Raw genomic sequence first — 121219 nt, forward strand, 5'->3', positions numbered from 1 at the left:
TGGCATTTTGTTTGTTTGTTTCATCTATGCTCTGGCTTTCTTGCATTCTCTCCCTCTTCTCTACCACTCTCTCTGTTTTTGCATCCTCTCCTCTTGCTCTAATCAATCTCTCTCTTTCTCCGTTGAACGCGTTCTCCTCGTTTCCTTCTCTCTTTATCTCCTCTCTTTTTATTTTTTATTTTATTTCACCTTTATAGGCCAGTTGAGAACAAGTTCTCATTTACAACTGCGACCTTGCCAAGATAAAGCAAAGCGGTGTGACAAAAACAACAACACAGAGTTACACATAAACAAACGTACAGTCAATAACACAATAGAAAAATCTATGTACAGTGTGTGCAAATCTAGAAGAGTAGGGAGGTAGGCAATAAATAGGCCCTAGCGGCTAAAATAATTACAATTTGCATTAATACTGGAGTGATAGATGTGCAGATGATGAATGTGCAAGTATAGACACTGGGGTGCAAAAGAGCAAGAGTGTAAGTAATAAAGTGGGGATGAGGTAGTCTGTGTGCTTTTCACAGATTTGCTGTTTACAGGTACAGTGATCGGTAAACTGCTCTGACATCTGATGCTTGAAGTTAGTGAGGGAGATATGAGATTTCAGCTTCCTGCTTCCAGTCATTGGAAGCAGAGAACTGGAAGGAAAGGCGGCCAAAGGAAGAGTTTTGGCTTTGGGGATGACCAGTGCAATATACCTGCTGGGGCGCGTGCTACGGGTGGGTGTTGCTATGGTGATCAGTGAGTTGAGATAAGGCGGGGCTTTACCTAGCAAAGACTTATGGACAACCTGGAGCCAGTGGGTTTGGCTGCGGATATGTAGTGGGGGCCAGCCAACGAGAGCATACAGGTCGCAGTGGTGGGTAGTATATGGGGCTTTGGTGATAAAACGGATGGCACTGTGATAGACTACAACCAGTTTTCTGAGTAGAGCGTTGGGGGCTATTTTGTAAATAACATCACCAAAGTCAAGGATCGGTAGGATTGTCAGTTTTACGAGGGTAAGTTTGGCGGCATGAGTGGAGGAGGCTTTGTTGCAAAATAGGAAGCCAATTCTAGATTTAATTTTGGATTGGAGATGCTTAATGCGAGTCTGGAAGGAGAGTTTACAGTCTAATCAGACACCTATTTGTAGTTTTCCACATATTCTAGGTCAGAACCGTCCAGAGTAGTGTTGCTAGTCGGGCGGGAGGGTGCGTGCAGCAATCGGTTGAAGAGCATGCACTTAGTTTTACTAGCATTTAAAAGCAGTTGGAGGCCACGGAAAGAGTGTTGTATGGCGTTGAAGCTCGTTTGGAAGTTTGTTAGCAGAGTTTCCAAAGAAGGGCCAGATGTATACAGAATGGTGTCGTCTGCATAGAGGTGGATCAGAGAATCACCAGCAGCCAGAGCACCATCATTGATATATACAGAGAAAAGAGTCGGCCCGAGAATTGAACCCTGTGGCACCCCCATAGAGAGTGCCAGAGGTCTGAACAACAGGCCCTCCGATTTGACACACTGAACTCTGGCTAACACACTGAAGCCAAGGCTATTGAGTCTGCCGATAAGAATGCGGTGATTGACAGAGTGGAAAGCCTTGGCCAAGTCGATGAAGACGGCTCCCTTTTCCCCTTCAGTTTTGCAACACCTACTTCGCTTACTCCTCCTTTTCTCCCGGTGTTGAGTAACTGTTGTCATCAGTACTGCTGCTAACCCCAGTGTTCTAGGAGTTACTGTCCCTAGCCCGGCCTCTCTCTCACTGGATTTGTCTGTAAAGAGCTTAGCACCGGTGGGCATTTGACAACACTGCTAATGATAATGAGAAGTTCTCACGCAGGGAGGGGAGACGTGTGTGTGTGTGTGTGTCACAGGCTGGGGTCAATGCTGAGGCAGAGGGTCTCATGGGTCGGTGGGAGAGATAGAAGTGTAAAGGGCACGTAGGGGTCAGGGGTTATAGTGCATGTAGAGGATCAACCCAGGGTGTGAGAGAGAGGGGATGTGGTGTTAGACTGAGTTGAAGGGTCAGGTTAGTGATATTGGATTTGAGGACGACTCACTGACTGCACATACACACACACAGGCCTATCTTTGTGTAGATCTCGGCATACACACTGATTCTCTCTCTCACACACACACACACACACACACTCTGAGACCCCCACCCCTCAGGGCAAAGACTGGTTAAATCATGTAGAGAGGAGAACAATGTGTGCTCCAACTAGAGATAGTTGAATGATGTCACCAATGTGTCAGCGAGGGCAGGCAGAGGTAATGGACAGCGAGAGTGAAGATGTTTGTTCTGTCCCCCATTATGCTGCCTGGAAATGGTCGTTAACCTTCAAGGTTTCTGCCACTGAACCAGAAATAAAGGTCTCCTGCAGAAAAGTCATGGACACTCTGAGGAGTGTGTCACCGTGGAGGCTGTATTTTGTGTGTGACTCAATAGGTTGTCACGGAAATGCCACAGAGGATAGTGTGTGTGTGTAGCTGAAAGCGTGTATTTGTGTGCTTCTGTGTCTGCATCTCTGCGGTGCTTAAGCCTATCTTTATTGGTATGTGTACTGCTTTAATATGTGTGTTTGTCAATTATGTACATCTGTCTCCCTACCATTTTGAAAACGTCCCATCCCTTCCCATTCGGTTTGTGATGCTCAGTGAGCCAGCATCAGTAATTAGCATCCGTCACACAATGTTCTCCCCACCGAAGCATGTAGGACCTAATCTTCGGTGCATTAGGCCTTATAAAAGGATTGACTCACACTCCAGGGATGGGGAGGAAATGGGCACTATACCCCCCCCCATTAACACTGGCTTTGTGTGTGTGTGTGTTTGTTTGTGTGTGTGTGTGTGTGTAGGACTGTCTTACGTCAACAAAAGAGTGGAGTGAGGGATGACAGATCAGGAACCCACGTGCCCTCCCTGGCTTTGTCGTTCTTTTTTTCATTTCATATACATGTTTCCTTTACTTAGACTAGTGGGCTGGAGTGGCGGGGTTAGGCGTGTGTGTGGTCATGGAGTGATCACATGTTTTCGTAGTGAGGTCAACTGCAGATAAACTGAAAAGGATTTTAGAGTACAAATTAATATAAATCATATTACGAACCAAAACATTTACATTTACATTTAAGTCAAGCGCCACTGCTGTGCGTCATGTCAGGGCTAATTTACATATGTAGTGGTGACTGTGCACCCAGGAGTCGGGCAGAATGGCAACATTTGCATTATGCATGACTGTGTGTTTGTGTTGTTGAGTGTTGTTGGTTGAGATTGTGTGTGTTTTGTAAAGGGAGAATGTTGTGTGTTTTGTGTGTGTGTGGTCTGTGAAACGTGTGTGTGTGTTGGGGGCATAACCTCCTGGGATGGTTAAAAACAGCAGCGGTGCAGTGACATGCTTTATGACTAGCTTTCACCACAGACAGCTTCTGTTACCTTGCTGTCCAGCATGACCACTGGATCCTACTGCTCTCCCTTACACACACACACACACACACACACACACACACACACACTCTCAGACCTATTTCCACCCATACGTAAAACATTTCTGAATGCTTGACTGTAAGTCACTTTGGATAAAAGCATCTGCTAAATGCCATATATATAATTGATGTATTATATATTTAACCAGCAACACTACCTCCTCAGCACACACACACACACACACACACACACACACACACACACACACACACACACACACACACACACACACACACACACACAGCCCCATATAGTGTTCAGTCTCTGCCTTGTCTATGCTGTTCAGACCAGGTTATCTTTTCACCACAGAACTCTAAAAAATAACATTTTATTAGGATGAGGAGAGCAAAAACCCACACTGTAAATCTACCAACCTACGTCCATGAGAGGGAGTGATGGAATGAGAGAGAGATGGATGGAGGGAGGGAGGATAGTGAGGGGTCTAGGAAAGAAGAAGAAGATTCTTTCTGGCTTCTCTTTCTTTTTCCACTGGTGGTGAAAAGGGAAGGAGGGAAGGGACCCTACTGGATCGCCCACCATTCCCCATGCTCATACATAAATATTTGCGGTGCCATGTTGGGCCATGCGTGCCTGTCACCCACACACACACACACACTCGTCCACATACACACATACACGCTCACAAACTCTTACTCTTAGATATTCTCTCACACACACACACAGACAGTCTGTCCCCGTACGTCCTGCTTCACAGAAGCTCGCTTATCTGAATAAAGGTACTAAGGTTACACATGGTAACTCTAAACGCCTCAGGGGGAGGAAGGAGGGAAGGGTTTGGAGGACGGACTGTGAGGGGGACTGGATTGATGGGACACCACTTACAACTCTTAATGATTACACAATTTACCAGGAGATCTCAGGATGGGGGTATGGACTGGTGACATGGGCACAGTGACACACACACACACGTTTCTCCCTCCTAAGTCATGGGACAATGTTTCTTAATAATAAAGCTTGGTCAGCAGTTTTGTTCTCTCTTTGTCGAAATTTCCCAAAAAGTTTGTCATTCAATCCTTTTGGGCTTCTAGACTAGTAGCCAAAACCTCTGACTTTGCAAAATGCATATCAAGTGAAACAAAGAAACAGGGGATGTGAAATAGCCTTTGAGATGCAAGTCTTTTTTTTTTTTACCCTCCCCTAACCTCTAACCTTAACCACTCTGCGAGTACACACAAAACTGACCCAAGATCAGTGTCTGGACTCGAGAACCAAAACCTTATTTACTCGACATAGAGCGATTCCACCCCTAAACGGTGCAGAATAGCATTGAATGTTAGCCTATACGCCTCCTCTGTTGCTATCTCGTCTTGTGTTCTACTTCAGAAGGGTGAATGAAGTACAGCTTTTTCTGGGAAGGGTATTAGGAAGAACTACAGCAGAGTTGCCGGAGGGCTAGAGCCCGTGCTGCCTTGCCTCTCCTTTATGGTAGTAAATCACCTCTCTGAACTGAACAGTGTTTATTCTGGAGCTTTCTCAGAACACTTTGGCAGAAAAGTGGCAGAACTGGTAGAGCGACGGAACAGAGAGGGGGGGAAGAGGGGCTGAGTCAGCAAATGGGCTGGTTGGGGGGGTGCGTGGGTGTTATATATAATTATTTAGCAGAATGTTCCCTCCTATAATTTCAATTTCTGTGGATAAATTAAATCACTGTATGATTTATGTCCAAACTGTTGAACAAAGGGAATATGTAAAGCATACTTGAGCCCTGAACTCATGCCCTACAACACAGTTATCTAAAGCTAATTTGCATTATGGAACGAACATTCGCGCGTAGCCTACTGCCTTGTGTGCATTGCTGCGGTTATAATGTAAAGAAATAATAGTTGATCAACATTTTATGCTAAACGTTCTGATCTGTTGCATGAGCCTCGTTGCCATTTAAAGTTTTTTGGGGGATGTAGCCTCGGCCTACTTGTTGTATGAATTGGTTATCTGTCGTCCCACAACTGTCCCAGAGTCTGTCTGGAATAGGCTATTTCTTTCCGCACAGAACAACAAGCTGACCAATAGAATAGGTCAACTTTTCTACTATGGGGGATAGTAAATTGACGTAGGCTAGTGATTTTTGCTGTTTGTTACTCATCTCATTGGCTGAGGAAAAGTAAATGTGGGCAGTTATTCTAACATAGGTGGCGCATGAGTTTCAATCTTGGGAAAGCAAATTTTCACCATAAAAAATGCACCTTTATGGTAAAGCATTCCTTGCATCCTCTCATTTGCAGACTTGTGTAAAATAGCCTAACTTATTTCTAAGTTGATGATTAGATTGGATAGTCATAATTTAGGATAATAATATAGTTTAACTCAATCACTGTTTGCTAAAAAGACTGTTCAATGCAGAACGTAGTGGCTTAAAGTAGGCCTAGGCTATATCAAATAGACTAAATTCATTCTCCTTCCGTTGCACAGGAAAATTTTGACCTTTTTTTATAAATGCATTTCATGCAATTCTACTACACTTTATATGACTGGAGACATTAGCAGAGTCTTTCTTAATATAACAAAAATGACAGGGTACCCTACTCTGCTGACACTGACAAACAAATCTATAAAAACGACGTGTGATCCATATATTAGGCCTACGAAAGGCCTACAAATACAGTATGACGTCCATCTAACCTGGAGGTGGAAATGATTGTCCAAAAACAAACAAAAGTGGCACAGATTCACTACATTGAACAACAGAAATCAAAAGGAAGTTTGTTCTGAAGAGTCTGTCCTATATCTGAGAGATATAAGAAAGATTAGGAAGCATTTGTTATTTATTTTTTGTGCATGTATTTAACCGCTTATTTTTGGCACAAAACAGGCCCTGTCTAAGCAGGGGAGGGGAGGGGGGCTCTACTAAGCTACAGTGCATTCGGAAAGTATTCAGACCCCTTGACTTTATCCACATTTTCTTAGGTTAGTCTTACTCTAAAATGGATCCACACACACTACCCCATAAAGACAAAGCGAAGACAGGTTTTTAGAAATTTAGCAGATTAAAAAAAAAAAAAAATAGAATACTGAAATGTCACATTTACATAAGTATTCGGACCCTTGACTGTTGAAGCACCTTTGGCAGCTATTACAGCCTTGAGTCTTCTTGGGTATGACGTTACATGTTTTGCGCACCTGTATTTGGGGAGTTTCTCCCATTCTTCTCTGCAGATCCTCTCAAGCTCTGCCAGGTTGGATGGGGAGTGTCGCTGCACAGATATTTTCAGGTCTGTCCAGATATGTTAGATCAGGTTCTAGTCCAGGCTCTGGCTGAGCCACTCAAGGACATTCAGAGACTTGTACCGAAGCCACTACTGCGTTCTATTGACTGTGTGCTTAGCGTTGTTGTCCTGTTGGAAGGTGAACCTTCGTCACATTCTGAGGTCCTGAACACTGAGCAGGTTTTCACCAAGGATCTCTCTGTGCTTTGCTCCATTAATCTTTCCCTCGATCCTGACTGGTCTCGCAGTCCCTGATGCTGAAAAACATCCCCACAGCATGATGCTGCCACCACTATGCTTCACTGTAGGGGTGGTGCCAGGTTTCCTCCAGACGTGATGCTTGGCATTCAGGCCAAAGAGTTCAATCTTGGTTTCATCAGACCAGAGAATCTTGTTTGTCATGGGCTGAGAGTCCTTTAACTCAAAGTGGCTTGTCATGTGCCTTTTACTGAGGAGTGGCTTCCGTCTTGCCACTCTACCACAAAGGCCTGATTGGTGGAGTGCTGCAGAGATGGTTGTCCTTCTTGAAGGTTCTCCCATCTCTACAGAGGAACTCTGGAGCTCTGTCAGAGTGACCATCGGGTTCTTGGTCACCTCCCTGACCAAGGCCCTTCTCTCAGGATTGATCAGTTAGGCCAGGCGGCCAGCTCTAGGAAGAGTCTTGGTGATTCCAATCTTCTACCATTGAAGAATGATGGAGGCGGCTGTGTTCTTGTGGATCTAAAATCCTGCAGAAATGTTTTTGTACCCTTCCCCAGATCTATGCCTCCACACAATCTTGTCTCAGAGCTCTACGAACAATTCCTTTGGTCTCATGGCTTGTTTTGTTTTTTTCTCTGACATGCACTGTCAACTGTGGGACCTGATATAGACAGGTGTGTGCCTTTCCAAATCATGTGCAATCAATTGAATTTACCACTAAGGATGTTCAATGGGAACTGGATGCACCTGAGCTCAATTTTGAGTCTCATTGCAAAGGGTTTGAATACTTATGTAAATATCTGTATTTCTGTTTAGTTTTGTTTATACATTATACATTTATACATTATACATTTTATACATTTTATACATTTTATCCAAACGATTTAATAACCTTTGCTATTATGGAGAATTTTGTGTAGATTGGTTGAAACGTAACAAAATGTGGAAAAAGTCAAGGGGTCTGAATACTTATTGATACTTTTTGAATGCACTGTATATGGATTTTTTTTTTAAAATTTTAAGTCATACCATTTTACTATTTTATTTTGAATTTTAACACCCCTTGAAGTATTAAAAAATATATATATTTGAAGAAAATATGTTTTGGCCTTACTGCTATTAGCCCATACAAACATATTTATTAACATGTTCACTACATGAAACAACAGATAGTCCCCCCCAAAAAATCTAAAGGATTTTTTTTCTTCTGAAGTGTCTGTCCTAAAAGTTTTTTTTTGTTGTTGTTGTTGTTAACGTATATTTAACCCTGTATTTTTGGCACTAAACAGTCGCCATATATACACAAAAAAAAACATTTGTGGAATTTATTTCCTTAATGCGTTTGAACAAATCAGTTGTGTTGTGACAAGGTAGGGGTGGTATACAGAAGATAGCCAGCCCTATTTTGTAAAATACCAAGTCCATATTATGGCAAGAACAGCTCGAAATGAGCAAAGAGAAACAGTCCATTACTTTAAGACCGCCTTTCTTAAAGTATTGGTCGTCGCGGACCTGTTAATGGTGGGTCGTGACGTGTCAGTGTACATTTTATAATTGTTAGATGAATTACTGGAATTGATTTGGCCAAGTGCATCTGCGCTCGGTTCAGTGCGCTACCTGTTTATTAATAAGCAGCAGTCTCTGCTCAGTTTGGCAGCTGCGCGAGTGTGAGAGGGAGATGCCCGCGTTCTTCGCGGTTTACCGGATCTTTCAGTTTTCTTGAAGATCACTCCGCGACACACGCTGCAGCGCTGTCGTTCAGGCAGGAGATGACGCGCTGTCAGCCACTGACTTGTCATTCCCACTCGCCATCATTCACTGTTGTCATCCAATGGACTCATGCTAGCCACAAGTTCTGACCGCATTGTCATGAAACGCACATACAGCGATGAGTTTCTCTCTCTTTCATACGAACTTAGAAGGAGGAGCGCCCACAATGTGGTTTGTGTGTGGAAGTGCTTAGTAATGAGACTCTCATAACGAACAAATTAATAAAACGACACATCCTGACCAAACATCCACAGCATGATGGTAAACCCAGGGAGTTCTTTCAGAACAGGGCAGAATGCTTCCGAAAACAGTGCTTCGACAGTGGAAAAGTAAGTCAGCTAGCAAGGCATTGTTGTCATTTTACAACAGGTGATGGATGGTAAGCAGTAATAAGGGCGTACTAACTCTCGTAGTAGTAGATGTGAGTTTCTCTTTCAAACAATCAATCCCCTGGCCTTGTACACAGCTAATAGCTAACATTTGCCAAAGCGAGCTAGCTACTGATAGTGCAACCCTAAGTAACAGTACAGATGAAGATTAAATTATTGTTGAAAACGAGTCTGGGTTGGAACTGTTGCTGTTAAAATACAATAATAATTGTTATTCTTAACCGGAATAAACTAATTGAAGCAAGATGCTTTTTGAGGCAAACACACTCACACAGTTCTGGGTTGCTCATCTACAGCAGGAAGCAGTCTCCTGTCTGGCTGAGAAAGCAGTAGATGTTCTGGTCCAGTTTGGCACCACATACCTATGCGAGTCAGGGTTCTTAACTCTGACATACTTAAAGAACAAGTACAGAAACAGTTTCAAGGCTGAGCATGACCTCAATGTTGTACTGTCAAAAACAGAGCCAAGAATAGACCTGCTCTCGTTAGGACTGTGTGTGTGTTTTCTGGTCTACAGATGTGATCATTCAGTTTATTCCAGTTCAGAATAAAAAATATGTATTGTATTTTAACGGCAATAGTTCCAACCTAGACTTTCTTTCAACAATAATTTCTACAATAAGATGTACAGTAGGCCTGATCATTTTTTCATCTTTACTGTTACTTACTGCAACCCTATCAAAAAGCCTGTGTGTGTGTTCTGTTATACATCTGTGTGATGTGATCAATCCGTTTATTCCAGTTCAGAATGAAATTATTTGTTGTATTTTAACAGCAACAGTTCCAACCTAGACAGATATGTAAGAGTGTATTTAATAGGGTAAAAAATAAACATGAATACATATTTAAAAGGATATTTAATTTCATTTTTTGTTTTTGTCTATATTGCATTTGTTTTAGGCATAAGGGCAATGAAATGTACCGATATTTATGTATAGTTGCATATTTTCCTAAGCTTGGGTCCCAGAAAAACACAATTTCTCATTTGGGTCCCAGGCTGAAAAAGTTTAAGAAACCTTGATTTAAGACATTATAATAATAATAATAATATATGCCATTTAGCAGACGCTTTTATCCAAAGCGACTTACAGTCATGTGTGCATACATTCTACGTATGGGTGGTCCCGGGGATCGAACCCACTACCCTGGCGTTACAAGCGCCATGCTCTACCAACTGAGCTACAGAAGGACATTGAGGTCAATCTGGAAAAAGTGAAGAACTTTGAAAGTTTCTTTAAGAGCAGTCTTTAAAATCATCAAGCGCTATGGTGAAACTGGCTGTCATGAGGACCGCCACAGGAAAGGAATACCCAAAGTTACTTCTGCTGCAGAGGATAAGTTCATTAGAGTTGACTGCACCTCCGATTGCAGCCCTAATAAATGCTTCACAGAGTTCAAGTAACAGACACATCTCATCATCAACTGTTCAGAGGAGACTACGTGAATCGGGCATTCATTGTCAAATTGCTGTAAAGAAACCACTACTAAAGGACACCAAAAAGAAGAAGAGACTTGCTTGGGCCAAGAAACATGAACAATGGACATTAGACCAGTGGAAATCTGTCCTTTGGTCTGATGAATCCAAATTTGAGATTTTTGGTTCAACCGCTGTGGCTTTGTGAGATGCAGAGTAGGTAAACGGATGATCTCCGCATGTGTGGTTCCCAACGTGAAGTATGGAGGAGGTGTAATGGTGTGGGGGTGCTTTGCTGGTGACATCTTCAGTAATTTATTTAGAATTCAAGGCACACTTAACCAGCATTTATCTATATGGTCCAAATCAGGATGATCCATACTTCTTCTAAAAAATGTATACCAATTTATTGAACTTACAGGCAACAAATGATCAAATCATTATGGTAGGAGACTATAACATTGTGTTAAGTACCTCAATGGACTGTAAAGGTAATCACTCTACAAACTATCATCACCGAGCCCTTAAGGAAATCACACATATTATGGACACATTCGAAATAGTGGATATTTGGAGACCAATAAACCCTGACCTAGTGAGATATAAATGGAGGAGACTTAATCAAGCTAGTCATCTTGACTACTTTCTTGTCTCTTTCTCTCTTGCATCAAAGGTTTAAAAAAGTTTTAATAGGAGACAGAATGTGATCAGATCATCATCTAATTCGCATTCACATAACTCATAGATTTTGCATGAGGATGGGATATTGGAAATGTAATCAAAGTTTACTGGAAGACAACTTATTTTTAGCTAAGACAAAATAATTTAACTGAATGTTTCCAGTATAATATACAGTTGAAGTCGGAAGTTTACATACAGTTAGGTTGGAGTCTTTAAAACTCGTTTTTCAACCACTCCACAAATGTCTTGTTAAACTATAGTTTGGGCAAGTCAGTTAGGACATCTACTTTGTGCATGACAAGTCATTTGTCCAACAATTGTTTACAGACAGATTATTTCACTTATAATTGTATCACAGTTCCAGTGGGTCAGAAGTTTACAAACACTAAGTTGACTGTGCCTTTAAACAGCTTAGAAAATTCCAGAAAATGATGTCATGGCTTTAGAAGCTTCTGATAGGCTAATTTACATAATTTGAGTCAATTGGAGGTGTACCTGTGGATGTATTTCAAGGCCTACCTTCAAACTCAGTGACTCTTTGCTTAACATCATGGGAAAATCTAAAGAAATTGGCAAAAATCAAGTCTGCTTCATCCTTGGGGCCATTTTTCAAACGCCTGTAGGTACCACGTTTATCTGAACAAACAATAGAACACAAGTATAAACACCATGGGACCACGCAGCCGTCATACCGCTCAGGAGGGGGACGTGTTCTGTCTCCTAGAAATGAACGTACTTTGGTTCGAAAGTGCAAATCAATCCCAGAACAACAGCAAAGGACCTTGTGAAGATGCTGGAAGAAACCGGTACAAAAGTATCTATATCCACAGTAAAACGACTCCTATAGCGACATAACCTGAAAGGCCGCTGAGCAAGGAAGAAGCCACTGCTCAAAAACTGCCATTAAAAAAAGCCAGACTACACACAGCCAACTGCACATGTGGACAAAGATTGTACTTTTTGGAGGAATGTCCTCTGGTCTGATGAAACAAAAATAGAACTGTTTGGCCATAATGACCATTGTTAAGGTTGGAGGAAAAAGGGGGGGCTTGCAAGGTGAAGAACACCATCCCAACCGTGAAGCACAGAGGTGGCAGCATCATGTCGTGGGGGTGCTTTGCTGCAGGAGGAACTGGTGCACTTCACAAAATAAATGACATCATGAGGCAGGAAAATTATGCGGATATATTGAAGCAACATCTCAAGACATCAGTCTTGTTAAATCAGTTAAAGCTTGGTTGCAAATGGGTCTTCCAAATGGTCAATGATCCCAAGCATACCTTCAATGTTGTGGCAAAATGGCTTAAAGACAACAAAGTCAAGGTATTTGAGTGGCCATCACAAAGCCCTGACCTCAATCCTATAGAAAATGTGTGGGCAGAACTGAAAAGGCGTGTGTGAGCAAGGATGCCTACAAACCTGACTCAATTACACCAGCTCTGTCAGGAGGAATGGGCCAAAATTCACCCAACTTACTGTGGGAAGCTTGTGGAAGGCTACCTGAAACATTTGACCTAAGTTAAACAATTTAAAGGCAATGCTACCAAATACTAATTGAGTGTATATAAATGTCTGACCCACTGGGAATGTGATGAAAGAAATAAAAACTGAAATAAATCATTCTCTATACTATTATTCTGACATTTCACATTTTTTAAATAAAGTGGTGATCCTACCTGACCTAAGACAGGGAATTTTTACTAAGATTAAATGTCATGAATTGTGAAAAACTGAGTTTAAATGTATCTGACTAAGGTGTATGTAAACTTCCGACTTCAACTGTCCATGTAATAGTGCCAGACATGCACACAAACATATACAGTTGGCATTGGGGAACTTTGGGGGGATCTTGGAGGGTTCACGTTTTTTGGCCTGGTGGCAGATCTGTCAACGTGCCCTTGAGCAGGGCATTGACCCTGGATGCTTCTGTGTCGCCCTGAATGGGAGTCTGTTGGATGACTGGTATGATGTCGTTGTTGAGCGGCTTCACTGCAAGTGTAATGTATGTTTCGGATATTCAATTAAAAAAACACAAGTAAAAAATATTTTAAAAACAGCATGGCTACCACAGCATTCTGCAGCGATAGACCTTCCCATCTGGTTTGTGCTTAATGGGACTATAATTTGTTTTTCAACAAGACAATGACCCAACACACCACCAGGCTGTGTAAGGGCTAATTGACCAAGAAGGAAAGTGATGGAGTGCTGCTTCAGATGACCTGGCTGCCACAATCACCCGACCTCAACACAACTGAGAAGGTTTGGGATGAGTTGGACTGCAGAGTGAAGGACAAGCAGCCAACAAGTGCTCAGCATATGTGGGAACTCCTTCAAGACTGTTGGAAAAGCATTCCAGGTGAAGCTGGAATGAGTGTGCAAAGCTGTCATCAAGGCAAAGGGTGGCTACTTGGAAGAATCTGAAATATTTGTATTTGATTAACACTTTTTTGGTTACTACATGATTCCATATGTGTTATTTCATAGTTTGGATGCCTTCACTATTATTCTACAATGTAGAAAATAGTAAAAAAATGTAAAATAAACTTTGAATGAGTAGGTGTGTCCCAACTTTTGACTGGTACTGTGTATGTTTTCAAAATGCATACTGCTTCCAGCTCACACTGTAAAGTGTGACCCGCTGAAGCCTGCCTACCGTTGAACTTGAAGCGCTCTTCCTTTTCGCCATTCAATTACCAGTTGAGAAATAGAAGTAGTGTAGATTTTTAATTGTGGCCACCAAAATGTTTTAACTCGTGATTTCATTTAGAATTGTTGCACAATGACTGTGCTTATAAAGCACATTTCACTCCAGCTGCCATAGCAGCTGTAGCAGCCACTCTCGCGCTGTCTGACTGATGTTCCGCTTAAACTAGGCTCTATCTGTATGCTGTGCGTGTGTGATAAATAAGAATCATAACGACTAACAAAATACACACGCCAATTTAATTCCAGTAAAGTATTCAAATGAAGCATGACTGGTCAAATGTATTTAGATCGACTGGTATTTTTATCAACGAATAGGCTAAAAGGCATTGTTTTGCAATTGGCCGGTGGCAATTTTAATTTATCGTCTTCTCATTTATTTTTTGGGGCCAAAATCCGTCTATTACCGGCTAATGTGATCCACAGCACATACATCTCCCAGATGTCACACGCACACAGAGAGAGAGAGAGATCGCCTTACTCTCTCGATCTCTCTCGCTCTGCTCTTTGCACTGATCCCCTCTTCCCTACTGGCTTTCATAACACCCTCTCTTTGCTTGGCAGAGGCCTTCCTATGGTGATGGGCTCTTGGTTAAACAGAATGTTATATAACTTGACAGCTGTGGCTCCTGGGGCATGGAAGTGATTGACGGTGCAAGTGTCAGAGGGGAGAGCGAGTGTATTCGATTTTGTGTGTGTGTGTGTTAGAGAGATGTGTGCCCACTTGCGCAGTAGCAGTATGTGCTCAGCCAGTGTCAGTCTATTGAGGGACACAACTAAACTAAGTCCAGTGACCCCATCGCAGACAGACAACAACTGACGCAGACAGACAGACACACAACTCTGATCAACAGACTAGTGTGTGTCACACACAGGACAAGGCATTGCATCTTATATTCATCTAACCTCATCGCGGAGACTGACTCACAGACTGACAGATGCTAGGGTGACACACAAATACACTCAAATGAATCTACTTAAAGGCACAGAGGGTGCCTTATCCTTAATGAGCCACTAAAGTGAGCCGTCACAGAACCGGACATTGACAGCCCCAGGCAGACACACACACATCACATTGACTGCTTCATCCAGTGAGCCATCACTTTGACTGCCCCAGATAGACACATAGACCGACTGACATAGGGACTGATATAGAGAGGGAACATTTTATAGGCCACACATTGGCTGAGATCATAGCCCCATCTGACCTCGGTGTTGAAGAGCCTACAGAGCGGAACAGTCACGCGTACTCACAGAGGCATCATCACATCGATGAGAGCCCAGAACGGAGAATGACGCAAGGAAATGATTGACATCGATATGTGTGTGTGTGTGTGAGAGAGAGAGAGATATTAAAGTAGTTTAGAAAAGGAAGTGCTTCCTTTCTGGTTGCGTATGACCGCACTGATGTTAGTGTGTGTGTCACGGTTCGCATTTAGATATATATTCTCACTAACCCCGGCCTAATGGATTGGTGTGTTTTTTTTTTTGGGGGGGGTTAGGTTTACAATTAGGGTGAAGGATAGAATTAGGGTTAGGGCAGGGTTTCCCAAACTCGGTTTTGGACCCTGAGGCGTGCTCATTTTGTTTTTTGCCCTAGCACTATACAGCTGATTCAAAAAATCAACTAATCATCAAGCTTTAATCATTTGAATCAGCTGTGTAGTATTAGGGCAAAACGTGCATCTCGTCGGAGTCCTGAGGTCCGAGTTTGGGAAATGGTGGGTTACGGAAAATAGGATTTTGAATGGAAATACATGTTTGGTCCCCATGAGGATAGATTTAAAAGATGTGTGTGTGTTTAGTATGCTCTTATGTGCCATCCATATTTACCCGGTCACTGTCCTCAATGTGTGTCTGTTGGTGTGCCAATGCGTGGGTGTGTGTGCCCACACCAACAATTGTCTGTGAGCGCTTCTGCACCAATGTGTGTGTACCAATGCGTGCCCTGTCTCCTCCGGTCTCCCTGGGTCCATTGGGCTGATTGTTTGTGTGGCTCTCTCAGGCTGAGCTGCACTAGCTGCTGCTGTTAGCTGGCACCGTCTGTGCTGGGACGCTAAATATAGCACTGCACCAGGAAGAGAAAGAAGGGGGCGGTGGGGGCACCAAAAATATAGAGGAGGCACTTTTTTTCATCGACAATTAGAGAGCAGGGCTGGGAAATTTAGGAAAAGGAACAAAGGACTCCTTTCTCTCAATCAGTCACCGTTCGTCATTACTGTTTTGGTTGATTTGATGTTTCCATCATGCAGCCCAGCCCGCCCGCAACGTTTCCTCAAAATTAAACTGGCCTTTAATGATGATGTTAATTACATGATTATTGTTATTATTATAGACCTACAGTACATACTCGTCATGTGTGACCGCTAGATACCTCTAATAAAGGGACATCGACCAATCGAGAGGAAGACGTATGAGAGTCGTGTTATGGTGTACATTTTCAGTCCTTTTCCTCTCCGTAGCATCAATATCCTCTGTCAGTCCGTCAGTACGGCCCTCGAAGGCTTTTATCAATCGTACAAGAGGTTCCATAACAAAGACAAGTTTGTGTGTGTGTGAATTTGTAGCTCTCAATGGTTCCATGTTATTGCAATAATGACATTTTCTTAATGACATACTTGCTTTAGTTGTGTAATATGACGGGAAAAGTGTAAATTGACCTAAAACTATATGTGCATGCGCACACACACCCTGGAGTGGTGGTTGCCCTCTCTTTCCCCTTATTTTTTTTCCGCTCTTTCCCCCAAATGTTTTCGCTCTTTTCCTCTCCCTCTCTCTTTCTCTCTCGCTCTGTGCGGTCTCACTCTCCTCCCTTCCATCCCTCAGTTGAACTTCTCTGTATATGTAATTAAAGGAACACAATGTTCCCCTGTGGATAAGCAGACATAGATATCTTATTGTAGATTTGAAAACACTGTTTGTGATAATGTGTGGTAGTCAGTAGATACATGTAGTAATATTTGGTTAATCTTCATATCATATGCTATTGTTTACTGGTCTTCTAACCCAGCCATTTCCTCTCTGTTTTCAGAATGCTGATGTCTTTGCCCTTGCCTTGGAATTATGGGAAATAAATAAGAGATCCTGAAGCTCCTACTCCTCATCCTTGTGTGACAGCCAATGGGAAGACGGGTTGCACTGGTCACACCTCTGAAGCACTTTGGAAGGACTGATGGAAAACCTTTTATTTTTTTGCTTTCAGTTTATTGGTTGTGATGACCAATGGGGATGCGTGCCAATGATATTCTGAAAACCTATTGGTTGCACTTAGCCTGAGAAGGGAGGACTCTAAGCCAATCAGAGAAGAGTATGAAGACTGACTGCTGACTGGGAGCCAATGATATTTTTCGATCATCAGCTTAAATGGAAACCCAATTAACCAATAAAAAATAAGGATTTAATCTAATGACGGCTGAATATACAAAGTATAAAAACAAAATATATAGAAATATATATATATCTGCTCAAGTGCCTCATTTTTTGATTGTAGACATTCTACATTCTACAAAGAACTTCAACTTAGTATTGACTAAGGAAGTGAAGAAGTTTCAGTATTTGTGCTTGTTTGAAGTAGCACTATGTTGTGGCAGGTGTAAGAATAATAAGGATGATGATGATGATAAAAATACCAATTAGCTGGCCTTACTGTCTTACTGTGAGAGATGTTGGCAGCATAGCTTCTATTCGCTTTAAGCTCATTGCTTTAAGCTCATGTAACTGACAGATTTCTCCCTATCTCTCTCCCTCAAAATCTCTATCTCTCTCTGCCCATACCTCTCATCCAAGATTTCAGTATTCTATATCACATACCAACCCGCCCACATACTTTACAAAAAGACAGTCACCCTTCACCGGGAATACTGTCTCTGGCGCTGGACAATATGTATTTAACACACAAAGACAAACACTTGGCACTTGTTGCAGGTAAAGACAGGTGCTCTGTTCCAAAATCTACATTAACATACCACTTGGAATGAAGTGATGTGTTGTGGAATGCATGCATTCTGAGCAGTGGTGAAAAAAGTACTCAATTGTCATATTTGAGTAAAAGTAAAGATACCTTAATAGAAAATGACTGAAGTAAAAATGAAAGTCACCAGGTAAAATACTACTTGAGTAAAGGTCAAAGTATTTGGTTTTAAATATACTTACCTATCAAAAGTAAATGGATTTGCACAAATGTACTTAAGTATCAATAGTAAAAGTATAAACAATTTAAAATTCCTTATATTATGCAAACCAGACGGCACAATCAGTTTTTTAAATGTATTGGCGGATAGTCAGAGGCACACACTCAGACATCATTTACAAACGAAGGATTTGTGTTTAGTGAGTCCGCCAGATCAGAGGCAGTATGGATGACCAGGGATGTTCTCTTGATAAGTGTCAAAATGTAATTACTTTTGAGTACTTTTGGGTGTCAGAGAAAATGTATGGAGTAACAAGTACATTATTTTCTTTAGGAATGTAATGAAGTAAAAGTCTGCAAAAATATAAATAGTAAAGTACAGATACCCCAGTATACAGAATTTTTACTTAAGTACTTTACACCACTGAGTGGTGTAAATGGGCTCCTGTGGATGTTGGAACATAGCCATTCAAAATAGGGGTAAGATGAGCTCAACCACTCAACATACCCCATTCTCCTCTACCTGGGTTGGTCAGATTATTATAGCATTGTGCTAGGTAGATGGTAAATCCCTCAGCATTGTGCTAGGTAGATGGTAAATCCCTCAGCATTGTGCTAGGTAGATGGTAAATCCCTCAGCATTGTGCTAGGTAGATGGTAAATCCCTCAGCATTGTGCTAGGTAGATGGTAAATCCCTCAGCATTGTGCTAGGTAGATGGTAAATCCCTCAGCATTGTGCTAGGTAGATGGTAAATCCCTCAGCATTGTGCTAGGTAGATGGTAAATCCCTCAGCATTGTGCTAGCTAGGTGGTAAATGGATAGTGTTGCTGATCACAGCTCAGATATAGGTATGACATTATTATCCTACTCAATCCAATTATCAGATAAAATGTTAGCATCTATTATCTCAAGACAGTTGCAGGTCTTTTCATCCCCATCGTGTCAGGAGCCTGTTAAGCGATAGGATGGTAGAGTATAGTGTCCATAGAGATAACGGAGGCGCTGACATTAGCTGTGCTAACTATAGCCCTTGCTAAAGTCATCTTGTCTAACATCTGGATTTGATAACATGGGCCTTGCTAGCTGCGGGGAACATGCTAACTAACTTCAGCTTAGTTAGCAAAGTATTTTGTTAGGGGGCATAGATGGCCACAACCCTCTTTTCTGTTTCTCATTCTCCCTTCTCTTTCTTTTTGTCTCTTACTTTAAACTCTTTCTGCTATGCATTAGCACTAAAGTGCCTGTCTGTATGTTTGTCAGTCTGTTCCTTTCTTCCCCTTTAGCACTATCAGGGCTATCCTCTCAAAATATATATAGTCTATTTTTATGTATATTTTTTCTTTTAGCGTATGTACAATATTGTGTAACCTCAAGGTACCCTTCCCTTATTGAGGTTTCAATTATGATGTTCAAGGATGTAGTGACCCATGAAATGACTTGACCAATTGCCCCTGACTTCATCACGTGTTTGTATTGGGTTGGTGCTGGAAAATGTAGGCCCCGAGGAGGACCCCATTGAGGACCTCGTCTATGGATGGCCGTATTAGTGCCAAAACAAAAATACGCTGTGACTCTTTCCGACAATACATTAAAAAGCTACAGTAGCTGCTTTGAATAGCTACTATGAGCTTTCAAGTTCTGACGTTTTATATTTTTCTTGGTTGTTAAATGCTATTATAACCTTGCCTGCTCTCTAGTTTTCTTTACCGCCGTAAAAACAAAAAAACCTGTCTTGGATGTTTTGAGACATCTTGCCTCATAGTTTGCCTCTGGGACACTTGTGAAATTGTACTAAATGATCAATACTGTAAGTTGCCAATATGAGCAATCACAGAAAGAGAAAAATAGGGGGGGCACCTTTAAACAGAACGAAATGTGTCTGTCCATTTCACTACCACCACATTTGTATATGGGCTGGCTGTCTTATGCACTTCCTTCTCATTTGAGTCACGTGACTTTTGGTAGCATAACAAAGCGGCTTCATTGCTACCAGATTGGGATCTGTGGTCAGGACAATTGGCCATAATGGTTTCTAATGCAGAGGTGGGGTTAGGAAAGTAGTTTGACTCCAACCTCACTCTGCCGGGTTTGTTTCTGTTTACTGCATGGCACAAAGAGGCAGCAACGCACACACACAAACACACATTAAACACTAACAGTGTTTTGGAAATGTTATATTTTTCTCATAATGACTCAACAATCTTCCAAATTAAAGCCAGATCCTAGGTTCCAGTAATATGGGGAAAAACACACAAAAACAAACTTAGTGCAAGAGTTCATTCTGAAATCAAAGTTAAATCCAAAAAAGTGGACAATGCCCATGAGCTCATTCGCTGTTGAGGTCTAGATGACAAACTTGAATTTTGGAGTGAAGTGTCACTTTAATTCTTAGAGAAGCAAGGTACTTGGAGGCAAGAGTGTCATGTCTCCATTTAACATACCTACAGTGGCGATCCGTCATTCAGGGCAGGTGGGGCAGAGCCCAACCTGTTTTAGCCCCACCTGTTAAGCTAAAAAAAATATATCTGTTTTGCATGTTATTTTGGCATTAGTACATGTCACATCAGTTTGCAAACAATGTAAAAGAAAAATCATTGACTTAATAAAGCTGCATAAAAACATGGTCTCTTTTTTGCTTTCTTGAGTAAGGCAGCTCCAAAATGCAGGTGTTTCTGCCTAGCTCAGTGCTTTCTGTGGTGGTGTGGCAGCGAGTGGAAAATACGGAGAGTATGAGTTGGTAATGTTCTCTAGTTGCACCGTGATTGGCTCAGTGTTCTGTTACTCATGGGGACACTATGTCACCGCAAAATCTACAGCGAAAGCTCGAAAATTCAAGCCCCTTGGGTGCTGGATTGATTTACATTAGAAGTACCCATCGAAGAAGAAGGCTCAAAGTGATTGGCAACAGATAAAATTATGTTAAATCACCTTTATATCTACCGTAGTTTTGATTGGACTTATGTCAACATCATACTTTCAAAATCTTAGCTAGCAAGCTGGACATCAGTCATCATCATGTATTAAGTCGACAATCTACTGGCAAATCCTTTTCAAACCTTGTTATATGAAGAGAAATTATAGATAAAACGTATCTGCTCATCGGCCATTGGAAATAACCATTACACAAGTTGGAAATCACAAATTCAACAATGAGTGATTTGGAAGGAATCAGTTGCAAACTGCAAACGTTACAAAGCAATCACTAGCCTGCTATTCAGTGGAGAGTGTGTGGTCCAAGTATGTGTTTAAGGGTTTCTTTTCCAAGCTTAAAAGGATAAACATTCACATGCAACACCATTGCCAGTAAAGGTTGAATACATTGGCCATGCTGTCAATCCAGCATGACTTCAGTGAGTTCAAGACAACTGGGAACTGTAAAAAACTAGCTCTGACTGAGAAAATCATCTAACTCGCAATTCCAAGCCGTAAACTTGGCCTCTTCCTGGAGCTCCAACCTGAAGATCACTGATGTCTTGATTCGACCTTGTTTTTTTTTCCTGTTCCCAGTTGTCTTGAAAGCAACATAAATCCAGAGAATGCCAGAATTTGATGGCAAAAATTGATGACAAAATTTGCCCACAAAGGACCACCGTGCCACTTTCCTGTTTAAGTGAGCACAGCACAACAATGTGAGTCCAAAAATGTATTGTATGCTGCAGCATTAATTATGTAATATGCCAGGGAGATACAGTTGAAGTTGGAAGTTTACATACAGTTAGGTTGGAGTCAATAAAACTAGTTTTTCAACCACTCCACAAATGTCTTGTTAACAAACTATAGTTTTGGCAAGTCGACATCTACTTTGTGCATGACAAGTCATTTTTCTAACAATTGTTTACAGACAGATTATTTCACTTACAATTCACTGTATCACAATTCCAGTGGGTCAGAAGTTTACATACACTAAGTTAACTGTCCCTTTAAACAGCTTGGAAAATTCCAGAAAATGATGTCATGGCTTTAGAAGCTTCTGATAGGCTAATTGACATAATTTGAGTCAATTGGAGGTGTACCTGTGGATGCATTTCAAGGCCTACCTTCAAACTCAGTGACTCTTTGCTTGATATCATGGGAAAATCAAAACAAATCAGCCAAGACATCAAAAGAAACGTTGTAGACCTCCACAAGTCTGGTTCATCCTTGGGAGCAATTTCCAAATGCCTGGATGTGCCACATACATCTGTACAAACAATAGTATGCAAGTATAAACATCATGGGACCACGCAGCTGTCATACCGCTCAGGAAGGAGACGTGTTCTGTCTCCTAGAGATGAACGTACTTTGGTGCGAAAAGTGCAAATCAATTCCAGAACAACAGCAAAGGACCTTGTGAAGATGCTGGAGGAAACCGGTACAAAAGTATCTATATCCAAAGTAAAACGAGTTCTGTATCGACATAACCTGGAAGGCCGATCAGCAAGGAAGAAGCCACTGCTTCAAAACTGCCTTAAAAAAGACAGACGACAGTTTGCAACTGCACATGGGGACAAAGATCGTACTTTTTGGAGAAATGTCTTCTGGTCTGATGAAACAAAAATGGAAATGTTTGGCCACAATGACCATCATTATGTTTGGAGGAAAAAGGGGGAAGCTTGCAAGCTGAAGGCCACCATCCCAACCGTGAAGCACGGGGTTGGCAGCATCATGTTGTGGGGGTGATTTTCTGCAGGAGGGACCGGTGCACTTCACAAAATAGATGGCATCATGAGGAAATAAAATTATGTGGATATATTGAAGCAACTTCTCAAGACATCAGTCATCGGTCTCAAATGGGTCTTCCAAATGGACAATGACCCCAAGCATACTTCCAAAGTTGTTGCAACATGGCTTAAGGACAACAAAGTCAAGGTATTGGAGTGGCCATCACAAATCCCTGACTTCAATCCTATAGAAAATGTGTGGTCAGAACTGAAACAGTGTGTGTGAGCAAGAAGGCCTACAAACCGGACTCAGTTACACCAGCGCTGTCAGGAGGAATGGGCCAGAATTCACCCAAATAATTATGGGAAGGCTACCTGAAATGTTTGACCCAAGTTAAACAATTTAAAGGCAATGCTACCAAATACTAATTGAGTATATGTAAACTTCTGACCCACTGGGAATGTGATGAAAGAAATAAAAGCTGAAATAAATCATTATCTACTATTATTCTGACATTTCACATTTTTAAAATAAAGTGGTGATCCTACCTGACCTAAGACAGGGAATTTTTACTAAGATTAAATGTCATGAATTGTGAAAAACTGAGTTTAAATGTATTTGGCTAAGGTGTATGTAAACTTCCGACTTCAACTGTATGTATACTGTAGCTAAGAAAGTAATACTAAGTGTATGTTGTGTAGTAAACTGTTAGTAGCTCTTGTGCCTCACCCTAATAATTTGTCCCTTTGCCTTTTTTCATAGCTTAACGTACTGTTCTGACTTGGGGGTGCACGTGTAGCCTATAACCTGTTTTAATTAAATGTTATCATCGAATATTGTATGAGCTTTCATTGTCTGCTTATATGTGCCCTTCATTTATCCCACGGTTCTGACTTGGTGTACAGGGAGAATACTGTAAGAACGGCCCATGTTCTGTATTCTGTCAGCCATATCAGCTATGTTTTTTTTAAGGCAGTAAATGAGGCTGAATGAACTGTTTCACCGCCAGACAAGGCTCCGCTGATAGCCAAGTGTAGCGATGGTAAGGATTCACTTTATGGAGCTGAAACGAAAGCTCTGCTGTTGGGACAGCTTTATGTAGGCCCTAACAGTTTGTGGGCACCGTTTGTCACCATCATAGTGCAATTAATATATTGTTTAGTGTTGTGTAGTAGCTTTGTTGGCATGCATCTAAAACATTTTTGGGAGTTTGCCCCACCAAGATTTACATGCTAAAATCAACACTGTATACCGACCACCCTGTTCCAAACAGAGAGCCCGAGCCATGTTATGTTAATATGAAATGAATTCATGCTCATAATGATGTCACGAAGTTTAATGTGTCAGATAAGTTGCTGTTCTCCATCACGATAGGGGGTTCTAGATGTTCTACGCGGGAGGGGAGGAAGGGAAAAAAGGCAGTTTGGGGTTCTATATGTTCTACGGAGAAGGGGATGAAGGGAAAAGTCAGTTTGCGGTTCTAGATGTTCTACGGAGGAGGGGATGAAAAGCCAGTTTGAGGTTCTAGAAAGGGAAAAGCCAGATTGGGGTTCTAGATGTTCTAGGTTCAAGAAAGGGAAAAGACAGTTTGGGGTTCTAGAAAGGGAAAAGCCAGATTGGGGTTCTAGATGTTCAGCAGAGGAGGGGAGGAAGGGAAAGACCGTTTGGGGTTCTAGGAAGGGAAAAGGCAGTTTTACAGTATTTCTTTCTCTTATTTTCTTTCAGGGATAATTCTGTATGGGAAATTGTGATGATATTTGCCTGTGCTTGAGAGAAAAAAACTAAGCTGCAAAAGAAAAAGGCTAACAAAGAAATGTGCTGGTTTTTTTCTGAAGATGAAGTTGGAATTGTCCATTTATCAAAATCTCATAAAAAGAAGAGTTGTCTGGATGGATGTCTGTGGGGCAGGCAGGCAGGCACTCACTCACTCACTCACTCACTCACTCACTCACTCACTCAAACCCATGAAGGTTTTAACAACCACAACTCAGATATGCTGATGACATGTAAAATACAACTGTTTAATTACTGTACACACAATGCCATTGAATTATATTAGTCATCATCTCTCAGTGATAAGATCAATGTGACTCTGTAGTGGCAAGATGCCAACAGGATTTATAACGCATCTGAGTGGAATGATGACCAACTGCTTTTATGTATGTGTGTGTAATTCTCTCTCTTGTTCACAGTTTCATTGGGCATTAAGATAAGTCAGTATCTCACATCTCCCTCCCGATTTCCTTTCACTCTTTCTAATACCTAATGAAGTGTGTTGTCTGTCTCTCCCAGATGGCCAGGAACCTGGACCCCAAGTGATCTTTCCACTAAATCCCAGTTGGGCTGAATAGGAATATGCGTGCGCACACACACACACACGCAGATGCTCTCACTTTCTCTCTGCCCTGCAAGAAATATGTAAGTAAAGTGCACGTCATCACCTGTATGTATGAGGGCAGGGATGGGCAACTGGAAAAATACGTTTCGAACGGTCATCTAACTCGAAATTCCATGTCGGGAACTCTGGCCTCTTTCTAGAGCTCCAACCTGAAGATCACTGACATCATGATACGATCTTGTTTTTTTCCGTGTTCCAAGATGTCTTGAAAGCACCATAAGTCCAGAAAAAGCCAGACTTTGATGACAAAGTTTGATGGCAAAAGTTGCCTACAAGAAGGACCGGCACGCCCCCCTTTTGTAGACCCGAGGATCATTCTGGGTCTCAATCTACTGTTGAGAGTTAGAATAGTACAATACACGAAGTGGAATATCGATATTTGGTTGTGCATCAGCAGTTTTTATCTTGTTCTGACAGTCACTCAATTGACCCAATATTTTAGATTGGTAAATTAGTCTAGCGGCCAGCTATCTACACTTGCGGTATTCATGGTCGAATTTCTCACTCTGATATCATAGATTTCTCACCACCCCATAGCAAAATGTGTAGAATTGCACAAAATTAATTATAACATTGCTAAATCTTCTCTCAACACCATAGCAAAATGTGTAGAATTGCAGAAAACATTCTTTATAACTGCACCATTTTCTCTACGCCCCAAGGCAAAATGTGTATACATTTTTCAAGAGGGCGGCTGCTAAAATATTTTGCTTGCAAGGTTTTCTTTATTTTTGACTATTTTATACATTGTAGAATAATAGTGAAGACATCAACACTATGAAATAACACACATGGAATCATGTATTAGCCAGAAAAGTGTTAAACAATTTGATATATTAGATTCTTCAAAGTAGCCACCCTTTGCCTTGATGATGACAGCTTTGCACACTCTTGGCATTCTCTCAACCAACTTCACCTGGAATGCTTTTCCAACAGTCTTGAGGGAGTTCCTACTTATGCTGAGCATTTGTTGGCTGCTTTTCCTTCACTCTGCAGTTCAACACATCTCAAACCATCTCAATTGGGTTGACGCCGGGTGATTGTGGAGGTCAGGTGATTGTGGAGGCCAGGTCATCTGATACAGCACTCATCACTATCCTTGGTCATATAGACCTTACACAGCCTGGAGGTGTGTTCTGGGTCATTATCCTGTTGAAAAACAAATAATAGTCCCACTAAGCGCAAACCAGATGGGATGGCGTATCACTGTGGAAAGATGTGGTAGCTATGCTGGTGAAGTGTGCCTTGAATTCTAAATAAATCACAGACATTGTCACCAGCAAAGCACCATCACACCTCCTCCTCCATGCTTCATGGAAATGCGGAGATCATCTGTTCACCTTCCCTGTGTCTCTCAAAGACACGGTGGCTGGAACCAAAAATCTAAATTTGGACCAACGGACAGATTTCCACCGGTCTAATGTCCATTGCTCGTGTTTCTTGGCCCAAGCATGTCTCTTTTTCTTATTGGTGTCATTCAGTAGTGGTTTCTTTGCAGCAATTCGACCATGAAGGCCTGATTTGCGCAGTCTCCTCTGAACAGTTGATGTTGAGATGTGTCTATTTCTTGAACTCTGAAGCATTTATTTGGGCTACAATCTCTGAGGCTGGTAATTCTAATTCATGTATCCTCAGCAGCAGATGTAACTATGTGTCTTCCTTTCCTGTGGCATTCCTCATGAGAGCCAGTTTCATCATAGCACTTGATGGTTTTTGCGACTGCACTTGAAGAAACATTCACTGACCTTCATGTCTTAAAGTAATGATGGACTGTTGTTTCTCTTTGCTTATTTTAGCTGTTCTTGCCATAATATGGACTTGTTCTTTTACCAAATAGGGCTATCTTCTGTATACCACCCCTACCTTGTCACAACACAACTGATTGACTCAAATGCATTAAGAAGGAAAGAAATTCCACAAATTAACTTTTAACTTCTTATGGCTGGGGGCAGTATTGAGTAGCTTGGATGAATAAGGTGCCCAGAGTAAACTGCCTGCTCCTCAGTCCCAGTTGCTAATATATGCATATTATTAGTATATTTGGATAGAAATCACTCTGAAGTTTCTAAAACTGTTTGAATGATGTCTGTGAGTATAACAGAACTCATATAGAGAAAATCCAACCAGGAAGTGGGAAATCTGAGGTTGGTCGATTTTCAACTCTGCCCCTATTGAGGATACAGTGGGATATTGGCCATCTTGCACTTCCTAAGGCTTCCACTAGATGTCAACCGTCTTTTTAGATACTTGTTTGAGGCTTTTACTGTGAAGTGGGGGCGAATGAGAGGGGAATGAGTCAGAGGTCTGCCAGCAGTCATGAGCTGGTCAAGCGCATTCACATGTTTCTACAGACTGTAACGGAACTGTTTCACATTTCGTCTGCAACTAGTGAATGCGCTTCATGAGTTTTGATTTGTTAACCAAACGCGCTAACAAAAGTAGCTATTTGGACATAAATTATGGACATTATCGAACAAATCAAACATTTATTGTCGAACTGGGATTCCTGAGAGTGCATTCTGATGAAGATCATCAAAGGAAAGTGAATATTTATAATGTTATTTCTGACTTCTGTTGACTGCACAATATGGCGGATATCTTTTTGGCTTGTTGGTTCTCTGAGCGCCATACTCAGATTATTGCATGGTTTGCTTTTTTAAAATCTTACACAGTGGTTGTATTAAGGAGAAGTTGATCTATATTTCCATGTATAACACTTGTATTTTCATCAACATTTATAATGAGTGTTTCTGTAAATTGATGTGGCTCTCTGCAAAATCATGTTTTTGGAACTACTGAACGTAACGTGCCAATGTATACTGAGATTTTTTTTATATAAATATGAACTTTATCGAACAAAACATACATGTATTGTGTAACATGAAATCCTATGAGTGTCATCTGATGAAGATCATCAAAGGTTAGTATTTAATTCTATCTCTTTCTGATTTTTCTGACTCTACTTTTTGGCTGGAAAAATGTCTGTTTTTCTGTGAATAGGCGCTGACCTCACATAATCGTTTGTGGTGCTTTCGCTGTAAAGCCTATTTGAAATCAGACACTGTGGTGGGATTAACAACATGATTACCTTTAAAATGGTATAAGATACTTGTATGTTTGAGGAATTTTAATGATGAGATTTCTGCTGTTTTGAATTTGGCTCCCTGCACTTTCACTGGCTGTTGTCATATCGATCCCGTTAACGGGATCTCAGCCCTAAGAAGTTTTAACAAGGCACACCTGTTAATTGAAATGCATTCCAGGTGACCACCTCATGAATCTGGTTGAGAGAATGCCACGATTGTGCAAAGCTGTCATCAAGGCAAAGGCTGGCTACTTTGAAGTATCTCAAAGGGAGGGACATGTCCCACCCATAAACACACATGGTCACAGAGACTCAAAAATTCCAGAAAGCTTGGCCCTAGGTGAAGTAAGTATTGTAGCTAAACGCTAGCTGACCACTAACTACAAACACACTGCTTCTCTCCGTTATGGCTACTCGTACATTACAGCGACCATTGTGATCAGCCAGGTGACAGGACAGTAGAGGGAAGTCTTTCAAAGAGTCAAACAGTGAATGAAGGGCCTTTGAGATGGATGGATAGAGAGAGGAAGAGAGGAGAAAATAAGGGATGAGATGCAGCCCTTAGAGCCCCCACATCGAAAAAAGAGAGAGTGCTCGAATGAGAGACCGCCACCGTCTGGTCGTCATGGAGACGCAGAGTCAATGCTTGTGTTCCGTTGCGTTGGCGGCAGCTCCACAGTTGACCCCTCCCATGAAAGAGAGAGAGCGAGACAGATGAGTATTCTGGGATGGTGCCAAGACGAGGTAGAGGACACCGAGTTCAGACGGGCACCCGTCACAGACAGACAGTGATGCCATAAACCTAGAGGAAACAAGGGATAAAAAAAGAAGGGAGGGGAGGAGAGGGGGGAGCTGAAGAGAGGGTGACAGAGATGGAGAGAGCAGCTTGGAGGCCAGTAGAAGACAACTGGTAGGTCTGTGGGAAGATCCAGAGGTCCCTGACCTTCTCCTCCAATGGGTTTTGAGGAGGGGACCAGGAGAGGACCGCAAGGATTATGCAATTGAGATCTTCCCTCTGTCTGCAGTGTTTGGGCTGTTAGCCAAGCCTCCATCTGGTGTGTGTGTGTATGACCTGTGAACCTTAGTTGTAAAACTAGGCGGAGGGACATGTCCTCTGTACAGCAGCATCTTTTGGCTCTCACCCTCAGCCACGTGTTAGGTTGAGTGAAAGGAGCATGCAGACCCACACACACAGACTAGACAATTATAGGGCATTAACACATTAACAACAGGTGTGTGTTTACAGTTTCTATGTTATACTTATCAGTAGACTAAAGGGGAAAATGGAGGAAAAAAATGATTATGATACTGGGCACAGTCCATACTAAACCATCATTGTATTTGAGGAACCAAATTGTACAAAAAGCTTTTAACGTGTTTCAGAATTACTGGTATGTGTTTGTGGGGGATATTTTAAGCCTGTGTAGGGGGATTTAAAATGTATATTTATTAGATTTGAATCACTATTAAAAAGTTTAGACTGGACACATTTGAATACTTTTTATTTCATTTCCCATCTGTCGTTCATCACCTCCAACCCCCATGATGTAGCAGCATGTAACGGTGCTCACATCCATCGGTGCGTGGGTAATAATACAGGAAGTGTTCCTGCTTTATGACTTCCTCTCTGGCACGGACAGACAGGAGCTCACTCCATGTTTGTCACGGAAATAGCCAAGCTCTCCGAACCAGACACACTTAAATACACTGTGATACCAGTGGAGGCTCCTCAGAGGAGGAAGGGGAGGACAATCTTACTCAGTAAATTTCAGATTTTTTAAACATTTTAAAACATTAAAAAAGTTATAATTTTTTAGATAAAACAACCTATTGGAGCTCTGTCAGCATGAACTGACATGTTGTCAACCCAATCAAAGCATCAGATAATTAATCTAGTACTGAAAGCATAAGCTACAACTATCTAGCACCGCAGTGCATAAAATGTGGTGAGTAGTTGACTCAAAGAGAAAGACAATAGTTGAACAGTTTTGAACAAATTAATTTATTCAACAATTAAAGGGAAGCAGCAGCAGAGAGAGAGTGAGAGATCTAGCTATATTTCATTGCATTCTTTTCACTTACTTAGCTAGCTACTGCAGCTACCTAATTTAGCCTGCTCAAACACCTGGCTCCAACAGAGGTGAATACTATTTATGTTAGCTAGGTGGCTAAAGGCTATCCAACACTGGAACTCTTCCAAGTCAAGGTAAGCTTTCGGTTTTATTAATTTATTGCCACTTCCACCGGTGTAACTGCTAAACAGCTTGTTGTGCATTGTACTGCATGATTATAGCGGGTTTACTAACACGTTAGTCCTAGTAGCTATGTTGACTATGACGTTAGCTAATATAGTGACAGCGATGTAGGCTGTGTGTAGTGGTTATGGTATGAAGGTTTGGCTTGGAAAGTTTTTATTTGCCTGGTCACAGACATCGTGTTGTGCACTGAAGTCCACAGGCGAAGGGAAAGGGTAAGAGGAGGAGAGCTCATAGATGCAAGACAGAATTATACAACGAACAAAGTGATGATGCTGTTTCTATGTGGCTGCTATCAGTGACCAGTGTGTGCAAGTGGTCAGGGGTGTATTCATTCTGCCGATTCTGTTGAAAAACTTTTCTTAATAAACGGGAAGCAAACGGAAACAAAACGGGGATAAACTTACCTGAATTTGTCCAATAGAAACTCTTCTTTGTAACTGTTTGGACTAATGACAAATTAGATCAGATAGATGCAGGCAAGAGTGTGCAAGGCGGTATTGTCTGTCACCTTGATTACTCCAATTTGTCTCCTGACCTGTGCATCTACGTTATAAACTTAACCTTCATAGGATAGGTTGTAGCAACCTCAGATAGGAAACATTTGAGTATCATATAGTAGCCTAAACCTATCGCTGTTACATTGAGCTGGGTGAATGGAATATGGATGACAGTCATCCAATATGCTGTAATAAGGCAATGCTCATAAAACAACGGCACTGTGTGATACAGATCCTCATTCACATGACACACATCCAATGAAGACTACTTACATTTTTGAGTTTTTCTAGTGTGTTGTTTTTAAAGCTTTAGATTTCTGTCTTGTCTTGTGCGTTGGCACTAAGGAGATAAATCTGTTTTTCTAGACTGATAAAGATCGGAACTCGAGATGATAACCGTACTGTTTCGTACATTACAGTAACTCAGGTCGCAGTCGTAAATGAGAACTTGTTCTCAACTAGCCTACCTGGTTAAATAAAGGTGAAATAAATAAATACAAAATAATCACCCTTTCCTTCACATTCTCCTTGTTTAATCATTTCCATTCTATTTGGCGCACTTGTTTAACTTAATTTCTTATGAAAAGGTTGAGGGTAAACTTTGCTGCAGTGCAATCAGCAGAATTACTACAGTTCAAACTAACATGGAAATAGTCAAACCCAGCAAATCCAATACTTCTGGCATCTGAAGTAATTTGATCTGCAAATGCCACAGCAGACTCAACCATTACTAATGTATTTTCAGCCCCTTTTTCTCGCCCCCCTCCCCCCAGCCTCCCCTCCTCCCTTCCACTCTTTCACATAGTGTACTTAGCCAAACAAAAAGCCTTTCTCTTTCTTTCCCTCCCTCCCTGCCTCCCTTTTCGCTCCCCCACCCCGTAATCGTACTGCATGGGGAATGTGTAAATAATTTTTGATGTGTCTAGTTTATGTAATGCTGCGTACGTAGTTAGTTCGGTTACTCTGTCATTTTTGTTTCAGAGAGAGTAAGAGAATGAGTTAGAAAACATAAAACTGCCACATGGAGCGAGGGAGGGACAGGGAGTAAGAGAGGGAGGAGAAGAAGGAGGAGGGGAAGAGGAGGAGATGACTGGGAGGCCTCTATGCTTTATTTTCCTTGAAAGCTCCCTGAAAACCACAGACACATGGTACAGAATTCCCCTCAGAGTGAGAGAAGGAGGGGGGCCAGGGGGAGGCAGTTTTAAAGAGAAAACACGTCACACACACACAAACACACAGACACACACACACACACACACTTGCACATACACATTCATAGGCATGCACACGCTCATGTGCACACAGAGAGAGAGCTTAGAAAGACCTGTCAGTTTACCTTTGCTTTGTAACATTCCAAATCAGACAGGAATAGTTCATGGGACAAGAAAATACTCCCCTTACACAATATGGCTTTAATGGGTTTGAACTCTGTCGGAGACTTTAATGGGAAAGTGGACTGTTCCACTTTCCAGGAGTATTGGGGAGGGGGGGGGGGATGCTGTAGGGGAGTTGCATTAATCCAATGTACAATGTATTTCAACTTGATTGACAGATCCCTCAAGCTTCCCCCTAGCCTTGGCCCCCCACTGCTGGATCCTGAATGGAAGTGGGTATTTTGGTGAGGCTCACTCGCTGGGAAAAGGTTAAGGGTCATGCCGCATAAATGACTGTTAGCGGTGTAATTTGAGCAATAGCATGGACACATGGAACCGTGCTAAACCACTGGTGGCTGGACCAAAGCAACAACATCCCTGTACTTGTGAAATGTTTGAGTCTTGTTGATTCCGACTGTGGAAAACTCACAGTAAAAATCAACCAAACTTAACTGAGGCCTATGGCTATTCTAGCAATAATGGTTATTATCCAGTAAGTATTATGTGCAATGAATGTGTTTTATAGTTTTCTTTCATCTTTTTGAGTTGTGTTCTTTCCATATTTCTCCAGATTCCTGTAGCAAGTAACCTAACATGACACTTCTTCCACTAGGGGAAACCAAAGGGAAATGACAAGGAAAAAAAAAAACAATTTAGTTTTCAATGGTATCACATGCCACCTTGTGGATAAACTAAGCACTTGGAAAAATTCAACATCAATCACAGACTCCAATGCAAGTCTAGACATGCTATGATGATGCTTCAACTGGACTGCATTTAGGCCTATGTCATCTTGTCAAGAAAGAACATTGTCGATTTTAAATCAGGTTATTCTTAATCTGACACAGTGACAGATTTATGACAACCTTTCAACTCATTTTTCCATCTCAATTGACCTATTTTTCCATCTCAATTTGTGTGTTCTCTTTCTGGCAGCAAGGTCAAGTGAACACAAATTAACCACATTTACAGACTGCCTTTTGATAATAGAATTTGTAAAATAGACTCATTTTGGCATTATCATAAAATGATAATGTCATTTCGTTGGACATCATCATAAAAATAATTTCTTACAAAGGGTTGAAAAAAAATGCTTTCCATGTTGTTTGTCAACTCAGGGACCAGCATGCCAAATCCTCCCCACTCCTCAAGCCCTGATAAGGGATGGAAAGTCTGTGTAAGCTGATTGTAGAGGGCCTCTCTGGCTAAAGGGGACTAAACTGATGGGAAAACTATCATTTATCAATAACAAAAAGAGTCCAATGTCTTTCTCCTCCATAATTTCCCCTAACTAATACTCCCCATGACAATATAAAGACATTCTTCCTAAACAACCCTGATGTTATGTTCAGTGGACCATGGCTTCATCCCAAATAGTACCCTATTCCCTATATAGTCCACTACTTTTGACAAGGGCCCATTGGCCTCCAGTCAAAAGTAGTGCACTAAATAGGGAATAGGGTGCCATTTGGTACGCAAACTCATGTCTGACCCTTGGAGGTTTCCCACATTGAAAAATGCATTGGTTTTATTTTAGAATGGGCCTCTTGGGGTGAGATGTTAAAACATTATTTATTATAATCTATAATTTTGTCTGTTTACTGTATTTTGTCCTTGGGATGTCAGTGCTTGAAGTGTATAACTGCTGGTTAATAGTCTATTAATAGGTTTATAGGCTAAGCCCATGCCAGATATGGAATGTAGTGAAGTAAAAGTTGTCAAAAATATAAATAGTCAAGTGCAGATACCCATAAAAATGACTATAGTAGTACTTTATACTTAAGTACTTTACACCACTGAAATGTACAAGCACAACAATATTCTGAATAAATACTTCGGAACAGGGCTATGGGGCCAGGTCAAATCTTTCATGAATTCAAACCAGACTTTATTAAGGAGAGAACCTGCAGATGTCCTCAAATAGTTGAGTTCTGATGCCTCTTCAAATTGAGGCAGTCAGTAGACTGCAGAGGGCACATCCGACCCATCTTAAGGTACATTTTTTTCACTTCTCATGCCCCGTTTCACACTAATGAAGACCCCTACCTTACTTTGGACATCCCGTTTGACACTACTGACATCCACCTCTCCAATCTGAACAGCATCAGCTTCACTGGGGAACAGTGGGAGTGGGACAGCCTTCAGGTCCCCTCCTTTACCTTGGGGTGACCCCGACCTTCTGGCTGTTGGTTGATCCTTGTCCAATGCACCTCTTGGCCTGACACTGGGGTATTGGATGTTTGGCTTTACACTGGGTCTGGAGCCTCCCCTGGGTCGGACTCCACTGAAAGAAGCACTTCCTTGGATATCGTTGGAGGGAGTGGAGGCATCGGAGGAGGAAAGATGATTTTGGCCCTTCACATGCTTTCCCTTGACAGGTTTGCCCTTTATAACGCTGCTGGTGGGGTTGCGACTCTCAGCAAGTTCAGTGGTGCTTGGATCTAGTTGGATTTGGACACCGGGAGGGCTTGGGTGGACACTGGAGGCAGAGGTGGGTGTAACTGGGGGTGGATGCTCTTCACTGGTCTCAACTGATCCAGAGACAGGTGGAACCTTACTAGGGGTGGGGGTGATTGTGGTGACAGGCACATTTTGGGCACAGAGGTCAGCATCTTTTTTGTCCTGGGTTGACCCTGCTTTGCCCATATGTTTTTGGAAGCCCATGAATGCCTAGCCGTTTCAACTTTTTGTGAATTTACCAGATTTGTACCTAATGGGATTGCATGACATTTCGCTGCTTTCTAAGTCATGTGGGGTAGACTTGTGGTCTTCATAACTACTTTGGCTCTGATCGGCTGTTGTACTAGTGGAGGTGGGCTGGATTTTAGCAGGGGAAGATCCAACATGGCTGCCTAAGGACCTAGTTTAGCCTGGGACCTTTATGTCCAGATCACCTTCATTCTGTTTGGACCAAGAACCTTTGGGCCTTCTGTAAATTCCAGACTCAAACTTTTCGAATTTAGTCTTGAAAGGGGCTGAGCGTATTGGACCCGGTTTAGCCTCTCCAGTGGTAGAACTGACATCATTGTTGCTGGGAAGACCAGAGCTTGGCTGGATGTTATTTAGACTCACTCTGGGGAAATGGCGGTTGGGTTGGGGCTGGTTTGAATCCCTTGAAAACATGGCAGTTTTAGCATTGTTATCCTTGCAAGGCGTGTAGCTGAGAAACCAAGGCCTACTGACTCTCTGGGTAGAGCGAGGCATATCGGAGGTAGTAGTCTGCACTTCTGAAGAAGACATGAATGCAGGCTGCTTCAAACAGAAGTATCAGAAGATTGTTGGAACACACTGGAGATGGAAGTTTCAGTGATAGGCACGTTCTGGATTGCAGCATTAGTGCCCTCCATCTGTAGTGAAGCAGAACTGCAGAGAGGTGCATTGAACCCCTTTGAGCAGAGACACTTCAAGTTCTTGAATTGCCTGAGACCTGACGTAGGAGCTGTGGTCGGTGTCAGACCTTACCACTAGGTTCTTTTCTCCACCCGTCTGTTTGCTGACCACTGATTTGTTCCTCCGATTTGTAGTGGAAGACCACTTGGGTGGTTACCTACCAGAACCCATTTTCATGTTAGGTGTACCACTGGTTGACTTTGCTCTAATAGCAGCAGAGGGTTGGTCTTCTTCACTCACGATGGGACCACTGGTTCCTCCGTTGAAGTTTGTGATCTTTCAGGTTTGTAACACTGGATCTTTTCCTCCGTTGTGTGACCTCTTGTGTGACCACTGGTTCCTGGTGACCACTGGTTCCTCCGTTTTGTGACCACTGGTTCCTCCGTTTGGTGACCACTGGTTCCTCCGTTTGTGACCACTGGTTCCTCCGTTTTGTGACCACTGGTTCCTCCATTTTGTGACCACTGGTTCCTCCGTTTGTGACCACTGGTTTGTTGACCACTGGTTTCCGTTTGGTGACCACGTGTTTGTGACCACTGGTTCCTCCGGTTTGTGACCACTGGTTCCTCCGTTTGTGACCACTGGTTCCTCCGTTTTGTGACCACTGGTTCCTCCGTTTTGTGACCACTGGTTCCTCCGTTTGTGACCACTGGTTCCTCCGTTTGTGACCACTGGTTCCTCCGTTTGGTGACCACTGGTTCCTCCGTTTTGTGACCACTGGTTCCTCCGTTTTGTGACCACTGGTTCCTCCGTTTGTGACCACTGGTTCCTCCGTTTTGTGACCACTGGTTCCTCCGTTTTGTGACCACTGGTTCCTCCGTTTTGTGACCACTGGTTCCTCCGTTTGGTGACCACTGGTTCCTCCGTTTTGTGACCACTGGTTCCTCCGTTTGGTGACCACTGGTTCCTCCGTTTTGTGACCACTGGTTCCTCCGTTTTGTGACCACTGGTTCCTCCGTTTTGTGACCACTGGTTCCTCCGTTTGTTTTGTGACCACTGGTTCCTCCTGGTGACCCTGGTTTTTGTGACCACTGGTTCCCTCTGTTTGGTGACCACTGGTTCCTCCGTTTTGTGACCACTGGTTCCTCCGTTTTGTGGCTCCTCCTGACCACTGGTTCCTCCCTGACCACTGGTTCCTTTTGTGACCACTGGTTCCTCTGTGCGGTTCCTCGTTTGTGACCACTGGTTTCCGTGTGACCACGTTTTTGACCACTGGCTCCTCCGTTTTTGTGACCACTGGTTCCTCCGTTTGGTGACCACTGGTTCCTCCGTTTTGTGACCACTGGCTCCTCCGTTTTGTGACCTCTGGCTCCTCCGTTGTGTGTCCTCTGGCTCCTCCGTTTTGTGACCTCTGGCTCCTCCGTTTTGTGTCCTCTGGCTTCTCCGTTTTGACCTCTGGCTCCTCCGTTCTGACCTCTGGATGAGTTTCCTAGCCCAAAACAAACAGTAGCTACTCTTGGTTTTCAAAGACTGGCCACGGGCAGGATTATAAGGTGCAGTTTTTCTCTCTGCAGGCTCAGAGGGACTTGGGTGGGTTGAGTTGCAGTGGGAGTTAGTGCGTTAAGGAAAGAACCAAACCTACAATGAGGTTGAATTCTGCTGAAAGCACTTCTAGCCTGAGTATCTACTACTTTACCAGGGGAATAGCATATAGGGCTACCTCCACTTTGGGCAAAGCTAGCACTGTTCAATTATGGAAGGGTTTGGTGATACTAGTAGTATGTTGGGCTTCACTGATACTGTAGCATCTACTTTTTAAAAAAAGCTGATTGTCTCAAAGTTGGTGGGTGCACTTGTTCCTGTCGTCCATTTGCAGACTTAAAGAATATAGGGTACAATTGAGAGCCAATGTAGCCATAGCCCCCTTGCGACATATGTGGATCTTCCCGGCCCATGAACACTGGGGTTTCCTTCACTTTGGGTAGAAGAGGAGGCACCAAATCAACTGATGGTCTTCACTCCTTCACTAGTGCCCTTATGAGTGGTTTCAGAGGTGCTAGAAGTGGGTTGGGATTCCCCTGAAGAGGTAGGAAAACAGAATGTTTCTGTACTTGGGTTTATCATTGTTGCTTACAGGGTGTTCAGCCTGTTGTGCTGGGATGGGGGTGTGTTCAACGACAGGAGAGCCAAATCTGTCCTTGACAGGTTGCAAACTACTAGGGGCAACATGGCTACTTTGTATCACAGGGTTTTTGACTGACTGAAAGGTAGCGGAGACACCCCAGGTTCTGGGGACAATTGGGCTACCTAGGCTATAAGGGTAGGTACGGTAATGGACAGTCTTTTTAGGCAGAGAACTATTTGGGAAATCTCCTATAATGACTGTTGGGGGGGCTAATACTACTCTCCATCAGGGGGACCCTCTCTGGTTGGCCACAATGTTGTTGGTCCCAGGTTGGATTCCTGATCTCAGGCTTAAGATCCTCTGAGCCTGGTCAGTTTGGAGACGGTTGGGGACCGGTTGACTAGGGCTAAGTCTCAGGCTGTGGCTAGGGTAGTAGAGAGGCCTCCAGCTTCTGAGCTCCCCTGTGCCAAGAGAACATCCCTTTTCCTGTACTTTTCTCCTGCTTATGGCTACAGGGAAATGAATACGATTTTTTTAGTATTCAGACATTTATAATGAACACTTAAACGTGTTTTATGAAAATTAAGTTTCATAAAACACGTTTAAGTGTTCATTATAAATGTCTGAATAATAAAACCTCAATCAACACATTAGTGATTATCAAGTTATGGTATTAATTGCCTTGCTGAATTAAATGGACAATGTGTTATAAGTAGTGCCCAGAGTTTTTTGTCCTTACATGACATTTAATATTTGTTTATAGGTCACTAATAAAGTAAGATAAGGCAGATATGGAAGTTCATTGAGCTTGTTGATGTTTTCAAACACATAGCCTAAACCATCATATCTGGTCAAGGTAAACGATTTCATGTCACAAGATATCTTGAGGTCAAGCATTGACAATTTGGACGTAATCACGTAAGGACACAATCAGAACAATAACCCTGTGTGCCTGGATATTGTTAAACATTTGCCCAACTCTTGTGTATTTATGTCTATAAGACAAACAAAAACTATTTGAACATTATGAACATAGGTCTAAATGACCCAAAACAACCTTTGCTCAATTTTTATGCAATAAGATAAGCATGATAATTCAATCAAATCAAGCTTTATTTATACAGCACATTTCAGGCATGGAAGGAGATGCAGTGTGTTTAACAGGAAAAAAATCTATAAAAACCAAATAAAAGCTGAAATATTTACTGCACAACAAACATATGGTAAAAAAATAAAAGAATTACACAAACTGAACGAAAAGCACCATAAGGAAAAGCAAAGCTATTCCAGAGGCTGGGGGGATAATAAGTAAAGGCTGCCTCTACATGCCTCTTGGTCCTTGGCTTTGGGATAGTTAAAAGGCCAGTGCCAGAGGACCTGAGGGACCTACTGGGTGCATAACTTAAAAGCATGTCTGACATGTATTGGGGTGCACAATCATGGATTGATTTAAAATCAATAGAAGAATCTTCAAATTAATTATAAAATTCACAGGCAACCAGTGCAGAGACCTTACAACCAGTGTAATGTGTGCTCTCTGTCTGGTCTTGGTCAGTACCCATGCTGCAGCATTCTGTATGTTTTGCAGTTGACCAATGGCTTTCTTGGGTCTTCCAGAGAGACATCAGAGACTGTAACATTCTTTTTTTCACGGAAACATGGCTTACTTGAGACACGCTATCAGAGTCAGTACAGCCACCTGGTTTCTTCACGCATCGCGTCGACAGAAACAAGCATCTCTCTGGTAAGAAGAAAAACAGGGGTGTATGCCTTAAGAGAATTCTCTTGTGTATATATTCTCAGTCGTGTATATTCCCCCCAAGCAGACACATTGACAGCCCTAAAAGAACTTCATTCAACTCTATGTAAACTAGAAACCACATATCCTGAGGATGCATTTATTGTAGCTATGGATTTTAACAAGGCTAATCTGAAAACAAGGCTTCCTAAATTCTATCAGCACATCGATTGCGCAACCCGGGCTGGCAAAACACTAGATCATTGTTATTCTAACTTCCGCGATGCATATAAGGCCCTCGCCCTCCTCTATATATATATAAACACTAAACAGTAAACAGTACCGGAAACAAAATTGAACCTTGTGGAACGCCACATGTGACGTATTATCTTAGTTATGTTCACCAAGGGTGACAAAAACTCTTGACCGTTTAAATACAATTGAAGTCAGAAGTTTACATACAGTTTGGTTGGAATCATTAAAACTCGTTTTCAACCACTACATACATTTCTTGTTAACAAACTAAAGTTTTGGCAAGTCGGTTAGGACATCTACTTCTACATCTAATTTTTCCAACAATTGTTCACAGACAGATTATTTCACTTATAACTCACTGTATCACAATTCCAGTGGGTCACACGTTTACATACACTAAATTGACTGTGCCTTTTAACAGCTCGGAAAATTCCAGGAAATTATGTTATGGCTTTAGAAGCTTCTGATAGGCTACTTGACATAATTTGAGTCAATTGGAGGTGTACCTGCGGATGTATTTCAAGGCCTACCTTCAAACTCAGTGCCTCTTTGCTTGACATCATGGAATAATCCAAATAAATCAGCCAAGACCTCAGATTTTTTTTTGTAGACCTCCACAAGTCTGGTTCATCCTTGGGAGCAATTTCCAAATGCCTGAAGGTATCACGTTTATCTGTACAAACAATAGTACGCAAGTATAAACACCATGGGACCACGCAGCCGTCATAACGCTCCAGAAGGAGACGCGTTCTGTCTCCTAGAGATGAACGTACGTTGGTGCGAAAAGTGCAAATCAATCCCAGAACAATAGCAAAGGACCTTGTGAAGATGCTGGAGGAAACCGGTAGGTACAAAAGTATCTATATCCACAGTAAAATGAGTCCTACATCAACATAACCTGAAAGGCCGCTCAGCAAGGAAGAAGCCACTGCTCCAAAACCGCCATAAAAAAAGCCTGACTACAGTTTGCAACTGAACATGGGGACAAAGATCGTACTTTCTGGAGAAATGTCCTCTGGTCTGATGAAACAAAAATAGAACTGTTTGGCCATAATGGCCATCGTTATGTTTGGAGGAAAAAGGGGGATGCTTGCAAGCCGAAGAACACCATTCCAACCGTGAAGCACGGGGGTGGCAGCATCATGTTGTGGGGGTGCTTTGCTGCAGAAGGTACTGGTGCACTTCATAAAATAGATTGCATCATGAGGAAATAAAAGGATATGGATATATTGAAGCAAAATCTCAAGACATCAGTCAGGAAGTTAAAGCTTGGTCGCAAATGGGTCTTCCAAATGGACAATGACCCCAAGCATGCTGCCAAAGTTTTTGCAAAATGGCTTAAGGACAACAAAGTCAAGGTATTGGAGTGGCCATTACAAAGCCCTGACCTCAATCCCATAGAACATTTGTGGGGAGAACTAAAAAAGCATGTCTGAGCAAGGAGGCCTACAAACCTGACTCAGTTACACCAGCTCTGTCAGGAGGAATGGGCCAAAATGTATCCAACTTATTGTGGGTAGCTTGTGGATGGCTACCTGAAACGTTTGACCCAAGTTAAACAATTTAAAGGCAATACTACAAAATACTAATTGAGGGTATGTAAACTTCTGACCCACTGGGAAGAAATAAAAGCTGAAATAAATCATTCTCTGTACTATTATTCTGACATTTCACATTCTTAAAATAAAGTGGTGATTCTAACTAACCTAAGACAGGGAATTTTTAACCTAAGTGTATATAAACTTCCAACTTCAACTGTAGGTTTGCGGGGGTAGGATTTATCAGGGCATCAATGGTTGAGAAGAGCAATCTCGAATTATTCTGATTAATAGAGATCAAGTTACAAAAATGAGCCCATCTGGCATTTCCATACTTCACAAAAATATAAACGCAACATATAAAGTGTTGGTCCCATGTTTTACGAGCTGAAAGAAAAGATCATGGGAATACGTCCAACTGGCCTCACGACCGCTGATATGGCGTCCTGTGGGCGAGCAGTTTGCTGATTTCAACGTTGTGAACAGAGTGCCCCATGGTGGCGGTGGGGTTATGGTATGGGCAGGCATACGTTACAGACCACGAACCCAATTGCATTTTATCAATGGCAATTTCAACGCACAGAGATAATGTGACGAGATCCTGAGGCCCATTGTCGTGCCATTCAATTAACTCATGTTTCAGCATGATAATGCACGGCCCCATGTTGCATCTCTATACAATTCCTGGAAGCGGAACATTTCCCAGTTTTTCCATGGCCTGCATACTCACCAGACATGTCATGCATTGAGCATGTTTGGGATGCTCTGGATTTACGGGTACGACAGCGTGTTCCAGTTCCCGCCAATATCTAGCATCTTCGCACAGCCATTGAAGAGGAGTGGGACAATATTCCACAGGCCACAATCAGCAGTCTGATCAACTCTATGTGAAGGAGATGTGTCGCACTGCATGTTGCTAATTGTGGTTTTCTGATCAACGCCCCCACGTTTTTTTAAGGTATCTGTGACCAACAGATGCATATCTGTATTCCCAGTCATGTGAAATCCATAGATTAGGGTCTAGCGAATGTATTTCAATTGACTGATTTCCTTATATGAACTGTAACTTAGTAAAATCTTTGAAATTGTTGCATTTATATTTTTGTTCAGTTTAATTGCCTTGTTATATATGCCAAGTTGCTCTCCAGTGGTGGAAAAAGTACTCAATTGTCATACTTGAGTAAAAGTAAAGATACCTTAATAGAAAATGGCTGAAGTAAAAGTGGAAGTCAGCCAGTAAAATACTACTTGAGTAAAAGTCTAAAACTATTTGGTTTTAAATATACTTACAGTAAGTATTCAACGTAAATGGAATTGCTAAAAAATGTACTTAAGTATCAAAAGTAAAAGTGTAAACCATTTCAAATTCCTTATTTTAAGAAAACCAGACAGCACAATGTTATTTTTTTGACGTACTATGTAGCCAGGGGCACACTCCAACAACTCAAAACATACTGTAATTTACAAATGAAGCATTTGTGTTTAGTGAGTCCGCCAGTGTGCCCCTGGCAACAAGGATGACCAGGGATGTTCTCTTGATAAGTGTGTGAATTGGACAATGTTCCTGTCAAAATGTACTTTTGTGTGTCAGGGAAAAGAGGACATTATTTTCTTTAAGAATGTAGTGAAGTAAAAGTGAAAATTGACAAAAAATATAAATAGTAAAGTACAGATACCCCAAAAAACGACTTAAGTAGTACTCTAAAGTATTTTTACACCACTGTTGCTCTCAGAATATCATAATGGTCCTGCAACTTTGACTTTCTCCACTTCCGCTCTGCCTTTCTACAATTTCTCTTTAATTAATTAGTTTCCTCACTCATCCAATGGGCTCTCCATTTGGATGTGTCCTTCCTCAACTTTACTGGAGCTATGGCTTCAATGGTTGTCCTTGCTATTAAAGTTATTAACTAAATCATCACAAGAGATAAGGGGCGGCAGGTAGCCTAGTGGATGGAGCGTTGGACTAGTAACCAAAATCGTTCTGCCCCTTAACAAGGCAGTTAACCCACTGTTCCTAGGCCATCATTGAAAATAAGAATTTGTTCTTAATTAACTGACTTGCCTAGTTAAATAAAGGTAAAATTAAAAAATGTAAATAAGCATAATACTGTACTTTTTCTCTCTCTCACCACTTGATGGAGCTAAACAACTAACATCTACAGCAGCTATTACCAGACACACAAACAGAAGTCTGTAGGACAAAATAAAGTTTTATTACATTAGTGCACTGACTAATATGAGAAAATGGTCACTTTTCGATATATAAATGTTAATGATATCAGTAACTTTCATTAGGTTAGTGACATCAGTTACGTTACTTAAATATAATTCAATTTCTCAATTCTATCACAATACAAAGGGTTGGGAAATAGTCTGTTGAGATGTTGAGGCTACTTGAGTAAAGGCCCATTGCAGTCAAAAAACGTGATTTTTCTGTATTTTATATATGCTGAGTTTACAAAACATTTGGAACACATGCTCTTTCCATGACATAGACTGACTAGGTGAGAACTATGATCCCTTAAGCCTTGTTCACACTGCAGGCCTTAATGCTCAAATCAGTCTTGTTTTTCAAATCCGTTTTGGACTACCGTCTGTCCCAACAGAAAGTTACAAGTGACCAAATCGGACGTGTGTCCGTTCAGACAGCAGTCATTTGCTGACCTGGCTACGTTAATTGTCCTAGTAATGACAGGTGTGTGTGCAGTGGCGTAGGCTGATTGGTGGTGGTGCTCATGCTTAGTTCTTATCACTCAGACGTTATGTAGCAGTTAAGGTGACAATGCCTGCCATGGACATTTCCCAGTTGCTTTGAATGGTCAAAATCCTAGTGTTCGAACACTTCAAAAACCTCAAAGGACAAGATGATCTAGCTTTCAAAACAAGTACGTTTTGGCTAGCCAACTAGCTACCTAAGTAACTGTTTAACTTTCTAGCACATTCAGTAATTTGTAAACAATGAAGTTAGTTAGCGACCACATGTCCTTGTCAAACTATCAACAGAGTAGCTAGCAAACAACAAGATCTGCCAAATAACAGTTTAAAAGCAACTTCGGGGCAAATAAATCAGATTTGACAGTTCAGACGAGGAATCAGATGTGTATCGGACTTCAAAACACTTAGGAAGGTGTCTTGAAATATCCGATTCCATGTGCTTTTTGGCTGTTCAGACTGCATGAAAAAGAACAGATTCGAATCAGATATGCAATTTCTTTCACTTCCAATCTGAACAAGTCTTAAGAGTCCTTGACACCGTTGCTGACCATCCACCTACCAACCAAAAGACAATAATGCAGACAACACAGCTCAATCAGAGAGTAAGGTAAAAGCCTTAGAATTACGCCAGGGAATCAAGTTAGCTCTATTTGTTACATTTCTATTTGCATTCTGCAATCTTCTGAATCTTTCAACTCACTGAACACACCCCAGGCCCATGTGAACACAGGTACAACCATTCATGTCGATTGCCTCCTCCAGAATTTTGGAGGAAAAATGATACGTCATAGTCAAATTCAAGGGAAGGCATAAACCTGATGGAAACTTGGTTGATGCCTTAAACCAAGTGTTGCGTTTATATTTGTGTTCAGTGTAGAAGTAAACTTGGAGTCACAGGTTAATATATTGTATGGTCCTCCCACTACGACTCAGGAAAGCATGCAGTTTCTTAGGCTACAGATGAAATAAGCTATGATGAACTTCACAGGGTGGTGGAAGTGCACGGTGATGCGCTTTATACTCCTTTCCAATAGTAACATGATGATCGATGCTTGGCTGCCGTTTGACAAATCAAAATAATCTAGCTATTTTGTCTATAATCTCATCATGTAGGCTATACCCGCAATGTATCTGCAGGCTGCATCTGCAAGTTGTTGGCTGGAGCGCAACATCCAAGACCAGAGTGGGCACATTCGCTATATAACACGAAACATTTTGTGACAAAACCATCAGTAGAATTGAAAATAAGATGGAAACCCATTAAACTTGTATTTCTATTCAGTAGCCTAGACTGTAAACTCTCCTTCTAGACTGTAAACTCTCCTTCCAGACTCATTTCAAACATCTCCAATCGAAAATCAAATCTAGAGTCGGCTTTCTATTCCGCAACAAAGCCTCCTTCACTCACGCCGCCAAACTTACCCTAGTAAAACTGACTATCCTACCGATCCTCGACTTCGGCGATGTCATCTACAAAATAGCTTCCAATACTCTACTCAGCAAATAGGATGCAGTTTATCACAGTGCCATCCGTTTTGTTACTAAAGCACCTTATACCACCCACCACTGCGACCTGTATGCTCTAGTCGGCTGGCCCTCGCTACATATTCGTCGCCAGACCCACTGGCTCCAGGTCATCTACAAGTCCATGCTAGGTAAAGCTCCGCCTTATCTCAGTTCACTCGTCACAATGGCAACACCCACCCGTAGCATGCACACCAGCAGGTGTATCTCACTGATCATCCCTAAAGCCAACACCTCATTTGGCCGCCTTTTCTTCCAGTTCTCTGCTGCCTGTGACTGGAACGAATTGCAAAAATCACTGAAGTTGGAGACTTTTATACATTTACATTACATTTAAGTCATTTAGCAGACGCTCTTATCCAGAGCGACTTACAAATTGGTGCATACACCTTATGACAACCAGTGGAACAGCCACTTGCATCTAAATCTTGTTGGGGGGGGGGGTGAGAAGGATTACTTACCCTTACTTACCCTATCCTAGGTATTCCTTGAAGAGGTGGGGTTTCAGGTGTCTCCGGAAGGTGGTGATTGACTCCGCTGTCCTGGCGTCGTGAGGGAGTTTGTTCCACCATTGGGGGGCCAGAGCAGCGAACAGTTTTGACTGGGCTGAGCGGGAACTGTACTTCCTCAGTGGTAGGGAGGCGAGCAGGCCAGAGGTGGATGAACGCAGTGCCCTTGTTTGGGTGTAGGGCCTGATCAGAGCCTGGAGGTACTGAGGTGCCGTTCCCCTCACAGCTCCGTGGCGAGCACCATGGTCTTGTAGCGGATGCGAGCTTCAACTGGAAGCCAGTGGAGAGAGCGGAGGAGCGGGGTGACGTGAGAGAACTTGGGAAGGTTGAACACCAGACGGGCTGCGGCGTTCTGGATGAGTTGTAGGGGTTTAATGGCACAGGCAGGGAGCCCAGCCAACAGCGAGTTGCAGTAATCAAGACGGGAGATGACAAGTGCCTGGATTAGGACCTGCGCCGCTTCCTGTGTGAGGCAGGGTCGTACTCTGCGGATGTTGTAGAGCATGAACCTACAGGAACGGGACACCGCCTTGATGTTAGTTGAGAACGTCAGGGTGTTGTCCAGGATCACGCCAAGGTTCTTAGCGCTCTGGGAGGAGGACACAATGGAGTTGTCAACCGTGATGGCGAGATCATGGAACGGGCAGTCCTTCCCCGGGAGGAAGAGGAGCTCCGTCTTGCTGAGGTTCAGCTTGAGGTGGTGATCCGTCATCCACACTGATATGTCTGCCAGACATGCAGAGATGCGATTCGCCACCTGGTCATCAGAAGGGGGAAAGGAGAAGATTAATTGTGTGTCGTCTGCATAGCAATGATAGGAGAGACCATGTGAGGTTATGACAGAGCCAAGTGACTTGGTGTATAGCGAGAATAAGAGAGGGCCTAGAACAGAGCCCTGGGGACACCAGTGGTGAGAGCGCGTGGTGAGGAGACAGATTCTCGCCACGCCACCTGGTAGGAGCGACCTGTCAGGTAGGACGCAATCCAAGCGTGGGCCGCGCCGGAGATGCCCAACTCGGAGAGGGTGGAGAGGAGGATCTGATGGTTCACAGTATCGAAGGCAGCCGATAGGTCTAGAAGGATGAGAGCAGAGGAGAGAGAGTTAGCTTTAGCAGTGCGGAGCGCCTCCGTGATACAGAGAAGAGCAGTCTCAGTTGAATGACTAGTCTTGAAACCTGACTGATTTGGATCAAGAAGGTCATTCTGAGAGAGATAGCGGTAGAGCTGGCCAAGGACGGCACGCTCAAGAGTTTTGGAGAGAAAAGAGAGAAGGGATACTGGTCTGTAGTTGTTGACATCGGAGGGATCGAGTGTAGGTTTTTTCAGAAGGGGTGCAACTCTCGCTCTCTTGAAGACGGGAGGGACGTAGCCAGCGGTCAGGGATGAGTTGATGAGCGAGGTAAGGTAAGGGAGAAGGTCTCCGGAAATGGTCTGGAGAAGAGAGGAGGGGATAGGGTCAAGCGGGCAGGTTGTTGGGCGGCCGGCCGTCACAAGACGCGAGATTTCATCTGGAGAGAGAGGGGAGAAAGAGGTCAGAGCATAGGGTAGGGCAGTGTGAGCAGAACCAGCGGTGTCGTTTGACTTAGCAAACGAGGATCGGATGTCATCGACCTTCTTTTCAAAATGGTTGACGAAGTCATCTGCAGAGAGGGAGGAGGGAGGGGAGGATTCAGGAGGGAGGAGAAGGTGGCAAAGAGCTTCCTAGGGTTAGAGGCAGATGCTTGGAATTTAGAATGGTAGAAAGTGGCTTTAGCAGCAGAGACAGAGGAGGAAAATGTAGAGAGGAGGGAGTGAAAGGATGCCAGGTCCGCAGGGAGGCGAGTTTTCCTCCATTTCCGCTCTCCCTGCCCGGAGCCCTGGTTGCCTCACCAACTTCAAACATCTGCTATCTGAGCAGCTAACCGATCGCTGCAGCTGTACATAGTCCATCGGTAAATAGCCCACCCAATTTACCTACCTCATCCCCATACTGTTTATATTTATTTACTTTTCTGCTCTTTTGCACACCAGTATCTCTACCTGCACATGACCATCTGATCATTCATCACTCCAGTGTTAATCTGCAAAATTGTAAGTATCTGCCTACCTCCTCATGCCTTTTGCACACAATGTATATAGACTTTTTTTTTTCTTTCTACTGTGTTATTGACTTGGTTATTGTTTACTCCATGTGTAACTCTGTGTTGTTGCCTGTTCACACTGCTATGCTTTATCTTGGCCAGGTCGCAGTTGTAAATGAGAACTTGTTCTCAACTAGCCTACCTGGTTAAATAAAGGTGAAATAAATAAATAAAATAAATGTGCGGTACTTTATCACGCACATCTTTTTATTTGCAACAAGTCAATTTGACCGAAATATCTCTGGTGGGAAAATGTGCATAATGTTTTTATGCGATTGTTGAATATTCACATGAAAATCTGTTGCTAATTGGATGGAAATGTAGCTATTGTGAACATTTATTTTCTTGATTATTGGATAGGCCTATATGGTATGAGCTTAAACTGTCTTATATTCATAATAATGGTAAACCGAGCAGAAGTTCATAACTGTATCCTTAATTCACCTAAATGATGAACTTATTCTCAGGGTAAAAGGAAGCATCAGTTACTGCTGCAACATATTTATCAAGGCTATAGATGAAAATGAACGAACAAGACAGTAATATTGGTATGCCTTTATGCTTTTATTACAACAAAAAATAGGCCTAAAAAAAGTGCACAATCAATGAAAGTGAATGAAGTAAATACACTGAATTACATTATACATTATTACATTATATTAAGTTTGTGCTTGTGAACTTAGCACCAACAATATTAAATACTTATTCTAATCTTTGGAAATGGGAAGTCATAGGTTTTGGCCATCTTTGTAAATACGAATTTGTTCTTAACTGACTTGCCAAGTTAAATAAAGGTTAAATAAAATAGGCTACTTCAAAGCACCAAAGACAATTTCATACAAAAACATTTCATTTGGTAGCCAAATGGCTTCAGAGAAAAGCCTATATGGTCTTGTCATTTTCAGCCTTTTCGATTCTGTTTTACCATTGTGTTTATGTTTGGTCACCACCAAATTATGACATGCAAGTGAGAAGAAATCTACATTTAGGCCTAGTTGGCTAATATAGAATACATAGGCTGCATTTACACAGGCAGCCCAATTCTGATATTTTGTTTACCCAATAATGGCTATTTTGACTAATCAGATCAGCTCTGGAAAAGATCTGATGTGATTGGTTAAAAGACCAATTAGTTTAAAAAAGCTCAAAATTGGGCTGCCTGTGTAAACAAAGCTATATTCCTGCTAGTTTATTCTTACAATGTGTGGAGAAAAAAAACCATTTATATCCAACTTTCCTCAAATTAACCAAATTCACATCCTATCTTCCTAATGGTGTGCTGCCATCTAGGATCACATGGTAAAATCACAGAAAACTAGTAGGCTGTATGGGGACTAGAGAGTGAGCTTCAGAAAATGTATATTTATACAATTTTTACCATAGTTCACACATTGTATAGCCCGTACCGAATAGTAAACAGGATTATAGAATTGCCTTCAGTGACAGGTAAAGTTTCTCGTAAATAAACCAGAGGGCTGGTAAATATGTCATTCGGGGTCAGGGATGGCGCCTTCAGCAACGGGAGATCAACGTGTACAGGTGCGAAGAGGCTATATTCCTGCTTGCTCCAACTTCCAACTGGACCCGCCAGTCTTCTACATTCTAAATACTGTAGCGTTGGCTCGTGGACAGCAACGCCCTCTCTCTGATCAATCAGGTGCAGCAGCAGCTGATTACTTTTTTCCAACAAAGTCCTCATCAAAGGATGTAGCATGACATCATGGCAAGGTCTCGTAGGTCCTCATCAGTCATACAATCTGTAAGGGGAGAATAAATATGTAGGCCTATGAAAAAAAACAATAAATAGTAGGCTTCTTTGCATAGCCACGGGAAGTAAAACAAAATCTGCAGGAAAAAAAACTGATATATACAGTGCCTTGCAAAAGTATTCATCCCCCTTGGTGTTTTTCCTATTTTGTTGCATTACAACCTGTAATGTAAAGGCATTTTATTTTGGATTTCATGTAATGGACAGAAAGAAAATAGTCCAAATTGGTGAAGTGAAAAAAAAAAAAAACTTGTTTAAAAAAAAAAATCAAAACAAAAAACAGAAAAGTGGTGTGTGCATATGTATTCACCCCCTTTGCTATGAAGCCCCTAAATAAGATCTGGTGCAACCAATTACCTTCAGAATTCACATAATTAGTTAAATAAAGTCCAGCTGTGTGCAATCTAAGTGTCACATGATCTCAGTATATACACACACCTGTTCTGAAAGGCCCCAGACTCTGCAACACCACAAAGCAAGGGGCACCACCAAGCAAGTGGCACCATGAAGGCCAAGGAGCTCTCCAAACAGGTCAGGGACAAAGTTGTGGAGAAGTACAGATCAGGGTTGGGTTATAAAAAAATATCTGAAACTTTGAACATCCCACGGAGCACCATTAAATCCATTATTAAAAAATTGAAAGAATATGGCACTACAACAAACCTGCCAAGAGAGGGCCGCCCACCAAAACTCACAGACCAGGCAAGGAGGGCATTAATGAGAGAGGAAACAAAGAGACCAAAGATAACCCTGAAGGAGCTGGAAAGCTCCACAGATTGGAGTATCTGTCCATAGGATCACTTTAAGAGATACACTCCACAGAGCTGGGCTTTACGGAAGAGTGGCCAGAAAAAAAGCCATTGCTTACATTTTTTTTTTAAATAAGGAAACACAATTGGTGTTTTCCAAAAGGCATGTGGGAGACTCCCCAAACAGCTGGTCAGATGAGACTAACATTGAGTGTTTTGGCCACCAAGGAAAACGCTATGTGTGGCGCAAACCCAACACCTCAAATCACCCCGAGAACATCATCCCCACAGTGAAGTATGGTGGTGGCAGCATCATCCTGTGGGTGTGTTTTTGCATCGGCAGGGACTGAGAAACTGGTCAGAATTGAAGGAATGATGGATGGCGCTAAATACAGGGAAATTGTCTTGAAATTGTCTTGGAATGGCCTAGTCAAAGCCTTGACCTCCATCCAATTGAGAATCTGTGGTATGACTTAAAGATTGCTGTACACCAGTGGAACCCATCCAACTTGAAGGAGCTGGAGCAGTTTTGCCTTGAAGAATGGGCAAAAATCCCAGTGGCTAGATGTGGGGGGTGAAGAGTTATGCATGCTCAAATTTTTTTGTCTTATTTCTTGTTCGTTTGATAATAAAACATATGTTGCATCTTCAAAGTGGTAGGCATGTTGTGTAAATCAAATGATACAACCCCCCCCAAAATATATTTTAATTCTAGGTTGTCAGGCAACAAAATAGGAAAAATGCCAAGGGGGGTGAATACTTTCACAAGCCACTGTAGATCCAGTACCAGTCAAAAGTTTGGACACTTACCCATTCAATGTTTTTTTCTTTATTTTTACTATTTTCTACATTGTAGAATAAGAGTTTAAACAAACTATGAAATAACACATATGGAATCAATTAGTAACCAAAACAGTGTTAAACAAATCCAAAGATATTTTATATTTGAGATTCTTCAAAGTAGCCACCCTTTGACTTGATGACAGCTTTGCACACTCTTGGCATTCTCTCAACCAGCTTCATGAGGAATGCTTTTACAGTCTTGAAGGACTAAAAATAAAGAAAACCCTGGAATGAGTAGGTGTGTCAACTTTTGACTGGTACTGTATATATTTCACAAAAGTCGTGCACTGGGCCTTTAATAGTCCTGTATTAGCGGACACATACAGACGTCTGCAGCGCAGGCAACCCCGCTATGCTTATTTGGGCAGGTATAGAATATAACAATTTAAGTAGTGAAAATGCCATAACAGTAGCCATAGGCTATAAATAGAAACTAATTGAATATGAGTAGTCGTGTTTTATTATTGTGAAAACTAAATTACAGTACTGCAATAGAGTAGAGCAATTTACCCGCTCTCCGTTGGTCATTATTCCGAGTTAATTTGCCCCAGACGCGCCTCAGGGAACCGCGGAACCTTCCAACTACGGAACCCGAAGAGGAGTCCCTTTCCTCGGCTGAGTTCTCATGAGACGTCTCATCATCTTCACGATCCTCCTCGTCGTCTGGCATGCTTAGTACGCCAGATGACACCATGCGCTCAAGAATACCTTCGTCTACCCGAAGCGCTGCCCTCACTTTACCCGAGACCGACGTTGTGTACCGGCACAGTGGGCAAACAATTGTCTTGTCCTGCCGCGAACATTCCTTCCTGGATTCCACTTCACATACGGAGGGTCGAGAAAGAGTCACGATACAGCTCTCACAAAAGATGTGCTTACACTGTAACTCACGAGGACACCGACGATCCGTGTTGTAGCTTCTGTAACAAATTCCGCACTCATATTCTGAACACATTTTTGTTTCTCTTTGGGTGCTGTTTCATTCAACGAGAATTAACTATCTGAATGATGAGACTATGAGGCTGCAGTGTGTTTTGATTTTTTAGAGGGGGAAGTGCGTGGGAGGTAGGGATCTCACTTGACAGCTTGCCAAACATACTGTTTTAACAGATGACTAATCTTTTAAAATACAGTGATGTCATCAAAGAGAGAGGCAACTCCCACATAGGGTCATCACTTGTTAACTGTTAACAATGCCGCAAAGCCAAGTTAACTACAAAGGCATAAGGTTAGCAGTGTGGTTTGGGTTTACAATCACATTTTAAGAAGGTAAATGGTAGAAATGGGTAGAGTTTAGCCATAATTATGACTTTGTGGCTGTGTTAACTTGTGACAACCCTCACATTGTTGAGCCATAACCCTTCTCCCACTCTTTATCCACACTTACTTTATACTGTATATATAATAAGGTTAGTGGGCCATTCTGCTACAGTTTGGCCATTGTCTGTCTGATATTATCACAAACATTTCCCAGATATAATAGAGAACCATAAATGTAAGACAAAGTGCTTGAGTCAGGGTTTCCTGTCTTGTGAAATACAGTGATTTTGATATTATTCTGCATCAAGCTGGCCCCTGTCTGTGAATCTGTCTGTGCGTCTTTGTCTGTGGGGAGAGAAGAGACCAGGGAAGATACTAGTGAAAGTCTTTATAGAATTCCAGATCCCTTGGTAAAATCCCTCTAGGCTTTTTCTTGATGACATCAGACTACTTTAACTGCACCAAACTGGACAGAACAGGACTGAGCCATGACTAGCCTGGTTGCTGTCTCTGTTCAGCTATTACATTAAACTCCTTGCCACTACCTGTCATTTCTCAAAGACAGGAGTGGGGAGTGGAATGTTAGCTAAAAAGACTGATACCCAGACTAAGCCATGACTGCCAGGAGATCAGACTGACACAACTTCCTATGCTATCCCATAGCCAATCTGCTAATACCATAACTCATACATAAACCCACATTAGTCACGTACGACCCATAAGTCTCACTGTCTACTCTTTATTAGTCACACTGGCTCAGATACCCTTTGATTTCCACCTTATTTGATATGCCCTTGATCAGCTTAATACAACTTTGATATTAAACAAGCTGATAGTTAAACCACATGCTCTACAAGAATATGTTATGAAAACACAACAACAGATACTATTGTATATGTTTCTGTTCGCCGTCTGTAATCCCTCATATGGCTTTTCCCTTCCCAGAAATCCCAGCAGCTTCCTCTTTCTGACACTCCGGGGTGGTGTTGGGTCAAAGACGTGACAACAGTCTTTTGCCTCCACGGTAATCATCCAGACAATGCCCTGGACGTATCAGGTGACCCGGGAACTCTTTTCATGGAGATTTCCTCCTCCTCCTCCAGTCAAAGCCAAGAGTAACAGGATCTTGGGAAGGATGAGACATCTGAAAGAATCTTGACTGTACTCCTTGATGTGTTGTGTCCTCCGGGAACCATTTTCCTCTGTGCTTAACACCTGTAGATGTACTTACTGTAAAAAAGTGATCCTGTATTTGGTTATGTTAAGAACAAAACAGTTTAGAACTTGTACTGAACAGAAAAAGAGGCATTGGGCCAGTTTCCCGGACCCAGATAAAGCCTATTCCTTGACCAGAAAACATTTCAATGGAGATTCTCACAAACTGTACACTTTACTTTCCTTTACATTCTCTTTCTCATTCCCTTTCCTATTTCCAGTTCAACCCATAAAATAACCAAATGACACACTGTTTGACCTTTGTCATGGGAAGTACCTAGATTCCTTCATTCGAAATAACACCCACATGGGTTCATGTCTATTTTGAAAGTGAGTCATCCTATAGTGAGTGAAAGATTGCAACATCCAGTCTTGCGCATACAGTATGATGACTCAATAAGATACGACCTCATGAACTGTCATACATCACCAAACACGCCACCTTGGGTTTCTTCACTGTACCCAGACCAAAAACTGATTGAACGCGCTGCTCAGTTATGTATAGAGCCATGTCATCATGGAATGCTCTGCCACCAGAGGTTAATCAGGCAAAAACCAAGTTTAGCTTTAAAAAATGGATTTTAAAAAACATTGCTTTTCTTAAACATGACTTTCGGACAAGATACCCCCCATGGCTATTCAACTCAATGGATTCCCCTTTCAGTGAGTGGACAGGTCAGTGGAGTTGGGGAAATGAAGAGCGGTCTGCCTCTTCATCAACAACAAATGGTGTGCTGACTAGAGCGTAGTGGAACTCTCGACCCATTATTCACCCGTCCTGATGGTCCAATACCGAATCTACCTCTCGAGGGAGTTTTCAGCTGTTATCGTGACTGTTGTATACATTTCACCTCAGGACAAGAAAAATAACAATCTGGAACTTAACGAACTGTAAGAGACTATAAACAAGCAGGAAAACTTGCGACGCGGAGGCTGCTTTTCTTGTTGCCGTCGATTTTAATTATTCGTCATTAAGACACGTGATTCCCTATTTTCATCAACACGTCTCCTTCGCCCTCAGGGGCGATAAAGACCACTGTTATTCTACCACAAGCAAGCACACACGGCCCTCCCTCGTCCCCCATTTGGTAAATTAGATTATGACTCCTTTGAGAAATGGTCATCAGAATCAGAGATTGTGCTACAGGACTGCATTGCTAGAGTTTATTAGAAACTGTTACTCTACCCACAAGCAAGCATACAAGCCCCCCTTTCAGCAAATGATATCATGACTCCGTACTCCTGCTTCCTGTTTACAAGCAGAAGCTAAAACAGGAAGTACCCATGACTCGCTCTGTTGAGAAATGGTCATCAGAATCAGAGATTATGCTACAGGACATCTTTGCTAGGGCTGACTGGAATATGTTCAGAGTCTCTGCTGATAAAATCAACAAGCTTACGACCTTCGTCACCGGCTTCATTAGGAAATGAATCAGGGTGAAGGTTTGCTGCTTTCCCAATCAAAAGCCCTGGATTAAGACCGAGGTTTGCATTAAACTAAAGGACCTGGCTACCGCACCCAGGGCTATCTCAGACAACCCTGAGGCTATGGCTGAGGACAGGGGTCAAAGGAAGACCCAGGCGTGATCTGCCCAATGATACCTCTCTACCAGTTGAAGTCAATACATTTTTATGCACACTTCGACAATAACAACCGTGCCGTGTGTGAGGGACCCTACCGACCCAGAGGACTGGGTGATCTCGCTCTCCAAGGCCGATGTAAGGTCTTTAATCTGGTCAACATTCGCAAGGCCTCGGGGCCGGACGTTATTCCAGAGTGTGATCTCAGAGCATGCGCAGAACAGCTGACAGGCATATTCACAGTCATTTTCAACCTCTCATTAGCCCAGTCTGTAATCCCCAAGTCTTAAGGTTACCCCCATCATTCCTGTTCCCAAGAACATTATAGCTTCATGAAACAATAACTGCTGCCCTGTAGCACTCACACCTGTAATAATGAAGTGCTTTGAAAGGCTGGTTATAGCGTACATCAACTTCATAATCCTAGACACCCTTGCTCTCCACACTGGCCTCACCCACCTAGATAATCACCTTGGACTTACAATGGTCCACACACACACACACACAGTCTGTTGAAAAGGTTCAGCATGGGTCCTCAAATCATCAATAAGTTTTATAGTTGCACCATCGAGAGCATTTTGACTGGCTGTATCACTGCTACAGAGGGTGGTGCGGACAGCCCAGTACATCACGGGGCCGATCTTCCTACCATCCAGGACCTCTAAGTAAAGCAGTATGAAAGGAAGGCCAGGACAATCATTAAAGCCACCCAAGCCATAGACCCATCATACTCAACTCTGGACCTCGAAGCCAGTTCCACACCATTTTTTCATTGTTCCCTCTAATCAGGAACTGATTTAGACCTGGGACACCAGGCGTGTACAATTTATTATCAGGTAGAACAGAAAACAAGCAGGCTCCGGACCTCATAGGGTAAGAGTTTGAATACCCCTGCCATAGACTGTTCTCTGCTTCTGCATGGTAAGCGGTACCAGTGCATAAAGTCTGACACAAACAGGCTCCTGAACAGCTTCTATCTCCAAGCTATAAGACTGCTAAATAGCTAACAGAATGGCTACACAGACTATCTAAGCTGACCTTTGTATTACATTTTGCACACTCACAGGACTTTACACACTCACGCACACTGACACTCCAACACGCACATGCTTAATTTGCTCACAAACACATCACATGCACACACATTTATACTGACTCTACAAGCACACACACTGACATACAAATCATCATATCTGTTTATCATATATCTTGATGTTTAGTCAACAACACATTTCACTGCACCTATCTGGTGTATGTGACAATAAACAAATTCCATGGTCTCTCCTGTCATTGCCATGCAGATGACTCAACTACTTTTCTCATTCACCCCTTCTGACACCCAGGTGGCGACACGCATCTCTGCGTGCCTGGCAGATACCTCAGCTTTGATGTCAGCCCACCACCTCAAGCTCAACCTCGACAAGACGGAGCTGCTCTTCCTCTTGGGGAAGGCCTGCCCGCTCCAAGATCTCTTCATCACAGTCGACAGTTCCACAGTGTCAACCACCCAGAGTGCAAAGAACCTTGGCGTGACTAGGATCTGCAAACATCAAAACAGTGACTCGCTCCTGCAGGTTCATCCGCAGAGGACGACCTTTCCTCACACAGAAGCAGCGCGGGTCCAAATCCAGGCACTCGTCATATCAGGTCTTGCAACTTACCCAGAATGCCGCAGCCTGCCTGGTGTTCAACCTTCCTGAGTTCTCCCATGTCACCCCACTCTCCACTGGCTTCCAGTCGAAGCTCGCATCCACTACAATACCATGGTGCTTGCCTATGGAGCAGCAAGGGGAACTGCCCCTCCCGAACTTCAGGTTGTGCTCAAACCCTACATCCCAACCTGAACACACAGTTCTGCCACCTCTGGTCTCCCTGCGGGAGATCAGCTCCCGCTCAGCTCAGTCAAAGCTCTTCTCTGTCCTGGCACCCTAATGGTGTAACCAGATTCCCCCTGATGCAACGACAGAAGAGTCCCCATCCATCATCCAAAAACGTCTGAAATCCTACCTCGTCAAAGAGTACCTTAAATAAGACATCTCAGTCTTATCCCCCCCTCTCCTCCCCCAAAATAAATAAACCTTGAATTTTCTACTAGCACTGCTGATGGGATTTTTTTGTATTGCTTGTTAAACAAAATTGCTTACTCTAAAAATAATATTTCCCTTTTCTTTTTTTGAGCATCCAATATGTATTATTCATATTATACAGTCTTTTTTTTATCAAGGATGCTAATAATTATGGGTCAGACTGTATATTAATATGTATATGTGAATAGTGTGTAAATATTAATGTATAATTGTAACACATATTCACACGCAAAAATCATAACACAGTGCGCGTGCACAGACACACACGCTAACACGCACACACAATATTTGTGAAATGGGCAAAGGGTGATCTGTTCATGTCCTGTTTTTGGCTACCTATTTAATTTATTTATTTAACCTTTATTTAACTAGGCAAGTCAGTTAAGAACAACTTCTTATTTACAATGACGCCCTACCCTGGCCAAACCCTAACCCGGACCCATTTTGTGCCGCCCTATGGGACTCCCAATCACGGCCGTTTGTGATACAGCCTGTAATCGAACCAGGGTCTGTAGTGATACCTCCAACCCTGAGGTGCAGTGCCTTAGACCGCTGCGCCACTCGGGAGCCCAACTGCCGACCAAACTTCTTGGATCTGTATCAGGACCTTATTTGGCTGCATACAGTACATGCATGATCAGAGAAATGTTTTTCTGTAGATAATTCACAGAGGATGTTAACATATGCAATCGGTTTCCGAGGGTCTTACAGACATACAGATAGAAGGGAAGACATTATGTGAGTTCCATTAGACCAGCACCAGTAACTCAACTATTTATCAGGTTGCTGCTTTTTGAACTGATACCAAAATCATAAACAAATTAATTCCCCTCTTGATTGACATCCACAGCAATTTGACTCACAACAGTATGTCTTATGCTGTCGTCATTCTGAATAACCTGTACATTGACAAAATCAATGTAAATACAAATGCTGTACTGTCAGGACAGTGAGAAGTGTCAGGGTTAGAGGAGGTGGCTACTACCTATTACGTGTCCCTGGTTACTAGTTACCACCACGTCACCTGGAGATGAGTTAATTAATGTCAGGGCAACCAGGAGACAACCCTGGGCCCAGTAGGAGAGATGAGAAGATGTCAAGGGATGGGTAGAGCAAGGGAGGAGAGGAGATACAGGGTGAAGAATAGAAAGGGAGAGTAAGCGAGCCAGCAAAGATAAGAGGGAGAGAGGTAGATTGGATGTTTACTGTACGTGGTGGACAGAAAAGGAGGAAGATATGTATTATGGCTAAGTGAGAACTTTGGTACAGAGCCGTGATCCGAGGGGTGTCTGACTGTGTGTGTGAGGAGGTAAGTCTTCTTTATCTTCTGCCCACACTACATAGTGATGAAGTGTCAGTGAGTTTCACTCCCATGGTGTTTTGATATCAACTGACATACATAGATAAAGTAGCAATATATTAATACACAGGCTATCATAACCGTTATCTGACACCATAAAGTAGGCCTATGTATTATTTTGTTGGGCTTTCAAACTATGGCAACATTTATTTAAGTTAATCGCAGGATTTGATGTGATTAATCGCGGTTAATCACAAATTCTGCACTTTTTTATTTAACAAGGCAAGTCAGTTAAGAACAAATTCTTATTTACAATGACGGCCTAGGAACAGTGGGTTAACTGCCTTGTTCTGGGGCCGAAGGGGATTCGATCTTTCGGTTACTGGCCCAACGCTCTAACCACTAGGCTACCTGCCACCCCGACATGCTCAAATTAAGCTGTAGTTTAAGATCTTTCATACAAAAAAACATTACAAGAATATTGTTGTCTTAATTTTGTCTAAAGTAACGGTTAGCTAAATTAGGTAAATTGAGAAAGCACACTTCAACCTCAATCTTATTTTTACATTGCATTGTTATTTTTAGTTGCATAGATCAGTGGTTCCCAACCTTTTTGGGTACTGTACCCTAAAACACTTTGACCTGCCTGTAGTACCCCCTCATGCTTGTGCGACCGGAGTGATTCATAGATTCATAGGTGTAAATTTGACAAAATATGGGATTATGCACCCAGTGAAGTTTGGCAGACTTGTTTTCAATGTCAGGGAAGTAGGAGTTGAACTCACTGTTGAGTTTGGATAAATGTGAGAGTACTATTTGCACCATAGGAGCACTGTAAAAGGTTTGGTGTCATGCTGCTGGAAACAACTTTTTAGCCCCATCTTCACAGTTCCTCTCCCAGAGTTTGATCTTCTTCATGAATCGACTTTGTCATGCATGTTTAGAATGTGTGTCTTTACCAGGGGCGAAACTTTCACTAGGGACATTATGAAATTGCTTTTTGTCCTCCCCAGTTTTATCATTGGAATGTGATACAAAACGAGGCCACGGTGTGCTTTAGGACCATGCGGATGCCTCCGAGCGGTCGGATAGGCTGTTTGGAGTGTTTATCTGACTAGATAAAAAAATATTTATATATATTATGTCCCCCTCACTTCCCCCTCGTCTTTACCTCACAGAGTTAGATTCAGGTTGTTCAGTTTGCTTAACACATCAGCAAGATAGACAAGGAGGACACCCCAGTCTGTGTTCCACAAGGGGTGTGAGTGCACAGACAGAAAATCACTTACTTCAGCACACAGCCAAAAAGCCTCTGTTGCGATTTCCCTCGGTAGAGACAACGGTTGTCGTCGCTATGAAGCAGTAGCTGCTGGTGCACAGTCCCACTGTCATCACAGAGCCTTTCAAACATTCGGTGATTCAGAGGCCTGGAAATGAATCACTTTCACTGCATCATTCAAAACATCATACATCTCATAACTCATTATCTTGCTGGCCAATGCCTCTCTGTGAACGATACAGTGGGATTTACCTTCTTTGTGTGGCCAATTAACGTTAATAATTTCCCTCTCCCAGGCATTGATGCAGCACGATCCCGTGCCCACACGAACACAGGATTTCAAATCCAGATTGTGCTCTGTGAAAAAAACTGTCAATGACGTTAAACACAGCCCCAACTGTACTTCTCCCCGTTAGCTTCTTGCAGAACAGAATGTGCTCATTCATTACCGAAATGTATCTGTATCACAAAAACGAAATCAACTGGGCTTCCCCATTGACATCAGTCGATTTGTCCAACTGCAGAAAAAAAGTTTTTTTCCCCCCCACCAATTGATCAACAATATCAATGCCCATGTCATAGATCCTACGGCACACTGTGTTATTTGACAACTGTAACGTCTTCAGTGCATCTACTTCTGTCTTACCATTCATAGTTTCTGTCAGGATAACAGCAGCAGGCATATTATAGCCCTTGGAGCAAAGGATCACGAGCACTTGGCGCGAGCAGAGGATCAAACGTTGAGCCAACCGGCAGGCAGAGGCCAGTAAAGTCAAAAAGTAGGCCTAAAAATATAAAATAACTACATATTTCACACCAGTGACCGCAGTAAATGTTTTCCTGCGTAATAACATTTTAAGAAATGTAATATATATTTTTGGTAATGTTTCCCCCAAAAATGTCTTCTTCCAAATACCCCCTGGGGACTGCCCACCTACCCCTAAGGAGACGCGTACTCCCGGTTGGGAAACACTGGCAAAGATTATGTATTTGGTATGTTTTCAATGTATTTTGAATGCTTTCAGAAAATTTGATTAATAATAATGATTTAAAAAAATGCATGTACTAAAATTACCAAAACGTAACATGAGTTAACTGATTAACTCTGACAGCCCTAATGTTTTGTCATTCTGTGTCATTTGTGTCTGTGCATGTCTAGGAGTCATTAGAATTATTGTCAACCAAATTACACAGGGTAAATGTTGACCAAATTTGTGTGGAATATCTATTTACATTTACATTACATTTAAGTCATTTAGCAGACGCTCTTATCCAGAGCGACTTACAAATTGGTGCATTCACCTTATGACATCCAGTGGAACAGCCACTTTACAATAGTGCATCTAAATCTTTTAAGGGGGGTGAGAAGGATTACTTTATCCTATCCTAGGTATTCCTTAAAGAGGTGGGGTTTCAGGTGTCTCCGGAAGGTGGTGATTGACTCCGCTGTCCTGGCGTCGTGAGGGAGTGTGTTCCACCATTGGGGAGCCAGAGCAGCGAACAGTTTTGACTGGGCTGAGCGGGAACTGTACTTCCTCAGTGGTAGGGAGGCGAGCAGGCCAGAGGTGGATGAACGCAGTGCCCTTGTTTGGGTGTAGGGCCTGATCAGAGCCTGGAGGTACTGAGGTGCCGTTCCCCTCACAGCTCCGTAGGCAAGCACCATGGTCTTGTAGCGGATGCGAGCTTCAACTGGAAGCCAGTGGAGAGAGCGGAGGAGCGGGGTGACGTGAGAGAACTTGGGAAGGTTGAACACCAGACGGGCTGCGGCGTTCTGGATGAGTTGTAGGGGTTTAATGGCACAGGCAGGGAGCCCAGCCAACAGCGAGTTGCAGTAATCCAGACGGGAGATGACAAGTGCCTGGATTAGGACCTGCGCCGCTTCCTGTGTGAGGCAGGGTCGTACTCTGCGGATGTTGTAGAGCATGAACCTACAGGAACGGGCCACCGCCTTGATGTTAGTTGAGAACGACAGGGTGTTGTCCAGGATCACGCCAAGGTTCTTAGCGCTCTGGGAGGAGGACACAATGGAGTTGTCAACCGTGATGGCGAGATCATGGAACGGGCAGTCCTTCCCCGGGAGGAAGAGCAGCTCCGTCTTGCCGAGGTTCAGCTTGAGGTGGTGATCCGTCATCCACACTGATATGTCTGCCAGACATGCAGAGATGCGATTCGCCACCTGGTCATCAGAAGGGGGAAAGGAGAAGATTAATTGTGTGTCGTCTGCATAGCAATGATAGGAGAGACCATGTGAGGTTATGACAGAGCCAAGTGACTTGGTGTATAGCGAGAATAGGAGAGGGCCTAGAACAGAGCCCTGGGGGACACCAGTGGTGAGAGCGCGTGGTGAGGAGACAGATTCTCGCCACGCCACCTGGTAGGAGCGACCTGTCAGGTAGGACGCAATCCAAGCGTGGGCCGCGCCGGAGATGCCCAACTCGGAGAGGGTGGAGAGGAGGATCTGATGGTTCACAGTATCGAAGGCAGCCGATAGGTCTAGAAGGATGAGAGCAGAGGAGAGAGAGTTAGCTTTAGCGGTGCGGAGCGCCTCCGTGATACAGAGAAGAGCAGTCTCAGTTGAATGACTAGTCTTGAAACCTGACTGATTTGGATCAAGAAGGTCATTCTGAGAGAGATAGCGGGAGAGCTGGCCAAGGACGGCACGTTCAAGAGTTTTGGAGAGAAAAGAAAGAAGGGATACTGGTCTGTAGTTGTTGACATCGGAGGGATCGAGTGTAGGTTTTTTCAGAAGGGGTGCAACTCTCGCTCTCTTGAAGACGGAAGGGACGTAGCCAGCGGTCAGGGATGAGTTGATGAGCGAGGTGAGGTAAGGGAGAAGGTCTCCGGAAATGGTCTGGAGAAGAGAGGAGGGGATAGGGTCGAGCGGGCAGGTTGTTGGGCGGCCGGCCGTCACAAGACGCGAGATTTCATCTGGAGAGAGGGGAGAAAGAGGTCAGAGCACAGGGTAGGGCAGTGTGAGCAGAACCAGCGGTGTCGTTTGACTTAGCAAACGAGGATCGGATGTCGTCGACCTTCTTTTCAAAATGGTTGACGAAGTCATCTGCAGAGAGGGAGGAGGGGGAGGATTCAGGAGGGAGGAGAAGGTGGCAAAGAGCTTCCTAGGGTTAGAGGCAGATGCTTGGAATTTAGAGTGGTAGAAAGTGGCTTTAGCAGCAGAGACAGAGGAGGAAAATGTAGAGAGGAGGGAGTGAAAGGATGCCAGGTCCGCAGGGAGGCGAGTTTTCCTCCATTTCCGCTCGGCTGCCCGGAGCCCTGTTCTGTGAGCTCGCAATGAGTCGTCGAGCCACGGAGCGGGAGGGGAGGACCGAGCCGGCCTGGAAGATAGGGGACATAGAGAGTCAAAGGATGCAGAAAGGGAGGAGAGGAGGGTTGAGGAGGCAGAATCAGGAGATAGGTAGGAGAAGGTTTGAGCAGAGGGAAGAGATGATAGGATGGGAGAGGAGAGAGTAGCGGGGGAGAGAGAGCGAAGGTTGGGACGGCGCGATACCATCCGAGTAGGGGCAGTGTGGGAAGTGTTGGATGAGAGCGAGAGGGAAAAGGATACAAGGTAGTGGTCGGAGACTTGGAGGAGTTGCAATGAGGTTAGTGGAAGAACAGCATCTAGTAAAGATGAGGTCGAGCGTATTGCCTGCCTTGTGAGTAGGGGGAAGGTGAGAGGGTGAGGTCAAAAGAGGAGAGGAGTGGAAAGAAGGAGGCAGAGAGGAATGAGTCAAAGGTAGACGTGGGGAGGTTAAAGTCGCCCAGAACTGTGAGAGGTGAACCGTCCTCAGGAAAGGAGCTTATCAAGGCATCAAGCTCATTGATGAACTCTCCGAGGGGACCTGGAGGGCGATAAATGATAAGGATGTTAAGCTTGAAAGGGCTGGTAACTGTGACAGCATGAAATTCAAAGGAGGCGATAGACAGATGGGTAAGGGGAGAAAGAGAGAATGACCACTTGGGAGAGATGAGGATCCCGGTGCCACCACCCCGCTGACCAGAAGCTCTCGGGGTGTGCGAGAACACGTGGGCAGACGAAGAGAGAGCAGTAGGAGTAGCAGTGTTATCTGTGGTGATCCATGTTTCCGTCAGTGCCAAGAAGTCGAGGGACTGGAGGGAGGCATAGGCTGAGATGAACTCTGCCTTGTTGGCCGCAGATCGGCAGTTCCAGAGGCTACCGGAGACCTGGAACTCCACGTGGGTCGTGCGCGCTGGGACCACCAGATTAGGGTGGTCGCGGCCACGCGGTGTGGAGCGTTTGTATGGTCTGTGCAGAGAGGAGAGAACAGGGATAGACAGACACATAGTTGACAGGCTACAGAAGAGGCTACGCTAATGCAAGGAGATTGGAATGACAAGTGGACTACACGTCTCGAATGTTCAGAAAGTTAAGCTTACGTAGCAAGAATCTTATTGACTAAAATGATTAAAATGACACAGTACTGCTTAAGTAGGCTAGCTGGCAGTGGCTGCGTTGTTGACTTTGTAGGCTAGCTGGCAGTGGCTGCGTTGTTGACACTACACTAATCAAGTCGTTCCGTTGAGTGTAATAGTCTCTACAGTGCTGCTATTCGGGGGCTAGCTGGCTAGCTAGCAGTGTTGATTACGTTACGTTGCGTTAAAGAACGACAATAGCTGGCTAGCTAACCTAGAAAATCGCTCTAGACTACACAATTATCTTTGATACACAGACGGCTATGTAGCTAGCTATGTAGCTAGCTACGATCAAACAAATCAAACCGTTGTGCTGTAATGAAATGAAATGAAAATGTGATACTACCTGTGGAGCGAAGCGGAATGCGACCGGGTTGTTGAGTGCGGAAGTTCTATTCAGTAGACGTTGGCTAGCTGTTGGCTAGCTAGCAGTGTCTCCTACGTTAAGGACGACAAATAGCTGGCTAGCTAACCTCGGTAAATTAAGATAATCACTCTAAGACTACACGCTCTAAACTACACAATTATCTTGGATACGAAGACAGCAAAGACAACTATGTAGCTAGCTAACACTACACTAATCAAGTCGTTCAGTTGAGTGTAATAGTTTCTACAGTGCTGCTATTCGGTAGACGGTGGACGTTTGCTAGCTGGCTAGCTGCTGGGCAGATAGCAGTGTAGACTACGTTAGGACGACGAAATACGAAGTTGCAATAGAAGTGCTGACTGTTTCACTTTGTTGTCCTCTTTCTTTTCCTTTTTCTTCTGTCCTTCTTTTGTCCTTATTTTGTCTTCCTTTCTTCTGTTAACTAGATATGTTTTGTTGTTATTCTTTGTAAGCTAGCTAGCTTCTTCCAGGAGAGTCCCTAGCAACTGCTTAGCAACAAGTAAACAATTCTGCTAGCAATTCAGCTAGCTAAGATAACTGTACAATTTTATGAAAAATAGTTAATTTTTCAAAATCTATTGAGGTTATTGAACAAAATCAAAGCTATAACTTCATTACTTTGATCTTATTACATGTACAGCTAGATCAATTCCAGTTGTAAATGTATTTCTTACCATCTCTGTCTGCTCCTGTGGCCCAATACAAAATAGATCCCTACTGCTAGGCAACTGCTCTCTTGAGTCAGGCATGCCTTGCTCTGTCCCGTGTGAGTGGAGGGTTGGGACTAGAATAGCACTGTGATCTTAATGAGGTAAACACATAAACGCCTGACGAAATATCAGATGAGTACAATACAGTGGGTATACTCCTTTGCCATAATGTATGCTAAACTTGAATTGCATATTTTGGTTCATTGGCCCTATTATGCAGCAGTGGAACAATGCTCAGAGATTAGATCATTGGCAATTTACTTGAAACAAATCTATATTTCACTAGTCAACTATCAGTGGAATTCAAACTCAGTAGGCCTGAGGCTGTTCTTCTGCATTGTATGAACTTCGCGTTGGTTATAATGTTACCTAGCCTGCAGCAAGAAATTCTTCAAACACAACGAGAGAGAGAGAGAGAGAGAGAGAGAGAGAGAGAGAGAGAGTAGGCCCCAGTAATCACTTCCATCCACAGCTCCTGTCCTCCTTTGTTTCTCTACTTTCACTTTTCCGCCTTTTTTAAATTTTAAATTTTATTTTTTGTAACCTTTATTTAACTAGGCAAGTCAGTTAAGAACAAATTCTTATTTTCAATGACGACCTAGGAACAGTGGGTTAACTGCCTGTTCAGGGGCAGAACGACAGATTTGTCCCTTGTCAGCTCGGGGGTTTGAACTTGCAACCTATTTCCTCAGCTCCCCACTGCTAGGGACTAAGGGGCAGGCTTTACATCGATTTAACATTTTAACCCCATATAGGCGCATTTTATTTTCTCTATGTTACACACATACTGAAACAGGATGAAATGGCCTATACTATAGGAACACGTATACTGTACATATAAGAATATAATCAATATTTGATCATATCATATCTCCCTCCAGGTTCTGCAGACATACAAGAGAACATCTAACAGTCCCTACAGCAGTCTAACCCTGAACCCCCACTCCCCCTTCCACTCCCATTCCCACCTCCATCTCACCCTCTCACTCACCATGGCTGAGCCGCCGGAACCAGTGCTCTTCCAGGGGCACCCAGTCTCAGCAGCCACCCCCAGCCTGGGGGAGTCCACAGATGTGGAGTGTCCCATCTGCTACCAGGAGTACAACCAGAGCAACAAGTGTCCTCGCATGCTGGAGTGCCTCCATGTCTTTTGCACCGAGTGCCTCCAGAGGATCCAGCTGTCCCCGTATCCAACTGACCCCTCGGACCCCCAGAGCCCTCCCAGTCCTGCCATCTCCTGCCCCCTTTGCCGCCACCTCACCACGCTGGAGACAGGTGACCCCCTCACCTTGCCCTGCAACTCCCGCATCCTGGCCCAGCTGCCGCCCATGGCCTTCCGCATGCCCACATCGGTGGCCACCCGACTGGCCACAGTCACTCAGAGTGTGGTCCTCTCCCTGGAGGCCAGCAGGGATTCTCGCTTCATCATCCTGCCCACAGTGAGCCTCCGGGTGGAGCAGATGCACCCCAGCGATAGGCCCCACAGCGGTGGAGGACTGGTTGATGAGGTGGAGGTGCTGCAGCACCACAGTAGGACCCTGGTATGTGTGCAGCTGCTAGTCGTGGTCTTCTGGGTGTTGTTTGGGGTGACCTGCATAGTGGCGGTAGTGTTCGGGCCAAGCTTCTTCTGCAAATGAGGGGAGAATGAACACTTTTACATGCATCATTTCTTCTTTCCTTGATGACTTTCTAAAGTAAGGAAATGTGTATTGTCAAAATATTTGAATGTGGCCTCGATCCAGAATGAACTATAGGCCTATCTCAAACAGCCTTGAAACTGTAAAATACAAATATGCTTACAAGATCAAAGTTGATGTATACAGCCTCATAATCAGATTTAGTTTATGTAAGTAGCACTAATGTTTTTCAGAAAATTCTGTATACAGCTCTGTTTTCTGCTATGCACTGATTTAGAGTTCCCTCTAGTGGTGTAATATAGGCCGTTCTCAACTGTGAAGATGGGCATTAATGGAGTTTTTATTATTACATTGTACTACAGTCCTTGGCTATTTATTAAAAGCATTTCATATCTGTTTCATGTTTTGACTTCCACACGTGTGTGTGTGTTTAGCATAACGGTTATCATCATGAAGATGAATTATGTTCTGGAATAAAATTCCTGGAATATTTCTACAGACCATTGGATACAGACAGACGGTGGCACGTTGAGCAAAAACGTAAAGGGAGCATACCTGACGTCATACGCCGCGTTGGCTTGTAATAGTCGAAAGAAAAGTTTTAGACCCCCCCTTATGTTTTTGTTGGGGGAGAAATTGTGGGTAGCGGATCTGGTGAATGTAGCGTGTGCGTGGTTTTTAACCCCTTCGCCGTTAGGGAATTATATATTTTTCTTTGGGGGATATAAACTAAGGCGATATGTTCGTGATATAAGTAGATGTTAAACCTTTTTATTAGTTCTGGCCAGGGCAAACTCACTGCTGGCTAGTGTTGTAAGAGCACTTATCCTCACCCCCTTCTCCCGTTAGCATAGCTAGTGTTAGCTAACTAGCTACCTTTCTCTTCCACAATTTGTGTGGTACAGCTGAAAAAAAGTTGCTGCTGAAATGGCGGAAACCAAAATAATATACCACATCGACGAGGAGGAGACGCCGTATTTGGTGAAGATTCAGATTCCTGCCGAAAATATCACTTTGTTGGATTTTAAACAGGTCTTGAACAAGCCCAACTACAAATTCTTCTTTAAGTCTATGGACCAGGACTTCGGGTAAGTGAGAGCCAGTGATGCATGATTGTGCGGTGTCGTGTTGTGGGTTTCAGGCAAATTATGATAATAAAGAAAACCAACCCGGGTCCAGTAGTTGATTAGATACATTGTTGCAAAGTCTATTTATCTTTGACAATACTCCCAAAGACAAAGGGTGAACTGTTGCTACACTTTATTAACGTTAGTTACAATAGTTAAGTTAACTGGTAACCATTTAACTGGATCAACTTGCATGATCCAATGTTGCAAATGAAAGGTGTCATTTAGTAACTATGTTTACAGATTTAAAAACGAATATGGATAAAACTGCATTAAAAAACATGCGCATTTTCCCACCAGATATGTTTTTATCAAATTGACCTGTTGCAGCAGATTAAAGGCTGTGCGTGATGACATTGTGCACATAAAAATTAAATGGTGTGCAATTCGGGGCGTTCCTGCCCCACCCCCTCGAGCATCCGAATAGTTACTTCATGACCCCTCCCCCGGTTCAAAAGGGAAATAAAACTATCTGGCGTTTTTTGTGCTCGCACCCGGAGTAATGCCTTGCTTGACAGCTGGTCGCTACCGCCTGCCGAACCCCTGCCCTTACTGTTGTTAACAGAACTGCGGGAAAACAGTGCCTGCAAGGTGGGGGCTAAGGACACGTTGTCACCCCGCCTTCCGCTAGCACAGCTGGTGAGAGGTTGGGGGATACACCGTGTGCTAGCTATCTTGTTAATTAGCGACACCGTGTGCTCGTTAGCTAGGTCGCAGTGTCACTCGCATGCTGTGCACTGGAGAAAACCGAGGGCTGCGGCGACACTGTGTGTTAGCTAACTCGCTAGCTTGCTAGTTAGGGACACCGTGTGTTAATTAGCTAACGAGCACACAGTATCGCCTCCCGCCTGTTGTGTACTGGACTAGTTGGCTAAAATGGCCTTCGCTCCCGCCTGCCGAACACCTGCCCTCGGCATCGTTGACAGAAATGCAGGGACGAAGGACACTGTTTACCGGTGTACGGCTAGCCAGCAGCTGTTGTCGACCCCACCCCTTCTGTGGGGTTTATTGGTGGCTGGCATCCAACGTTATTGTGCATTAACACCACCTACTGTACTGGAACTCCCCCGCATCTTAAAAATGGTTCAATGGAAGTATAAATAGGTGTTCCTGCAGATGCTGGAATGCCCACATGCAGGAACGCACTGAATTGCAGGTCGCAATTGCACTTTTCTCAATGTCCCATGTAACAAATAAAAATAAATACACATTAAATGGGTTTCCATTGCATTTTCAACTCCTGATTTCAACTACTGATGGTTTTCTCAAACATTTCAAATCAAATTACACATGGCTAGCAGATGTTAATGCAAGTGTAGTGAAATGCTCGTGCTTCTAGTTCTGACAGTGCAGCAATATCTAACAAGTAATCTAACAAATCCATAACTACCTAATACACACATCTAAATGGGTGGAATAAGAATATGTACATGTAAAAATATATGGATGAGCGATGACCAAGCGGCATGAGCAAAATGCAATAGCTGGTATAAAATAGTGTATATACATATGCGATGAGTAGTTTAAGATATGTAAACATAATTAAAGTTGCATTATTTAAAGTGAACAATGATTCAAGTCTGTGTATAGGCAGAAGCCTCTGTGTTAGTGATGGCTGTTTAACAGTCTGATGGCCTTGAGAGCTGTTTTTCAGTCTCTCAGTCCCAGCATTGATGCACCTGTACTGACCTCGCCTTTTGGATGGTAGCGGGGTGAACAGGTAGTGGCTCGGGTGGTTGTTGTCATTGATCTTTTTGGCCTTCCTGTGACATCGGGTGCTGTAGGTGTCCTGGAGGGCAGGTAGTTTGCCCCGGTGATGCGTTGTGCAGACCACACCAACCTCTGAAGAGCCCTGCGATTGAGGGCGGTGCAGTTGCCGTACCAGGGGGCAATAGAGCCCGACAAGATGCTCTCAATTGTGCATCTGTAAAAGTTTGAGGGTTTTAGGTGACGAGCCATATTTCTGCAGCCTCCTGAGGTTGAAGAGGCATTGTTGCGCCTTCTTCACCACACTGTCTGTTTAGGTGGACCATTTCAGTTTATCCGTGGTGTGTACGCCAAGGAACATAAAACGTTCTCCTTTCTCCACTGCTGTCCCGTTGATAGGGGCTTCTCCCTCTGCTGTTTCCTGAAGTCAACGATCATCTCCTTCATTTTGTTGATGTTGAGTGAGAGGTTGTTTTCTGACACCACACGCGGTGCCCTCACCTCCTCCCTGTAGGCTGTCTCGTTGTTGTTGGTAATCAAGCCCACTACTGTTGTCGTCTGCAATCTTGATGATTGAGCTGGAGACGTGCATGGCCACGCAGTCATGGGTGAACAGGGAGTACAGGAGGGGGCTTAGCACGCACCCTTATGGGGCCTCAGTGTTGAGGATCAGTGAAGTGGAGATGTTGTTTCCTACCCTCACCACCTGGGGGTGGCCCGTCAGATAGTCCAGGACTCAATTGCACAAGGTGGGTTTGAGACTCAGGTCCTTAATCTTAATTATGAGCTTGGAGGGTACTATGGTGTTGAATGCTGAGCTGTACTCAATGAACACTCTTCTTACATGGGTATTCCTCTTGTCGAGATGGGACAGTGTGATGATAGTCTCTCAAAGCACTTCATGATGACAGAAGTGAGTGCTACGTCATTTAGTTCAGTTACCTTTGTCTTTTTGGGTACAGGAACAATTGTGGCCATCTTGAAGCATGTAGGGACAGCAGACTGGGATAGGGAGAGATTGAATATGTACGTAAACACACCAGCCAGCTGGTCTGCGCGTGCTCTGAGGATGCGGCTAGGGATGCCATCTGGGGACAGCAGCCCTGCGATGGTTGACACATTTAAATGTCTTACTCACGTCGGCCACGGAGAAGGAGAGGGGGGGCCCGCAGTCCTTGGTAGCGGGCCGTGTCGGTGGCATTGTATTATCCTTAAAGCAGGCAAAGAAGGTGTTTAGTTTGTCTGGAAGCAAGACGTCAGTGTCCGTGACTTGGCTGGTTTTCTTTTTGTAGTCCGTAATTGCATGTGGACCCTGCCACATATATCTCGTGTCTGAGCCATTGAATTGCCACTTCACTTTGTCCCTATGACATTTCGCTTGTTTGATTGCCTTACGGAGGGAATAAGTACACTGTTTATGTTCGGCCATATTCCCAGTCATCTTTCCATGGTTAAATGCGATGATTCACGCTTTCACGTTTGTGCGAATGCCGCCATCTATCCAAGATTTCTGGTTAGGGTAGGTTTTAAGTCACAAAGGGTACAACATCTCCAATGCACTTCCTTATAAACTCACTCACCGAATCAGCTTATAAATCAATGTTATTCTCTGAGGCTGCCTGGAACATTTCCCAGTGTGAGTGATCAAAACAATCTTGAAGAGTGGATTCCGATTAGTCAGACTAGCATTGAATGGTTCTTGTCACGGGTACATCCTGTTTGAGTTTCTGCCTATAGGACGGTAGGAGCAAAATTAAGTCGTGGTCGGATTTGCCAAAGGGAGAGCAGGGGAGGGCCTTGTATGCATCAAGGAAGTTAGAGCAGCAGTGGTCTAGTGTATTTCCCATGCGAATGCTACAAAAAATGTGCTGATAGAATTTAGGTATTTATTCTTTCCTCAAATTTGCTTTGTTAAAATCCCCAGCTACAATAAATGCATCCTCGGGATATATGGTTTCCAGTTTATATAAAGTCCGGTGAAATTCCTTGAGGGCTGTTGTGGTATACACTTGAGGGGATATACGTGGCTGTGACGATAACCGATGAGAATTCTCTTGGGAGATAATATGGTCTGCATTTGGTTGTATGGAATTCTTGGTCAGGTGAACAAAAGGACCTGAGTTCCTGTATGTTGTTATGATTACACCACGAGTCATTAATCATGAAGCCTTCACCCTCGCCCTTCTTCTTCCCAGAGAGATGTTTATTTCTGTCGGTGCAATGCATGAAGAAACCCGGTAGCTGTACCGACTCTGACAACATATCCCGAGAGAGCCATGTTTCCATGAAACAGAGAACATTACAATCTCTGATGTCTCTCTGGAGGGCAACATATGCCCTAATTGTCTACCTTGTTGTCTAGAGACTGGACATTGGCGAGTAATATACTCGGAAAACGGTGGGTGGTGTGCATTCCTTCGAAGTCTGACCAGGAGGCTGCTCCGTCTAACTCTTCTGCAGCAACGTTGTTTTGGGTCTGCCTTTTTGATTAGATTTAATGTCCTGGTTGGTGATCCGAACAAAGGATCCGCTTCCTTTATAACATGTTTTTGTTATATAGCGAGTGTGCCCACTCTAGTATTGGCACATGCGCTCTAGCCAACCGCTCGTAGATATACAGTGCAGGCATAGCCTACATGAGATTATTATGGACAGAAGAGCAAGATTGTTTTGATTTGTCAAACGGCATTTGATCATGTCACCAGAATAAGACCCTCAATATTTATTAGAAAGGAGCATCAAGTTCATCACCTTACACTTTCAACACCCTGTGAAGTTCATCATAACTTATTTAATCTGTAGCCTAATAAACGGCATGCTTTCCCTACAAGTCTTAGTGGGTGGACCGCACATTATTGCGTGACTCCCAAATGGACTTCGATATGATGGTTATTATTACATGTGCATAAAAGGGTTTCCAGCGACATTTTATCGCATAATTAATTAATTTTCCAGACCTATAATGATTCCACCTTGTCTAGTGTATTTTGTTTTGTCGACATTTGGAAAGTTGACTTAAAAATGTTCTGTTTCCGTCAGGTCTGTTGTGTTTTTTTTTATCCGACATGTACTTTACTCACACCAAAAGGTTGGATGGAAACCTGGTTAGTGGTCAGTAACCAGGTTTCCATCCAACCTTTTGGTGTGAGTAAAGTACATGTTGGATAAAAAAAATACCACAACAGACCTGACGGAAACAGAACATTTGTCTGAAAACTATATATACGCTAGACAAGGTGGGATCTTTTTGTGTCTGTAAAATGTGGGAGAAATGTAGCTGGAAATGCTTTTATATGCATATATGGATGTAATAACCATCATATCGAAGTAAAATTGGAGTAACATGTTGTGTAGTCCTCCCACTACGACTTGGATAAAGCATGCCGTTAACTTCACAGGGTGTCCCTTTCCAATAATTATCTGGTGGAATATTATTATTGATTTTGGGCAAATATTGTTACTATTCTGTCCATAATAATCTAATGCAAGCTATACCTGCGCTATCTGCGAGCTGTTGGCTAGAGTTCACATGCCAAAACCAGAGTTGGCAAATTTGCTACTTAACGCAACATTTTTCTGTGTCAAAACCATCAGTAGAGTTGAAAATGCGATGGAAACCCATTTTACTTATTATTTTTTATTCGGTACATGGGATAACACATTTTATGTGTACTACGTCTGCACGCACAGACTTATCCGCAACAAGTGCATTTGATGGAAACGCATCTCTGGTGGGAAAATGTGCATATTTTATTTATGTAGATTTTAGAATATTCGCGTGAAAATGTGTCGCCAATTAGTTACAAAATTGGCTAGTGGGAGAAAATAAGTGTCGTGAGAAGGTGGAAACGCTCGAGTTGATCTAATGCAGTGGTTCTTAATTAACCTGGGTTCGATCGGTGAGTCAGTCTCAGGGGTTCGGCGGAGGTCAAGACAAACATCCGACTCATATGATTCGTGATGACACGCCCCGCTTGGCCATCATTGGCTGCAGGTGATCACGCTACATCGCTTGGCCTATCTGTGCTGCAGGGAATTTGGTGCGCTCAGTAGTCGACTTGTGACTGTCGTGATGGTACGTCTTGTGATTTCCTACTTAATATTTTAATCCCTTCATACTTACTATGTCGAGCAAAAAAAGAAAGTGGTCGGACGAATATGTACAATATGGATTCACATGTATAACGGAACGTGATGGGAGTCAGCGTCCTAACTGCATGATTTTCAATGCCAAGTTGAGTAATTATATTCTAGCACCGGCAAAACGAAGAGAATACTTCCTTAAGCTGCATGGAGATGGAAAATACGAGAACACCACGCTCGCTGAATTCAAGGTGAAGAGAGACAGATTCGATGAAAAGGCTACTCTGCCTGTTCTCGGCTTTGTACCCATCAACAAACCGATCCTCACAGCATCGTACGAAGTTGCTTACCTGATCGCAAAGCAGGGCAAACCACACACCATTGGTGAAACACTCATAAAACCAGTTGTGTTGAAGATAGCGAATATCATGCTGGGAAAAGAGGCTGAAGTTAAGTTATGCCAAATTCCTCTTTCAAATGACACCATCAGCGACAGAATAGAGGACATGAGCAAAGACATCTTGGCTCAAGTAGTTGCTGATCTGATTTCAAGCCCGGCAAAATTCAGCCTTCAACTCGACGAGGCCACAGACGTTTTCAATCTAAGCCAGCTTGCTGTATTCGTGCGCTATGTGAAAGACGGCGTGATAAAGGAAGATTTTTATTTTATTTTGTAAGCCTCTTACAACAACAACTAAGGCAGCCGATGTGAAGAAACTTGTGGATGACTTCTTCAAAGACGACAATCTTTCGTGGGATATGGTTTCTGCAGTTTGTTCGGACGGAGCTCCAGTCATGCTGGGAAGAAAGTCTTGTTTTGGTGCGCTAGTGAAAGCCAATGCACCACACATTTGTTACGCATTGTATTCTGCACAGGCATGCGTTGGCAACAAAAACCTTGCCTCCAAAACTGGCAGAAGTATTCAAAATTGTAGTGGATTTCATGAACTATGTGCGAACTAGTGCTCTGAGGCACCGCATCTTCAGTGAGCTGTGTAAAGAAATGGGCTCTGAATTCGATGTACTTCTGTACCATTCTAACGTTCGGTGGTTATCCCGGGGACAGGTGCTGAATCGTGTTTTTGCCGTGCGTGTGGAATTAGCCCTGTTTTTGCAAGAGCACCAACATTGTCATGCAGATTGCGTCAAAATTCTGAGTTCATCCTCATTTTAGCGTACATGGCTGATATCTTCGCAGCTCTCAATCATCTCAATCAAAAGATGCAGGGTGGTGGTGTCAACATCATCGAAGCGGAGGAAAACTTGAAAGCTTTTCAAAAAAAGCTACAGTTATGGAAATGACGAACAGAGAACGGGGCGGCAGCGTAGCCTAGTGGTTAGAGCTTTGGACTAGTAACCAGAAGGTTGCGAGTTCAAACCCCCGAGCTGACGAGGTACAAATCTGTCGTTCTGCCCCTGAACAGGCAGTTAACCCACTGTTCCCAGGCCGTCATTGAAAATAAGAATGTGTTCTTAACTGGCTTGCCTGGTTACATAAAGGTAAAACTTAAAAAAAAAAAATTAAAAACAACTTCGCAAACTTTCCCCTGCTGGACGACTGTGTAAGTAAGATCGAAGATGTATCTGGAATCGGAGACATTTCTGTACCCGCGGAACTGAAGCAAGCAATTGCCACGCACTTAGATGAGCTTGCAAAGTCTCTCGACGGATACTTCCCTACAAGAGAGTCCTTTTCGAGGATGCTGGACATAAAAGCGAAGAAAAGGAACAGACTTTGTTGCGAAAATGACATGAGAGTGGCACTTGCCAAGGTGAAGCCGCACATTTCTGAACTGGTCTCTGAAAGGCAACAGCAGAAGTCACACTGATTTGCAGTAAATATGAATTATTTTGTTTTTGTGTGAAAATCATGTTTTGATGATTTTGTTCTTTGAACACAGTGATGTTCATTTTGTGATGTTCATTTTGTGCAACAGTTAATATATACATATACATATGTTTTGAATTTGAAAAAAATAATATTTTATTTTTCCAATTAAGAAGGGTTCGGTACCTCCAAGGTTAAGAACCACTGATCTAATGTTTGGAATAGGGATTTGTGATTTTATCTTTAGACAGTTAATGCAACAAGGTGACACATTTGGTTGGCCTGTTAGGCTATTATAATAGTATTTAATTGAATTCAATAAGCACAATGTCCCATAACGTTACCCAATTTTGTGTATGACTGTCACCTATCAAAGAGGTAGGGGATGTGGGGGGTCAATGACTGCACAAAGAAAGCCAAACCATCTCTCTATCCATCATACCCCTCCTGATCTCTCATAGCTAAGACCAGGCAAACATACTAGTGTCCAAATATGGGTCAAAGCATAACGTCCGGCATAAATACTGTCTTTACATTGGACACCACAATGAAGAAAAACCCTTCTCACCCCGGCTGTTCTCATCACTAATTCCCATCTCTCTCTCTCTGTGAGCTTGTGAAATCCTCAGCTTTTGGGAACTGGACCAAGTTATTGTCTCCCCTAACACCCTAGCTTGGCTGGCTGCAACCCCTGTATACCTCCCTTTCTCCTCTCTCTCCTTCTTTTCTCCCATTTAAATCCTCCAGACTGAAAGAGCTGTCTGCTCTCGCAATGAATCTTTCTTTGGTGTCTGCCTGTCAGTTGTGCATTTCCCTAGGTTGAATGGAATGCATGTTTGTGGTGGAGTTTGACTGATGAGACCTCGGGCTTCTGTTAAACTCATTACTTGCAGTTAAACTGCTGAAGTTTTGTAAAGTTAGTAAAACGTACTTTGATGTCTCTCTCGGATGTTACTGAACGCGAAACCAAGACACAGTGTTATGTTATTAAAACGGGCACTAAAACAATCAAATGCTCCTGCTTTATTAGTGGGGTTCCGGCACAGCGGTCTAAGGCACTACAGACCCTGATTTGATTCCAGGCTGTATTACAACCGGCCGTGATTGGGTGTCCCATAGGGTGGCGCACAATTAGTCCAGCGTCGTTAGGGTTCGGCCGGTGTTGGCCCTCATTGTAAATAAGAATTTATTAACTGACTTGCCTAGTTAAATAAAGATTAAATCCATTTTTAAAAATGTGAGTTGTAGTCAAGCCGTTGGAAGTGTCTGACTCCTGGGTTCGTTAGACCTAAGCCTACTTCTACCACAACCGCAACATTTTGAAACATCTGAAGAGAGTCAGTTACAAGTAGGCTACATTTAAACCCAGCTCAAAGGAGTCAGCTGCCCAATCAAAACAGAGCTCATCAGCCTGAGGCCTCAGTAAAGTAACTAAAGCATTGGTGTTTGTGTGTTTGCCTGTTCTGTTTGTGTTTTGTTTCCTGGAGTACGAGCCAGCTGTCAGACAGGCTGTGTGTGGCAGTCAGAGCAGAGCTGAGCAGTGTGGAACAGAGCAGGCCAGATCAGGGACCAGGGGTTGGACAGAGGCCATTTGCTTGGTGTCTGGCCGTGGCAGAATCAACAGGAAGAGAGTGGGGTGGGGAGCAGGGGGAGAGGGGTCGGGGTAGTGGAAGTGAATGGTGGTTTTGGGTGTGCTGTGTGAGAGATTAGTAGATGGGAGAGCAAAACGTGTGTTTGCTTGGGATGTGCGAGGCAAAGAAGTAACGTCTAGAAGGGAGGTGCTGGGCAAGAATGTCAGGTTTTAGGATTCCAAGGGGATTCTGAATTTCCAAGATGTGTTTGAGACATTTTCGAGTCAGTTGGTGAAATAGTTTGTGGTGAGGTCATTTTGTTTGGAATGGTGAGGTATGCAGACTATTACCCTGTTAGGGATAGAATGTTGCATCTGTCCCTTTCTGGATGCAATCTGAGTCTGCCCTCTTAGCAAGAAAGAACAGGATAGACCGAGGGCAAGAGAAAGAGGGCAACTGAAAGGATTGAAAGAGACTGAGAGCGAGAGATGAGAAAAGAGGGCACGATAGGGGGTAAAGACGGGTTCTCACATTCACCCACTCCAGCACTGTCACACAAGGCCCGCCTCCAGCCTGTGACATGCCTCCCCGGTGCCCACAACAATCTGTCCCTGTGCTGCTTACACTCAAAACAACAGCTGCTCACACTCACCCACAAAACCAACCCTCAACAGCTGCTTACAAAACCCCAAAACAGGGCAGAGCTGACCATACTACACCCCCCCACACACACACACACGTACACACAAAATGGTGCATGTGTACACATACACACACACACACACACACTGGCCAACCAAACCACACACACAAAACATCAGGCGTAGAGGCAAATAAAGATGAAAAAGCTTAGCTGTAAGTCTTTAGGCAGTCAGTTAAACGTTTCCTCTACACAGTACCCATGTCAAGCTTCAGGTCCTAAGTACTGCAGTAATAACATAGTCGCTCAGACAGACACGTATTACACAGCAGACTCTGTCTCACTGACGTTGCTTAAGTGGATGCAGAGGAAAATAAGAGGGGTGGATTTCTAAGTCTCAAGAAACAATGGCTGGTCCGTGAGAGTTTCAGATGTAGTTGTAGGGAGTGTGTATCTATCTCCGTTGTGGTTCGGGAAGGACGCGGAGTCATTGGGAAACGAACGCAGCGGCGTCCTCGTGTTGCTCTTTACGTCGGTCTCTGCGTACATTATGTGTTTTGTCTCTGTGTTTTCACTTAGCCTCATCTTTTTTTTCCTTCTCTTTTTTTAAGGGTGGTGAAGGAAGAGATCTCAGACGACAGTGCCAAGCTCCCCTGCTTCAACGGACGAGTGGTGTCATGGGTAAGGGCAAACTGATAGAGGTAGACAGTCCACAGCTTTCTTGGACCAGTGAAAGGGCTGCAGTAGAAGGAAGACAGAGGGGGAATTCCTGAATCGCTCCAAACTATTTTTCCAGGACCGAATTGTAAAAGTCAAGTTCCCAAGTCGGAACAATACTGCTGAGTTGGACCTAGCAGTTCAAATGTATCATAAACTGCTCAAAGTGAGCTTTGAACCAGAGCCAGAGATGTAGGCTACAGACTCAGGCAAACTTAGTCTGAATTTCAGAGTTTAAAACGATCTCCACATTGGCGTCAAGTTCCAAGACCATTACATGATCTTCTAAGAATGCCAATTAGAACGTTATTGTCATGGAACATTTGGTGCCAACATGGCGGCCATTTCTCTACCGACCTCTGTGGCTATGACCCTGCTTTAACTACTAAACGGGCACGGACAAAAACCCACTATCATGAACACCTTGGTCTGTGAATGTAACTACGTCCTCAAATGTCCTCACTTATGATCATATTACCTACCCTAAAGAACATGCAGGATATGAGTCCTGCAGACAAAACATTGTGACTTGTCCCGGTTGGGAGGAAAACATCTGCCAAGTGCATATGAAGGAGAAGAAAGGAGAGAGAGCGGGATTAAAAGGGTTGGACAAAGAGAGGAGGCCATAGGGACTGACACAAGATAGGATGGAGGGTCCCAGAGGGATCACTGCTCTATAGTCAAACAGCCATTTAGAAGAACGAGGGAAGGAAGAGAGCTTAAAGAAAAGAAAGGGGGAAAAGTGTTCTGTGGCACTGTGTCTGACACCTTAGAGGGGATATTCAATCAAAACTGCAAACTGGTTTTCAGGGGAAGGTTCAGGACAGAACTGTATCCATGAAACTAGAACACATTTGAATGGATGCTTTGTTCAGTCTCCTTTGTCATAGAGAAATTGAAATGTATAGAAACCCAGAATCTTTGTTGAAAGACAGTTTGTTGGCTTTTTAGCCCCTCTCCAGGCAGACTGGTCTGTGTAGGAGTATGTTGGGTCTGTAGGGAGTAGGTAATTGGATGCCTTGCGCAAGGTCAGGGATTGGCAACTGGCGGCCCGTTGAAGGCCCTTTGAGTAAAAAACTAAGTTAACAACCTAAAAAATTGACTGACAACTGAAACTAAAATAATAATTCCTCTTCTTCCACCTGTTTTATTTTAATTTGAATTTTTTTATTTTATTTTTGTAAATTTTTATATCATCCCCTTTCAACTCCTTTTCCCCTCTTTCCCTCCTCTGTCCACCCCTTCCAAATCTCTGTCCCTCCCGCTCTCCTCAGTTGGTTTCATCAGACACGCCAGGAGCAGCAGAGCCAGTACCACCAGTCCTTCCTCCACCCCCAGCAGAAGTCCGGCCCCCGCCCTCACCCCCTCCTCCTCTCCCACCCCCACCTGTCGAGAGGACCGGGGGCATCGGTGACTCCAGACCCCCATCGTTCCAGTATGAGCGCACACCCTCTCCCACAGTCCCAAATAATCAGTGTGCTACTCTAATGTATCTCGTACTGTATCTAACGTATTCTATGACAGAATACCCCAGTCACTCCAGCTATCATGTTACCTACTGTTAAATACAACGGCCCATTTGAACATGATCTGTGCCTGTGCCGCCTATTGACAGTATGCACCTGGTCTGGGAACAGGTTCTAGTTACTGTCTGTCTACGTTATAATACACTGCAAACCTGGGTTCAGATAGTATTTAAAATCATTAGCTGCACTATATAGTTTTCCTGGTGCAATGGGACCAGTGGAATGCCCCCAAAAGTACAAACCCGCCCATCTAGCACTCAAGGCAGACTAAAGTAATCGCTCAAAGTTCTTGAAAATTAAGATTTCAAATACTATTTGAACCCAGTTGTGACATACAGTACCTCTACTAGGCTTAATCGATTGCTTCCTATTCATACACATTGTCCTCATAGGTCGTAATGCGATCTGTGTTGTGGCCTATATTATTAGACATTAGGTGTGCGCTGCTATTTGTGATTTATTAATAATTTTTGTTCCAGAGCTTTCCCTACTTTAACCCTCTCCCCTATGCAGTCCCAATGCAGCAGGCAGTGTGGAGAACCTGGATGAACAGACAGAAACAGAGTCTGTGGTGTCCTTCAGGAGAGAGAGACCCAGACACAGGGAGGCCATGGAGCAACATGGTGAGCACTCTGCACCGCCTGCTCTTTGTCACATGATGGTTTCCACTAGATAGAACAGCCACAAAGTCAAAATGGCTAATAGAACAGCCACAAAGTCAAAATGGCTAATAGAACAGCCACAAAGTCAAAATGGCTAATAGAACAGCCACAAAGTCAAAATGGCTAATAGAACAGCCACAAAGTCAAAATGGCTAAATCATATAAATTCCTGAAAACAAGCTTGTTATTTTTGGTCCTACTTTAAGTTTAGGCATAAGGTTAGCAGTGTGGTTAAGGTTTAAAATCTAATTTAAAAAAAAAAATCCACTTTTTAAATATGCAGGGTTTATGACTTTGAGGCTGTGGTAACTATTGACGAACCATGATGGAACGGCACATGTTCAGTAGGGCACTGTAATGGAACATTTTACAATGGAAAATGACAAAAAAGCGTTTCTTATTGGGCAATGTCAGGCTTCCCGTTTCAAAATGTTTTGTCTACTGAACGCAACCCTTGTTCTAGTGGTAATAGCAATTGACATTGATAACATGAATAAACATGAAATCCATAGTTAACCCTCTATCTCTCTTATTCTTCTCCCCCTGCTCTCCTATCTGTCACTCTCTTGATCTCTGGTGCGTCAGGGCCTAGGATGAACGGCCAGAGCCGCATGGAGCGCCACCTAGCGGGCTATGAGAGCGCTACCACGGTGATGAGCAGCGAGCTGGACACCACCAGTTTCTGTGACTCTGAGGATGACGACACCATGAGCCGGTTCAGCAGCTCCACAGAGCAGAGCACGGCGTCCAGGCTGCTCAAACGCCACCGCAGGCGCAAGAAACAGCGCCCGCCCAGGCTAGAAAGGGTAATGAATTCTTCCTCCCTCTCTTAAGTTTGCAACATAGACCGTTTAAGTCAGAAATGTCCCATTCTGCATTGGAATTGATTGCGTTTTCCCTGTTCTTGTCCCAGGCGTCGTCGTTCAGCAGCGTGACTGACTCCACCATGTCTCTAAACATCATTACCGTCACGCTCAACATGGGTCAGTAACGTTTCACCGTCTGTTCCCCGACACCACTCCCCTTCTCATGTCTTCCACCCATCTCTCTGACCCTCTCTTTGACTGTCGAGCTTTTTCACTCGTTATTTTAGACCACCTAACCAGTACTATGCGTGTCCATTTTTGGAAAAACCTCCAGTCGTTCTGGAAATAGCCGGGTGAAACCTGCCTGGTCTTTGCAATAGCTCACGTTCTGTGAAGTGAAACGGAACTTAAGCGCTCAGTATGCTTTACCAGGCTATAGACATCCTCCCCTCCACATTTCTGCCCTGTGACCTGAACTCCATGTCTCACTACCACTTCCTCCCCTCTCTCCTCCTTTCACATCTCTATCCTTCTCTCTTTTTTTTTTTTTCACTAACTCTTACCACCACCTCTCAGAGGTTCTTTATCTCAGGGAACTTTCTTCCTAAAAGTTTGAGATGAAATAACCGATATCCTCTTCCCTCCCACAGAGAAGTATAACTTCCTAGGCATCAGCATCGTGGGCCAGAGTAACGAGAGAGGGGATGGGGGCATCTATATCGGTTCCATCATGAAGGGAGGGGCGGTGGCTGCCGACGGACGCATCGAACCCGGGGACATGCTGCTTCAGGTGTGTGTGTGTGTATGTGACTGACCGGGGTAACTAGATATTCTCGAGTTGGACCGTTCATATCTACGGACTCTCTTTCTCCTCAAGGTGAACGACATCAACTTTGAGAACATGAGCAACGACGACGCGGTGCGCGTGCTGAGGGAGATCGTGCACAAACCGGGGTGCGTTTCAGACCTAAGGACATCAGTACATTTACACGGTCCAGCGCTTTTGCCTGCGCTCAATGGGGAAATGCCAGTTGACACGCGATGATGACCTGTCCTTCTGTCTCTCCCTCAGGCCCATCATCCTGACAGTGGCTAAGTGCTGGGACCCGTCACCTCAGGGCTACTTCACCCTCCCCCGCAGTGAGTAGCAGCCTGCACGCCTCATCTCTACCACAGAGTTGTACAGATACTCTGTCTCTATGATCTTTGACACTGAGTATACATAACATTAGGATCACCTTCCTAATATTGAGTTGCACATCTTTTTGCCCTCGGAACATTCTACATTTCTCGGGGCGTGGACTCCGCAAGGTGTCAAGCGTTCCACAGGGATGCTGGCTCATGTTGACTCCAATGCTTCCCACAGTTGTCAAGTTGGCTGGATGTCCTTTGGGTGATTGACCATTCTTGATGCACACATGAAACTGTTGAGCATGAAAAACCCAGCAGAGTTGCAATTCTGACACACTCAAACCGGTGCGCCTGGCACTTAAATATTTTCTTGTCCCATCACCCTCTGAATGGTGCACATACACAATCCCTGTCTCAATTGTCTCCAGGCTTAAAATTCCTTCTTTAACCTGTTTCATCCCCTTAATCTACACTGATTGAGGACGATTTAACAAGTGTGACATCAATAAGGGATCTTAGCGTTCACCTGGTCAGTCTGTCATGGAAAGAGCAGCTGTCCCTAATCTTTTGTGCACTGTGTATAGTGGGGCCATCAATACTTTATCCTATGAAATGCCAAAGAAATGACATTTTTGAGATCTCGTGTACCCCCCCCCCCCTCTTGCTGTAGATGAGCCGATCCGGCCCATAGACCCAGCAGCATGGGTGAGCCATTCGGTAGCCCTGGCGGGGGCCTACCCTCCCTACACCGGCAGCTCTGCTCTCAGCACCATCACCACCACCTCTGTCACTGAGACAGAACGTGAGTACCGCACGCTCTTTTTTTTCTCTCTCTCTTTGGCTACTCTACATATTACCACTCTCTTTTAAACTTTCTCACTCTTAAACATTTACCTTCTCACTCTTTCTCTCTCCACTTGACTGACCCCCAGTCTACTCTCTCTTACTTTGTTTTCCTCTCTGTTTCTCTCATTTCTGCCCTCCTCCCTCCTCTCTGCTATCTTTTATTTTTATTGTGGTCTATCCATTCCTTTGTCGCGTGCCAGGCGTTTTATACCCGACCTTGGCACAGGAAGCACCGGCCACATCTGTCTTTCTCTTCTAGTCTACAGCTCTTTTATGTGGTCAATGATGGCTGTCTACCTCCCTCTGTTTTTACCCTTCCTTTTCTAAACTCAGCAGAAAAAGAAACTTCCTCTCACTGTCAACTGTGTTTATTTTCAGCAAACTTAACGTGTAAATATTTGTATGAACATAAGATTCAACAACTAACAGAAATTGAATAATGTTCCCCTGAACAAAGGGGGGGGGGGGGTCAAAGGTAAGTCGGTATCTGGTGTGGCCACCAGCTGCATTAAGTACGGCAGTGCATCTCCTCATGGACTGCACCAGATTTGCCAGTTCTTGCTGTGAGATGTTACCCCACTCTTCCACCAACATTTCTGGAGGGAATGGCCCTAGCCCTCGCCCCTCTGATTCAACAGGTCCCAGACGTGCTCAATGGAATTGAGATCCAGGCTCTTCGCTGGCCGTGGCAGAACACTGACATTCCTGTCTTGCAGGAAATCACGCACAAAACGAGCAGTATGGTTGGTGGCATTGTCATGCTGGAGGTCATGTCAGGATGAGCCTGCAGGAAGGGTACCACATGAGGGAGGAGGATGTCTTCCCTGTAACGAACACTGTTGAGATTGTCTGCAATGACAACAAGCTCAGTCTGATGATGCTGTGACACACCGCCCCAGACCATGACGGACCCTGCACCTCCAAATCGATCCCGCTCCAGAGTACAGGCCTCAGTGTAACGCTCATTCCTGCGACGATAAACGTGAATCCGACCATCACCCCTGGTGAGACAAAACCGCGTCTGGTCAGTGAAGAGCACTTTTTGCCAGTCCTGTCTGGTCCAGCAACGGTGGGTTTGTGCCCATAGACGATATTGTTGCCAATGATGTCTGGTGTGGATCTGCTTTACAACAGGCCTACAAGCCCGCAGTCCAGCCTCTCTCAGCCTGTTGCGGACAGTCTGAGCACTGATGGAGGGATTGTGCGTTCCTGGTGTAACTCAGGAAGTTGTTGTTGCTATCCTGTACCTGTCCCGCAGGTGTGATGTTCGGATGTACCGATCCTGTGCATGTGTTGTTACACGTGGTCTGCCACTGTGAGGACGATGAGCTACATCTCACATTGGAATGTAGTGCTCTGGCCACATCTCCAGTCCTCATGCCTCCTTGCAGCATGCCTAAGGCACGTTCACGCAGATGAGCAGGAACCCTGTGCATCTGACATTTGGTGTTTTTCAGAGTCAGTAGAAAGGCCTCTTTAGTGTTCTAAGTTTTCATAACTCTGACCTTAATTGCTTACCGTCGGTAAGCTGTTAGTGTCTTAACGACCATTCCACAGGTGCATGTTCATTAATTGGTTCATTGAGCAAGCATGAGAAGCAGAGTTTAAACCCTTTACAATGAAGGTCTGTGAAATTATTTGGATTTTTATGAAAAATTGATGTTATTTGGTCCTGAAAAATTGACGTTTTTTTTTTTGCTGAGCTTATATCTCTCTCTCCTCAAACCTACCCCCCCCCTCCTTTTATTTCTCCATCTATCTTCCTCATTTTTTTATTATTTCTCTCCCCCTCTCTTTTTCTCACTTTCTCCTTTCCTGTATCTCTTACTCCTTCTCTATCTCTCCAGGTTTTGATGACTTCAACCTGTCCCTGCACTCTGACATGGCGTCGGTGGCTAAGGCCATGGCCTCCCCAGAGTCTGGCCTGGAGGTCAGAGACAGGATGTGGCTCAAGATCACCATCCCCAATGCCTTCCTGGGTGAGTTTGAGCATGGGGCCATAGTCAGGGGCGGCAGCGTAGCCTAGTGGTTAGAGCGTTGGACTAGTAACCGGAAGGTTGCGAGTTCAAACCCCCGAGCTGACAAGGTACAAATCTGTCGTTCTGCCCCTGAACAGGCAGTTAACCCACTGTTCCCAGGCCGTCATTGAAAATAAGAATATGTTCTTAACTGACTTGCCTGGTTAAATAAAGGTAAAATACAAATAAAAAAAATAAAATCAAGATAAAAAGGAAACATTTAAAGGGATCAAACTAATGACACTCTTTCCTCATCCTCTGTCTCTCTCTGTCTCTCTCTGTCTCTCTCTCTCTCTCTCTCTCTCTCTGTCTCTCTCTGTCTCTCTCTGTCTCTCTCTCTCTCTCTCTCTCTCTCTCTCTCTGTCTCTCTCTCTCTGTCTCTCGTCTCTCTCTGTCTCTCGTCTCTCTCTCTCTCGTCTCTCTCTCTCTCGTCTCTCTCTCTCTCTCATGTGTGTGTGTCTATCTCCAGGTTCTGATGTGGTGGAGTGGCTGTACCACCACATCGAGGGCTTCCAGGACCGCCGCGAGGCCAGGAAGTACGCCAGCAACCTGCTGAAGGCCGGCTTCATCCGCCACACGGTCAACAAGATCACCTTCTCAGAACAGTGTTACTACATCTTCGGAGACTTCAGCGACTGCGAGAACTGTGAGTACCAGGGGGGCACTTATGCTGAAGAAAAATCATTTTGATTTGCTTGGATTTTTTTATTTGAATGAATTTATTTGTTGAAAGGTTCATGCCTATATCTTCTTAATAGCTGTAAGAGCGTATTCAAACCCTTTGCCCAAATGAGTTCTTCAACCAGTTAAAGTTGAACTCTCTCTCTCTCCTTGCCCCCTCCCTCATTACTTCTCCCCTCCCCGTCCCCCCCAGACATGGCCAACCTGTCCCTGATTGACAACGACGGTTCCAGCGGGGCCTCCGACCAGGACACCCTGGCCCCCTTGCCCCTCCCGGGGGCCACGCCTTGGCCCCTGCTACACTCCTTCCCTTCCTTCCAGTACCCCCACCCCCACCCCTACTCCAGCCAGCCCCCACCCTACCACGAGCTGTCCAGCTACAGCTTCGCTCCAGGCAGCACGGGCACAGCCAGTCAGCACAGTGAAGGTAAGACCAAGGGGGAGGTAGGGAAGGAGGGAAAGCTGTCCGGGGAGGGTGTCACATCGGTGGCCAATGTCCAAATTGTGACTGCATTATGGAAACTAAAGAAATAACCATAAATGTGTGAGAGCTGGCAGTTGTAATTCGTTCTAACCCCTGTGTTTGTCCCCCTAGGGAGCCGGAGCAGTGGGTCAACGCGGAGCGAGGGGGGTGAGAGGCGACGAGGCAGTAAGGGGGGTCAAGGCAGTACGGCGGGAGGAGGTGAAAAGTCCCCCTCTGGAGGAGGGGAAGGGGGGGACTCTCGCTCGGGCAGCGGCAGCGAATCAGAATACTCAGTCCGCAGCAGCCTGAGGCGGGGCCACGGCTCGGCCACGCCTAGCGAGCACAGCCACTCCTCACAGCGCTCGCATCATCATCATCACCGCATGCCACCGCCCCCCCACATGTCGCCCTATCCCCCGGGGATGCCCATGCCCTACAACCCTATGATGGTGATGATGGTGCCCCAGCACCCACACATGGGACCCCCAAACATGGGACACCCCCACCAGTACCCCCAGCAGCACCCCTCGGTCCCCATGCACCCGGGTATGGGCCCCTCTGTCCCTGGAGGACCACCCGGGGCCCCCCCAACCCGTGACCTGGGCTCTGTTCCCCCTGAGCTGACGGCCTCACGCCAGTCCTTCCACCTAGCCATGGGCAACCCCAGCGAGTTCTTTGTGGATGTCATGTAGTCTGATGACGTGCGTGTGAAGTGAGTGACTGTTGATGTGAGGTTTAGGAGTTTCACTCTTTGGGGACTGAATATTCTAGTCTATGCTGGTAATTAACTTGTGGTCTGATTAGGACCTAGTAGATTGGTGTCACTCATTTCATGTCTGGTAAGAACAGGGTTCAACAGTGAGTCAAGAGGAATTTTGGCACAGTATCATAAAAGACATGAAATGCATCATGTCTGGTTTCCCTTTTCTGAATATACTGGCATACATCTTGACTTGCAACTCCGAAACATGCTGCTGGACTCTCCATGTCAGAAAAGCAACTCTTCTCGTTTTATTTAAAACGTGTGTGTATTGGTTTAGTTCTGCTTCTGAAATCACCGATTTCAAAATCAAATTCTATTGGTCACATACACATATTTAGCATTTGTGATTGCGGTTGAAGTGAAACGCTTGTGTTCCTATCTCCAACATTTAGTTAATAGCGTTTGGCTGACTGGGTGGGTGTGAGTAACTATAGTGGTGGTTCATTGAAACGACTGAAGTAACGAACTGGCCAAATGAGCTGTCGCCAAGTGTACTGAGATGACTCAGACAGTAGAGGGCGCCACTTCCTCTTTTATAGGTGAAATTGATCATGTTGTGTTGATAATGGCATTTGGGGCTGTATCACGTGACTCATAAGTGCCTTATTTTCAGCCATTAGCCTCCTAAAAGACATGTATGAAATGTATTATGTCTCATCGAGCCCATTTTTTTTCATGAACTTGTGTGCCAACTAGTTTTTATTGTATTATTTTTGCCTTTGTATATATCTATAATAACGTCCATGTAAATGCAATAGTATAGAATAGTGAACTTGTGAAGCTATAGGTCAAACAATGACAGACAAACTTCTGTCTGGCAATCAGAGGATAAAGACCTCAAATGACAAGAATGGGTACCATGTACTGTAACCATGTCTAGGACTATGTGGCATAAGAAATGGTACTTCAGGCTGACATAGGCACACCAAAAACTGTACTTTTGGGATTGAATCATGAGTTTTCTCTTCAAATAACTGTGATTTCCCCCTCATCCTCTTGCCTCATATTTTGTATGTTAATGACACGCGTTAGCATCCATTTTGTACGAAGGAATATATAGAAGATGACAACGATGATGTATAACCGAACCATAAAGGTGCTAAATGAAGTATAGCAGTGTCACCTTGGTGTCCTTCTTGTTTCATTTCATTATTGTCACTTTTTGTTTCTGTATTTTAGAATAAATGTGTAATAGACTGAACATGAAAGACTTTTTTTTTTTTTTTACAATATCTTGTGAATGTAAATGGATTTTAGAGAAATATTAATGTCCACAAACTTTCCAGAACAGTAGATGGCGCTATGATATGCATTTTCTTTGAAGAAGTTATTTTCTTGACTCTTCCCACTTTGAAATAAGGAAACCAGACTTTCTTGTGCTGCCGAAGTCCGGGGTGTATTCATTAGTAAGAATTTCTGACTAAAAATGTGAGTTTCTAGCGGTTTCTGTTGCAAAACGTTTTGCAACAGAAACCGTTAGAAACGCACATTTTTCGTTTGAAGTTATTGGGCAAATTCAAGTAGTTCCCTCCCAATGCACGACCTGTGCGTTGGCATCACCCTGGGTGTTCATCGGCTTCAAGGGCATCCTGCTGTATGGCAAACCTGCCCAGAAAGAGAAGTACCTGCCCAAACTAGGCACAGGTAAGAACCAGACTATTTATTTTTATTTCACCTTTATTTAACCAGGTAGGCAAGTTGAGAACAAGTTCTCATTTACAATTGCGACCTGGCCAAGATAAAGCAAAGCAGTTCGACACATACAACAACAGAGTTACACATGGAGTAAAATAAACATACAGTAGAAAAGTAAGTCTATATACAATGTGAGCAAATGAGGTGAGATAAGGGAGGTAAAGGCAAAAAAAGGCCATGGTGGCGAAGTAAATACAATAAAGCAAGTAAAACACTGGAATAGTAGATTTGCAGTGGAAGAATGTGCAGAGTAGAAATAAAAATAATGGGGTGCAAAGGAGCAAAATAAATAAATACAGTAGGGGAAGAGGTAGTTGTTTGGGCTAAATTATAGATGGGCTATGTGCAGTAATCTGTGAGCTACTCTGACAGCTGGTGCTTAAAGCTTGTGAGCGAGATATGAGTCCAGTTTCAGAGATTTTTGTAGTTTGTTCCAGTCACTGGCAGCAGAGAACTGGAAGGAGAGGCGGCAAAATGAAGAATTGGTTTTGGGGGTGACCAGAGAGAGAGACCTGCTGGAGCGCGTGCTACAGGTGGGTGCTGCTATGTTGACCATCAAGCTGAGATAAGGGGGGACTTTACCTAGCAGGGTCTTGTAGATGACCTGGAGCCAGTGGGTTTGGTGACTAGTATGAAGCGAGGGCCAGCCAATGATAGTGTACAGGTCGCAGTGGTGGGTAGTATATGGGGCTTTGGTGACTAAACGGATGGCACTGTGATAGACTGCATCCAATTTATTGAGTAGGGTATTGGAGGCTATTTTGTAAATGACATCGAAGTTGAGGATCGGCAGGATGGTCAGTTTTACGAGGGTATGTTTGGCAGCATGAGTGAAGGATACTTTGTTGCAAAATCGGAAGCCAATTCTAGCTGTTCCACTGGATGTCATAAGGTGTATGCACCAATTTGTAAGTCGCTCTGGATAAGAGCGTCTGCTAAATGACTTAAATGTAATGTAAATGTAGATTTAACTTTGGATTGGAGATGTTTGATGTGAGTCTGGAAGGAGAGTTTACAGTCTAACCAGACACCTAGGTATTTGTAGTTGTCCACATATTCTAAGTCAGAACCGTCCAGTGTAGTGATGCTGGACGGGCGTGCAGGTGCAGGCAGCGATCGGTTGAAGAGCATGCATTTAGTTTTACTTGTATTTAAGAGCAATTGGAGGCCACGGAAGGAGAGTTGTATGGCATTGAAGCTCGTCTGGAGGGTTGTTAATGCAGTGTCCAAAGAGGAGCCAGAAGTATACAGAATGGTGTCGTCTGTGAAGAGGTGGAGCAGAGACTCACCAGCAGCAAGAGCGACATCATTGATGTATACAGAGAAGAGTGTCGGCCCAAAAATTGAACCCTGTGTCACCCCCATAGAGACTGCCAGAGGACCGGACAACAGGCCCTCCGATTTGACACACAACTCTATCAGAGAAGTAGTTGGTGAACCAGGCAAGGCAGTCATTTGAGAAACCAAGGCTGTTGAGTCTGCCGATAAGTTCCTAACTTCCCTGGATATCGCGGGGGCTATTCGACGCTAATGCAGTACGCCACAGGATGTTTTTGTGCTGGTCAAGGGCATTCAGGTCTGGAGTGAACCAAGGGCTATATCTGTTCCTGGTTCTACATTTTTTTGGAATGGGGCATGCTTATTTAAGATGGTGAGGAAAGCACTTTTAAAGAATAACCAGGCATCCTTTACTGACGGAATGAGGTCAATATCTTTCCAGGATACCCGGGCCAGGTCGATTAGAAAGGCCTACTCGCTGAAGTGTTTTAGGGAGCGTTTGACAGTGATGAGGGGTGGTCGTTTGACCACGGACACATTACGGACGTAGGCATTGAGACTGTGATCGCTGAGATCCTGGTTGAAGACAGCAGAGGTGTATTTAGAGGACAGGTTGGTCAGGATGATATCTATGAGGGTGCCTGAGTTTACAGATTTGAAGTTGTACCTGGAGGGTTCCATGATAATTTGGGTGAGATTGAGGGCATCTATCTTAGATTGTAGGACGGACGGGGTGTTAAGCATATCCCAGTTTAGGTCATCTAACCGTACAAACTCTGAAGATAAGTGGGGGGCAATTAATTCACATATGGTGTCCAGGGCTGAGGGGGGTCTGTAAACAAGCTGCAACAGTGAGAGACTTACTTCTGGAAAAGTAGAAGCTCAAACTGTTTGGGCACAGACCTGGATAGCATGACAGAACTCTGCAGTAGATTGCAACTCCACCCCCTTTGGCATTTCTGTCTTGGGGGAAAATGTATACACACAGAGGCACTTTTTGACTGATTTTACCTCCCAGAATCCAGAATGGATATGACAATGTGGCAGCACAGGATGTAATACACCCTTACAACAATCTACTTTTTGATCTTCTTGACTTCTTATCTGGTAAACTGCTACTGTGTGTCAAGAAAAGAGCCCCAATTAGGGGTTAGTGTACTCCGGTATAAAAGGACTGTTTTTAGATTAAAAGCTATTGCCCTCTGCCCCCGTTCATAGGGGCATGAGAGACTCGTCACTGGTAGAATTGAGTTGCCACTTTATTGGCCCAAACACCCACAGACCCACAAGGTTGAGGTTACTATGTCTAGGTATGTCTCTCCTCATACCTCTGGCTCTGTGGTGCACAGTCTGACTAAAGTGCCAATCAGGAGAGAATATACATACAGGTCAACGGTGCCAATTGAAAGTCAAGAGGTGTGTCTGTGCCTTTTGGATGACTCTCTCTTTACAGAGAACCCCTGTGGATCAAGTCAAGAGCTACCCTTTCAGTCTGGTCTGCGCATGTCTGAAAGTGACACAGCCAGCAGCCAAGAGTTTTTCACAGTATGGCCCAAAAAATATTACACTCATGAATGTAGGTAAAATGCTAATATGTATTAGATCCAGTACAATGGAATAACTAAGACCTGAATTTGAATGCAGCGTGTTCCCATTCCTCCTTCTCTTCCTGTCCAGCAGGGTCAACGAAAAACACTTGGTCTGATGGTTCATGCCAATACTGGGGAAGCAATATAGAAATGTATTGATCCCTTAAATGGTTTTGCTATTAAATGACTCGTATCACAACCCTCATACCTCTTCACAAACATGTACCTAATTCAATTTTGGAAAAAGGATTTTACTCACAAGATGGAGGAATGTATTTTTCCAGTTCGAAATAGTAGGCCATGCATCAAATAACTATTTTCATCAGAAAAACGACCCTCAAATGCACTGTTGCATTTTGTAAGTTGTCTGCAGGTGGCTTGTTGTGAATGCACTCAAATATCAAGTCATTATCAGGTTATGTAAACTGCGTTCTAATACTCAACGTAGAAGGATTTGTCTTAATATACAGTATATGAAAGTGATGCTATGAAAATAATTATTTCACCTTATCAAGCTCTAACAAATCACTGCCTATTACTGTGATTAAAAAAGAGCATATGAAACATTGTTTTTCATTAGACCTACCTGTGTGCCTTCCTTTAAGCACCTCTGTTCGAACACCTCTCTTGTCCTTGATCCATACCACATACAGCCATTTGTGGATCTTTTCAGTGTCCATGTGAAAGATAGTTATTGCGAGGCTGGAACATTTGTTAACTTAAAAGTTTAACACCCATGTGAAATAAAGGCCTGCAAAGCTTACAGATTTAAGTCTAATAGCATGATATGAAAGTAGACAAACATCAGTGTGCGATATGAAGGTATAGTCAGTGGACATTCTGGACCTTGTTTGGGTCAAGTAGGTCACATGACCAAGGAGCTATTGAAATTCAAATGTAAAAAGAGTTTGTACTTTATTTACGCTCCCTAACTAATTCAACTAGGAATAAAAAATGCTGCTCACATTTCCACGTGTTTATTAGCTTTGGAAAGTGAATTAATGTCCAAATCGTGAAAATAGACCTGTGCAATGTCCTGCGCAATCTTTCCAACATAATGACACTTATTTGGAGCCTGTGGCTCAAGTCAATAGCTTTCAAACTAAATTGGAAAGCGCGAATATCCGTTGAATATCCAACTTCAAACCTTCTTTACCTTGGTGTCCAAAATAAAATAGTCGACTTCAGTTACTGCACTTTTATGGCAGTTTCAAAACTGCAATCTTTTTTTGTAAGGGTATTAAGGATTCCATCTTTATTAACTTGCCTTCTGCCTGTAAGAAGCCACCTCGCTGTGAAGGGGTTGCTGGAAGGGTTAGCTAGTGTTGTGGCAACCAGCAGGTTTTCTGAAAACAAGATAAGATAGCTTCATCTGCCTGAATCCTGCTTTGGCAAGAATCAACATGTCTGGTTGCATGCGCGCACACACACACACACACACACACACACACACACACACACACACTGCCCTGCCCTATTCCCAGCAGTATGTATATTCATCACTTTTCAGGTAGAACAAATTACCAGCAGTACCTCTGTGATCGAGACATCAATCACTATCCTGTGACCAATCAGATCTGAGGCAGTTGCATTGTTCTCTCAGTTTGGGAGACCACTGCTTGACAATTCTGAGATCCTTACCTTTGGAATTCCGTGCGGGACAACATGATTTTGAAACATTTGAAATGTATCTTGGTTCTACAATGCTTTATTTGTTTCGTCGCAACAGAGATTGCAGCTGAGAAAGGTAATGCAATTGTGTGAACTTTACATTACCTTTTTAAGTCCTACTGTATGTGGCAGAAGTTGTTTAATCACTTTCAATAGGAAAGCCTTTTTAAAATGAAAGTACATGTTGGATTCCCGAGCCAAATCTGCATCCATTGTAACATGTTAATTTGACATGGACTATGATTATTTGCCTATTCTTTTTGATGTAGCCTGACTATAAAGCATATGGGTTATGCTTGTTGTTGTTACTTTTCCCCCGTGAGTCATATTGTTCAGAAATTCTAAGTAGGGCATACTCCAAACAGATTTGTGGATCAATATATATATAGCAGTCGGTCATCACGTTGCCATACAGAGTGGTTTACACTGCTCATCTCTTGTCACTTCTTCAGCTCTCCCTGAGCCGCTCAACCTGTCATTGGCGTGGGAGTCTGAATTCCGTATAAAGCTGTCGTGGAACGCACCAAAGGATTTAGATGCATCATGCAAGGTGAACTACATGATCACTACAACGATCGGAGAGGTGAGTCTACTGTTTCACCCGGGCCCACGAAAGGGACATTTATTTTAATACAAATATTAATTTGGAATTGATTTAACTACAGACTGGTTTGCCTGCATAGACTGAATGGACACATATTCATGCATACAATAGAAAACAATCAAATGCAAAATATGAATCACAATTAAATTTATATCAAAAGCCAAGTAAAATATTTATTCACCAATTTCAAAACTTTTCTTATAGCTACTTTATAAATGATAACATCTTAAAGTATGAGAAACATCTGCTATGAAGTGATGTTAACCTGTAGGCCATTTTAATATACACCATATTAATCTAAGATATAACACTGAATTTGAAATTACAGAACATTTTTCTTTGCAGAGAAGACCCAAAGTAGAGACAACTTTCAAGTTGTATAAAGAGTATAGACTCTCTACAGAAGATGCAGTGAATTACACAGTGCAAACAAACCCCAAACACTGTACAGGTAGAACCATAAGCAAACCTGTCAGCAAATCCATCACTAAACCCACAGGTAGGTAACAATCACTGGGGCAAATCCTAACTTTGAATTTTCACTTAGTCTCCCTCTGAAATCATTGCATGACTGAGTGAAAAGTTGTCTTAAGTGGAAGGACTTTTCCCTTTATGAATTGGGACAGGTGTACCCCTCTGAACTATATCCAATGTGTCTACTGTAATATGAACAATGTGCTGCGATTTAATATTGTTTTACATGTTTGAAATTCCCTTGCATTTAATTATAGTTTACGGTAGGTACTGTACATCCAATAAAATATTGAACAAAGGGGGTGCGCAAACAGCCACACAGCTTAAGGCTATGCTGGATGGAAAACCTTAATCGGTCAACATTTAAATCTCCATCTCTCTCTTTGTCAGATCCTATTTTTGTAGTCTGCCATGAGTCTGTTCTCTCGCTCTCTCTCAAATATATATATATTTGAGAGAGAGAGAACAGACTACAGTATATATATATATTTATTTATTTATAACAGAGTTGGTGAAGAACTTCCAGTGTTCCCTCTACTCCTCTAAGGCCATGAACTGCAGCTGGCTCCCAGCCAATCAGGCCTCAGACCTCCAGCTCTACTATGGGTGAGAACTATTCTACTTCCTGTCAAAATCCCCTAATACATCCCTACCCAATTCAACGGATAACAACTGAACTGGTAAAATAACTCCTGGAACACTGAATATTTGTCAGTTGAGCTGTGTCGGTTTAGCTGAGCATTGACAGATTGTCATCCCTCTCATCCCTTATGTTTCAGGTACCTTGGTCCCTCCCACATAGCAGCATGCAGTGAGTACCAGTACAGAGAAGGTCAGAGGACAGGATGTCACCTGAGAGGATCCTTCCTTCAATATGACGTCTACTTCAAGGTCAATGGGACTCTCGATGGCTTATCTGTACAGAATAACTTCCTGGTGCTTCCTAGATATCATGGTAAGAATAACTCCATACCACATTTTTTAACAGTTAAAAACAAATGTTTACGATATCCTCATGTTATGATCTGAAAAACATTCAAACACATTTACCTCAGGAAGTGAAGTCAGTAAAAATGTTGTCACGCCCTGACCGTCGAGATCCTTTTATTCTCTATGTTTGTTTGGTCAGGGTGTGACTCGGGTGGGAAAGTCTATGCTTTCTGGTTCTTTGTTTTTGGCAGGGTATGATTCTCAATCAGGGACAGCTGTCTTATCATTGTCTCTGATTGGGAATCATACTTAGGCAGCCTTTTTTCCTTTTCTCATTTGTGGGTTGTTGTCTTCGTTTAATTAATGTATAGCCTTACGGAGCTTCACATTCGTTTTTGTTTGTTTTGTTGGCGACGTTTAAAAATAAAGAAAAATGTACGCTCACCACGCTGCACCTTGGTCCGGTCATTTTCAAGACGACGTTCGTGACAGTCGTCAATATAAAAAAGCTATATCTTTATGAAAGTAGACCAACCAGTGAGTAATTATATGATACAACTATTCTCTCAAGTATGCAATACTGTTTATTAATAATACTCTCATTTATCTAAAGTTATACTATATGTCTGATTCCCTTCAGTCAAGCCCCCAGCCCCTAAAGTAAAGATCACAGAGGAAGGTAGGAATCTCATCCTGAGCTGGGACCCTCCGGACATAGGCGCTGTCCACTGCTGGAATTTCATCTTAAAATACAACAAGTGTCAAGAGTCTCTGGTAAGCCCTGGATGTGTGGATATTTTTATTTATTTATGTCACCCTTTATATATCCATGAAAACAAACTACACACAATAACCCATAATGACAAAGAGAAAGAAGGTTTAGACATTTTTGCAAATTAACAAAAATAAAAACGGATACCTTATTTACATAAGTATTCAGCCCCTTTGCTATGAGACTCAAAATTTAAGATAAGGTGCATCCTGTTTCCATTGATCATCCTTGAGATGTTTCTACAACCTGATTGGACCCCAACTGTTGTAAATTCAATTATTTGGACATGATTTGGAAATGCACACACCTGTCTATATAAGGTCCCACAGTTAAGAGCAAAAACAAAGCCATAACGTCAAAGGAATTTGTGCGTAGAGCTCCGAGACAGGATTGTGTCGAGGCACAGCTCTGGGGAAGAGTACCAAAACATGTCTACAGCATTGAAGGTCCGCAAGAACAGTGGCCTCCCTCATTCTTAAATGGAATATGTTTGTAACCACCAAGACTCTTCCTAGAGCTGGCCGCCCAGCCAAACTGAGCAATTGGGGGAGGGCCTTGGTCAGGGAGGTGATCAAGAACCTGATGGTCACTCTGACAGAGCTCTAGAGTTCCTCTCTAGAGATGAGAGAACTTTCCAGAAGGACAACCATCTTTGCAGCACTCCACCAGTCAGGCCTTTATGGTAGAGTAGCCGGACGGAAGCCACTCTTCAGTAAAAGGCACATGACAGCCAGATTCTCTGGTCTGATGAAACCAAGAATGAACTCTTTGATATGAATGCCAAGCGTCACATCTGGAGGAAACCTGGCACCATCCCTACGGTGAAGCATGGTGGTAGCAGCATCATTGCTGTGGGATGTTTTTCTGCGGCAGGGACTGGGAGACTAGTTAGGATCGACGCAAAGTACTGAGAGAACCTTGATGAAAACCTGCTCCAGAGCGCCCAGGACCTCAGACTGGGGCGAAGGTTTACCTTCCAACAGGACAACAACCCTAAGCACACAGCCAACACAATGTAGGAGTGGAGTCAAGACAAGTCTCTGGATGCCCTTGAGTGGCCCAGCCAGAGCCCCAGACTTGAACCCGATCTAACATTTCTGGATAAACCTGAAAATAGAGCAGGAAGTACCAGTGACTCGCTCAATACGGAAGTGGTCGGCTGACGGGGATGCTACGCTACAGGACTGTTTTGCTAGCACAGACCAGAATATGTTACTGATTCATCAAATGGCATTGAGTATACCACCTCAGTCATTGGCTTCATCAATAAGTGAATTGACGACATCGTCCCCACAGTGACCGTACGTACATATCCCAACCAGAAGCCATGGATTACAGGCAACATCCGCATCGAGCTAAAGCCTAGAGCTAACACTTTCAAGGAGCAGGACACTATTCCGGATGTTTATCAGAAATCCCACTATTCCTTCAGACGAACCATCAAACAAGCAAAGCGTCAATACAGGATTAAGATTGAATCCTACTACACCGGCTCTGATGCTCATCAGATATGGCGGCTTGAAAACTATTACGGATTACAAAGGGAAACCCAGCCATGAGCTGCCCAGTGACATGAGCATACCAGATGAGCTAAATGCCTTTTCTAGTAGAAAGATGAGGAAGGGAAGCGCTATTTAAGGTACACAATAGTACATTTTGGTAGCTAGAAGGTGCTCTTTGGTAAAAGGGGTAAATTGGTCATCAAAAAGAGAGGAGGACCAAGGCACTCTTCATATAAACTTTGTTTCTATTAAACATGCCATATGAATAAAGGCATTTTAATTAATTATATGGAGAGTGCCTTGGTCCTCCTTTCTTTTTAAATGCCTTTTCTGCTTGCTTCGAGGCAAGCAACACAGAAGCATGCATGAGACCACCAGCTGTTCTGGACGACTGTGGGATAACTCGGTAACCGTTGTGAGCAAGACCTTTAACCTGTTGTGACGAGCAATCCCGTATCCGGGATCCTATTTATAGCCTCAAGCTCATTACCATAACGCAACGTTAACTATTCATGAAAATCGCAAATGAAATTAAATAAAAATATATTTGCTCTCAAGCTTAGCCTTTTGTTAACAACACTGTCATCTCAGATTTTCAAAATATGCTTTTGAACCATAGCTAAACAAGCATTTGTGTAAGAGTATTGATAGCCTAGCATAGCATTTAACCTTAGCATTCAGCATGCAACATTTTCACAAAAACAAGAAAAGCATTCAAATAAAATCATTTACCTTTTGAAGAACGTCAGATGTTTTCAATGAGGAGACTCAGTTAGATAGCAAATGTTCGGTTTTTGCAAAAATATTATTTGTGTAGGACAAATCGCTCCGTTTTGTTCATCACGTTTGGGTAAGAAAAAACCCGAAAATTAAGTCATTACAACGCAAACTTTTTTCCAAATTAACTCCATAATATCAACACACATGGCAAACGTTGTTTAGAATCAATCCTCAAGGTGTTTTTCACATATCTATCGACGACAAATCATTCGTGGCAGTTTGGTTTCTCTTCTGAAGAAAATGGAACGCGCATGGACCTGGAGATTACTCAATAATTTTGACGGAGGACACCGGGCGGACACCTGGTAAATGTAGTCTCTTATGGTCAATCTTCCAATGATATGCCTACAAATACGTCACAATGCTGCAGACACCTTGGGGAAACAACAGAAAGTGCAGGCTCATTCCTGGTGCATTCACAGCCATATAAGGAGACATTGGAACACAGGGCATTCACAATCTGGACCATTTCCTGTATGAAATTTCATCTTGGTTTTTTTTTATATGAATTAGCAAACATTTCTAAACCTATTTTTTTTCTTTGTCATTATAGGGTATTGTGTGTAGATTGATGAGGGGAAATAAAACAATTTAATCAATTTTAGAATAAGGCTGTAACGTAACAAAATGTATAAAAAGTCCAGGGGTCTGAATACTTTCCAAAGGCACTGCACGCCACTCAGTCGTGTCATTTTTATACAGGTTAGTCTCACGGAGATAAAAATCTATTTTGCAACAGGGAACTTTTCAGAACCTGTGTTTTGCAATAATACTTAATGATCCATAAACAAATACACAGATAATGAGGCCTAAAGATTAGCTGGCTGCAGACAGAATATGTGTCAGATGAGGGGTTGGGCGTTCTGCTATTGTCAACATAACACCGGTCACGTATGCGAATTACACCAATAAAAATAGAGCTTTAGTCACTGGACAGTATTTGCATTGTTTTTACAGACCTACTGAATGTGTTAGAATAAAGGGCTTTGGACATCTGCTGTGTGTGCTTGTGTGTGTGCGTGCATGGGTGTGTCAGTCAAATAGTACACTTTCAGTTCCACTCATGGTTCTGTGTATGTTTCTTCCAGGGTAAGGAAATACAATTGGAACATGTACCAGGGAAGGTTTCATATGACCAGAGATGCCAGTACAGAGTCAAGCTTAAAGCAGTCTATACGAAATGGTGTGGGGAGGGAGGCAGCGACTGGAGCGAAGAGGAAATCTATGGTACTTTCTCCTCTTTCTCTACATTCTCTCCCTCTTTCAGAACACAGACAGTGATGTAATTGTGTTCCCGATTGTGTTACCATACCACCATGTTCCCGTTATCAAATAAAATAGAAGACACAGTCTGTATAATAGTATATGTCGTCTTAATAGAGTCCCTGCCCATCTTTTAAAAATATCTGGAATGCTACATCTTCAAATAGTATCTTAAATAATCCCACAGCGCCCCCCAAAAATATACACTGCTCAAAAAAATAAAGGGAACACTTTAACAACACCTATGTAACTCCAAGTCAATCACACCTCTGTGAACTCAAACTGTCCACTTAGGAAGCAACACTGATTGACAATAAATTTCACATGCTGTTGTGCAAATGGAATAGACAACAGGTTGAAATTATAGGCAATTAGCAAGACACCCCCAAAAAAGGAGTGGTTTTGCAGGTGGTGACCACAGACCACTTCTCAGTTCCTATGCTTCCTGGCTGATGTTTTGGTCACTTTTGAATGCTGGCGGTGCTTTCATTCTAGTGGTAGCATGAGACGGAGTCAACAACCCACACAAGTGGCTCAGGTAGTGCAGCTCATCCAGCATGGAACATCAATGCGAGCTGTGGCAAGAAGGTTTGCTGTGTCTGTCAGCGTAGTGTCCAGAGCATGGAGGCGCTACCATGAGACAGGCCAGTACATCAGAAGGCGTGGAGGAGGCCGTAGGAGGGCAACAACCCAGGAGCAGGACCGCTACCTCCGCATTTGTGCAAGGAGGAGCACGATGAGCACTGCCAGAGACCTGCAAAATGACCTCCAGCAGACCACAAATGTGAATGTCTGCTCAAACGGTCAGAAACAGACTCCATGAGGGTGGTATGAGGGACCGACGTCCACAGGTGGGGGTTGCGCTTACAGCCCAACACTGTGCAGGATGTTTGGCATTTGCCAGAGAACAACAAGCGTGGCAAATTCGCCACTGGCGCCCTGTGCTCTTCACAGATGAAAGCAGGTTCACACTGAGCACGTGACAGGGTCTGGAGACGCCGTGGAGAACGTTCTGCTGCCTGCAACATCCTCCAGCATGACCTGTTTGGCGGTGGGTCGGTCATGGTGTGGGTTGGCATTTCTTTGGGGGGCCGCACAGCCCTCCATGTGCTCGCCAGAGTTAGCCTGACTGCCATTAGGTACCGAGATGAGATCCTCAGACCCCTTGTGAGACCATATGCTGGTGCGGTTGGCCCTGGGTTCCTCCTAATGCAAGACAATGCTAGAACTCATGTGGCTGGAGTGTGTCAGCAGTTCCTGCAAGAGGAAAGCATTGACGCTATGGACTGGCCCGCCCGTTCCCCAGACCTGAATCCAATTGAGCACATCGAGGACATCATGTCTCGCTCCATCCACCAACGCCACGTTGCACCACAGACTGTCCAGGAGTTGGCGGATGCTTTAGTCCAGGTCTGGGAGGAGATCCCTCAGGAGACCATCCACCACCTCATCAGGAGCATGCCCAGGTGTTGTAGGGAGGTCATACAGGCACGTGGAGGCCACACACACTACTGAGCCTCATTTGGACTTGTTTTAAGGACATTACATCAAAGTTGGATCAGCCTGTAGTGTGGTTTTCCACTTTAATTTTGAGTGCGACTCCAAATCCAGACCTCCATGGGTTGATAAATTTGATTTCCATTGATAATTTTTGCGGGATTTTCTTGTCAGCACATTCAACTATGTAAAGAAAAAAGTATTTAATAAGAATATTTCATTCATTCAGATCTAGGATGTGTTATTTTAGTGTACCCTTTATTTTTTTGTGCAGTGTATATTTTTAATACTAACTCACTTGCCTTTTGTGAACTCGCACTTGACTTTTTCCCCCTCAGCTAGCACTCTGCTAGCACTGACTGCTGATAGTAAGTACATTTTTTCTCAATAAAGTAGCTATGACTGAGATATGTGGTTGTCCCACCTACTGTAGCTATCGTAAGATGAATGCACTAACACCAAGTCACTCTGGATAGGAGTGACCGCTATATGATTCAAATGTAAATGTGTTTAGATTGATTGAGTGGAAAAGAGATATATGAAATGTGATTTTACTCATTTTGGTGGTGCATTTTGGGCTTATTTTTTGTGTGTTCTTTTTCAGGCACAGAAATAAGTTTTCCCCCCAAGATTCCCCCGAGGACCCTAACTGCACTGCTTAAGAGTGTCCGGAGTGGGAGCTCCGCAATCGATCATAGATCAGCACTCCAGCTCTGAAACCACTCATGACTGCAATTCTTCCTCTCTCTATACCTCTCTCTTTCCTTTCTTCAGTGCTGCTCAAGCAGCTCTGGATTTCTGTGCTTCTCCACCCTAGCTTTTGATGCAGCCTTCTTTCTTTTCTGCCAAGATAACAAGAAGTTTAGATTAATCAGATTCTGTTCTAGATTATTGCACATCCACTAAAAGGGGCATTACACTCAAAAAATGTAACGTTTGGCACGTTTGCACACCTCAAAAGTAGTCTTATGTCTCAAAAGTAGACTTAAAGGGATAGATCACCAAAATTACCAACGTACATTGGATTCCTTACCCTGTAAGCAGTCAATGGACAAGGCAAGACAGCAGTCCATGCTTTGGTTTATAGCACAAAACCACTGCAAGTGGATATCCTCGATTTTTATAAGCATTTTCACATTCCATGTCCAAATCATCCCAGTGCCAAAAATTGATTGTCTAGCTCAATAAAGTTAGTTTAAGATGATTTGGACATGAAATGTGAAATATGCTAATATCACAGATATTCAGTTAAATTGGTTTTGTGCTATCAATGTTAAAAAGATGGAGACTGTGACCAGGTAAACAAAACCCAAGCAAGGATTGCTGTGTTCTCTTGTTAATAGACTGCTTACAGGGTAAGGAAGCAAGCAGAATACTACCCTGTACCCCACTGCTGGCTTGCCTCGGAAGCTAAGCAGGGTTGGTCCTGGTCGGTCTCTGGAGACCAGATACTGTTGGAAGTGGTGTCGGAGGGCCAGTAGGATGCACTCTTTCATCTTGTCTAAAAAAATATATATCCCAATGCCCTGGGGCATTGCTTTGTGTAGGGTGCTGTCTTTCAGATGGGATGTTAAATGGGTGTCCTGACTCTGTGATCACTAAAGATCCCATGGCACTTAAGAGTAAGGGTGTTCTGACTAAATTCCCAATCTGGCGACCTAATCATCCCCAGCTTCCATTTGGCTCATTCATCCCCCCTCTCCCCTGTAATTATTCCCCAGGTCATTGCTATAAATGAGAATGACTTCAGTCAATTTAACTGGCACAATGAGGGTTAAATAAAATGACATATTGGTTTATTTAACTATCAATTTAAATCCACATCCCAGGCCATTTATTGTGTAGACACACCTACAGTGCCTTGCGAAAGTATTCGGCCCCCTTGAACTTTGCGACCTTTTGCCACATTTCAGGCTTCAAACATAAAGATATAAAACTGTATTTTTTTGTGAAGAATCAACAACAAGTGGGACACAATCATGAAGTGGAACGACATTTATTGGATATTTCAAACTTTTTTAACAAATCAAAAACTGAAAAATTGGGTGTGCAAAATTATTCAGCCCCTTTACTTTCAGTGCAGCAAACTCTCTCCAGAAGTTCAGTGAGGATCTCTGAATGATCCAATGTTGACCTAAATGACTAATGATGATAAATACAATCCACCTGTGTGTAATCAAGTCTCCGTATAAATGCACCTGCACTGTGATAGTCTCAGAGGTCCGTTAAAAGCGTAGAGAGCATCATGAAGAACAAGGAACACACCAGGCAGGTCCGAGATACTGTTGTGAAGAAGTTTAAAGCCGGATTTTGATACAAAAATATTTCCCAAGCTTTAAACATCCCAAGGAGCACTGTGCAAGCGATAATATTGAAATGGAAGGAGTATCAGACCACTGCAAATCTACCAAGACCTGGCCGTCCATCTAAACTTTCAGCTCATACAAGGAGAAGACTGATCAGAGATGCAGCCAAGAGGCCCATGATCACTCTGGATAAACTGCAGAGATCTACAGCTGAGGTGGGAGACTCTGTCCATAGGACAACAATCAGTCGTATATTGCACAAATATGGCCTTTATGGAAGAGTGGCAAGAAGAAAGCCATTTCTTAAAGATATCCATAAAAAGTGTCGTTTAAAGTTTGCCACAAGCCACCTGGGAGACACACCAAACATGTGGAAGAAGGTGCTCTGGTCAGATGAAACCAAAATTGAACTTTTTGTCAACAATGCAAAACGTTATGTTTGGCGTAAAAGCAACACAGCTCATCACCCTGAACACACCATCCCCACTGTCAAACATGGTGGTGGCAGCATCATGGTTTGGGCCTGCTTTTCTTCAGCAGGGACAGGGAAGATGGTTAAAATTGATGGGAAGATGGATGGAGCCAAACACAGGACCATTCTGGAAAACCTGATGGAGTCTGCAAAAGACCTGAGACTGGGACGGAGATTTGTCTTCCAACAAGACAATGATCCAAAACATAAAGCAAAATCTACAATGGAATGGTTCAAAAATAAACATATGGTGTTAGAATGGCCAAGTCAAAGTCCAGACCTGAATCCAATCGAGAATCTGTGGAATGAACTGAAAACTGCTGTTCACAAATGCTCTCCATCCAACCTCACTGAGCTCGAGCTGTTTTGCAAGGAGGAATGGGAAAAAATGTCAGTCTCTCGGTGTGCAAAACTGATAGAGACATACCCCAAGCGACTTACAGCTGTAATCGCAGCAAAAGGTGGCGCTACAAAGTATTAACTTAAGGGGGCTGAATAATTTTGCACGCCCAATTTTTCAGTTTTTGATTTGTTAAAAAAGTTTGAAATATCCAATAAATGTCGTTCCACTTCATGATTGTGTCCCACTTGTTGTTAATTCTTCACAAAAAAAAATACAGTTTTATATCTTTATGTTTGAAGCCTGAAATGTGTCAAAAGGTCGCAAAGTTCAAGGTGGCCGAATACTTTCGCAAGGCACTGTATATGCAAAACCCCAAAAATGAATGAAAAAGATCAACACCATATAATTTCCAGGTCTTATTTGGTGCTTATCTTTTCCTGTTGGCGTTGAGACATACAGCTGGCGTGGGGTTTGTATTCATCTTGTGAAAAGGAGAAAATAAAAACATGTATAATTATAAGAAAGTCTGGGTTTATGTGTGTCTCTCTGTCCGCATTGTTCCTTGAGGGTTTGTTTTATCTGTTTTTAAACCGGATTTTGATTGCCTAAGTTACCTGAGGTGGAAGATAATTCCATGTAGTCGTTTCTCTATACAGTGGTGTGCGTCTCCCAGCCTCTGTTCTGGACTTGGGGACTGTGACGAGACCCCCTAGTTACATGTATTGTGGGGTAGGTATAGGTTTTTAGCTATGTGTTAACTGGCCAAACAGACAATTTGGTACTTTCAGCACATCTTACAAAGACCATCAGGGATGCAGTCAATCTCTCCTTCATTCTGAACCAGGAGAGACTGACTTGCATGTTATTGACTTTTGAGGGGCAGACGTGCTGCTCTGTTCTGGGCCAGCTGCAGCTTTTCTAGGTCCTTTTTTGTCGCACTTAACCATACAACTGGGCAATAGTCAAGATGTGACAACCAGAGCTTGCAGGACTTGCATGTGATGTTAAAAAAAGCAGACCGTCTCGTTATCACAGACAAACCGCTCCCATCTTTACAACAATAGAATCAATATTCTTGGACCATGACAGATTACAATCTAATAGAACACCAATAAGTTTAGTGGTCAGTGGAAAAGATAAACACCACAAGTCTGGAAATGATTTTTCATTAATTTTGAATTGTTTGCATTGTTATAGCTGAGCTGGATTTACAAAACATATGGTCTAGGATGGGGACATCTGTTGAAAGAGCACCACTTTTGGTGTTCTAAAAACAACAGATAAACTTTGGATTTTTAATTGTAATGTGCCTTTGAAAAATCATAAATGTTACTTTTTTTTAGCAGTGGTGGGACGCGAAAGGGTCACGCAGGGATTGTGATTGTTCAGATTTTTTTCTTTAGGTTTTTGCTCTCAAAATCACACTTCTAATAAAATAACAACAAAATTGGATGTGCTAACCATGCTTAAACCCCATCTTTTTTTTTAGGTCTGGGAAAAACCTGAAAAAAGTAAATAATTGCAGTGCGGTTGCCCTTTAATTCAAGTGTGCATGCATCTTGAACTGTTGTTTGGTTAGCAGTGTATCTGTTGCGCACATAGTATGATGGAGTTACATTGTACATGCATCAGAAACCGCTTCTATCATTACCGTAACTGAACTTTGAATTAACCATATGGTATTGATAAATGAGCATTACGGTAATGAGAAGGCCAATAGCAATTTTAGCTAACCAAGCTGTTATGACTCAGCTAGCAAACTTACATCATCAATTCATGCTCTTTCTAATCTATTATACTGTAAATAGTTTCAATAATTATTTTCAAACATAAATATTACACAGTTATGTTAATCTAAAATGGGTAAATGGTGTGTAAGAGGACAATTATCAAATTAAAACATAATAAAAGAGAAAAGACTCACTTACCTTGTAGCCATCTTTGATCTTCTCTTAGTGATCTATTATGGGTAAAAAAAAATATTACATTTATTTTACATTTTTTTACAGGAACTGTACTTTTTACAGGAACTGTAAAAAAAAACACAACGATAATGAGAAACAAGTGCTTGGACACACGTTTTTCTGTCTGAAATAAGACTTGTTTATAATGTGAATACCCAGAAATGATAACTGTCTTTGAATATGTAACACTTTACACTTTATAAATGAAATGCATGTAAAGTCCTGCAAAATTGACCTGGACGTGTTACGGTAATGAGACTGAGTAAACACAAAAAATAATATTGGTGCCCAAAACAAGTTAGAGACAAAAACTAAGCATATATAGCTGAATTCATCACAGACATGGTTTCATGAGAATCACCCACGTAAGTAATAAATAATCAACCAGTACAGATATCAATTGCCATAGTCAACTCCATCTTTTTCCTGCCACGGTAGGATTTACCCTCCATCCTTCTCTTCCAAACCTCTCCTTTCCAGTTTGAAGGGTATTTTCCTGGAGTGGGATGATGCTGCACTGGACTGACTGGTTCAGCTAACTAACATTAGCTAACTACATGGTTGACACTGCAGCTAGCTAATTTAGCGACTTTATCTAGTAGAAATCTAATGTGAAAGCTACTTAAACTATTGCAACATCTGATTAATCTGTTCACTCTTTATGCCAATGACAAGTTAGCCAAGAAGCAGAGATAATATGGGGAGCTATAAACAGGAGATTAATCATTATCTGTCAGATTCTGGATTAGCCTAAAATAGCGGGTTAGCTACCTAGCCATTTGATTAGCACTCGCCCTCAAAACACAATTTCAACAGCAGAATTAAATCTGAGAAATACTTACTTCTGATTGCGTCTTGCTTAATACCCACAAAAATAAACCCACAAACAAAAATATCATCAGGAGTGAAGATATGCGTTTGACGGACAATTTCGCCAGCCAATAGAGCCAATGAAAAGCTATTTTGAACACATTTTATTGGTCCAGGGGTTGTGAAATGTTCATACAGATGTAAAGGGGAACCAATAGTATTGATTCATGTATTATTATTTTTTTGTTACAAGAGCTGTGTTTTAATACTCATACTTAAAAAAAATCTAATCAGTACAGGAAGTACATGTGGGAACACAAGTATATATAAATAATATACAAAGGACAATTGGGCTAAGGGACATACATACACTTATAACTATAACAGCTTTTTTGTTACTAGAGTATTTCTTTGTCTTAAAATATAGTTCAATTTGTTTTTGTAAGGTAAGAAAATGTGGTGTTTGTTTGTAAAAAGAATAATGAAATTAATTACAATTGTTTCATCTTTTTTCGATCGTAGGTAAAGAATCCAAGCAGTGCATCTCTCCACAATAGTGTAAAATCTTCATAAATGTGTTCAATTATAAATCTACTAATGTCTTGCCATAGTTTCCTTGCATGAATACAATGCCAAAAAAAGATGCAACACTGTTTCTGGGTGGTCATTACAAAAGGTACAATTTGAGTTTGTGTTTTCCTTAAACTTCTTCACAAAGTGGTTGGCAGGATAATATTTATGAACAATTTTAAAGGAAAATTCCTTAATTTTGTTAATAAGTAGGTATGTGTGTGGCAACATCCAAACTTTTTCCCAAAAGATATTATCAATCAAACCATGCCAATAAGGCATTACATAAGGCATTACATACAACCTCCTACTGAAACAAGTATCACTCTGTTGTTGAATGGACCAAAAGAGAAACAAATCTTCCCTACCGATGCGTTAACAGGGTTAATGGAAGGTAGGCTCTGAGGGTCAGGTCTTGACACGTCCCTGAATAACAAAGCAACACCTGAGGGAATGGCATCTGAAACAATTGCAAAATCTTTAGGTGTTACAGGGACCTGTGGTGGCCCTTTTCTGCTTTACCAAATGAGAAGAGAGTTAAACTTCACACACCAGTCAGAGTTACACTTAAACTACATCTTTTTAAAAACAGTTTTGAAATAGCCTTTTTCACTTTCAATGATGCGCCATTTCTAATGAACCATAGAAAAGTACAAAGATCTTTTATAGCCAAGATACACCCCTCTCAACTTACATGATGAACCACAGATCTTAGGAACAGTTCACAAAGGTTAAGATTTGTATGAAAGATATCTATAAAACATAGCAGACAGTTACTGATGTGTCAATAGTTCTCATTGTAAAGACCAGTGTCTGGCCCCCTCCTACTCCAACTGGAACCCGTCTCACCCTGGTACAGTATAGCACAAAAACATTACCTTTACAATCTGGAATGCTCTTTAGGCTTTATTACCCAAATACATCCTAAATCTCCTCTGTCAGTGCTATCTCATAGAGGCTTATCCTCAGTCGAACACACACACAATACTCTATTCTGTTGAATGTAACAACTATTATAATGTAATACAAAGATTATAATATAATTTTACAAGCTTTATAACATAATCTTGCAATTTTCCACGACAGACCTTGTAAAGTGATAAGAATTCCTTATAACCAAGTTTTAAAAAACTCTTAATTTACAAGTTGGCTCACCAATAGGATAATATTTCGGAACCAATATTCTAAAAACAAATGAGTATTTTTATACAATATATCCCGATTAGTCCATATATAATATCTGTGTGGAGAAAAATGATGCTTGTAAATTAAGGACCATGACAAGAAAACCTGCTGATGAAAAGCAAAGTCTCACTGGAACTTTGTCAATATTTTAATTGCAAACCAACATGAAGTTAAGGCCACCAAAAGTAGAGAAGACATGAGGAATAAAATTCCACATAATAGTGGGTCTTCTTAGGAATTGTTTTATCCAATTGATCTTAAAAGTATTATTTAAGGTAGTAATGTCCAGAAAATTCAGCCCACCATACTCATAAGTGTTCATTACAACAGTTTTCCTCATGTAATGGGTACGGTTTCTCCACAGAATCCAGAGTCCAGCGTCACTACTTTGGACGGTTCTGACTTAGAATATGTGGACAACTACAAATACCTAGATGTCTGGTTAGACTGTAAACTCTTCTTCCAGACTCACATTAAGCATCTCCAATCCAAAATGAAATCTAGAATCGGCTTCCTATTTCGCAACAAAGCATCCTTCCCTCATGCTGGCCCTCGCTTCATATTTGTCGCCAGGTCATCTATCAGTCGTTGCTAGGTAAAGCCTCACTTTATCTCAGCTCACTGGTCACCAGAGCAGCACGCACCTGGAGCAAGCTCTCCAACAGGTATATTTCACTGATCACCCCCAAAGCCAATCCCTCCTTCGGCAGCCTTTCCTTCCAGTTCTCTGCTGCCAATGACTGGAACGAACTGCAAAAATCACTGAAGCTGGAGACTCCTATCTCCCGCACTATCTTTAAGCACCAGTTGTCAGAGCAGCTCACAGATCACTGCACCTGTACATAGCCAATCTGTAAATATCCCATCCAACTACCTCAGACTTTCTCTATTGTATTATTGACTGTATGTTTGTTTATTCCATGTGAAACTCTGTTGTTGTTTGTCGCACTGCTTTGCTTTATCTTGGCCAGGTCACAGTTGTAGATGAGAACTTGTTCTCAACTAGCCTACCTGGTTAAATAAAGGTGGTGAAATAAAAAATAATAATTTTAAAAATGAATGTTTTACATTTTTTATAGCTAAGTCCCCTCGTGTTCCCTGATTTAAGAGGTGATGACTAATCCACTCCACTACCATTGTCAACTTTCTCCTGACATGAACTGAAGCCTCATCTCGTGTGCCTGCTCATCCACTGGCACATTGCAAGTTTCCCCTCCAAGCACTGTGAGTACTCCTATCAAATTTTTCTCATTACTGTATGTAGAGTCAATCACATACACAAACACAATCACATTATTACACATCAATGATTTTACTCCTTGCTTGGACTAACTCATTCTTAGCTCTTTTGTAAAACGGTGTAGTGTGTTGTGTTATAGTATTTTGTCTTCCCAGTCAAATACTGTCCTGCAGTGGTCAAGTCTCTGAACACCTGAATTCACGCCTCATACTCTCATTCAATCACTGCTGTGATCCCTTTCCAACACAGTGCAAGTAGCCCTCTCATTCCTATTCCTCATAATATTATACTATAAATGTCTTTATTAAATGCTTTAGGTTAAAATAATTAGTCTTTGACGAGTTTTGAAATATGCTTAGTCATTTCTGTGCGTTCCGCGCCTATACCGTCGGTCTGCCATCCTCCTCAATTTTTCAAGTCACCAGCCTTCACTGGTTCCAATTCATCCCAGAGGTGCTTGATGGGGTTGAGGTCAGGGCTCTGTGCAGGCCAGTCAAGTTCTTCAACACCGATCTTGGCAAACCATTTCTGTATGGACCTCTTTTCTGTATGCCAGAGTGGATTGCAGAGGTCTTAAAAAAGAAGGGTCAACACTGCAAATATTGATTCTTTGCATCAACTTCATGTAATTGTCAATAAAAGTCTTTGACATTTATGAAATGCTTGTAATTATACTTCAGCATTCCACAGTAACATCTGACAAAAATATCTAAAGACAATGAAGCAGCAAACTTTGTGGAAATTAATATTTGTGTCATTCTTAAAACTTTTGGCCACGACTATATGTACAAAGGTATGTGGACACTCCTTCAAATTAACACTAATGGCTTTATTATTCTTATTATTGATGACAGCATGCCAAAGGCCAATTACATGGTTGCTAATCTGCTTCTATCTCTTTTTTTATTTTCAGAATTCTGAAAATGCTACGATGCTGTCCTGCAAGGCTTGGCGAAGACCAACAACGGAGAGGAGGGCTGGCATCGAACATGTTTGGTAACTCTTGGCACTACCCACGTCACCATTTGGAAGTTCATCAAGTTATTGCAATGACAGCAGCAAAGTGGTGCAAGGAGAATGGAGCAGCTACTTACTGGCGTTTCGCTGCCATGAAATGTAGATTACAACCCTTTCAATGACTCCAAAATCCTCATGAGACCAGAACATAAAGCACATTCTTGGAAGATTTTTTCTTATTTTTTACCCCCTTTTCTCCCCAATTTCATGGTATCCAAACATTAGCAATTAACATCTTGTCTCATCGCTAAAACTCGGGAGAGACGAAGGTCGAAAGTCATGCGTCCTCTGAAACACAACCCAACCAAGTTGCACTGCTTCTTTAACACAGCGCGCATCCAACCCGGAAGCCAGCAGCACCAATGTGTCGGAGGAAACACCGTGCACCTGGCAACCTGGTTAGCATGCACTGCGCCCGGCCCGCCACAGGAGTCGCTGGTGCGCGATGAGACAAGGATATCCCTACCTATATCCCTATAGGTTGAAACGTGGCATTAAATAAACAGTGGAAACCACCAACAGTGAGTGAGTATCTACTTCTCTTTCATGACAGCTGGAGCTAGAATTATTTTGGGGGAGAAAGACTGGTGTGAATGCTTAATTAATTTCGTTCAACTACTATTCTTCAGACTGGCTTAACCTATGTATGGTGTTGTGGATCAAATAGGGCCTGTGTGTGTGTCTGATAGATGTTGTACTTTCCTCCTTGTGTGTGGGGGGGGGGGGAGATAGCAGCGTTCAGTCTGACTGAGCCGGCCAGTGGTTCTGACGCCACTTCTATTAAGACAATAGCAGTGCGCTTGCCCTACGGAGAGTAATTTACGGTCATTGGAGGCAAGATCTGTATCACACTAGTCTAGGTTGTTCATTATGCATTCCCATTCAGTGATCCCGGGCATCAATGGTTTACATTTTGCCTATCTTACTGTCCCTCGTAACAATGGGGGCCAGGCTGAGATCTTCACAGTATTCGCCAAGACCCCGGTGAAAGATGAAAAGGCGGGAGAGATGAAGGACAAGATCATTGCCTTCGTGGGGGAAGGAGCTTTGGAGGAATGACACAGTAAATAGTTAGATGGGTGGGGCATACAGGTAGCGAGGGATGGGATAGATGGTTGGGCCACTGCCCTCTTCAGCACCATGAAGGGAGGCATCACCAAGGCTGTAAGTTATCAGTAATAATGAGTATTGCCTTGAGTTCAACCACCCACCAACCCACCCCTGATTTTACACTTGTGCTCACTAGGTTGACCACTAGTTTCTACACATTGGCCTAGTGTAGAGCAAATAATATGAACATGTGACTCCCCCACCTTTCTTTTAGGTCTTATGGTTTAAGATTGGAACCCACCCATGTGGGTCTGGGCATTTACCTTATTTTACTATTTTAGTATTGATACAGGAACCGGTTTTGATTTTTACTTTACCTTCTATGACAGCATTGTTTGTTTTGTTAAATGTAATATGCAATTCTGGAGCGTGTAATGTCCAACGTTACGGTTTACTTGAGTTGTCTTTCTCCCTCTCCTCCTGCTGAATGCTGCTTTGCACACCAAGCCATGTCACTCAAGGAGAGAGCAGTTGCTCAACCACGGAGTTAAGAGTGCTTTCTTGCCATTCATTCTGCTGTCTCCATGGTCAAATGCAGAAAGATGTTTGTGAGAACGATGCTGCTTTCTACAAGCATTCTATAATTACACTTTTAGTTTGTGTATTGTACTGTCTGCAAACTACTGTCAGCTAGTTTTTCTTTTCTTAGCAAAAAATAGCTAGTTAGCTAGTTCTAGCTAAAATAAATTGTGTTAGCCGCAAATGCTAATCGCTAGATAACAGGCTAGCTAGCTTGCTAAATGTACTAAGTCAGAGCAAACTTAGCTAGTTAATAGAACACCACAGTATAAGTCATAATAACCATAAAACATCGCAATCAAACAAGGAAATGGTTCCAGTCATTTTTCCCATAGATGTTATAAATACTTAAAATAAGGGCTGTTTTTCATGGAGGCTTATCCTGGCGTGACATTTCGGTAACCGTGTAAATTTCTCTAGAACAAGGTGACTTTTAATCAACATATTCACCTGTATTTATCCACCCAAAATTAAATGCTATTTAGCTGCTAATGTCACTGTCATAAAGAACTACAAATGCCATGATGATCTGGACAAGACTGTCAAATCGAGGCAAAGGTACGCATCTCTGGATTAGCTATCTAATGTTAGCAACATTTGTAATTAACATTTGAACTGTCTTGTGCAGGTTTTAAATTGACACAATAATTGTGAGCAAAGGTGTCAGCTAGAGATGACGTGCAAGGAGCTTGCAGGGATGTGTAGTCTTCATGATGTCTACTTTGATGCTAATTAGTATTTTCAAATCTGAGAGTAAATGGAGTTGAATATATTGATAAAAGTCACCTTTTACATGGTTATCAAAATGTCACACCAGGGTAAGTTTTCTCAAAACACAGCCCTTATTTGAATGAAAGGTGGAAAAACGATTGGAACCATTTCCCTGTTTCACTGCTAGGTTTTATGGGTACTATGACGTCTCCATTGTGGGGCTCTATACAGCCTGGTACCAGTGCTGGTGTAGGCCTACATAAGAGTCTAATAGGTGAATCATGAATATGTTAGCTAGATAGCTACAAGTGGTCAGAAAACATGTGATGTAACATCAGATTAGTGTCCCCTGGAAACACTGACCAACACTTTGCTTCCTACCCTGTCAAGAATTCCTCCCTGGTTTATTAATTTATTGTCATGTCAAACAATGTATTGAAGGTGCTGCCCACCATATTCCAACTATAGAATGAGATGAATCATTTTGTTTCCATGATTCCAACACTTCACCATTTATATAGGCATAGATTTTTGGACCGTATTATGCAGCTCTGTGGGGCACAGTCTGTAAATTATAACAAAAATGCAGAAATGGATGAAAATGCTGAAAATAATTTTTGTTTGAAGTTGGATTGAACAATATAAAACATTCAGAATGGAGAAAGACCAATTGAAATAACTTTTAATTTCTGTTTCCACTCTAGGGTCATTATCTACTCATAAAGCATATTTTATTAAAACGTAAAATACCTGTCAAACTGTGAAAAATATTGTGACATGATATTTTGTCAATTGGTAGAATTTGACTTAGCATCCATTCAGCAGAAATGCTTTCTCTTTCATTTCCTTTCAGTCTCTCACTTTGTTGGTAAACTAACTAATATTTGAGTATCTTCTCTTCAGTCTGCTGCCTCCATCCAGTCTTTTGTCACTCTTGTTTCCTTTGTAGTGGGTGGGATGGAATTTCCCCACCATACATTGTACAGGTTGGCACTGGTTTCTACAGTGCCATATCCTGTGGAAGCTTTAGGGTGCAGAGTGATTACATGTATGTATTCATTATTTCATTATTTACAGATTATTTATTTGCAGGAGCTGTGAAAATGTGGCGAAAAACAGCAGATAATCATGTTACTAACGAACAGTACAACTGTAAAAATGATATGCAATTAAGCAAGCACTCTATTTACCATAAACAAAGACGTTGTAGTGAAAGTGTATTTTGTGGTGGGTCTTTTTCAATAATTTGGTTGTTTTGCTACTTCTAGCCCTCGTTCTAGATGGGAATCGTGGTTGTTTGTCTGTTTGAGAGGCAATCCTTCAGCTCACAGCCCATGGGCGGTGGTTACAGCTCACCCCAACACAAAGCACTTGGTTAAGGTCTCGAGTCTGCCTTTGCTTCCTCTGTTGCTAAATGCACTGATGAAATGCCCCCAATAAATAAAAAAAATACAAATTGTGTCAAAATGACTGCTTTAGCGGTTCTAGGGTTAACCACACATATAACATATGAGTGAGCTCAGAATTGGCAAGACATCGCACCTTCATGAAGCCCAATGCCTCCCATGAACTGAATTCACTTATCAGTAACTGTCCACACTACTTACTGTTAAATAGAGAGAGAAAGTGTCAACATGCACACACACCACAGGATCATTCATTTCTAAAGAAGGCTTTCCAGTAAATTGTCCCCCTAAATGTTAACTCTGACACAGCCATTTCCACTTCCCCTGTTGACAGCTAGACTTCCACATAATGAGGAAGATCACAGACAAACACAGAGAAACAAGATGGCAGACATTGTCCAATGGATAGGGTTGATAATGTACAGAGGCAGAAGATCTTACGGATGGCAGTGTCAATCTGGACTGCATGGACCACAACAGTGTTAGTTGCTAGCCAATGCAAATTTAGAGGGTGTGTGTGTTGCGTGTGCGATGAACTGTCCTCTGTGACAGTACATCATGGCCACAGTACCAGAGTAGTTCTCCTTGCCACCATTGTGCTTTGACTTCTACCTATTGGGGTTTCCAAAAGAAATACCCCAAAATCTATAAAAGGTTGAATTGAGTGACACAAATACTATTGTTCCTTGTCACAAATTGAGGAAGCTTATACTTAATCTCGCTTTGTCAGAGAAAGAGGACTGTGAACAATAAGAAACATCACATCTTGTGACACAGGCTTGAATACTGGGTTTTGGTTACATGTTTTGGGGATTGCCATTATTTAAGTCATTTCACCCTCTGTCCTTTTCTTTTTCTAAAGAAGACTATACAGTATAACACACGGTTAGTGATAGAATCTTAATATCACACAGAAATGGAATTAGAACTAGTTTTAAGAGGGCATGTCATTTTAAAAAATAGCTTTCCCCCCAGTTTCCCCTCCTCCTTGACAGTAGGTTCTGTTCTGATCCTTCTGACAGTTGAAAGTGCTGTGTCCAGCTAATAATTGCCCTGAAACTGACCCTAAACTATATCGAAACTAATTTCACACATAACAACAGAATAAATCAATTAAGTAAAGGATGGTGGGGTGAGTTGATGAGCGAGGAGAAGCAAACGATGCCTAATTTACTGTATGCAACAACCAACTGTGAATGAAGAACAGGGCTGGACATTCTATTGTATTGATTCACTAATATAAATCATGAAATGTTATGTACCCTATTATCAGTCCACCGAATAAAAGCAGTCTTATCAGGGTTAGCTGGTCTACTTGGAGTATGCTACACAGTGAGAGCGTGCGTAAATATACATGCTTAACGGCTTTCAATATCTGGAAAAATATCCGCAGCAGCTGAGCGATTGTAGGAGAATGTAGTGATGATGTGTAGTCTTATGTTGGCAAGGGGAGAAATGTCACCGTAGACAATTTATTCACTTCACTGCCAATGACAATGCTTGCAAAGAAAACAGGTCTGGCTTTGCACCATGAACAAGTGAGATGGGAGCTTCCTCTCTGCGCAAAATAAGTCACCTGCACAGCACTTGCAACCTTGCTGAAGAAAAACAAGGCGACTGGGTCACAATAACGAGAGAACCGGAGACTATTTACTCACTACCAAACAAATGTGTGTCAAGCAAGTGAAAGTTACAACACGTGTCAACTGTTAGAAGGGATAACAGCTAAATGAAACCCGACTGATGCCATTTCGTGAAGACGCAAACAAGCACCAGCTCACAATAATTGACTATTTTTGACTGCTGTCATATGGACACTTACATTAATTATAATGCCATTGTTGCTTTTGTGCTGAGTTTTACTATTTATCAAGGCCACTTGGCGCTTATAATGATGTTTAGGCTGCTGATGTTTTTCATAATTTGACAATGTGTCTTGACCATGGTAGTGGTATTTTTTTGTTATAAAAATAAGCTGTTACGTGTTCCAACACATGCTTTCTTTTTCATAATTGTAATAAAGGCACTCCACAAATGAAATAAATTGAAGTTTAGATTTTTATTTTTATAATTTGTTTATTTTTAATATATATATATATTTATTATTATTTTCGTATTATTATTGTTATTTTGTAAATGTAGCCTACAGTAACATAAACGAGTGGCGCAGCGGTATAAAGGCACTGCATCTCAGTGCTTGAGGCATCACTACAGACACTCTGGTTCGAATCCAAGCTGTATCACAACCCGCCATGATTGGGAGTCCCATAGGGCAGCATGCAATTGGCCCAGCATGGTCTGGGTTTGGCCAGTGTAGGCCATCATTGTAAATAATAACTTGTTATTCATTTACTTGCCTAGTTAAATAAATACAAACCGTGACCTAATGGGGCGGCAGCGTAGCCTAGTGGTTAGAGCGTTGGACTAGTAACCGGAAGGTTGCGAGTTCAAACCCCCGAGCTGACAAGGTACAAATCTGTCGTTCTGCCCCTGAACAGGCAGTGTTCCCAGGCCGTCATTGAAAATAAGAATATGTTCTTAACTGACTTGCCTGGTTAAATAAAGGTAAAATTTAAAAAAAATAAAATGTTAACCAATGCCTTCATAAACGATGAAGATGATACAGCAGCAAGAGACGAGCCTTGCTGTGCTAAAATGTAGGTGTCTAGGTTGTTAAATTGAGCTTCACGCAGTAAGAATATTAGTAGTAGCTTAGCTTAGATTCAACCTCCTTCTCAACTTGAAATGTTGACATGTGTGTGTGTGTGTGTGTGTGTGTGTGTGTGTGTGTGTGTGTGTGTGTGTGTGTGTGTGTGTGTGTGTGTGTGTGTGTGCGTGTGCGTGTGCGTGTGTGTTTGCTTAAGCACAGAATCTTCCGGATCTTCAAGGGAACTAGTGGCATCCTCGAGCAATTCATGGCTCTCAACAGTTTCCGGCTAACAGAGAGTCAAAGGTTACTAAGTAGAATACCAGGAAACAAAGATTTAATAAATCAAATTTGTCTGAATGTAAAGTCCCCTACTGTACTGTGAGCTGTATGGACTGTATCAGGTGCAATAACCTGTGTTGATATTATTTGCTGTTCTCTTCCTTTCTGACTTGAACTCTGTGTACATACCATTATAGCATTACTCTTAAGATGTGAATCTAGCTATACAAATTGAACACGAATTGTGTGTGTTTGTGTGTGTAAAGAATGGTGATAACCAGCTAAAACACCTACAGAAGACTCTGGCTGGAGAACTCACCAAGCAGGCCAAGAGATTGGTCTCTCTCTCTCTCACACACACACACACACACACACACACACACACACACACACACACACACACACACACACACACACACACACACACACACACACACACACACACACACACACACACACATTACAAACATCATGCATTGTTCCTCCATCCTTCTCTCTCCCTGTCTCTATGTGTCTGAAGGCAGATTGGGGCACAGGGCTGACACTACAGGGAACCCATAGTGGAGAACTGGTGAGTATATTAGTGTGTTGGTGCCTGACTGTACGTGTTCCTCAGTTTGCTGTTGATATTTTTGTGTTATGTGGACGATTCGAGCCAGTGAGCAGGTGGGAGCCCTTGTTGAAGTGCCGCTCCTCAAACACGGCAGGAGGATCCTAGTTGAGTGACTAAGAGCGCTGTCCACGTGACTGGATAGGTGCTGCTAGGACAGTGGCTTGGATGGTGATACTGTGGTATGTAAGCCACTGCAGTGGTGAATATGGTTGTTGTGTGATTGTGTCAATCAGAAGGGTGTTTGATTGTATGACTCTGTTTGTTTGTCGTTGGTACAGATGCGCAGTTTGTGCTGAAGAGACTTGCTGCCAGTGCCATTGACCTGTACGCCATGGTGGTCGTCCCGTCTCAGCATAAATTAGTACACTGCTACACACATACGCAATCTCTGTCTCTGTACCTCACACGTTCGTCATCACACTGTGCATGTTTGGTGGACTTCGGTTTAACCCAACCCCTCTGATTTAGGGCCTTCCTCTGACACCGCCTGGTGTAGAGGTCCTGGGTGGCAGGCAGCTTTGCCCCAGTGATGTACTGGGCCGTACGCACTACCCCCTGAAGTGCCTTGCGGTCGGAGGCCGAGCAATTGCCGTACCAGGCAGTGATGCAACCGGTCAGGATGCTCTCGATGTTGCAGCTGTAGAACCTTTTGAGGATCTCAGGACCCATGCCAAATCTTTTTAGTTCCCTGAGGGGGAATAGGCTTTGTTGTGCCCTCTTCACGACTGTCTTGGTGTGTTTGGACCAATCTAGTTTGTTGGTGATGTGGACACCAAGGAATTTGAAGCGCCCAACCTGCTCCACTACAGCCCCGTCGATGAGAATGGGGACGTGCTCGGTGCTCCTTTTCCTGTAGTCCACAATCATCTCCTTAGTCTTGGTTACGTGAAGGATAGGTTGTTATTCTGGCACCACCTGGCCAGGTCTCTGACCTCCTCCCTATAGGCTGTCTCGTCGTTGTCGGTGATCAGGTCCCCTGCATTAAAGTCTCCGACCACTAGGAGCGCTGCCTCTGGATGAGTGGTTTCCTGTTTGCTTATTTCCTTATACAGCTGACTGAGTGCGGTCTTAGTGCCAGCATCTGTCTGTGGTGGTAAATAAACAGCCACGAAAAGTATAGCTGAGAACTCTCTAAACAAGTAGTGTGGCCTGCAGTTTATCACAATATACTCTACTTCAGGCGAGCAAAATCTAGAGACTTCCTTAGATTTGGTGCACCAGTTGTTGTTTACAAATATGGACAGACCGCCCCCCCTCGTCTTACCGGAGTGTGCTGTTCTATCCTGCCGGTGCAGCGTGTATCCCGCTCGCTGTGAATATCCATGTCGTCATTCAGCCACGATTCCGTGAAGCATAGGATATTACAGTTGTTGATGTCCCGTTGGTAGGATATTCGTGATTATACCTCGTCTAGTGTATTGTCCAATGATTGCACTTTGCCGAGTAATATTGACAGTAACAGCAGCTTTCCTAGTTGTCTTCTGCATCGAGATATTATGGACATTTTGCTACATAGTTTCTGATGCCCTCTCAGGATTCTTACATGGCCCTTACTTGCCCCGTTCTACCCCCAGAATGTCTGCTAGCCTTACAGTGCCCATTTCAATGCTGTTTTTAAATATTTTGATTGCAAGGAACAACAATATTTAGTATTGTTATCAGGTGCGTACTACATACATATTAAGTGAAGATAAGTTTAAACTGACTCATTGGAGAATTGTCAGGTCTTTTTGAAACCACACACACACATTTGGCCAGTGCCTTTTCTCATAGCAGTCGCATGATGGTAGACGCCTCTATAATGTTCAAGGTTTGGAAGGAAATCTCTGTCTCCTGTCTGTCTGCACCAGAATGTAGTATTGGAACATTTCTGCAAATTGAGCTGTCCTGCTTATTTTCTCTACGCTTGGCCAGTGCACTGCACCAGGGGGATTAGAGGAGATATTGTGATGTGTTGACAAAATAAATACAATGTCTAACTGAAGTATAGTCACTTGAACTGCCCTTTTAAAAGTTGTTTGTTTGATAAATGTTACCCTTTGTTATTTATTATACGTTTCCCCACATG

General features: G+C 42.9%; 5 protein-coding genes across 12 annotated transcripts in view; 4 read left to right on the plus strand and 1 right to left on the minus strand.

The window, feature by feature from the left end:
* The window catches only part of LOC118391996 (insulin receptor substrate 1-B-like), a 109143-nt gene extending 85688 nt beyond the window's left edge, over window positions 1-23455 (plus strand). The window contains 1 exon segment of the mRNA XM_035783583.2: window positions 16876-23455. Coding sequence (XP_035639476.2) covers window positions 16876-16883 — 8 coding nt within the window. The 3' untranslated portion in view covers window positions 16884-23455.
* Window positions 23456-48635: 25180 nt separating this feature from the next.
* LOC118391998 (RING finger protein 222-like) lies at window positions 48636-53651 on the minus strand. The gene is made up of 2 exons (XM_035783585.2): window positions 51955-53651; window positions 48636-49841 (listed from the first exon to the last, which is right to left on the minus strand). Exons 1-2 carry the CDS (start codon window positions 52397-52399, stop codon window positions 49783-49785), a joined length of 504 nt encoding a protein of 167 aa, XP_035639478.1. The 5' UTR covers window positions 52400-53651; the 3' UTR covers window positions 48636-49782.
* A 5024-nt stretch (window positions 53652-58675) lies between these two features.
* On the plus strand, window positions 58676-67733 carry LOC118392000 (RING finger protein 222-like). Of its 3 annotated transcripts, XM_052459592.1 has the most exons (4): window positions 58676-58896; window positions 60832-60945; window positions 61112-61159; window positions 66577-67733. In XM_052459592.1, the coding sequence occupies exons 3-4, from the start codon at window positions 61151-61153 to the stop codon at window positions 67330-67332; spliced, it is 765 nt and encodes a 254-aa protein (XP_052315552.1). In that variant the 5' UTR covers window positions 58676-58896; window positions 60832-60945; window positions 61112-61150; the 3' UTR covers window positions 67333-67733. The 3 variants fall into 3 exon arrangements, with proteins under 3 accessions (XP_052315552.1, XP_052315551.1, XP_035639482.1); XM_052459591.1 differs by having other exon boundaries at window positions 60832-61159; XM_035783589.2 differs by lacking the exons at window positions 60832-60945; window positions 61112-61159.
* A 187-nt stretch (window positions 67734-67920) lies between these two features.
* LOC118391999 (segment polarity protein dishevelled homolog DVL-2-like) lies at window positions 67921-89102 on the plus strand. Its single transcript, XM_035783586.2, has 14 exons — window positions 67921-68420; window positions 78900-78969; window positions 80280-80440; window positions 81045-81154; window positions 81779-81999; window positions 82107-82176; window positions 82650-82789; window positions 82877-82953; window positions 83072-83139; window positions 83801-83932; window positions 85824-85955; window positions 86464-86640; window positions 86869-87102; window positions 87271-89102. Exons 1-14 carry the CDS (start codon window positions 68260-68262, stop codon window positions 87828-87830), a joined length of 2313 nt encoding a protein of 770 aa, XP_035639479.1. The 5' UTR covers window positions 67921-68259; the 3' UTR covers window positions 87831-89102.
* Window positions 89103-89279: 177 nt separating this feature from the next.
* Window positions 89280-105308, plus strand: LOC118392001 (interleukin-13 receptor subunit alpha-2-like). 6 transcript variants are annotated; one of them, XM_035783590.2, is made up of 9 exons: window positions 89281-89545; window positions 90024-90129; window positions 94587-94717; window positions 95084-95237; window positions 95719-95818; window positions 95992-96167; window positions 96783-96916; window positions 100285-100423; window positions 102561-105308. In XM_035783590.2, the coding sequence occupies exons 3-9, from the start codon at window positions 94694-94696 to the stop codon at window positions 102671-102673; spliced, it is 840 nt and encodes a 279-aa protein (XP_035639483.1). In that variant the 5' UTR covers window positions 89281-89545; window positions 90024-90129; window positions 94587-94693; the 3' UTR covers window positions 102674-105308. The 6 variants fall into 6 exon arrangements, with proteins under 6 accessions (XP_052315557.1, XP_035639483.1, XP_052315554.1 ...); XM_052459594.1 differs by lacking the exon at window positions 90024-90129; XM_052459593.1 differs by lacking the exons at window positions 89281-89545; window positions 90024-90129 and adding an exon at window positions 93979-94210.
* Window positions 105309-121219: the final 15911 nt, after the last annotated feature.

Source organism: Oncorhynchus keta, chromosome 13 (assembly GCF_023373465.1).
Source record: "Oncorhynchus keta strain PuntledgeMale-10-30-2019 chromosome 13, Oket_V2, whole genome shotgun sequence".
Classification (NCBI taxonomy): Eukaryota; Metazoa; Chordata; class Actinopteri; order Salmoniformes; family Salmonidae; genus Oncorhynchus; species Oncorhynchus keta.

Excerpts from the sequence above, each read along its gene's own strand:
- LOC118391999 (XM_035783586.2), top strand. The coding sequence starts at position 68,260 with ATGGCGGAAACCAAAATAATATACCACATCGACGAGGAGGAGACGCCG. Across the intron at positions 81,155-81,778 it reads GGAGGCCATGGAGCAACATG|GGCCTAGGATGAACGGCCAG; the intron begins GTGAGCACTCTG and ends CTGGTGCGTCAG. Across the intron at positions 85,956-86,463 it reads CATCCCCAATGCCTTCCTGG|GTTCTGATGTGGTGGAGTGG; the intron begins GTGAGTTTGAGC and ends GTCTATCTCCAG.
- LOC118391998 (XM_035783585.2), bottom strand. The coding sequence starts at position 52,399 with ATGTGTTCAGAATATGAGTGCGGAATTTGTTACAGAAGCTACAACACG. Across the intron at positions 49,842-51,954 it reads TAATGACCAACGGAGAGCGG|ATTGTATGACTGATGAGGAC; the intron begins GTAAATTGCTCT and ends CTCCCCTTACAG.
- LOC118392001 (XM_052459593.1), top strand. The coding sequence starts at position 94,129 with ATGATTTTGAAACATTTGAAATGTATCTTGGTTCTACAATGCTTTATT. Across the intron at positions 95,238-95,718 it reads ATCCATCACTAAACCCACAG|AGTTGGTGAAGAACTTCCAG; the intron begins GTAGGTAACAAT and ends TATTTATAACAG. Across the intron at positions 100,424-102,560 it reads GAGCGAAGAGGAAATCTATG|GCACAGAAATAAGTTTTCCC; the intron begins GTACTTTCTCCT and ends GTTCTTTTTCAG.